Here is a 136,522-nt window from a genome sequence, read left to right as displayed (position 1 = left end):
CTCTAGTTCCTTCAAAGTGTGTTACAGAAGGTTAAAAACTTTGTGGTTTGTGGAAAGCAGGATGTCAGGAAAAAGCTTTTTAGCCATGGTAGGCTTGAGATGGATGTGCACAGGAAAGATCAAGGTCAGAGATGAAGGTGAAGACAGAGAGATAGAGGCCTCAGAAGACTAAAGGATGCATCCTAGATGCTGGGATTGAGATTTGGGGAGAATGAGACAGAAACAGCACTGGAAAGAGGGAAAGCAGTGAAGACAGAACAAGATGGGGAGAGGCCTAGAGAAAAACAGAGATAGAAAAAGCATTTATTAAGAGAACTTTATAACAGACACCAACATGGACCCTCTTTAGGCCCACTTAAATGTGAGATTTATGAAAAGCCTGCACCAGGAAAAAGGGGAACACTGCTTCAGCCTCAGAGGAAAGGTTGGATTGTCCTAGGACCCCAAAGGTGAGAAAGACAAAAAAAGGAGCTAGAAGCTTGGGCTTGAAGGGATTCCATTCCTGGCCCAACAGTGCCACCAAGTGAAGAAACCAGGGCATGCATGGATGGCCCCAACCTAGAATCTCCTGTCTTTAACAATCTACCTCCCTCCTCCCCAAGGACCTAACCCAGGACAAGGCTTAGGCTTCTCTCTCAGACTGGGGACCGCCACCTGAAGACAGGACTGGCAGTGTCTCTTTAGACTGGGGTCTTGCTGAGACTCATTGAATCTTAGAGGCAGAAAGCTCTTCATTGATTATTTAATCCAAACCATGCAATAAAAGAACCCCCAGCATAATATACCAAATTCTTAGTCAGAGAGAATTTATTACCTCCTAAATCAGCCTAAATTTCACTTTGGAATCAATTGAAACCCCTAACATTAGCCCTAAATTATTTTATAGTAAATCCATTATTCCTGGTTCTGCCCTCCCAGTCAAACAATCCATTTTCTATTCATCAGTTCTTCAAATTCTTAAAAACAGCCATTAGTTCCTTTTGTCCCCTTCAAACCCTAATAGGTGTTCACAAGTCTTGTTGTCTCAGGGCAAACATCCTTGTATGATATGGATTCAAGATCTTTCATTACTCTGGTTGCATCCTCTGGACATTCTACAGAATTCTACTGTCCTTCTTAAACTGATACCTAGAAATAAAAACAATATTCCAAATATGATCTGACAGAATAGGAAATAGAGTGAATATCACACTCCCCCCCCCGCCCTGGAAATTATGGTAGAGTGAATATAGATCTGGATCTGAAGTCCAAAATATCTGAATTCAAACCTGGCCTCAGAAGCTCCCTAGTTGTCTGACCTTGGGCAAGTCACTTGACCTCCATCTGCCTCTGTTTTCTCTATTGTAAAAATAGGGGTAATAATAGCATCTTCTTTCCAGGACTGTTGTGAGACTCAAATGTGAGATAATATTGATAAAGTATTAAGCACAGTGGCACAGAGTACATATTTTATCAATCATTATTTCCTTCTATTATGGTAGGCCAAGATCACATTTACTGATTCATATTGAGCCTTTGGATCCACCAAAACCTTTAGGCCTTCCTTCTTCTTTCTGGTTTTCTAGACTATGCCTCTTCACCTTGTATTTGAGTTCAAAATAATTAGTTCACATGGGTATGCATTTACATTTGTCTCGAATTCCATCTTATTAGATTCAGTCTAATGCTTTTGCTTATTAAAATCTTCTTGGACCCCAACTCTGATGTTCACCAATATATTCCTTACTCCTCCCCATGAAGAGGCAATATGGTGAAGTGGTTAATGTAAGGGGCTGTGGAGTCTGAATCTGGGTCTGAATCTCCCTTCAGAAACTGACTTTAGATATTGGGGCTTAGGTTCTTCTGTCAATCAGGAGAGTTGAAATGGACCTTTAGAACCTCTTATAAATCTTGATCTTATTCTGAAAGCTTGGATGGCCCCATTTGGCCCTGTGATGCCTTCACAGTAGGGGGCTCCTGAGGACAAGGGTAATATCCACTTACATGAATGTCTTTGAGGATACGGATTCTTTTATCTTCTCCCTCAAATGAGTTATTCTATCTGAATCATAGAGCCACAGTCCATTTGAACTATGCACTAGATTGGAGAATTGTATTCAAATCATATCATGGTAGAGTTGAAAAAGAGGTAGGTACCTCAGCAATCACCTGGCCCAATCCTGTATTGTTACAGATGAGAAAACTGAGGCATAGAATGAAAAAGTGACTTTCTAAGCCAGAAATAGGACCAAGAGCTCCTAACCATCCAGTCTGTTTCTCTCTGCCCCAGCAGCTCCCAGGAGACCAGAGGGTGATAGATTTAGAGATGGAAGAGAACTTAGATATCATCTTGCACTTAATTTTACAGATATCATCAAAGGCTTTTCTTTAACAAAAAAGGGGGGATTCCCACTCTTGATCAAAGAAAGGTAATAACAAAAAAAATTCCTGTTCTCAAGGAACTCAATCTAACATGATAGACAATCTTCAAACACCCTAGGTAGAAACAAAATCCATTACAAACATTTATCCAAGTGGCGGCTAGGTGGCGTAGTGAATAATGCACCGGCCCTGGAGTCAGTTTTACCTGGATTCAAATCCGGTCTCAGACACTTAATAATTACCTAGCTGTGTGGACTTGGGCAAGCCACTTAACCCCATTTGCCTGTCAAAAACCAAAAAAAAAAAAAGATCTTGGAAGGTTTGCTGTAGAAATGGAATTTAGCTGAGATTTGACAGAAGTGAGATAAGTCTGGAGGGAAAGCATTCTAAGCACAAGACTAGTGATATATATATATATATATATATATATATATGTATATATATATGTATATGAATATGATGGAATACTATTGCTCTGTAGGAAATGATGAAAGGGATGGAAAAACCTGAGAAGACTTGGACGATACAAAGAAAAATGAACCTGGAAAATAATTTATATGATAATAATACTGTAAAGACAAACCACTTTGAAAAACTTAGGGACGCTGATCAACACAATGACCAATCACAGTTCCAAAGGACTCATGGTGTTTTTTACTCCTGATTAAATAGACTCACAATACAAATTAAGGTATGTACATATATACCGTGTGTGTGTGTGTGTGTGTGTGTGTGTGTGTGTGTGTGGTTTTATGAACCCAGAGTTTAATATCGGTCATTGCATGAGTGCATAGGTACGTATGTGACCAATGTGGTAATTTATTTGTTTGACCATACATATTTTTAATGGATTTTGTTTTTCTTACTTTCTCAATGGGGGAAATAGAGAAGGATATGTACCTGGAAATAAAATTGAATTTTAAATAATCAAAATTAAGATATGATATCAAGTTGGAAAGACAAAGTGATATCAGACTGTAGAAGGTCTTATGTGCCTAGGAGAAGAATTTGGCCTTTATATCATAAGCAAAGAGAAACATCTAAATATTTTTGAGTTGTATGCCCATATCTATACTTACCTTTCTCTCCCTGAGCCATAGGCCCCTGCACTGGGAGTAGTCAATGAAAATTTTGAATTCTATCTCTCCCTCCTCCATTTTGGAGATTTCCAAAGAAGTAGATAACCTGGTCTAACTGACCTGGAGGAAGGCTGGAAGTCAGAATGACTTTCCAAATTCCAAGAGATTCCATTGGTCCATCTGGCATGATCAGGATGTACAGTTAGTGCGGGACAGAGTCTACCAAATATCTATGAATTCATCATAAACTGCTTTAAAGTAGAAAAGATTTGCTCCATTTGACAAAGAAAAAAATGTCCTTACAACCAACACAAACCTTTTTTTTGTTTAGGGTTTTTTTTTTTGCAACGACACAAACTTTTGAACAAATGTGTAACCACCAATTAAAAACTCTAGAAAGTTTAAATAGACTGGAAGCACTTGATGCTCCAGAGAAACTGAAGAGTTCTAAGCTACCAGCTGGTGATGCTCAAGCTCTGGTACCCAGAGAAGATAAAAGTGACAAACTCCATCTGGTGGAGGAGAACTGAACATCAGGAAGAAGCTAAGTAAACCAGGGATAGTCCTTGTTGCCTTGGACATGGGATATCTGTTGGGAATGGAGGCCATTGCAAGAAGAAGGAACCAGGGGAGGCTAGGTGGCTCAGTAGATAGAGCACCATCCTGGAGTCAGGAGTACCTGGGTTCAAATCCGACCTCAGACACAATAATTACCTAGCTGTGTGGCCTTGGGCAAGCCACTTAACCCCATTTGCCTTACAAAAACCTAATAAAAAAAAAAAGGGACCAGAGCTAAATTGCTTGGGGAAAGATGTTATCACAGAATAGTGAAGGAGGAAATGCTTATTTTATAGTTGACGAAATTGAAACAAACAGAGGTTAACTTACCCAAGATTGCATAGCTAAGAGGTGTCTGAGGCCAAATTTGAATTCAGACCTTCTGGATTCCAGTTCCAGCTCTCTATCCATCCAATCATTTTAGAGATGTGGATCTGGAACCCCACAGTGTTCTTTCAAAGAGAAGTGGTATTATTGGAGAATGGCTTAACTGTGGTCTATGTATATCATTTAACATTATTGTTCTATTAGAAAAGAGAAAGGATGGGGATTCAGGGAAGCCTGGAGGGATTTGCATGAACTGATGCTGAGTGAGATGGGCAGAACCAGAAAACACTGTACACCCTAACAGCAACATGGGGTGATGTTCAACCTTGATGGACTTGCTCATCCCTGCAGAGCAACAACCAGGGACAATTTTGGGCCATTTGCAATGGAAAATACTATCTGTATCCAACAAAAGAACTGTGGACTTTGAACAAAGACCAAAGACTATTACTGTCAAATTAGAAAAAAAAATGTTATCTTATTAAGAAATTTTACTATCTCATACTTTATTTTTCTTCCTTGAGGATATGATTTCTCTCTCATCACATTCCACTGAGATCAATGTAAACCATGGAAACAATGTAAAGACTAATAGAATGCCTCTTCTGTGGGGGGTGGGGGGAGGGAAGCAAGAATGGGGGGGGAAATTGTAAAACTCAAAAATAAATAAAATCTTTCTTAAAAAAAAAAAGAAATGGCATTTACATAGATGCCGGGAGAGACAAGACAGTCCTCTGCTAATGGGGAATTTACAGATTATTGAATAGTCTTCTATATTTCTGGGCCCGGCCACAGCTGGGAGAGTTGGCCAAGTTCTAATTCTCTTATTTTGCAACTTTTCCTAAAGGGAAAGAAACTCCAAACTCTTGGAAGCTCCAAATTCTTGTCTGAAAAGTGACTTTTGGATTCTTTGTGGATTTTGCCAGTCCGCGGGCTGCATCGGGTCAGGGAGGGTGAAGGTTGAGCCAAGGTGGGGCGGGGGGCGGTGAGGAGGGGGAGCGGCTCGGGCACCCTGAGCGGGGGAGGGGCGCACAGGCCCATGTCACGGGTGGGAAACTGAGGCAGGCGGGGGGAGGGGCGCCTGCCTCCTCCTCCTGATGGGGAAGCTGAGGCTCGAGCTAAAAAGGACCCGTGGAGACCCGCCCTTTCCGACCCGCCATCCTACAGATGGGGAAACTGAGGCTCGGGGAGGGTCACGGGAGGGTCCGCCCCGCCCTCCAATCATTCCCGCCGGAAAGACCTAGCGCCGCGGGCGGGGCCGGCTTCCGGGACCGCTCAGCTCGGCCCCCTTCCGGCGGAAGGGAGCCATCCGGACCTTTTCTTCCCGGAACCTTTCTGCTCAGAGATCGGCAGCCTGAGGGGGAAGGTTTTTCACACCGGATTTTCCTCCCACGCGGCCCTTATTTCCCACACTGCCCCGCGCTTCTTCCTCCTTCCTTCCTTTCAGGCTTTTGGCCTCTTCCGGTCGGTGGAGTGCCTGCTAGCGCCGGCTGCGGTGAGAGGATTCGGGGGTCGTATCCGGCGCCATCCGTGGCCTCGGGGGGACGTGGGGGGACGAACATATAGTTCCGGGGACAGTGGAAGAATTCTGAGCCGGGAGGGGAGGCGGGGACCGGACCGGCGGGCAGGGGGAGCAGGGCCCGGCTGAGGCTGGGAGAGTCGGGGCAGGCCGAAGCCGGGGGAGGCCTGGAGGGGGCTCGGCAGCCCCGTTCTCGCGGGACGTCCGTGGCCCAGCTCCCCGCCAAGGGAAGCCCCAGGCGGGAGCGCGGGCCTGTCCGGGGCGCTGGGGCCGCCGTGAATGCAAGGCCGACCCTCAGCCTTGCTGATGTTGGGAGATTTCCACAGCCCCTGAACCGCTCTGGGGTTGTCCTCCCGAATCTTAGCCCTATTGTAGAATCATTAAGAGAATTAGCGTTCCTCGATGATGGCAGTTTCCCTTTCGTGGACAAACTGGAGTTTGGCCCCCAGAATTGTTCCCAGCATGCCATTAACACTGTGACCACCACGCACTGTAGGATTTGATGGCCACGAGCTGCCGTTAATTCTTCCTTCTTTGGCTTTTACCTTCTTACGGTCAAGTTTATAAAGATTTATCTCGATCAAATTCCATCTTAGCTGGTTGGACTTGACTTGAAGAGAAGCCGTGTCTATTTAGTAGACCTGCTAACTCAAAGCTGGCTAAAAGAGGCAAAAAAGTGCTTGTTCTCAAGGAACTTAGAGGCAGTTGAAGATAACATGCAGACATGTGCAGGATAAAAGGGACGTCATTAACAACAGAAAGACCTTAGAATGAAGAGGAATTGGGAAACAAATTCAAATCCTGCTTCTTAATGATCTTTCTAGCTCCATGCCCCAGAAAAATTGATTTAACTTTACTAAAAATGAGAGGTCACAAATCCATGGAGGTATCTTTAGCACTGTGCTCTTAATCACAAAATCCTTTTTTCTCCCTCCTGCAGGTGTAAAGATGGCCAAGTCTAAGAATCATACCACCCATAATCAATGTAAGTTGCCCAGCCGTAACTGCATTGAGTGTTAAGACCATTCGCAGGCTCTATGACTTTGGACAAGTTGCCAACTTAGTCAAAACCTGTTTTGTCATCTTTTTTAAAGTATGGATAAAAATCCTGCTACTTTGCAGGAGTGAGGAAAAATAATTAATCTAATTGTAGAACACTGTAGTTGTGGGAGGTTATTATTTTCTGTGTAAAATCAAACTACCTAATTTTTCCCCTTCTTGTCTATAGCACGAAAGTGGCACAGAAATGGCATCAAGAAACCTAGGTCACAGAGATACGAGTCTCTGAAAGGGGTGAGTGTTCATATATTCTCTGAATTTAGTGTATTGATGAGAGACTTAGAATGCTGGTTTGATTCTTAAGATGGTCATTGGCAAGAGTGTTAGCTTAGGAGGCAAGGATTTGAATTCAAGGTCTGCCTCTGATTTAGTGCCTCTGACCTTGATCTCTTAAGTCTCCCTCTAGCTGTAAGTCTGATCTTCTGCAGCACACTGGCCTGTGAGTAGGAAAGGGACACCTGCCTGCCCTAAAAGAGCTCACAGTCAGCTCACAATTTTTAAAGAAAGAAGTCAAGGTGTATGTAGAACACAAAATCTGCAGTCTTCTGGAACTTTCCATGTATTCACATAAACTTCATCTTAGTTGGTCCCAGAATATAGTTAAATGTGTAACCCCACCACGAGCTACATTTACATTTGGTCTTTGGTTTGAACAGCAGTATTAATCCTTTATTCATTTCATCAATAATTATGCTCATTGTGTTCAATGATTGCGCTTGTAGGGGGAGAAATGTTCACAACATCTGACCCCTGCTCTTGGGAGTCCTAGAATCTAGTAGAAGGTAAAAATCATGTACTCAAATAACTGTATAGGTATGCAGTACTGAAGCAAACTGTCTTAATTAATTTTCTCCAAAGATCAATTTTATATTTCTTGATGACTGGATATTTAACAAATGATTTCCCACTACAGGGCTAATAAAGGCCAGACTTTGTTGGCCACTTTTGAGTACCAGTCACTTAGCTAAAATTCTTTAACTTGTTTTGATCCTTATACTTGGGAAGGTTTTGTTTTAAATTTTCCAAATTCCCCCAACCTATTGAGAAGGCAAGAAATATACCCATTATACATAGGTGATCATGTAAAACATTTCTGTATTTTCCATGTTCTGGAAAGAAAAAAAATAGACTTTAAGTCTGCACTCAAGTCTACCGGTTCTCTATCAGGAGATGGCTAGCATTTTTTTCATTTGGTCCTTTGGGAGTTGTGAGTATTAAGTCACAGATTACAATATTGCTGTTAATGTGCTTGCTTCTTTCAGATTTTCTGAAACCTTTCCCCTTGTCATTTCTTAATAGCACAGTCGTTTACCACAGCTTGTTCCAACCATTCCCCAATTGTTGGGTATCTTAGGCTCTAATGCTTTGCCACCACAAGAATCCCTACTATAAGTGCTTTTGTACATATGAGCCCTTTTTTCTTTGATCTCTTTGGATACAAATATAATAGCATTTTGAGATCAAAACATACAGTTTGGGGGCATATTTCCAAATTGTTTTCTAGAATGGTTGGACTGCTTGCCACATCTCTTCCAACATTTGTCATCAGAGCCAACCACTGTAGAAGTGGTAACCCAGAGTTAAGATTTAGAACATTTTTTTATTTGATTATAGAAATTGCCTGTTCATATGATTTTTACCATTTATCAGTGGAGGGTTGGCTCTTAATTTTTATTTATTTAGTTCCCTATATCAGAAATGAGAACTTTGGGGGGTACATTGGTTCTATTTGTACAAAAACTTTAATAGTGGTGTGAGATGTTGGTCTGCCTGATTTTGGCCAGACCTTTTCGGTTTCCCAGTAGTTTTTGTCAAATAGTAAGATTTTGCCTCCAATAGCTTGGATCCTTGAATTTATCAATTACTGTACTCAATTGTTTATATTTTGTACCTGATCTATTCCATTGGTCAACCATTCTGTTTCTTATCTAGCACCAAATTGCTTTGATTTCTACTTTGTAATATAATTTGATGTGGTACCTCTGGACCTTTGGGAAACAACTAGACCCTAGTGTTTCATGTGACTCTAGATTCTTTAGTGGTTAAACATGAAAGGAACTTGGTAAGCCACATGATGAGAAATCCACCCATGTGGACCAAATGAATCTAAAGGTTATTCAGTTTCAATGATTAAAATGACTGAAGAGGTGAAGCTGGCTAGCACAGCTTCTGGAAAAGTGTTTAGGAAGCAGTCACTAATTATGAACTACATAGGTTAAAATTTTTAAGCCATTTATCTAGTCAACTTCCTTTTGTAGATAGGGAATTTCCTAAAAGTAGGAAGGACTTAATATAAAAGACCTATTAGTACAAACCTGGACTGAACCTTAGGTATTATGACTCCAAGTTCAATTTAGTCCATCATTGAACATTTGAGTGTTTACTCTATGCTAAGCAAAGAAGCCCAAAGACCTTGAATGCTTTGGCCATGGATAAGACATACACATGGAAATAATTCAGATCTACTTATTATCAGGTAGCTGAAGGTAATCTACCAGATGGGGAAGCCACTAGTTGGGAAGCATTTAAGTGGCTACTAAGAGCTAGAGTGAAAGGCAGGACACAAGTCTGTTGGGTGAGCCATCATGTAAACAAGCTATATCCAAGATAAATTAGAAGTGAGCTGGAGAGATTTTGAAGTTTCCTTCAGAAGGTAGAGGCAGAAGTGAGGAGGAAGAACATTCTAAATATGTGGGACAGACACTTGCAAAGGCCTGGAGATAGAAAAATGTTAAGTATAATAATCCTAAACAGTAGGAAGGGAATCAATTAATTATTTTAAGTGCCCCCAAAAAAGATTTAAGACAGATTTGGAGTTTTAAGTGCCAGATAAAAGACTTTGATGGTAAATCCTGGGGCCACTAGATTGAAGAACATGACTGGCAACTAATTGAGAAAGAACTTGGAGCCAGAAACCTAGAAGGTTGTTGCATTTTGCATTAGATAGGAAAGCAGAAAAGAAAACCTGAACTAGGGTGGTGAGAAGAGAAAAGCTGATTTGTAAGAGATCCTATGAAGGTGTGAATATGTGGGGCATTATTAGCTGAGAAGAGAGTCAAAGCCTTGAGGAGTTCCCATGGTCAGTAAGTTTGATATAGATCCAGTTAGGTAGAGCCAGGATGAGACCCTGGCTGCTCAATACTTCAGTCTAAGACATTGCTTGTCTTCCAGGTTGATCCCAAGTTTCTGAGAAACATGCGCTTTGCCAAGAAACACAACAAGAAAGGGTTGAAGAAGATGCAGGCCAACAACGCCAAAGCCATCCAGGCCCGAGCAGAGGCTATCAAGGCCCTGAGCACCAAGGCCTCCAAGGCCAAGCTCCTCAGGTCCAAGATCCCCAAGGCCAGTGCCCGGCGTGCTGGTCACAAGATGGCCACCAAGCGTCCAGGCCCTAGGACCGGCATCAAACGTCCAGGCCCCAGGATCACTAAGCCTGACTCTAAGGTTGCCAGAACCACTGACGGCAAGGCCGCCAAGGCCACTGACCCCAAGGCTGCCAAGCCCACTAAGCCCACTGACCCCAAGGCTGCCAAGCCCACCGACAAGGCCAGTAAATCTGATCCCAAGGCCGCCAAGTCTGTCACCAAGGTCACCAAGTCTGATGCTAAGGCTGCTAAGCCTGCTGAGTCCAAACCCAAAGATGCTGGAGGTAAAACAGCCAGTCCCAAACCTTCAAAATAGATGCATTAGGACCTAAGGACTTGTTTAAATCCTAAACCACCGTTTTTCCCCCCAGAGAGGGGATGATTATTCACTATTTTGTACAAATAAAGGAAATGGTGAGTCATAAGAACTATTAGTCTTTCTGTTATTCCGATAAGGAATGGAATTGTGGGGGGGGGCTGCAGGCCAGGGCCCAATTTGGAAAGCTTCCCTGATAAGCTTTAAGTCTTCAAAGCACTTTCTTCACACATCGCTTATTCAAAGGAGGTAATCTATTATTAGCAGTTTCCAAATGAGGAAGCAGAGGCTCTGAGTAATTGTGAGCAACACCACACACACAGTATTTTTCAGATGGGGAACCTGAAGCCCTAGGAGCTTAAGTGACTTTACCAGGGTCACTGGGGCAGTCAAGGTCCCTTTTGTAATGAACCCTAGTTCTCCTACTTAACTCCTGTCTTGTGACTTAGAGTAAGTCTCCACCTCTTTGACTGCTTTTGATAGCATTTGGCAGCTGCCAAGTGTGAGGGGCTTAGATCAGAAGAGGTTCTTACAAGCTCCAAATTTATATTGCTTTGTAAAAGTTTCAAATCACATTGGAGGCAGGAAGAGCTTAAAAGATAATGCAGAAGAGGTGAGGGAAAAACCATCTACAAGAAAATGCAAGTCCAGGTCGCCAACAAATCTTCAATAATCACTAGGAAGAGAATGGGTTTGGAACCCAGGGACTTAGTTTGTGTTCTGTGTTTAAGCATCCACATCCTCTGCACCTGTCCTTCACTCCTCGGTTTCCTCATCTTCATTGAGGTTGGAGGATTATATCTGTCAAGTCCCTCCCAGGTATAATCCAAAGCTAAAGGAACCCTGAAGCCAGCATACCTTGAAGAGAAGCCACCAATTCCTTAATCCCATGCCAATCTGGTCAGGTTCAGGGATCCTATTCCTGCTTTGGTTTCCTTAGTATGACCAAGGGAAAAACATTGAACAACCACCACAAAAACCTGAGTGTGTATTGCTTGGTTGGAAGATTTAGTGATGTGATTACTGGATTGGGAATTATGCTCCATGTCATCTAGAACAAGGGCTCTTGCCTTCTCTTGAGGTTACTTCAGAAAGTTCATCACCCTGAATTATTTCTCAGTGGCCTGGAGGCTTCAGCTCCCTGGGGACTCTGAAAAGCATGTGCACTTGGTAGTCTAGTCTTGAATATTAACTATCATTAACTCCAGGTGTATCACTTAGTTACCAGAAACCTGGTTTTTCACATTTAAGGGGATGATGTCTGCCCTCCCTCTCAAGACTCATGTGAATGTTCTTTCCTTGGTCTTGGAATTTTTATAGACTCTACTTGTCTAAGACCTTAACCAGAGCATCTGTATTTTCTAGTTCTGGGTAAGTTTATCACTCTTAACCAACCAAATCAGCTCGGGGATGCTGATCAGAGGAAAAGTCAAGAAAGGACTGAGAGTTCAGATGATGGTAGAGGAAACTAGAGCCTTGAGCCCTTGAACTCAACTGCATCCTGGTATCTTGGCTTTAAAGGAACCCAGTGATTCCCCTTTGTTGGAAACAATCCTAGTCTCCCCACTTCATTGTTTCAGACAGATTCAGGCTCCGGACCATCTGGTTCTGACTGGCTGCTCCAACCTCAAGGAGTTAAAAGGACTAGCTGGACCAGGCTGCCTTGGTCAAAGTTGACTTCTGCCCCAGGCCCCATGATATTGTTAGTTGATACTTGTTAATTTTTCACTACCTTGTGTCAGGGATGCTGGAAGAAGCAGATCTCTGCCTTTGCCACTGCCCTCTAGAGAAATGTTTATAAACACTGAGATAATGGATTTTTCCTTGGGTCAGACTCCACCCCTTTGACTGAGATTCCTCTTAACCTGGCCTTCACACTCAAGGCTACTTACTCACTGTTGTCTCCCTAGAATGAAAATAGGGTGGGATTTTCCAGCCATCCCAGGACTGGGTGAACTCCAGGGTAGCTTCAACAGAGTTGTACTCCCTAATAACCCAAGATCTTGGTTTTTTTGGTTTTTGGTTTTTGGTATTGCTTGGTTGGAAGATTTAGTGATGTGATTACTGGATTGGGAATTATGCTCCATGTCATCTAGAACAAGGGCTCTTGCCTTCTCTGAGGTTACTTCAGAAAGTTCATCACCCTGAATTATTTCTCAGTGGCCTGGAGGCTTCAGCTCCCTGGGGACAATGGGGTTAAGGGGCTTGCCTCAGGCCACATAGCTAATTTATTGTCTGAGGCTGGATTTGAACTCAGGTACTCCTGACTCCAGGGCCGATGCTCTATCCACTGTGCTACCTAGCTGCCCCAACCCAAGGTCTTGAGGAAGAATTTGTCTAATATTTGTTTTGAGGGGTGATGGGGATTCCAGACAATCTTTGCTGCTCTCCTTTCCCTTTGAAGGGAAAATCTACAAGCAAATCATGGGTCAGATGCTGTGTTCTGCCCAAATAGGCCCACCCCTCAGGCAGCTTACATTCGGAGAACCCAGTAAGTTTGTAAAAGTAAACACAAGGGAGCATGAAGTGTAGCTCTTTCATCTGCATGACTGGGAAAGCAGATGGTACCTGAGCTGAACCCCAAGAAAAATGGAAGGATTCCTAGAAGGGGGCATGAATAAAAATTGCCTTCCAGGCAAACAAGTTTTTATTGAAACAATAGACAATGTATTTTGATGTGCCGTTTTAGTGAGCTCTGCAGTAGCTTGGCTTCATTTACTAATGCGTTTAGTAAACCCACAGGCAAGTCACATTTTGGACAGTCCTAGTGTCCAAGAACATAGGAGATGGAGAACCCAGGCCCGTTTGGCCTAAGGATATCTGCAAAGTGAGGGGGAGCCAAAGTTAGCCTACGGAAGTAAATAACCTCTCTTGCCCCCCAGCATCAATTTTACAGGTTATTTTCTTAATTTCCATTTCCACCATGTACAAAGTACCTTTCACCCTTTCACTGCCACTACCTTGGGACATGAATCCTCCAAAGTTAATGATTTCACATTTTGCTCATGAGGGCAGAGGCTCCTAACCAACATAACATGTCCTTAGCCAAAGTCAAGGAACTAGGATTCAGATCCAAGTTTCCTGACTTCCATTGCAGCCTAGCAACATTCAGAAAGCTGCAGTCCAAAGGACAAACTCCCTTCACTCACCCCAAGGAGCAGGATCTCTTCCAGGAGGTTGGAGAAATGTAGGATTCTCCTGATCAGAAACTTTGAGGACCTTCGCCTATCCCCAATCCACCATAACTATTCCTATCCCAAAGTTTTTTTCACAATTCCTGGAATTCCTTACCCTTCCCCAATCCAAATCGTATTCACCATCTCCAGGACTCTCCTCAACACACAGTGAGCTCCCCTATGAACTCCTCAGTTCATTGTTTTCTCTACACTAGGACTATTTTCCTCCTCTGGCCCAGTCTTCCATACCTGCCTTTGGATTCCTATCATTTAAAGCCTACTTCAAATGCCACTTTATGAGATTTTCTCTGATCTCTAATGGGGCTTCTCCTTGAGCATCACATAATTTGGGTCCATATCTCCAAGGCACTTTATGAAGATAATTTCATTGATGCTTCTTTTTTCAACATGATGGCCATTTGGCAGGGGCCATCCATCCCTCCTTCCACGGAACCCCACATCACAAACTACAATCAAGCAAAAAAAAAAAAAAAAACCCAACACATTGGCCAGGTCTGTATATACCTGTCTCATTCCATACCTGTGATTTACCACCTCTTTGCGTAGAAGTGGAAGGCATGTTTCACCTTCAACTCCTATGTCTTTCAGTGTTTCTCTTGACCTTTTTATGGTCATTGTATAAATTCATAAATAAATAAGGCAACTGGGTGGTACAGTGGATAGGGCTAGACTTTACAGCTGAGTTCCAATTTGACCTCAGATACTAGCTGTGACCCCAGACAAAGTCAAGTCCCCCGTCTTTGCCTTTGTTCCTCATCATAATTCCCTACTTTGCAGGTTGTGAAGACCAAATAAGTAGAAAATGCTTAGCAGTGTCTGGCACACTATATAAAGGTCAACTATGACTAGCTAGCTATTCACTAGCTCTTCTGGTTCTGGTTTGCTCTGTATCAGTTCATACAAGTCTTCCCCAAGTTTCTCTGAATTTAAAAAAAAAAACTTGTAGGTGTCTCATTTTTACTTGCTGTTTATTTGTGAATAATCTAAATCTTTCACATTTGTCAGTTCTTAGGGCACAACCCTGGTCCAATGATGGCAATCTAGAATGTGGTCAGACATTCTCCAGTCAATGGTCAGCCACTCTCATTTCAGCCTTCCGCTACTACAAAAAGTATCACTTTCAATATTTGTCTCTCTAGGCCCTTTCCTTTAGCCACTATCCACTTGGTCTTTGACTGGTAGTGGCATCACTGAAGCAGTTGAGCTATTTAGCAGCTTTTCTGGTAGAACTCCAAAGTATTTTCCAGAATGGTTGGACCAAGAAGAGCACATTAATGTGTGTGAGGGTGCTTCCTCAACAGACTAAGTTTCATGAGGGAAAATGCTGTTTTATCTACATATTTTATCTTAGCCCCATTCTGACTTTAATAAATGATGAGTTATCACCACCTCCTCTCTCCCCCTGCCTTCCACAATTTACCCGTACAGAAGTAAAATCATTTATGTAATATGCCAAAGGCAACTGGTGGTACTGGGGCCTAGTGCTGGGCCTAGAGTCAGGAAGACTCATCTTTGGGAGTTCAAATCTGCCCTCAGACATTTAGTAACTGTGTGACCCTGGACAAGTCACTCAACCCTGTTTGCCTCCATTTCCTCATCTAGAAAATGAACTGGAAATGGCAAACCACTCCAGTCCAAATTCAATAAACTAGATAGAATATGTTCAATCATTCTCCAGTCAATTGGACAGCCACTTTCATTTCACTCCTTCCTTTGCTGCTACAAAAAATGCCTCTAAATATTTTTTACAAATAAAAAAACTGAAGTCCAGATGTTAAATGGTTTTAATGCCTATGGTCACACAGTGAGTGCCAGTAGCAGGATCTGAACCCAGTTCTTCCAGACTCTAGGTCCAGCCCTCATCATGCAGCACTTCTTCTATCACTGGTCTTCCCCTTAAGAGCGCCCCCCCCTTCCTCCTGCAGTTACCAGAAAGGGCTGTGCAGAAGATGCCAAGTGAGTGAAGGAGAGCAGGCATGTACATCTATCAGTGGAGAGATAACACAGGACAGCTCAGCACCAAATCAGCTTTATTGGAGATTGGGCTCTTTGGCATTCAGTTCCTAAGGGGGTGCCTAAGGGAGGTCCCCAAGCCCTAGAAGATTGGGGAGGGGAAGGCACTGGAGAAGCCAGAGGCTACTGTTAGGTAGGGATATCAGCATTCATTGGGCAGGGCCGGCCTGCTGGCCAGGGCAGGCAGCAGCTGCACGTAGATGTCAATGCCCCGAAGGAAGACAGCTTCATTCAGGAACTCGTTGTGGTCATGCAGCAGCACTGGGGTCCTGTTCATCGGGGAGAAGCCCAGAGCCGGGACTCCTGCCTGCAAGCATGTGGATGGCATCAGGAGAGGGGAGGTCAGAGAGGAAGAGGCTAGCCTCCTCTCTCCCTTGCACCTTAGGACTCTGGAGAATACTCCACTCCCCTGCCAGGGTCCCAGAGATGAAGTCAGCCCCCTCTTTTCTCCCCGACACAGATAGTTCCCTTGCCCTTCCCAGTCCTAAAAAGAACTAGCTGGCTCCCACTGGCCTGATCTCAAAGCAGAAGGGTAGAGATACTCACAGCTCTTAGGTAGCGGCTGTCAGTGGCAGCTGGGAAGATCTCGGGCTTCACACTGAGATTCCTGGCAAGGGGAAGATAAAAAGGTCTTTACAAGGGGGAATGGGGGACCTCAAATGGGGACCATGTCAATGAGAGGAAACAGAAGGAAAGAAAACAGCAGAACAGGACATGGGACCAGGGTCAGGGAGATGTTTGGTTCCAGGGCCTTACTTACATCTCTTTGCAGATTCTGCTGAACTCAACCCACCATGGGTTAGAGGCATCTATGGCTGTAATCCGAGGCTCTGTCCATTGCTGAGGAGGATCAGATAAAGCAAGGGTCAAAGAAATTGCCTTCCCAATCCCAATTTCAGGGAGATGACACCCCTGTGTGCAAGCATGTGGGAACATAGGTACAGGAACACAAAAACCCACAAACCAACACATACAAATATAGACCCAGATACAAGCAAACATATGCACTGATTTACTCTCACATACATCTTTATAGACCTACATACAAACATACCCTATATGGTCTATAACATTCTCTCATATACATAGATATAAACCCACCTGGAGCACTAATAGTACCGTTTCCTAGGCTCTTAATTGTGAAACTCAACAAAAAAAAAAAGGCTCCTTGTTGGGGGTGGGGGGTGGGGAGAGGAAACAAAGGGGTCCATATACCTGGTGAAACTCATAGGTGACACCATCCCCAGCCTCCTGGCACCAGCCCTGAATTCTTTTCTCAAAGGCCTAGGAGACACAAACATAGCAAGGAGGTAGTACCCCCACACACACCCCTGCCATCTGAGCTAAGAATCAAATCAGAGTTAAGAAGCAGAGGCAGGTGGAAATTCTGGAAGGAAAATATCAGTTCCCATTTCTATAGCACTTTAAGTAAAATGATTTTCTAGAAACTACCTTGTGATTCACATAATGCAAGAATTGCTATCCTCAGTTAATGGATCAGGGGACTAAGGCTTAGGGAGGCTAAGATTTGGAGTCATCTGGTTTCTAATAAATACTAAAACTGGGATTTGAATCTAGGTCTTTAGACTCTAAAACCTGAGCTCTTTCTACCAGCCGGAAGGCAGGAATTATCTAGAGTCCTGGGAAACAGGGGGTAAGCCCTGGGTCAGGGAGGTAAAACCAGGTGAAGGTCCTCCCCACCACCAGCACCTTGGTGTCCACATCTGGTGCAACTCGAAAGTCAAAGCTAGCACTCATGGTGGCCGGTACTACATTGAAGGCAACTCCTCCCTGCAGCATGGTCAGGTTCACGGTGGTCACAGCCCCCAGAGTCAGGCTGGGGTCTGACTGTAACCTGGGGAAAAGATAATATTCAACCCCAACACTTCCCAATGATCCCCTTTCCAAGGGCCCCCAAAGAGGACAAGGGTGAAGGGAGAGGCAAAGGACAGAAACCAGGGAAGGGACAAAGGGGATCTCTCACCGCTGCTTCTCCTGTTTTCGGAACTCCATGACTGAGGAGACCACCTTGTGCTGTAGAGCCACCCAGGGGTGGGGGGGAGGGAAGTCAGCCAGGGGCACTCCACTGACAGCCCACCCCCGTCTTCTAGGTTTCCCAATGCTCCCAACTCACCAGTTTCTCTGCTGCCGTATTCTCAATAAAATGGGAGCCATGGCCTGGGTTCCCAGAGCTTGTGACCCGGAGCCCTGATGAGCAGAAGCTTATTTTATTTACCCCCTTAGACTAAGGATTCCTCGTGGGAAAGGACATGTCTCCACCCTGGACCTGGGTTCCCCAAAGGCAGAGGTCAGGTGCTCTCTCTCGCCTCCTTCCCCAACTCCACCCAAACCAGGGGAAAGGCTCTACTTACACCAAGGGCTCCGTTCACTGTAGAAGACTGTGAAGGTTTCTGTAGGGCTGGCCAAGCCTAGGGAGTGAGAAGTCAAGATTGAGTCTAGGCCCAGACCATCCAGACCCCCTGCCCAGTATCAGGACTTACCCTCATCTAGGGCAAAACCAGCTCTCAGAGCCTGAAACTCTGGCCGTTTCACAAATAGTTCCATGCCCTGGTGTCCTCCAACCTCTTCATCTGAGCAGGCAACAGAAGCACCACGAAGCAAAGAGACAAACACATATAGACATACATTCACATTTCATGCCCACCATCTGCTCTCTGCTCTAGGGCTGGAGGAGCCCACTTTCCCAAAGCAAGGATGGAGACCCCCAGTGGGCCCCTGACACTAACCTACTCCCCTACTCTCAACCCCCACCACAGCCATACCAGGGACAAATGTCAGGTGAATAGTCCTGGGAAAACGCTTCCCTTCTGCCTTTAGCCTCCGAACAGCCTCCAGGTACCTGGAAAGACAACAAGAATGAGACCGGGGCATATATAACATTCACATTTGAGATAGGTGTAGAGTCTAGGTAACCCAAGGTCCAAGATCCCCCAGTTGGCCACCCAAGAATCTCAGATCATTAAAAGATCTGAATTGGAAGGGACCTCTGGGGGCATTGAGTTCTAAATCCCTTTTTAATTTCTCAAAGTATTCTTCCAGGCTTCGCCCAAAGACTGCCAATGATGAGGAACCCTGATTTGGGAAGCATTCACTTTGGGGCAGGTCAGAGGAAGAAAATTTTTTTTTCCATTTATCAAAAAAGATATCTGCCTCTTTGACCTTCTACCCACTGTTTCTAATTCTGCCTTCCAAGAGAAGGCAGAAGCAGTCTCCTCCTGGCCGTCCCCATGCCAGCTCTTCATATACTAGAAGACAGCTCCCCACATCAAGCAACCACCCATTCATCAACATGAAGTGCCTACTCTAAGCCAGGCACTGTCCTAGGTGATAAGGAGATGAACACAAAAGAGACCATCCATGCTCTCAAGGACCTAATTTTGCCAAGTTTTATCTTGGCCAGGCTACACAATACTCTTCTTCAAGCTGTCATCTTGTGACGTGGCCTGGGTGGCTACCTTCCTCTGGACAGGCCCTCCCTAAATTGCAGTGCCTACTAGATTGTGAGCTCCCTGAGGGCAGGCACTGTCTTTTGCTTAGCACAATGACTGATCCACAGAAGATTTTAATAAATGCTTATTGACTTACTCTTCTAAGTTCATTCTGACCAGGGAAGAGGACTATGGTATATCACCTCCCTCAAGCTGAATGAGATAGCCTAAAATTCTAAGAGCAGAACTGTGGTCTGCCATAGTCCATTGTTAACTCCTATTGAGCTTGCAGTCTGCCCAAACTCCACAGTTTAGGACTGTGGGACTATTTCACATCTCCCCATCCTGTACTTTACAATTGACATTGTTGTGGTGGTTATTGTTGTTTTAATCCAGGAAGGACTTTGCATTTGCCCCTTATTAAATTTCATCTTCCTAAATTGTTACATATCTGTAATAGAATTCTGTATTCCAGTATATTAATCCTCTCTTTCTGTCATCAGCAATCTGAAGCATACTACCTGTGCTTTAACATGTCAGTAACAATGTTGAATGGTACCAGATAGAATGAAAACACACTAGACTAAAGGGTGCCATCGATCGCTGGCAGCCAGTGGTCTGCAGGTCCATCAAGAATCAGCAGTGTGATATGGCAACCCCCCAAAATTCATTCTCTCTTAGACTGCATTAAGAGAAGCAGACTGCCCAGAATTAGAGAGGAGCCAGTACCACTTCTTGTGGCCTTATCAAATTCCACTAGGAAGACCCAGGTTAAAATATGGCTTCAGACCCTAGCTGTATGACCTAGGCAAGACATTTAACTTATTTGCCTCAGTTTCCTCAACTGAAAAATGGGAATTATGTGAGAATCCTATGAGATTATATTTGTAAAGTGCTTAGTACAGTGTCTGACACAGCTGCTATATAAATGTTAGCTACTGTTAAAATTAGTCTGAAGAAGGCTCAAGAGGGATATAATTTGGGGGCTATTCTCTGTCTTCAAACATTAGAGGCACTGTGCTGTGGAAGGCAGATCAGACTGGTTCTGCCTGGCCGAGCAGGAAGAAAGAACTTGGAGATATCTGTTGAGGTTGATTGGGACCCTTTAGGAGAAACACTTAAGAATGTGCACTGTCTTGTTCAGAAGAAAAGAGGTGACACCCCAGAGAAGGCTTGAGTTTCCTGTAGATTGAGGCTCAAGCTGAGCCTAGGGGAATGCTAGACACTAGATCAAAGACTAAGACTTGGAAAGGACAGGAGTGTAGGTAGCATGGGACTTTGAAGCAAAGACCTCTGAAGTCCCTTCTCACTCCCAAATTCTCTGATTCATTCTTGTGGTCCTCTGTTTCCCAGAAAGGGAAACCAAGCCAGAAAAGGAGATGGGGGCCATGTGGAGACAGAAAGAGAGGTATGGAAGTCTTCCCAATGGGTGTGGACTCACTGAATGCCAACACATTTCATGTCCTGGGCACCCCTAGCATAAATGTTCCCTTGGGCGTCCTTGAAAGCGTCAAAGGGATCATGATGCCAGTGTTCCTGAGGACAAAAAGAGCAAAGGGTTAGAAGATAAGTTCATGCATACCTGGGTTTTGTCTGATCCCATTCTTGTGACTTGCCCAGAATATCCTTCCTCCATGTTAGGGGTCATCTGCTTCCTCCATCTGCCACTCATAACATAAAGTGGTCCTTGAAGGCCCACCGCCTTCAGGAAGCCTTCCTGGATTGTGAGGTCCCTATAACTTCCCAAAGCAACCTGAAACTCACTGCTCCCTCATTTCAAACAGAACTCTTTCTGCCAGCTCTCATCCTGCATATCTTGATCTGTTTTTCATTTGCATCACATACTTCAGGAGTGGCAGACTATCTGCCCTATCCCCATCCCACATGTAACCAGTATACCCTTCTCTCTTTTTTTTTTTTTTTTTTTTTTTTTAGGCTTTTGCAAGGCAATGGGGTTAAGTGGCTTGCCCAAGGCTCCACAGCTAGGTAATTATTAAGTGTCTGAGGCCGGATTTGAACCCAGGTACTCCTGACTCCAGGGCCGGTGCTCTATCCACTGCGCCACCTAGCCGCCTCCCCTTCTCTTTTTTTAATAATATTTTTTCCAATTACACATAAAGAGAGTTTTCAACATTCATCTTTGTAAAATGTTCTTCCTTTCTTTCTCCTTTCCCTTCCTCCTCTCCAAGACAACAAGCAATCTGAGATAAATCATACATGCACAATCATGTTAAAATGTTATTTCCATATTAATCATGTTACAGCACCCCTTCTCTCAACCATTTCCAACTCTTCCCATCCCTCTATCCAGACCAGTTTCCTTCCTGATCCAAGATCCAAGATCAACAGGGGAGAGAGAGTTTATAAAGTTTCAAATTGCAGAGGTTTAGGTGACTCCCTTCTTCCTCAGCCTTCATTCACGTGGATTCTAAGAAGAGCAGTAGACAGGTCTAGGTTTATATATGAGAGTTCAAGTCTTGACAGACACCTATTCAATGACCATAAACAATTTTTTTTACCCTCTCTAAATCTCAGTTGCTTCATCTCCAAAATGGGTATCATCTTTGTACAACCTGTCTCATGAAGTTGTTGGGAGGAAAGCCCATAATAAGCTTTCAAAAAGAAGTAGGCACTTATCACTAGGTGTGCTCATTTGCCAAGCTTCCCTGGCTGATAAGGAAAAGCTCCTCTGAAGAGATAAAAGATGCTGGACCATGTAGCATGACCAGGAACCATGGGAGAGATGTCACCAGAGCTCTCTATCACCCTCGGCTCGGGCCCCCAGATATTTGCCTTGAAGACAGGCACCACATCAGTGTGGGAGTTCAGCACAATGGAATGGAGCTTGGGATCTGTGCCTTGCCATGTCAATATTGTCACTATTCGGCCTGGGGCCACCTGGCAAAAGGAAAAAATGGGGCAAAATTGAAGAGGATTAAAGAACATGAAGAAATCTTCCACTCCTGTTAGTTTAGCGTCCAATCCCCTCACCCCTCCTTTACCTCTACCCAAAGCTCAGGTTGGGTCATAGAACCCAACTCTCCCCTCACCTCCACCTTCTGAAACTCAAGGTCCAAATCCTTGGCTATCTTCTCCAAAAAAAGCACAGCTTCATCTGCAGGGGAAAGAGAAATGCTGGCAGGATAGGAAAGGCAGGGGAGACTGGATCCCATCCCATTCCAGGATTTGACTGGGGATTCTTTCTCTCCAGGGTTCTTTGCCCAGTCCAAGATCAACAAGGGTCAGAGTTTGTCAAGTTGTAAATTTCAGAGGCCTGATATAATTCCTTTGGTTACTGGACCAACCACGATGGGGGCCATGAAAGCTTGATGTCCAAGGTCTGTCTTTACCAGCCATGCCCAGCCCATTCAGAGACATAGTGCCTCCTGCAAGGGACCCTCATTTGAGCTTCCTCACCATACTTGGGCTCTGGCTGCACAGTCTGGATTCGGAGATACTGGCGAAATCGTGTCACAGCCGGATGCTCCCCCTCTGAGGGCTGGTGGCAGTCTTGGCCAGGCATAGTGGATACCTTATTCCCTTCCCTTGCTGGATAGGAAGAAGAATGGTAGAAGTTCTTTGGAAAGCATTCCAACTTGCTTTCAGGGGTCCAAGTGTCCTCCCCCTGCATCCCCAGGACTTCCCATTTAAAGGAATCCAAGGTCTTAGTCCCTTAAGCCTATAATCTGTTAAGGCAGGGAGCCCAAGAGTGAGTAGATCCAAAGGTCAGCTTCCTTTTTTGCTCAGTAGTGGAGGAACCATCTCAATGATCTCCATTCTGCTTGGCCCAATCAAACTCAGCCTCTCTCCCTCTCCTCAAAAGATCACTGCAACTCCTTGCTCTGTGCAGAGACATTCAGTCATGTCTCACTCTTTGGGATTTTCTTGGCAAGATAATGCTATGATTTATCATCTCCAGTTCATGCTACAAATGAGGAAACTGAGGGAACCGGGATTAGGAGGCTTGCGCGGGGTCACACAGCTAGGAAGTGTCTGAGATCACATTTCCACTCAAGAAGCGGAGTCCCTCTACTGAGCTGCCCCCCACCCTCTTACTTACCTTAGGGCCTCTCTGCCCACTTGCCATCCCCAGGCTTTGGAGTCTCCATTCCTGCAAAGTCCCAGACCTCTTCTCCCCCCAGCCCCGGCCCTCCCCCCCATCTCAAGACACCACTTGTGGATCCCTCTCTGCCTCTGTGCGTCCTCCTTGCTTGATCCCACTGTCCCTCGGACCTCCGTTTCCCCGGGAGGGCCAGGGGCCTCGGGACCCTCCAGATGCCTTCCCACCGTTCGGGCGCCTCCCGCCTCCCTCGGGCCCCGAGCCCGGGCTGGGTGTGAGAGCCGGAGCTCCACGCCGGGCCTCGGCCTGGCCACGCGGGCTCCGGCCCCGCCGGGGTCCCTCCCCGCCGCCCAGCCCCCGCCGTTACCCGGGACGTGCGGATCCCCAGCTCTGCCTCTCTGGGCCCAGGCTGCAATCTGGCCTGCGGGGCCCGGCCCGGCCGCCCCTGGGGAGAGGCTCCGCCCCGGCCGCCGCCCCCGGCCGCCGCCCCCGGCCCCGCCCGCGCTGTCACCGAGGCCCGGCCCCCCGCCTTGCCCAGCGCGCCCGAGCCGGGTCACCCCAACTCCAGTCCTGCCCCGGATCCGGCCGAGCACCCTCCAGGCCACATTTCCAAACCAGAGCTCGGGCCCCCCAAGCCATCCTTGCTCCAGACGGCCCAGCCCCCCACCCTGGGCACCCCGATCGATCAGTGGGGCAGTATGAGCAGGGGCCTCCCTGGCTGTTGAGCCCGGGCGGCTCTCTTAGAGAGAAAAGGACCCTTAGGTGGGGCTGGGTGGGCACTCCGCCCCCGGGAGGGCTCTGGGACGGCCTGGACCAAGGTCCCAGACAGGCACAGCCAGGCTTTGGGACCCCAGAGGAACCAAGTCCTAGGATGTGAGCAGGAGCTTCTGCCAGTGACCGCAAGCGCCCTTTGTTCTTTCTGGACAAGCCGGTTCATCACAGGAGATCTTTGAACTTGCTTCCTGTGCTTCCCCTGTGCCAAGGGCTAAGGCAGCTCCCTCAGGAGATAGAGGAGGGTGAGAGACAGAGATGAGAGAGAGAGAGAGAGAGAGAGAGAGAGAGAGACAGAGACAGAGACAGAGACAGAGACAGAGACAGACAGAGAGAGAGAAAGAGACAGAGAGACAGACAGAGAGACAGACACACACAGAGACAGAGAGAGACAAGAGAGACAGAGACAGAGACAGACACACACACACACACAGAGAGAGAGAGAGAGAGAGAGAGAGAGAGAGAGAGAGAGGAAAAGTCTGATTCAGCAGTCTGTGATTTGGGACAGGGCTAAAATGAGTCCTGAACCACCTCACTCCCCCAGGACAAGTAGCCCAGCCAAGTCACAGAAACACAGGCCAGAGCAGAACAGAGCCTCAGAGATGAGGCCTCACTGTGTGTTCTACTCTCTCCAACTTCTGTTCTTCATGGGCCCTGCCCTGATCTAGGAGGTGAGCAGTCTCACAGACTTCTTTTACAGAAGCAGGGGCACTTGAGCCTAGGATACAGCCACTCCTTCCCCTCAAATCTCCCCCTACCCCTGTAGTCTCCTTGTTTGCCTAAGTCATTCATAGAGATGGGGAAACAAAGTTAATTGGGGTCCTCTGTGATGGCTGTACCATGTCTTTGGGGGTCCTGAGCAGGCCCTCCCATCTCATAGAGACATGGCTGCCATCCTTTGAGAGCCCTAATGAATTCTTTAAATTGCCCTGATCAGCCATTTCTGCAGGCACACAGGCCCTGTCTTCAAGTGCTGTTTAGTCTAAGCACAAAGGTGACACAGGGAGGCACCAGCTAGAAGAGTATCCGAACACTGCATCAGCCACTACCTAGCTGGGGAGCTCTGAGCAAGTCACTTAAAACCCCTCTCAGTCTCAAAGTACCTCAAAGATTGTGAGAATCAAATGGAGCCCAGTCTGCAAGCTATTATTCCAAGGCAATTTGGGGATTTCCTTATTAGACCCTGTTTTTTCAAAGCAAAGACTAGATAAATCTTCTCAGTCGTGTTGTAGAGGGGATGCTTTTACAAGTCTGAGTTGTTATAGACAGCTGCTAGAGTGCCTACCAACTACATTTCAACCTCCTTGCTTTAGAGATGAAACCATTCTGGATAGGAGAAAGGACTTTCCTAGGAACACACAGCCAGTTAAGGGTAAAAAACCTCCAATCATGGATTTGGTTCTCCTGGCTTTAGTCCAGGGCTCTCTGCCTCCAGGCTACCTTAGTCCATTCTATCCCCCTCCTCAGAATATCAAATGACTCTAGGTCAGATGCTGCATGGCAGTGGGGTGAATTGCTTCAGATCCTATATCCTTCCTTCCCACCCTTCCCCCTCTACCTCCTGCCCTCCCCAACACCCAAAAAGATGTATACTCTGGAAGCAAAGTTCATTTATTAAAGTTCAAGTGAGTAGGGGTTGGCAAGACCCCAAGAGGGCAACCATGCCTTCCTTCCCAGTTCTATCAGTCTTTTGCCTTCTCCCTCTGTGGTACTGGGGAACAGGAAGGCACTGTCTTGCCAAAGTCCTCCGAACCCCACCCCAGTCTCTTGGGAGTCCCGGGTCCCACCCTGCCCCACCCAGAAACAGGATGGCCATCCCAGAGATGCAGACTTCATGACAGCTTGTCAAGGAAGGTGAGCAGCGCATCGTGAAAGTCATGGGGCTGGTGGAGGTAACAAGCATGGCCAGCTTCCTGCAACTTCACTATGGAGTGGTTGGGAAGGTGGCGAAGCTTCTGCAGAGACTCCAGGGCCAGGCCTTTGTCTAGAGCTCCATATATGATAAGCGTGGGTGTCTGTAGGGGGATAGTAGTGGAAAGGGAGGAAAAAGTCCAAGCTTGGTAAGTCCTCAAGCAGGGAGCCCCCAGGTCAGCCAGGAAGCTGACCCGCTAGTCCATAGCCCTCTCCTCTGGGCTTCCTGTCTCAAAGCCTTGGTCCTTGACCTTCGAGCTTCATCCCAGGTCCCTGCTCCCCTTCAATGTTAGGTTTGAAGTCCACCTCCACTGGGCAGCCTTTCCAGAATAATACTATCAAAGCATTGATAAACTGGGTCCTTAGTTCAGGAAGGCATAGATGCCTGTGGCTCCTTCCATGGTAAGCTGTCTCAAGCTCACCAATACCTCCCTGAAGATGGGACAGTGTCTCCTTTCTCTTGGAAAAAGGGAGACCACGAGAAGCACAGTGAAATCCACAGGTGTTTAGTGGTCTGGTAGGGAGCAGCTGCCACGATTTTAACCTACATTCTCCAACTCTAAAGCCTCTGTAGTTCTCCCAACAATCAAAAACCATGTCCTCCTCAGGGCAAGTTCTCTTGAGGAGAGCATCTCAAAGAGGACACAGAGATGGTGGCTCCAGAATCAGAGGGCTGGGTTCAAATCCTGCCTCCAACTCTTACTACCCCTCCCTAGGCCTCAGTTTCTACACTTCTCTTCTAGTTTCTTCTAGTGCTAAATCTATGATCCTGGGAAGGTGTGACTCCCCCCGGACTAGGGAATCCCAGTAACGCATGTCCCCCCACACACACACCCCATGCAGCACCCTTCTGCAAGTCTCCCAGATGTACCTTGATGACTGAGAACTGTTTGTGTGTATAGTTCTCAGTGAAGGTGGGAGCAATGGGGACAAATCCACAAAGTTGCTGGTGAGGAAGCATCAGGAAGGGCAGAGAGTAGAGGCCACTCAAGGAAGGACTGACTAACACTGGGTTTTTCACTTCCAGGTCCTGTAGAACTCGATCCAGGAGATCTGCCCGTCCAACCTCTGTCCTGGCTGCAGGGGAGGGGGATGAGTTCCCAAAACCTGGGAGACAGAAAGAGGATGGGGGTGGGGAGGGGAATGGGCTCCTGATGGCCCTCCCCAGCTTCCCCCTTATTTTTCAGCCCTGAAGCCACCAGGTCTTGCCTGAGATCCTTCTTTCCCTGAAAGATCCCCCTCATGGATCCCGGGTCTCACCAGGGAGATCTAGAGCAATGGCCCGGTAGCCCCTACGGGACAGCTTCTCCAGGGTCCCCAGCTGCTGCCAGATGTGTGAAGTGAAGGCCTTTCCATGGAGAAACACCACCTCAATCCTATAGAAAAACAGGATATGTAACCTGGGGGTTCAAGGAGCCTGGAACCTCCTCCCGCACCCCCAGCCTTGGACCCCTGAGAAGGGGAAGAAAATCCAGCTGAGTGTAAAAGGCCTCCTCCATCACACTGACCTTCCAAAGATTTCTATTTATTTAGGAGGCACCCCTCCCCAATCTTCCCTAGGAGCTCCAGCCTTCTCTCCAGTATTCTACTGGGGGAGAGGAGATGGTATGAAGAGATAGGTCCCAGGGACAGGGAGATTTCTAAAGCACTTTACAAAAGCACTTTATCCTTCACATTTTCTCATCTGACCCCATGAGGCAAACAATGTGCCAGAATTATGATCCCATTTCACAGATGGGAAAACTGATGCTGAGAAGGGTAACAAGATTCCTAGGATAAAGGGAGTCAGAGCTGGAGAGGCCCCCCAGAGACCATTTAATCTAATCCCTTGATTTTTCTAATTTTTCAAAGGAAACCTACACTCAGAGAGGGAAAGCTATTTGTTCAGGGTTACCCAGGTAGGGACAGGAAGAGTTGGGCTTGGCCTCCAAATCCAAGGCTTCCAGGTAAAGCTAGGATTCAAAGCTTAGGTGTGGTGATGCTCAGCCCCAAGAGCTAGAAGTCCGGCATCCTTGAAGCACCGGCCAGAAGGGAGAGGGCCGGTGACTCTGGGAGGCCAGCACCAGCAGAGGGGGCCTTTGGACAGGCACGCACCTGTGTCGATTGTAAAGGGGCTGCACCTCCCTGTAGAAGAGCGAGGAGTTGCCGTGGCTAAGGCCAGCCAGGATGGTGACATCATATCTGTCCCAGGTCCAGAAGAGGGGCTGGGGTAGACTAGGCAGCCCCAGGTAGAGCAGTAGAGTGAGGAGCAGGCCCAGGGCCAGCAGGACCCCCTTGGGCAGTTTGGGGGCACCCTGCATGCCCTGCAGGCAACAGGAAAGGGAGAGTTAAGGAAGGAACTTCCAAACACACACCCTTCTCATCGGACACCATATCTAACTGACCCCACTGGAACTGGTCAGAGAAAAGGTTCTAGCCCATCCCCCTGGGGTTATCAGAGCCAACCTTAGTTGGAAGGTGGCCCATCTAGCTCTGGGGCCCAGGACCCAGCTTCCACGCCGGGTCGTTCCCTCATTCTCCCAGGCCTGGGGTATGATCGAGTGCATCAGGGGCTGGGCTCTCCCCCATCCAAGGACCCACCCCAGTAGCCAAAGGTTCTGGGTTCAGGACAAATCCACAAAGTAGCTGGCGAGGAAGCACCAGGAAGGGCAGAGTAGAGGCCACTCAAGGAGGGACTGACTAACACTGGGTTTTTCACTTCCAGGGCTCTCCCCCCATCTCCCTCAAGCTTGCTAAGTCCTCGAGTAGGGAGGACTGAGGTCCATGTGCAACATGGAGACATCCCAGAGGAACAGTGCCCCACCCTTCCTCACCAATAGAGTTGGTGTATGGGATCCCCCAGTGGTGGCTGCAGGATGACTTGAGGAGAATCCTGGGAAGCACATTTCTATTTAAGGACAGCTCATCCCCCATGCTCTTTAAGGCTCTTTTCCTCTCTGACTGCCAGATTCTATGTCCCCTCCACAGATGCATATGTCCCTTACAAATGGTTTTACCCCCAGATCTTATGCTTTCATACACAAACATCTTATATGAACTGTCCTCTTCCTTATAGATCTCTTAGACATCCACATGCCATGTCCCTGTCCTAACCCCAACGTCACCCCATGAATTTGCAAAGACATTTTTTCCCATCAAACCCAAAAGGCCCTGGGCTTTTTCCATCTGTCCCTGAGGTCCTCGTAGGGTGTCTTAGACTCACTGACCCAAATCACAGGAATTCCTCTTCAAGCCAAGCAACAAGTCATTTGCAAGGCCTGATTGATGTCTGAGACCACTGCCACTTACCCATAGCCCCTGAAGGGACAGTGTCCTGCCCTGCTCCTTCCAGAATCAGGGTGGAAGAGAGAGAAACCCATTGCCCTTCAGGCTCGGGTTTCACCAAAGGAACTTTTACTATCAAGCAAAGGGAAAACTGGACTATAAGGACCACAAAACTATCATCCTGGGCAAGAGAATCACCCTGCTCAAACTCCAATTCTCCAGGGGAAAAATCTGTCTGTTTGATCCCTGGGCCTACCCTGGGGCACCTATACCAATCCAGGATTTCCAAACCCCCTTACTACTAATGTACAAATCTTGTTCCACATCCTCAAACTGGGTGCATTCCTACTACTGTCTACTTAAACCCTGCTCCATAGTTCAGCTCTGCCCACCCCTTCCATTGTGCCTTCTGGAATGCTTACTTCAGAATGAATATATTTCCTTTCATTTCAAACCACTTTCTTCCTTTATTCCTCCTTCCTTGGCCCTTCCTGAAACTAGGCTCCCTCCTAACGAAGCCCACTTTCCTTATCACACTTTCTAGTATTGGCTACACCTTCTCTCACTTCTACCAGTCATGATACTGGGAAAGTTGAAATATTCCTAGATTCTTACTGATGCATCTTCATCTTCACTAAGTAGTCCTTCCTCTTTTGAGTTTCACTCCTTTCAAATTTATCACAGAAGCCAAATAGTTCTATGTATTTTCAGAATGCTCTCTCCACAGGATCTTTTTCATACTTTCATACAAGCACCACATGTGATGCCCTCTCCTAACCCTCTAGGTTCACAATCTGGATTCACACTTCATTTTTTAAAAAAATGAAAACATTTGCTGAGAGTTCTCTCTTCCCCTCTCCTTTTTACCTCACAATATTAAGATTTCCTCCCTTACTCTGGGGTCTGATAGAAGGGACCTTTTTCCTTGCCAAAGTCAACCCTTCTGTAACCACCCTTCATCTCATCCCTTTCTGTTTTCTCCAGAAGAATGCCTCCAGACTCTATCTTCAATCTTTTCCTATGTACTGGTTCCTTCCCTGCTGTCTACAAACTTGTCTGTGTCTTCCCAATCCTTCATTAACTTGCTCTTGATCCTGCTACCTCGGCTAGTTAGAATCCTTTTGCTCTTTTCCTCTTTGTGGCTATCTACACAATATCCTTTAGACTCACTGGCCCAAATCACAGAAATCTCTTGAGAAGGTCATCTACCCTACATGCGTCTCCTCTCTTTTAAAGTATCAGCAACTTCTAAACTTCACCATTCAGTTAAAGTCACCAATGCACTTTTAACTGCCTGCTCCACAGCAATAGACACTGTTGATCACTTTCTACACTCCAGGTTTTCCCAATACTGCTGGTTAGGCTCCCATCTAGATGTCTGACCAAACCACAGCCTTGGCTGGTTCTTTATCTATGTCATCCCCACCAATCAAAGGTGGGGATGCTCTGCCCTATGCCTTCTCTTCTTCCTTATTATTACCAAGGTTTCTTAACCTTTTGTGATAATCTGGTGAAGCCCATGGACTTTTCTCAGAATAATGTTTTTAAATAATTGAAGGGGATTTAAATTAATGTTAATGAAATTAAGGACGTGCTATCTTTCTCCCCCAAACCTTGCCTCCTACTGTCAAGGACATGGCCACCCTCCTAGGCCCACAGACCTGAAACCTTGGCTCCGTTCTCAACTCACACTCAATCATATTGTTCCTACTTTTTCACAACAGTCCCTTTTCTCTATTTATACAGCCATAACTGTAAGTAGGTACTCTCATCACCATTCTACAGTTGAACACATTGAGGTAGAGATTAAATGATTTGCCCACACAACTAGTGAAGTGTCTAAGGCAGGATTTGACTTAAGTCTTTCTGACTCCAGGCCCAGAGTTCTATCCACTTAACACCTAGCTTTCCCATGGAATAGTGGAAGGAATATTCAATTTGGAGTCAGAGGAGTTAGAGCTAAAGTCCTGGCTATGCCACTTGTGTGGTCTTAAACTCCTAAGACTAAATTTCCTTATCTGTAAATTAAAACAGTTGAATTAATCTACAGTTCCTTTCAGTCTTACAATCTAAGGATCCTATATATAAAATCGAGATAATAACAATAATAGCTAATGTTTATATGGTGCTTAAGATTTGCAAAGTGTTTTTACACATATCATTTCATTTGCTCCTCACAATAATCCTATGAGGTGGACACTATTGGTATTTTTGTTTTACATTCTAGGAACCTGAGATAGAGAGAAGTAATCATCTGAAGCAGAATTAGAACTCAGATCTTCATGAATCTAAGTTCAGCAGACTAGTTACTCTGTCACTCAGCTGTGGAAAGAACATTGGCTTTTTGGTCCAAGTACCTGGGATTGAGCTACAGCTGCTATTTGCTAGTTGTATGAACTTGAAAAAAATCACTTAACTTTCTTGAAGGCAACTGAAATCCTCGACTCAGATGTCACTGGGTAACAGATATTCCCTCTGACAAGGAATGTGGCATAATTTGCAGGATTCTAAAACCTCCCTAATTCCTCCCTTCTCTAATCTACTCTACCTACTCCACCCCCCAGCTACCCCCAATCTACTAATCCCAAAGACTCTTAATCTGGTTCAAGCCTGCCCTAAATCTGGATCTGCCTCCCTGCTTTCTGGGGCACCACCCCCTCCATTCTTGGTAATGGTCTTTGAACAGGCCTTGCCTTAGTCAAACTGAGACCTGTCAAAGATCTTAGATTAAAAAAGCCAAGGTCTCCCACTGCACACTGGGGCTATCTCCAGTTGTCCTGATCCATATTTGGCCACTGGACACAGATGGGTCCAGAGGAGAAAGTGAAGCTGATGACTTTGCACAGTCCCCGGCCCCTTAAATCCAATTCACTTGCATGGCATGACATCACCTTCCTGATATCATGATCCTGGGTCCTCTATGAGAACAAGAAACAATGACCTTGAGAATGGTCCTCAGGTCTTGGTGGGGCATAGGTTATTAGCCTGGCAACTTTGTCACACAACATCTCTGGCACAGAACACAGTCTCTATCACTTATATACATTGCCCTTTACACATTTTGTTATTATGTTCATTTGTTCCTGGCATATCTGATTCTTTGTTGACCCCCATTTGGGGTCAACTGGAGTAGTTTGCTATTTTCCTTTCTTGCTTATTTTAAAGATGAGGAAACTGAGGTAAACCAGGGTAAAATTTCTTGCCCAGGGTCATACAACTACTAAGTGTCTGAGGTCAGATGTGAACTGAGGAAGATGAGTCTTCCTGAATCCAAGCCTGGAGCTCTATCCACCATGTCATCTCCCTTTTATAGATGGGGAAACTGAAGCAGAGAGATGTTAGGTGATTTCTAGAGTCACCCAAATAGGAGTGTGTGGGGCTAGATTTGGACTCAGCTCAAGGCCCAGCACTCTTTTCATTACACCACCTACGTAACTGGCATTAATAATCAGTAAATCTGTGGGTTACCAAACATGAAACACTTACCTTGCTCCTTGCCAGTTTGTGCTAAACATTGAAGGATGGCCAAAGAAAGGCAAAAACAGCTCCAGTCTTTGAGGAGCCCATATGTGAGATAACTAGGTACACATAAGATTAAAATGGATTACGCAAGAGGGAAATCTCCTTGGCAAGAAGAGAGGCCACTTGCAGAGAGTGAGACTGAAGGAAGCCAGGGCAGAGAGAGAGGGAGGAGGGGAAGAAGGGACGAGGAAGGTAGAGCTAGAAAGTGGGGGAGAAGGGGAGAGACGGAGGAGGAGGGGAGGATAACCAAGGTAAAGTCAAGAGATAGAGATGCAAGAGCATAGGCCAGTGTACCAGTGTGCCTGAATTGTTGAGTGTGTGTGTATGTAGGGAAATAAAGTATAAGATTTGGAAATTGAGCTTTATAAGGTGCTCCTGAAGGTAAAAGGAAGCCACAGATGTTGGCTGAGAGGCTGTTGGCAACATCAGACCTATACTTTAGATTTTTTTTTTTTTGCAAGGCAATGGGGTGAAGTGGCTTGCCCAAAGCTAGGTAATTATTAAGTGTCTGAGGCTGTATTTGAACTTAGGTCCTCCTGACTCCAGGGCTGGTGCTCTATCCAGTGCGCCACCTAGCGGCCCCTGGATCTATACTTTAAAAAAACAAAATCTTTTTTTTTTTTAGGTTTTTGCAAGGCAAACAGGGTTAAGTGGCTTGGCCAAGGCCACATGGCTAGGTAATTATTAAGTGTCTGAGACCGGATTTGAACCCAGGTACTCCTGACTCCAGGGCTGGTGCTTTATCCACCATGCCACCTAGCCACCCCTAAAAATAAAATCTTAATAGTATTTTTTCCCAATTATATGTAGAGATAGTTTTCAACATTTATTTTTGTAAAATGTTCTCCTTCCCTTCCCTTGCCCCTTTCCAAGACAACAAGCAACCTGATATAGGTTATAGATGCTTAATCATGTTAAACATATTTCCATATTAATCATGCTATGAAAGAACTAAAGGGAAAGACCACAAGAAGGAAAAAAAATAAACAAATAAAAAAGTGACCATAGTAAACTCTGATCTGCATTCAGACTCCAAAGTTCTGTCTCTGGATGTGGATGGAATTTTCCTCACATATCCTTTAGAACTGTCTTTGATCCTTGTACTACTGAGAAGAGCTAAGTCTATCCTAGTTAATCATCTCACAGTGTTGTTGTTTCTATATACAATGTTCTTCCCGTTCTGCTCATTGGACCTAAACTTTAGGAAAACTTTCTACACCCTCAGAGATTTCTTCAGATTAACCTGTTTATCCTGGGCCTAGAATCAGAAAGACCTCAGTTCAAATCAAACCCCAGATATTTGTTTGCTGTGTGATCCTGGGCAAGTGCCATAAACCTGGCAGATGGGAACAGCAATAGCTCATGCCTCCTAGAAGTGCTGTGAGGATCCAAGGAGATAATTCTAAAGAGCTGATAATAGTGCCTACAACATAGTTTTAATAAATGTTTCCTTCCTTACTTCCCTCCCTCTCTTCCTCCTTCTCTTCCTTTCTCCCCTTTTCTCCTTCCTTCCCTTACCAATGGATATGGTAAGGAGAGAGTTAAGGCAGGGAGGCCAATTAGTCCTGGCAAGAAATAATGGTCTGAATTACAAAAGCAAGTGGCTATGTGAATAAAGAGAAGGGAACCTGGAAGAGAGATGTGCCAAAACACTGGTCACATGGAATCAGTGTGAGCAAGGAGTCAAAGGTTGCAAGCTTGGCTGATCAGAAACATGATGGTATCTACAACAGTAATAGGGAAAATTCCCAAAAGCAGAAGCTCTTCTACTGAAAAGAACACACAATTTGGAATCCAAACACATCGATCTGAGTAGTTCTGTCACTTACCTGGTGAAAAAAATGGCAAAACACTCTAGAATTTTTGAAAGAAAACCCCAAATGACTCAGAGATGACTGAAACAACTGAACAATGCCATTTATGAGCTGTGTGACCTTAGGCAAGTCACCCAACCTCAACCTCCATTTCCTCCTCTATAAAATAATGGCCAGCTGTTCAGTTCCCTGAAATTCAAAACACAAACTCTTTGGGGAAGCACTATCTACTCAACAAGAACCGCTGGGGAAACTGGAAAGCAGATTGCCAGAAATTAGAAAAAGACCAGCAGCGACCACAGCATGGCTCAATAAGCTTCAAATCGCAACAGGGACTAAATATTTAGTAAATGGTCACACCAAAAAAGAAAAATCAGAAAACAGAACTCTGTTTTCCCAGATTGGGATTCTCAACCAAACAAGGGATAGGGAAAAAAATAAAGAAAATTTTGTCTATATAAAATTTTTAAATAAAATTAATGCAATTAGGATAAGAGAAACTGTGGAACAGGAGAAAAATCTTTGCAATAAAATTCTCAAGGCAACTAGGTGGTACAGTGGATATAACACTGGTCCTAGAGTTAGGGAGGACCTGAGTTCAAATGCTGTCTCAGACAATGTTTTACCTGATTTACCTGAACTTAACCCCAATGACCTGCAACAATCAAAAAAAAAAATCCTGATAGAAGACAAAAGTAAATTCATATATAGCCATTCTATGATAGTTAAGCTGTCAAAGGCCATGAATGAACAGGTTGCAATTTTGGAGCGAAAACTATCAGCAACTTTATGGAAAAATAATTTCCAAACAACTTTTAGTAAGAGGAATGCAAATGAAAACAACCTTGGTATTTCACCTCATGCTCATCAAAATGGCAAAAATCATTAAAGACAGGACTATGGGAGAACAGGCACACTAATATGATGTTGATGGACCTGTGAACTGGTTCATATAATCTAGAAAACAATTTTGGGGAATAGGGGAGTTCCCTTTACCCTAATGAAGTAAAAACCAGAAAGATCTTATATAGTACCACGGTAATTCATAGTAACACTTTTTCTGGTTGTTCTTCCATGAGGTCACAAGGGTGACTCGCTTGTGAATTGGATTTAAGTGAGGCAGAACAGTAAAATGTTATGAGTCAGCAGTGGACCTGAAGTGGGAAAGATTTGAGTTCAAATTTGACTTTGGCTATTTATTGGATCTGTGACCCTGGACAAGTCACCTCACCCCTGTATGCCTCAGCTTCCTCATCTGTAAAATGGGTATGATAACACCTTCCTCCCAGGGTGGATAGGAGGCTCCCAGGATAACTGTAAAGCTCTTAACACTATGGTTGGTGTTGTTAGCTATTATTATTATAATGAAAAAGTGGAAGCACAATGGGCATCCATCCACTGGGACGTGATCAAACTGCGGTATAAGAATTTAATGGAATACAACAATGGAGCAAGAAATTAGGTCTTGGGGTTCGGTGGCTCAGTGGATAGAGCACCGGCCTGGAGTCAAAGGACCTGAGTTCAAATGAGGTCTCAGACACTTCATAATGACCTAGCTGCGTGGCCTTGGGCGAGACACTTAACCCCATCGCCTTAAATAAATAAAAACCTAATTAAAAAAAGAACTTAGGTATAGGGTCTGGGGTGATAGCGATTTGGGCCAAGAAATCAGGAAGAGGGAGAATTTGGAGCAAGTGATGCAGGGAAATGTGCAAAATCAGGGAATCGCCCGCCTATGGCGCCCCTGCGGCGGGCGGGCCGGCCCGGGGCCCAGCTTCTCCATCCTGAGCAGCCGCTCTCCTTGGGCCCCCGCGCCGCGGCCCCGCACATGCGCGCCCCCGAGCGGCCTGGGCCCAGCCCCCCCCCCCCCGGGCCCCCGGGGACAAGGTCCGCGGCTCCCCGAGGCCCCCCGCCCGCACGCACCGGAAACCGGGCCTCGCGCTCATGCGCAAACAGGCGCGGACACACCCTCGCTCCCCCGCGGGCCCGGCCCCGCCTCGGCTCGGGCCTTCCCAGGAGCCCGAGCGGCCGCAGCCCCTCCCCCACACTCACCGGGCCCGCCCCGCCCCCAGCGCCGCAGCCGCGCCGCCGTCCGGCGCCAATCTCCCGGAGGGGGCGGGGCGGGCGCGGCCAATGGCGGCGCCGGGCGGCGGCGCGTCAGCGGCCCGGAGCCGAGTTCCCGGACTCGCCGCGGCGCTGCCCGCCGCGCTGGCCGCGGCTCCCGGGAGGGATGGGCGCGGGGGGCCGGGGAACGGGGGTGCGGCGGGGAGGGCGGGCCCCCGGGTCCTGCCCCGCCGCCTCGGAGAGGGCAGCGCCGACCCCACCTCCTCTGCGCGGGCTTCCCGGACCCCTTCTCCGTGCTCGCTCGGGGCCGCCACCAGAGGGCGCCGCCCCGCCGCCCCACGTGGCCCCGCCCCTCCCACCACCCCACATGGCCCCGCCCCTTGCCCCGCCCCTCCCGCCCCGCCGCCCCACGGTGGCCCCGCCCCTCCCGCCCCGCCGCCCCACGGTGTCCCGGCCCCGACCCGCCCGCACTGAGACCCTCCGAGCCCGCAGGTACCGCCCGGCCCGGGCCCGCCTCGCCCCGCCCCCAGGCTCTGCGCCCCCAGCCCCATGGACTTGCCCACTCTCCCTGCTTCCCGGCCCTTCCCTCGCCCCCCAGCCTCACTGCACCCCAATCCCTTCCCCCAGTCCCATGGACCTCTCCCCCAGCCTCACTGCACCCCAATCCCTTCCCCCAGTCCCATGGACCTCTCCCCCAGCCTCACTGCACCCCAATCCCTTCCCCCAGTCCCATGGACCTCTCCCCCAGCCTCACTGCACCCCAATCCCTTCCCCCAGTCCCATGGACCTCTCCCCCAGCCTCACTGCACCCCAATCCCTTCCCCCCGCCCCCAGTCCATAGGACCCTCCCTCTCTCCCAATCCCGCCACCCCCGGACCCCTTGCCCTCTGCCCCGACATCTGGCCCTCCAGTCCAGTGCTCTCTCCTCCAATACAGACTTGCCCAGTCCAGAGAGCCCTCTCTCCCCAACACCCCTGCCCCTTCCCCCTCCTCCATCTTGCGGCCCCCTAGCCCCACGGACCCTCTCTCTCCTCACCCCCATATGCCCAGGTCCTTTCTCCTCCCTCCTTCCCACCGGATCCTTTTCTGGCCCCCCCAGCTTTTTGTCACCCGAGGAACCCCTTTCCCCATCCCCCACAGCCTTCTTTGTCCCCCTCCCCCCCAGGTGGGGCCCAGGCTGAGTCCAGGCCAAAGTGTGAGTCCGGGGAGGGAGGAGTTGTCTTTGTTTCCTTGGCCACCTGCCACCCCAGCTCGGGACAGACAGGATCAGCAGCCTGGATTCGTCCGGTAATAGGACCGTATATCACATATACCTGCCTTCTAGCAGCTCTAGGGCTTGGCCCGTCCCATTTTAAGTGTCTAGGGCCTTCAATTCAATGAGCATTCATCAACTGCTGAGGAGACACTGTGGAGCTCCAGAGCCATGGTCCTCACATAGACAGGAGCCAGATCCACATCCTGGGCTTAGGTGTATCCATTTAGAGTCTAAGGGTCACACCTATATCCTTAGCATGCTACAGGTGATCCAAGAGCACCCAGTGGGTGCCTCAGGTTTGCTTTGGTTTGGAGGATGACAGCATGTGGCTCCAGTGGTCTACAGTCAGAAAGAACTGAGCTCAGAAGTGGCTTCCTATACTTAACAGTTGTGGATCTTGGGCAAGTCCCTTAACCTCTGCCAGCCTCAGTTTCCTCCACTGTAAAATAGGAATAATAGGGCCTCCCCTCCCCCATCCTAGTTGCTGTGAAGATAAGATAATGTTATAAAACACTTGGCACACTTACATGCATATTGTAGACACTTAAATGCTTGTTCCCCTTGCCTTCCCTTCCATGTGCTTGGCAGGAGCCTGTCCTCTTGTCCTTGGCTTCCTCTCTATCCTCAGGCCTTCTTCCCTTCCTAGTCCTTGTTTTCCCAGTCAGATCAGGTCCTCTGGCTGCAACCCTCCCATCCCTGTGCTCTGTACCCCAGCAGGCCCAGCCCTGAAGAGGAAGCATGGCCAGTGTCCAGTCCAATGAAGGCACCATCCAGGTGCATGGACAGCAGCTCTTCTATAGGGAGGCCCAGCCTGCTAGTGGGCAGACCCCTCGCCCCTCGGTGCTCCTGCTTCACGGCATCCGCTTTTCCTCAGAGACTTGGCTTAAGCTGGGCACCTTGGACAAACTGGCCCAGGCTGGCTACCGGGCTGTGGGAATTGATCTGCCAGGTATGGGACAATTGTGTCAAAATGGATGGGTTACCAGACCCATTGATGAAAGTGCCTTCATTCGGTCAACAAGAGACAAGGGCAATGATTAGGAAAACAAGACTGTTTGGGTTACAATTTCAGAGCCTTCTAAATAGATGGAAAGATAAGAGGTCTTGCATCTCATGCTTTCTGAACAGAGCTGTTGGTCCTGCCTTATTCTACCTAAAGGAAAGGGACCAGATTTATAGAATGTCCAAGCTGAACAGGACTTCAGGAATAACCCTTGAAAACAGACCCAGTGAAGCTAAAGTAACATGGCCCTGTCACAGAGCCTGTGAATAGCAACACTGGGGCTAGGACTGTACCACAGGACCACACACATAGTATATCTATGGGGCGGGGGGAGTGTGTGGTGAACAAGCAGATTCACTCAAAGGGTGGAGGAGGCCCCTAGATCTCTATCCTATCTTCTAGCCTAAGTTATGCCCTCCTCTCCCTCTACTGGCCCATGAGCTGGACGATATGGGGGAGAGAATGGGGGATGGGAACGCAGCTCCACCCACCTCTCAGGTAAGAAGGCAGGATGCTTATACGCAGTAAAAACACTAATGGTTATTTGCACATACAGATACCCAAGTAGTCCTCCTCTGTGTGAATGGTCTCCAGATCTATTTATGCAGCCAAGATCTCTTTACTGGACCATCACAATGCATCTCCAACTGGGTGTCCTACACACATCTCAAACTCATCATGTCCAGAACAGAACAAAGACCTGGCTTCTAGTGCTGATTCTTGCTTTGTAATCATGACCCTGAATATCCCTCCCCAAACTTCCCTCCTAGTGTCACCCTCCATCCCCCATCACTCCAGCTGGCTCTGTAGCATCCTCAGCTTCTCACTCTTGCCCAACCCACAGATCTAACTCATTGCTAAATCTTGTCATTCCCCCCCCCCCCATATCCTTTTTTTTAACTCATTTGACCACCAAACTCCTTCAGGTCTTCAGCTTTTCTTCTACAGCCTTCCCAACCACTCTCCCTTTCTTGAGTCTCTCCCCACTCTAATCCATTCTCCATTCAGCTCCCATATAACTTCCTCCTCTGCTCAGTGGATTTAAGGGGTTGCCTCTAGCCTCCAGCATCCAATATCAACTTTTGGATATTTCAAATCTTTTTTTTCCCCTGGCCTTTTCCTACCTTCCAAATAAGCACAGTATGATAGTCCATATTACTGGTCCATGGTAAGCCCTGAATGATCTTATTTGATTTTTACAAGGATCAAAGACAAATATTATGGATATTATCCCTATGTTACAGATGGAAAAGTGAGGCTTAGGGGATCAAATCTTTATCCATGCTCAAGCAGCTAGTAAATTGGAAACAGGATTTGAACCTAACTCAAAGTTAAATCCAACACACTTTCTACACTACACTCTATAAAGGAAGTGAGTTGGACTAGTGGGTATGTTCATATTTTACAAATGGTAATTCATCCTCACCACTCTGCTATTATCATCCCCGTTTACAGATGAGGAAACTGAGACTCAAGGAGGTTGTGACTGGTTATAGGCTGGATTTGCATTTAGCCCTTCATGACTCCCAAGTTCAGAGCTCTGTCCACTATAGCTCCCTGTCAGTTTTTGGCTATAAATGCCGTCTGATACGAAGTAAACTGACCTCCATTGTAGCACTGATATCTTTAGTCTCTTCTGGTTGTAAATCCTAGCGGGTACAAAATAGCTGATTCACTGGAGTAGTTGGGATCCACCATCAGGAAAAAATTCACCCTTCTCTCCATCCCTCCAGGTCTAGGACACTCCAAGGAGGCAGTCGCCCCCACACCCATCGGGGAGCTGGCCCCCAGCAGCTTTCTTCAAGCTGTGTTGGAAGCTCTGCAGCTGGGTCCCACAGTCCTGGTCAGCCCATCTCTAAGTGGAATGTATGCACTTCCCTTCCTCATTTCACCCAGCTCTCAGCTCTGTGGCTATGTACCTGTCGCCCCAATCTGCACAGATAAAGTCAGCCCAGCTGACTATGGCCGAGTGAAGGTATGTGTGTGTCTAAGGGGGAGGGACAGAGAAGGAATGATGATGAAAGGCAATCCCAGCAAGCAGGGATTGAGGCTGCAAAACATCATCCCCTACTAGACTGGAAGTTCCATGAGCAAAGGGATGCTGTCTTAGGGAAAATTTTTTTTTTCAATGTAACTTTTATTTTACATTTTTCAATTAACAAGCATTTATTTTCTCTCCTACCTTGCCATTGTAAGCAAGGAAGAAAGAAAAACGAGAGAAAAAAGAAAAAGAGAAAAAGGAAGGAAGGAAGAAAGAGGGGAAGGAGGGACAGAAGGAAAGGAGGGAGGAAGAGAGTAGAAAGAAAGGAAGAAAGATGTGAGGGAGAAGAAAGGGAAGGAAGGAAAAGAAAGGGAGGAAGAGAGTAGAAAGGAGGAAGAAAGAAGAGTAGAAAGAAAGGAGGGAGGGAAGGAAGGAAGAAAGAAAGAAGGAAGAAAGAAAGAAGGGAGAGAGGGAAGAAAGGAAGGAAGAATAGGAGAAAAGAAAGGAAGGAGGGAGAAAGGGCAGGTAGGTGGTGCAGTAGATAGAGCACCAGCCCCGGAGTCAGGAGTACCTGAGTTTAATTCCAGCCTCAGACATTTAATAATTTCCTAGCTATGTGGCCTTGGGCAGGCCACTTAACTCCATTGCCTTAAGTAAATAAAAAAAAATTCTAAAACAAAAGAAAGGAGGGAAGAAAGGAAAAGAGAGAGAAAGAGAGAAGGAAAGAAAAAAGGAGGGAGGGAAGGAAGGTAGGAAGAGGAAGGAAGAGTAGAAAGAGAGAGAGAGAGAGTAGGAAGGAAGGAAGGAAGGAAGGAAGAAAAGGAAGGAAGGAAGAAAGAAAGAAAGAAAGAACCCCTTATGGCAAATATGGATAGTCAGTTACTTAAATCCTTCTCTTCCCTAGCACCATCTACTCTCTAGTGCTAGGATTGGGGTGAGCACAGTGCTCTGGATAGATAGGTATTTAATAAATAATTGTTAAATATAGAATAGACATTTCTTAAAAAGGGAGTCCAACCTGCTTGGAAGGGGAAGAGCTGACTAGAATTGGAGCATACCATCTACTCTGGGTTTGATCTTTATTGTTCCTTTGTTGTGGGACTCTTAATCAGGGGGAAGCTCTTTGAACTTTGCCCCTGCCATCACCACACTGATGTTTCTCATCTCCTTTCTCATTCAGGGAATAGAACTCCCCTCTGGTGGATGCAGTTAGGGTCAGGAGACCTGGAGGTCAGGGATTAGGAGTGGCTGAGGTGAACAGGTCCCTGAATGGCTTCCTCTACCCTTTCTCTACTCCCTCCCAGACTCCCACTCTGATCGTGTATGGAGACCAGGATCCCATGGGGGAGTCAAGTCTCAAGCACTTGCAACAACTGCCAAACCACCAGGTGATGGTGATGACAGGCGCAGGACATCCCTGCTACCTGGATAGGCCGGATGAATGGCATTCTGGGCTCCTGGATTTCCTGAATGGGTTGTCATAAAGACCTAGGCTAGTCCTAGTCCATCCTAATGGCTTCTGATTTGGGGGGAGGGGAGGGGACTTACCTCCTTGCCTCTTTTACCTGGCCTCTTACCTCTCTTTTTGGCTGACCTGTCAAACAGTCTCCCTGCCTGCCCAGTGGGCCTACCATCTGTCTGTCTGGTATCTGGTCTCTTTGTCTCTCTTTTTCTCTTTCCTCAGAGCTGTAGGCAGATGAGAAGAATCAGGAGAATTAAGGAGGTGCAAACCAGGGATCTAATCCACCTGAAGGGTAATTGGTTAGAAACATTTCTCTCACTGTGCTTCCTCTGCTCCCCTCTGACTCCAGCCTTCCCCAGTTCCTTTTCTGCAGGCTTCTCCACACCTTCTTCCTTTTCCTCTGTCTTTGGCTACACATGTGCTTAGAGATGTCACACATCTAGGAACATCTGCAAATGTAGCAATACATCCATGGATGGGACACACACACACACACACACACACACAGACACATGCCAGCTGAGGTGTCCAGGGGCAAAGGAGCTCCCTGGGATGGTGGGAAAAGTAGTGGCCCCATCTGGGAGGGCTGCAACTCTGGAGTTCAGATGTCCTGGGGTAGAGGCTCAATTCCCCATTAGTGCTTCATTCTGGTCTCTGCTGGGGGAAGGAGGTTACTGTAAACATCTGTTGAGGGGATCTCTTTCTTTCTATCCTACCACCTGAATCTCTGCCACTCTAATGTTTGCCTCTTCCTGCCCTTGAATCATGGGGGCTTGGGAGAGGAATAGAAAAATAAATCAATCAGATACTCTTATCCTTGTCTCACCAGCTCAGACACTGTTACCTTGACCCTATCCCTTACTCATCCCACCCTCCCCCCTTGCTGTCCAGCATATGGCCTTGTGACCCTTGTATTCTTGTCCAGATGGAGAGGGGACTTGGATTCTATCCACACACACCCCCCCCCCAAGTGCCCAAGAGGCTCAGATGGGTGCAGGGAGATCAGAGCACCCAGGATGATCCGATTACCTGGAAAAGAATTTGGTGCTTGGGGGGGTGGGGCAACCCCAGGGACGGAAGGGTTAAATGCTCCCTTACCTCCTTCTCTGGCCTCTGTGGGTAGAAATTTCTTGAACTTACACACACACACACACACACACACACATACATCAGAGTCCTAATGGAGAAGCCAGCATCATGTAATGCACAGAAGATAACACCAGATTTGGTATGAGAAGAGCTGGTTCAGGTTCCCAGATTTACTAGCCAGGCGACCTGAAGTCACTTTAGCTTGATCACATTTCATCATCTGTAAAAAGGGAACAATTATTCATTCACTACCTATTTGCTAAATGTTTTAAGGAAAACACTTTAAAAGCCTTCAGAGACTTTTTGGGGGGTTTATTTTTTTTTGCAAGGCAATGGGGTTAAGTGACTTGCCCAAGGTCACACAGTTAAATTCTAAATGTCTAAAATTGGATTTGAACTCAAGTCCTCCCGACTCCAGGGCTGGTGCTCTATCCACTATGCCACCTAGCTGCCCCCCCCCTTGACTTTTTTTAAAGGGGGGGCCAGGGCATCTGTGTGAGCTGGGTTGTGGCAGGGATCAATTGAAAAAATATTTGTATAAAGGACTTATCACAGCCTCAGCTGCTGTAGAAATGCTTTTTCCTTTCCCTCTTCCCTTCCAAAAGAAAGTACATTTTTACCTGATTTGGTATTTTAGAATTTCCTAAGGAACTAAAAAAGAAATGATTTTCCTGTGAAGTTACTCTGCCCTCTCTGAACTTGAACCCAGGCCTTCTGACTCAGAGGCTATTCCCCTGTCCCCTGCTGGCTCTTTTATTATTATTGATAATGAAGAAACTGAGGTTCACTGATCCTCTCCCAGAGGCCATCCTTGGCCCCAGGTGGGGGCAGGTATAGGCTCACCTCTGGGACCCCTGGAACCTTTGAGCCACCTTCCCTTCTGCTCAGTAGAAGCCTTTGCCCCCTCCTCCCCACCTTCACACCTACCAGGGGTCCCTCCAGCCGGAGTGACAGATGCACAGAGGGGACTTTGGGCCACAGAAGAATGTGGTAGCTCCTGGGGGGGTGCCTCCCTCCACACACCCCCAACACCGTGCCCACGCCCAGATGGGGAACCCAGAGAGATTCCTCAGAAATCCTCTAGTCCACATCCTTCATTCTAAGGCTGAGGGAACTGGGGAAGAGGAGGAGAAATGGGACCAGAGGAGAGGCGGCCCAGAGGCAGCCAGGAGGGAGGTGGGAGCCCCCAAGGGCAGCAAGCAGAGCAGAGAGGAGGACAGAGCTGCCCGGAGAGAAGCAGGTGGGTGCGAGGGAGGGGGCGCCGAGCATCCCGTGCCAGGCCGGGCGGCGCAGCCCCGGGGAGGGGGCAGCCCTGGCCTCCCTGGCATCTGGGCTGGGCTGGAGCTGGGGCTGCGGCATTGTTGGGGCCCTGGCGCCTTTATCTGCTGTAATCGGATCCCAGAGGGAGGGGAGGGGGCTGGGGGAGGGGAGGGGCTGGCGGGCGGGCGGGCAGCCGAGGGGAGGGAGGGAGGCTGGGCGAGGGGGGGCACACATACTCCCGTGCTCCTGGCCCGGCTCGGCTCGCCTGTCAAACACTTCATTGTTCGCAGCTGATGTCACTAGCAGTTGTGAGCGGCCGCCTCTCCCGGGGACAATGTGGCAGTGAGCGGCCCAGCCACCCCCCCAGCGCTGCAGGACAGACCCCAGAGGTACCGGCAGGCCGGGCTGGGCCGGGCTGGGCCGGGCTGGGCCGGGCTGGGCCGGACCGGGGAGGGGGGAGGGCCGGGGACCCTGCCCGGGGAGGAGAGAGACTGCGCCCTGGGCTGGGCAGGCGGGCAGGGGGCACGGCTGGCGCCCGCGGAGACCCTCCTCCCAGCAGGTGACTCCAGGGCCCCGCAGGCAGGGGCGGCCCCCAGAGCCCCAAGCCAGGCCCTGGGGAAAGTTAGTGATGGGCTGGGGGCCTTTCCTAGGGGGCGCGGATTTCTGGGGTGGGGGCCAGGGAGGGAAGAGGCTGCAGTGCTGAACCCGGGGCTGCAGGGAACACACCCTGCCGGCCCCCAAGGGACAGGGCAGAACCAAGGACGCTTGCGCAGGCCGGGCTGGGATGGGGGCAGGGGTGGGGGGGGACACGACAGGGCTGATTTGGTTGTCGGCCAGGGCCTTGTCCTCCAGGACCCTCTACCCCAGGTCCTGATTCACCCCCTTCTCCAGCTTTCTCTGCCCTAACATTGCCATCTGCCCCCCCCCCGCCCCAGCCCTGCCTCACAGTCAGATACCCAGACACCTGTAATACTTGCAGCCAAGCTCCCCCACCCAAGGCCCCTGAACCCTATCACCCACTCCCCTTATTCTCAGGTGCCCGGAGAGACACCCCTACTTTTTTAACCAAGGCCCTGCCCCCTGACTTCAGTCTTTTCAGGCCCAGCCTCACTGCCAACCCCAGATCCTACTTCTGCCTTTACTACCTTGCCCAACTTCTAGCCCTGACTGGTCCGGGTACCCCTACTTTCTCCAACCACGTAGCTCCAATCTTTTGGGTCCTGGGTTCCCAGCTAAGGATGGGGATGGAGCCCCGGAGTCTGGGAAGCTGGACTGCTCTCTCTCTCTCATATCCTGGAGGCAGAGACTCCTATCCTTTCCCCCAACTTCTGAGGATTTTCATCTTTGCTTCGCTTCAGTGCCCCCCTCCATGCAGGGCCCCAGCACCCCACCAGACCAGGGCCAGCCCTAGTAAACACAGGGAGGTGCCCACTGCCTGCTCCACTCTGACTGCCATCTTATGACCTTTGGCATTTCAGGGCCCCTGTCTTTATCCATTCCACCCATTTTTCCAGAGGGAAGTGGCATTCAGAAGGGGAAACACTAGGTACCAGAAATGCCAGGGCCTTGACCCCCTACTCTCTGCATTCCTAGTCCTCCTGGACTTGACAACCCCACCCTTATCTTTATGCGCAGTCAGACTACTTCAGCTTCTCTTCCCAAGTCCTCCCCCAGATCCCCTCCCCTTTCCAAAGCCCCTCTCCACCCAGGGTCCCAATTACTTTCCTCCCAAGAAACAGCCTCATTGAGATCCCAGTTTCAATCCTGCCTAGTGTTGTGGATCCCCTCTCCTAAGTCTCCCACCAAGGGACATCATAGCTAGGATCCTAGCTGCCCAGTGTTCTGGGTCCCTGCTCTCAATCCCCCCCCCCAAGAAATCCCCCCTCAAAATCCTAGCTTCCCAGTGTCCTTGCTCCCCTCCCCCAGTAACCGCCCCCCCTCATCAGCATGCAGAGCCGAATGGTCCAAACACAAGGGGATTGTTCTCCCTGGTCTCTCAGAGAGGGGGGCCTGGTGGTGGTGGGGACGCCCACAGCCCACACACCCCAGCCAGGCCCAGGCCAAGGCAGAGGGAGGGATGGAGGCAGACAGTCTGTGCTGAGACCCAGCCCTTCTGCCCCCTAGCTCAGTGACTGCCCCTTCCTACCTCTCCAACCACTGTCCCAATGACTCTAGATTAGTATAAGGGAAAGATACTTGGGTTGTATATCAGAAGACCTGGGTTCTAGAGCTGACCTTGAGCCAGTCTTGGAACCTCTTGAATCTGTTTCATCTATCAAATGATTCCCTTCAAGGGTTATATAAACCTTAAGGTTTGTTTACATGATGCCATGACTCTTTTGGAGGGAGAGACCAGAGTTCCCCGGACCTGAGGAGCACAGAAGGGATCATCCACTTCCCTCCTCCCTGACCCTTTGGGCTGGTACTGGAAAGGGGGGTCAGGACGCATTTCCTGCCCACTGATGCCTGCCTTAAGCCTACACTTTTTCTTTCTCTCTTTCTTACTCTGGTCTCACCTCCTATCCATGACTCAGTGAAGTAGAGGTTGGGGTCAGCGGAGGATTCCCAAAGTCCGAGGTTGGCGGATCTTTCCCATCCCTCCCAGATCCCAGAACTGTTTGTTCAATCATGGCTGCCCTCCTCCCCCACCCCCACCCCCACCCCCCAGAGGAGATGGGGATGGTCAGTCATCAGGTTTGAGTCTCCTCTCAAACCTTGGGCGTGTGGAAAGGAATAATCCAGAGATTGTCAGATTAATCCCCTAAAGAGTTTGAAGCATCTCTAAGGGTGTTTGGTCCCTCCCTGCCCTGAGCTTGAGGCCTTCATGGCCCATCCCTCCCAGTCTGGACTAAGCCTGAGAGACAGATCTGAGAGCCAAGAGACCTGGGCAAATGACTTCATTTGTTTGATTGGTTCTCCCAACCCTCCCAGGTCCACAGCCTCCTGGCTGGACTCTGGCTATTCTGGGATTTAACTGGAACATTCATTTCTGGGAGAGTCTGGTGGAGACAGGAAAACTGAGCCTCCAAAACACCTGGTCCAGAATAAAAGGATCAGAGATTTAGAGCCAGAAGGGGCCATAAAGATCCCCTCATCTAACTCCCTCATTTTGTTAATGAGGAAACAGGCCAAAAATTACCCAACTTGCCCAAGGTCATGGTGAATGGCAGAGACAGAATTTGAACTTAGAACCTTTGACTCTAGATCCATAGCTCTTTCCACCATGGTACACTGCCTTCTATGAAAGCAGTCATGATGGTGAATTGTCTCAAATTCCTGAACGCTCCAACATTTAGATTTCTAAATAGTGAGAGAAAACTTTGTTCTTTCCTCTTGTCCACTACTAAGCAAGCATCTTTTATGAAGATAATCTCTTAGATGAACAACTAAGGCTTGTTAAAGAAGTGGGGTTGCACACAAGTTAAAAAAAATATATTTTTGGAGGGAGAGACCTGAAATAATTACAGCTAATTTATAGGATTGTCATAACCATGCAGATAAGAAAAAACCCAATGTATTTAAAGAATCCAATGGGCTTGCGAAGGAAGAGGTGTGCTGTTCAGTTCCCCTCTTTTCCCATCTCCAAAGGCCTTACTCTGATCCTTTTCCCCTTGGTACCCTAGGGTTTTCCATGTACTAGCAGATGGCCTGAGGGCATAGCCTGTACCTCAGCCCTTAGACTGTTCCCAGGCTTGCCAGAAGGACCTACAAAGCATGGCAGGAGCTAAAAGATGGCATCCAGGACAAGATGCTAGGCAAGAGCTAGGGGAAACTCGCTCCAATCTAGGACAGCCGAGCTCCAAAGCGTTGCCAGTAGACTGTCCCTAGGGCGGGTGAGAGATGTGTAGCTGGCAAAAGAGGAGTTTGGGGAATGGGGCCTAAGAAAGGAGTATGGGGTAAAGAGCTGGCTCTGGGAATGGGCCCGAGCCCCGCAGCCAAGACCAGAAACCCACCTCCCCCTCCCCCTCCGTGCCATTGGGATCCTCCTTCTGGAGCCTGAACTAAAGAGGAGAGACAGGGGAGGGAGGGAAGCCCTCCCTGGGCAGTTTAGAGTCAACCCACCCCCACTCCCTAGCCCCAAGAGGCTTCTTCTCTGCCCTCCCTACCCCCACTAGATTGTTCTGCCCTAGAACAAAGCCGGGGTGGACACTCAATCCGAGGGGGAGGGGGGCTAGCTAAGCCCCCAGCCCTTTGCTGGGGCAGCTGTCACAGGAGAGAGACAGCTGGAGGGGGGAGGGGTAGGAAAGTAGGGGGAGGGGAGAGAGGGGGGTCAGGCTGCTTACACAGCTGTCACCCCTGTGCCCCATCCGGCAGCGTGGGTGGGGGTTGAGGGGTGGGAGAAGACTATAGGAACAGGGGGCACCGAGGGCTTGGGAAGAGACTTTGGGAGCTGAGCTGGGTCCATGGGGGTCAGGGGCCCATAGGGAGGATTACCCAGAAAAGTAAACGGTGGGAACTAGATAAGGGGTCTCTTGCTGACAGGAGAGCCATAAACATGGAGCTGTGCCCCCCAAACTTACAGAGGTGAGGGTGAGGTCAGTCTGTTCTGACGCGTGGCAGCCACATGGCCCTGGGCAGGGGCCCAACGCCCACTGTCACCCTGCCCGACCTGGCCAGAGCAATAAATAACTGCAGAAAGCCAGGCCTGGAGTGACTGATAAGCAGTGGGCTCCCAGATTCCCAAGGGCCCTGAAGGAGCTGGTCCCCATCCGAGTTCAGTAGGGTGCTACCAAGCAAGGGCCGGAGTCACTGGAGACCCTATCTCTTGCTCTTCTGGATTAGGTCCTACCCCAAGAATCTCAGAAATGAGAAAAGATCCCAGATACTCTCTAGAGTATCTTCTCTACAGAGATGGCAAGAAAGGGACAAAGATGGGGAACAAGACCCGGGTCTTTTCTTTCTAGCCTCTCCCTGGGGGTGCTGTTACTTTGCCTCTGCAGAGGAGAAAATAGAGAACAGGGCTTATTGCCCCCCTTAGGAGCTGCAGGCTGTGAAGGGGTAGACAGAATTCAGAGAGACCGGTATAGGTTCCAACCAGAATAATAGTGAACATGGCGATAAAGTGTTCTTCAGGCACCTGCACCCCAATCAATCAGTACAGACACCCCCATCCCCAGCAGAAGGGGTGGTATGCAAAGAACCAGCTACTCCCTATTGCCTGCATGTGAACTGGCTGTCTTGGGAGAGAGGGTCAATGTTGGAAGAATTCTGGCCCTGTCTGCCTGGAGCTAAGACTCAGACCTCAGTCCATCACCAGTCAGGCCCCTAGTTGTTTCTCTGCCACACATTTGAACTGTGACCTCCTCTTTTTGGTGTGTTCAGCTCACCCCCTTCCCCAGACTTCTTTCATCTTTAGGCTGATTGGGTTTTTTCAGGAGGCAGGGGCTTGGTTGATGCAGGTTGGGCAAGGATTTCCAAGCAGGATTAAGGTCTAGGATTAAAACTGGGGGTGGGGAAGGGGGCCAAAACCTGGGGGGAGGGGCAGGTGGCAGGGAGGGGCTCAGAACCAATAGGGGTTTAATCCTAGCCTTATGCTCAGCTCCACCTTCTTCAGGGGGGTCCTGGTAATATTAATAACCCCTGTCACTTATATGGTGCCTTCTGCTCCTCTCAAAGCAATTGCATATTTCATAGTCCGGTAGAACAGTCAGTAAACTTTTATGTGACTGACAATGTAAAACACAGGGGATTCAAGGCCAAAGACAGACAGTCCCTGCCCTCGGGGAGCTTATAGTCTAATGAAGATAATGGAGCAACAGCTATGCACAAATAAGATTCATACAGGAGAGTCTGGAAATAGGAGAATTGGGAGAGGCTTCCTATCTTCTAAACAAACTGAGGCCTAGAGAAGGAAAACAAATTATTTATAGTTAAGGGCTAGAACCACTAGAACTTAGAACCTGTCTCCTGACTCAAGGAACCAGGAATTCTGAGGAATTGGAATGGCAACTTCTTTGGGATAGGGAACACTGTCTACTGATACAGGTTGTCAGTCTTGTCAATGCTAGGAATTTCCCCATCTCCTCCTCCTTTGCTGTGGTCATTAGATGTTACCAAATGCTGATTCCACCTAATGGTTGTGGTCCTGGTAGGAAGTATTATTTTATGTGGGGATGGAAAGGGCCCCAGACCTCTGAGAGGTTGCATGACTTACCCAAGGTCACACAGCTAATCTATCAGAGGTGAGACTTGAATGGCTCCTCCTAGCTCAAAGGTCAGCTCCACTGTTTTGCTGACGCTGCTGGTCAGTATGAGACTTTTTTTACTATTTCATAATTAGGCAGGACATAGATTTCCTCCTAGATCATAGTTTTAAAAAAGGCCCCAGGCTGGAAGCCCAGAGATTTGGGTTCTAGAAAAACAGTCACAGGTGCTTCTCTCAAGGAACTCATAACCTGAGGAAGTAGAGAAGCATTGGTCAGAGGCTGCGCTTGGAGAGTGCATATTCTGGGGGAGACCAAGCCCAAAGTCTGTACCTCAGGGGTGCTTGCAAGCTCCAAGGCTGGTAGGTTGAAGAAGTTTGGGTTGGGGTGACTGAGAAGGGCTTCCCAGAGAAGGTGGCTTTTGAGCTGTAGGTCTAAAAAAATAAAGAGGATTGAGAAGGCACATAATGTAAACAAAGATCTAGAGGCAAGAAACCTGAAATAAGGAAACCAGCCAGGCTGGAGCTGAGGAGTCCCTAAGGGAGGCATGGGTGATGAAGTTGGAGCCCTAATTTTGAGGGTCTCATACCAGGCTTAGTCAGAACTCTATCCAGTGCACCTTAGGGAGCCCAGAAAGATGCTGAGTAGAAAGGTGATGGGAGTACCCCAGATAACACCAGTTATTGGTAGGATGACTCCCAGCTGTGCTACCTGGCGAAAGCCCCACTGGTCCATCCTGCCTTTGGAATGTTGACAAGGATGTCTATCTTTGGGGTATAGACAACATAATCCCTCTTGTCAGTGCTGGAAATTTCCCCATCTTCTCTCCTCCTTGGCTGTGGTCATTAGATGTTACCAAGAGCTGATTCCACTTAATGGTTGTGGTACTGGTAGGAAGTATTATTTTATGTGTAATAATTGTAATAAGTATAATAATCTCTCACGTTTATGTGATACTTGATAGCTAACAAAGCCCAATTTGATCTCCTCTCATTTCATGCTCACAAACTCCCTGGGAAGGCTGTGAGAGAGGTAAGACCCACAGAAGGGAAACTGCTTAACCAAACTAGGGCCACATTGAGAACCCCCAAAGGTAGGCCCTTTCCATCTCCTAAGCATCTCACTGATGCCTGGCACCAGAGTGGAAGGGGCCCATGACATCCTCTCTCTCTCTTCTCTGCCGATACAGCGCAGGTGGCCATCAGGCCAGGTGGATGCACTGTCAGGCCACCTCCTCGGTGGCAGTCTCCCCAGACAGGATGAGCAGCTCTGACCCAGGGCTCGAGGAGGAGCCAGAGTTGAGCATCACTCTCACACTGCGCATGATCATGCATGGAAAGGTGAATATGATACTAAGAACTGGATATAGAAGTACTGGCAAAAAGAAAAAAAGTAGCCCCTGCCTTCAGAGAACTTAGATTCTAATGGAGGGAAGATCACACCCAAAAGGGAGTTGAAAAGTGGGAAGAGGATGGGATGAAGCAACCCTGTTGTAGGGCAGTGTTGAAGCACCCCCCACCCCTCATACTACCCCAGGAAGGGAAGTTGACTAGTCTGATCCCCTTTCCAAAATGGAGGTCCTGGGAAGAAAGGTTCATGTTGGGGCCGGAGAGTAGGGAAACGGGCAAGGGGAAATTGTTGGGGAGCTTGGAGGCAGGAGGTGTTGATTGGGCCAAAAACACTGAAAGAAACATGATTCCGAGATCATAGTACATCAGATCCAGAAGGACCCTAAGAGATCAACCCCTTTTTTTAAATGGAGGCCCAGAGGAAGGATAGGGCTTATCCAAGATTGTATAGTTAGTAAATAGTTGAGACTAGAATTCAGGCCTCATTTCTGTTCTAGGGTTCTTTTTTTGTTAGAAAGAATAGAAACTGGCAGGTAGAGCCCATGGCCTTGGCCTCTGAGGGGCTTCCAGAAGTCAAGCACCCCACATCCACTACAACAGAACAGACTTTTTTTTTTAATTGAGTACCTGGATAAGCTCAAGGTGCCTCAGTGATAGTGTAGAAGGGAGAAGGGGGGCTTGGTGTCCCCCAGACTCAGGGGATTGCTAAGAGAGGGGGAGGGCAGAGCTTCTCAAAGTCAGACTTGTCTTCTTATGTCTACAGGAGGTGGGCAGCATCATTGGGAAGGTGAGTGACAATTGTCCTCCCAAGTCTCCCTCCATTTCATTGTTCCTCACCCCCCTCCCCCACTCCCTATGCCTTCCGGAGCCTAGGATTGTATTTTCGTTCCTTCCACAGAAAGGGGAGACAGTAAAGAGGATCCGGGAGCAGGTGAGTAGCTGAGATCTCGCTGGGACAAGGACAGACAGACAGACACAGCTGTGTCCTTCTCCAGAGCTGCAAACAAGGGACTTCCAGAAGAGAAATGTGGGATTTCTCCGTCTCTGGGAGGGGTTGGGGACGAGTGGGGTCAAGGACAGGGAGGACAGCAGAGGGAGTTTTCCTGGGGAGATTGGGGCTGGGCTGTGGCCAAATTGATGTGCCTGCCCCCCTCCCCCCCGGGGGCTTTGGCCCTTGCTGCCCTTGTCCTGTTGTCCTTCTTCCCTCCCCACCCCCTCCACCCCCAGAGCAGCGCTCGGATCACCATCTCCGAGGGCTCTTGTCCAGAGAGAATCACCACCATCACCGGCTCCACAGGGGCTGTCTTCCACGCTGTGTCCATGATTGCCTTCAAACTGGATGAGGTGGGCTACTAGAATCCAAGACCCTGGGGCTTCTGTCTCAACCCCACTTCCCCCATTCTAGAGTTGGATACTGCACATTCACCATCTGAATTAGGAAAACTGGGCTGGGGAATGAGCCACAGAACTAGGGAGATAAGGAAGAAGCTAGAGAGACATCGGCCCTGGCTAGATGGGGGAAATGTGACCCAAGACTCAGTCCCTCTAGGCTAGGTTCCATGGTCTTGGGGGGGGGGGGGAGCCTGTCCTTATGGAAACCCTTGACTTGAAGGGTTAACCAGACCTTTCCTTCCAGGAATCCCTCGCCTAAGGGGAGACTGTCTCCTTAGTAGTCTTTTAAGATTGTATGAACAAATGGTGACCCATGTATATAGGCCTGAGTCCATTAGTTCTGAGGGATTAAAGAGTAATGCTAGTTGAAGGATAGAGATTGGAGGGGAAGATATTAAGCAAATCTTCCTGAAGTGAATTGAGTTACATTTTCAAAGATCAAGGAGAAATATAGAACAATGGAGATAATGAAGCCTGGGATGAAAGGGGGAGGAATGACTGACTTATTCCCTCCCTGTTCTCTAGGATCTATGTACAGGCCCTCCAAATGGTGGCAGCATCTCTAAGCCCCCAGTTACCCTTCGGCTGGTCATACCAGCCAGTCAGTGTGGTTCCCTCATTGGGAAAGCAGGGACCAAGATTAAGGAGATCCGGGAGGTATGGAAGCCCTCCTGGGGTAAGTCCAGGGAGGAGTTGGTCTTTCCAGCCCTACCCAGGGTGATGTCTCTCCCCCACTGTTCCCTACCAATACCATACCAATCAAGGGGGGAGTCCAACCCTTAATGGAGGGGATAGGTAGAGCCCCCATTTCCATCTCAACCAACCAGGGTCCGAATCTTTCCTTTTCCCTGACCCAGACTACAGGGGCTCAGGTCCAGGTGGCTGGAGACCTACTTCCCAACTCCACAGAACGGGCAGTCACTGTTTCTGGGGTCCCAGATGCCATCATCCTCTGTGTTCGCCAGATCTGCGCAGTGATTCTAGAGGTACTGAACTGAGCAGATTCTCCCTGTCTTCCCCCTCCCTGAACCCGCATCTGCCTAGGGAGTCTCGCTGCTTTGTTCTGGAACAAGAGTTATAGGTGTGGGGAGGTGAAGGGTGCAGGAGCGCTGGACCGGAGGGGATAGTGTCTGAGGCTGTGAATGGGGGTGCAGAGAATGAGGGAGGAGGGCCAGATGATTGGTTGAGGAGGATCCCAAAGAATGAGGGTAGGAAATTTGTGAGCTAAGCCTGGTACCACTTCTTCTGCATTCACTCGTGAGGGTGGGGACCAAGGTCCCAGGACGGGGCAACTGTTCTTCTTCCACATCTGTGGGGTGGGGTCTGTGGGAAAGGGAGGGATATGGCATGGCTGGTTTCTGAATTGTTTTAGGTGGGGGTGGGGGAACCAGGGAAAATCAGAAAATAATTTTTTAGAAAAGTTCATAGAGGTTGGAGCATGAGGTGGGAGGTGATTGGGACATTGGATGTCAGAAGATTAGTGAGGTATTGGGATTAGGGAACTTAATGAGGATTTAGTGATCAGTGAGGTTGGGAAATGATGAGCTGTCATGGGGGTCAGCTGGGTTATGGGTGAAGGGGCCTATGGTCACTGGGGACCTGGTCCAAATACCCCCTCCCCATCCCTCCAGTCCCCTCCCAAAGGAGCTACCATCCCCTACCACCCCAGCCTCTCCCTGGGCACCGTCCTGCTCTCCGCCAACCAGGTAATGAGGAGGGGGCACAGTAGGGGGGGTTATAAAGGGGAGAGAAGGGATAAGGAAATTCATGGGTTCAAGAAAAGGGGTGGGGGTAGGGGATACACTTGGATTCCCCAAACATCCTCTTCGGCACCCTGAACATCTTGCTCCCACTACTCCAGAGAGATGGAGAGGCAGAGAAAAGGAGGTTGGTTGTTACCATGGTAACTGCCTCCCTCCCCCCACACAGGGTTTCTCTGTTCAGGGCCAGTATGGAACAGTGACTCCAGCAGAGGTGAGTGGGGCCAGGCCCCCTTAGCCCTGCTCTCTTCATGCCCTCCATATTCTCTCCCCTTCCCAGGGGTAGGGCCTGGCAGGCTGGCAGAGGGAAAACTGGCGCAGGCTAGGCCCCGACCAGGGGTGGGGGCAAGATGGAGTGCTGAGGTGGGGCAGGAGCTTTCCCCTCTTACCTCCCTGTATTCTATCCTTGGCTCAGGTGAGCAAACTGCAGCAGCTGTCGGGCCATCCCGTCCCCTTCGCTTCACCTAGCGTGGTGCCAGGTGAGTGAGCGCACCCTGGTCTGGGGCAGGGGTCTGATGCCTTCCCAAGTAGGGGCCACTTGACTTTTGGATACAAACCTCACAGTGCCCAAGAAGCCCCCCACACACACCTTCCCAGGCTTTCAAGCTAGAAAGGACCTAGAGACTAGCTCCTTTCATGCCGGGCTTCCTCTCATTTCAGAGGAGGCCCAGAAATGGGAAGAGACTTATCCCAAATTGTGCTCACAGTCGGCAGGGGCAGAATTCAAACCCAGGTCCCCCAATTCCAAGTCTGCCCCCCTTCCTAGTCTACCCCACCCAACAGCAACACTAAATGATAGGAGGAACTTCTGCAGATGATCTGTGGAACCCCCCTCCCTCACCTCTAAAACAAGGGCATTGGACTAAAAACCCTTTTGGAAGGTCCTTTGAGTCCTGACCTGTGATTCCTTGACCTGAAGGGCAGGATGGACAGATGACTATCCAAGGAATCAGCAGGGCCATGGGCCAGGAGCAGGGTGGGGGGTGGGCAAAGGGCTGCCACCCGTAGGGATGGGGCGAGATGACTTGGTGGTGATGCCTGGGTTGTTCCCTCCCTTAGGACTGGATCCCAGTGGCCAGACCAGTTCCCAGGAGTTCCTGGTTCCCAATGACGTGAGCCCAGTGTGGGCCGGGGGCTTGTGGTTAGGGGATGGGGGGAGGCTGGAATGCTCTGTGGAGAGGAAAGATAAAGGTGGAGTCGGCTCTCCTGCTTTCCTGTTCCCATTTCCACAGCTCTGGGGATGGGATGGGGGGAGGCTATAGGGGAGCCTCTTAGGGCAGGGGGAGCTGCCCTACCCATCCCCACTCCGAGTCTAAGGCAGAGGAGGAGAACCAAGGCATTTTCTTTTCTCTCCAGCTGATTGGTTGTGTGATCGGGCGTCAGGGCAGCAAGATCAGTGAGATTCGGCAGATGTCTGGGGCCCACATCAAAATTGGGAACCAAGCAGAAGGTTCTGGGGAACGCCATGTTACCATTACGGGCTCCCCTGTCTCCATTGCCCTGGCCCAGTACCTCATCACTGCCTGGTGAGCTTTGGGGAGAGTGGAGGAATGGAGCCCCTGGGGGAGGGGAGAACAGGAAATGGGGACCCTGGGGTGCGGGGAAAAGCACCCCCAGCCCAATAGTCCTCTTCCCAGTCCAAGGGCCTTTTCAAGTTGCAGGACGTGGGGTTGTCCTAAGATGTGGAATAATGGCTCAAGTTGACTTTTGTCTCCCCCTGCCGCCCCTCCCCCACCCCTCCCCATCTACTCTGCTCTTCTGTCTACACTCCTCTTCCTCTTCCTCCGTCATTCTTCTCTGCCTTGCTCCCACTCCTGTTTTTCCCCAATTCTACTTTTCTCCCCATTCCCTTAACCTTGTAATTGGCCCCTCCTTCTACCCCATCCCCGGCCCCTGATATCCTCCTTTCCTGTCCATTTTTTCTCTCTGTCTCTCTCTCTGTCTCTCTCTCTCTCTCTCTGTCTCTCTGTCTCTCTCTCTCTCTCTCTGCCTTTCTCTTTCTCCTTCTCTGCTAATGTCTCCTTCTCCCTGTCTGGCCCATGTCTTTATCCCTGTTTGCCCCCCTTCTCTACCTGCCTCCAGTTTAGAGACGGCCAAGTCTACCTCAGGAGGGACCCCTGGCTCGGGCCCTGCAGACCTGTCAGCCCCCTTCTCCCCACCCTTGGCCCCGTCACCAGCCCTGACTGCCCTGCCGGCAGCACCCCCAGGCTTGCTGGGCACCCCCTACGCTATCTCCCTGTCCAACTTCATCGGCCTCAAGCCCGTGCCCTTCCTGGCTCTGCCCCCCTCCTCGCCAGGGCCGCCTCCCAGCGGCCTCACTGCCTACACTGCCAAGATGGCAGCCGCAAATGGCAACAAGAAGTCAGAAAGGCAGAAGTTCTCTCCCTACTAAAGCCAGGGAAGGAGCCAGGAGCCAGGGGGTGACACCGCAGGGCGGGGAACAGCTCTGACTCCAACTCCTTGGGAGCCCCATTCTGCTTACCCCGACCCCTACCCCCAACACATACCTACTAGGGGCCAAGGCAGATAATTCCCTAGCAATGTTGACACCCATACGCATGGATTTTAGGGCCCTGTCGGCCTCAGCCAGTGCCGTCCATCCAGGATCTCTTATCTCAGGCCAAGTTGTGGGGCGGGGGGGGGGGGGGGAAGGTGCTGACCCAACTCTAGGAAGCCAGAGGGAGAGGGAAGAGATGGCAGAGACAGTTCTGTAGCCCCAAAACAACTGCCTGTCAAAGGGGACTGAATTCCCTTCCCTTTCCCTGTCCCTTGCTCCTCCCTGACTGGGATACAGGAAATCCCAAGGGACAGGAGAGCCTCTAGTGCCTCCCTCTCTGAGGGGCTCACTCACACAGGCCCCCCCACATCCTGCAGGGAATGAAAAGGCTCCCCCTCTTTTCCACCCATATAGGGCTCCTGCTGCTTGAGCAACATCCTCTTGACTGGAATAGGCTGGCTGGGCAGGGGCATAGCGGGGGCTAGGGGCCAGGATTGGGGGGCACTGCCAGGCAGCTGGGGGTGGGACTGAGGGAGGGGGGGAAGGCGCGCTCTCAGCAGCCAAGACTCTGTACAGTTTTTTCAATCCAGTTTTTGAATAAATATTCTCAGTGACCTGGATGTCTCCAGTTTGAAGTGGGGAAAAGGACAGGCAGAGCTAAGGGGGAACGTAAGACTGAAGTCATCTCTAGGAACACGTTTCCCATGTGCTTCCATGGCCCAAGGACCATCCTTGTTGCAGGGTCACCTGGAGGACCTGTCCCCACCTCAACTGTCTCTGCCCCCTCTAATCGAAATGCCCCCCCCCCCCAGTTTTCTATCCCCAGCCCAAGGAGCTGTTTGAGGATTCCGGATCCTGTAGTCTTGGTGCTGGCTCTTGGCCCCATCCAGCCCGGCCTGGCTTTTTATACTTCTCCCAAGCATTGATCCTCCAACTGCCAGGGACTTCAAGGTCATTCTGGCCAGGCTCCTGCGCCAGGACAGTGACCCATTCCTGGAACAGGTTGGAGTCTTAAAGCAATCCTGACCCAGAGGAGGTTTCCACAGAGTCATTTACAACCTCCATCTGACCATAGGGAGAATAAGGGTGAGGGGGTCTGGGCAGGAGAAACGCTGGAGTAGTGAAGGATGGAGTGGAGAGAGGACTCCACTGCCTACTGCCAATTTAGCAGGCCTTGGGGAAGAAAGACCCAGAAAAGGGGGAGATCACCTAAAGAAAAGCTCAGACATACCCAACCTGGGGTGGGGGGCAGCAATGTCCTGGGGAAGAGAGGCTCAGGATGGCCACAACACAACTGCTGATGCACTTGTTTGTCCACTTGTTTGTCCATCTACCCATCTGCCTGTTCATCTGGCTCGCTGGCTTCCACCTCTCTGGTATATCAGGATTTTCTTCTCCCTCTGTCTCCGTCAACAGTCTCTTCATTCAGGTGGTCGCTCCCCGGTCCAGGCCAGGCCCCTCTGAAGTCATTGTGCTTGCTTCCTGGCCAGCAGAAGGATCCAGGGCTGGGCTCTCCGGATCTCCCCGGAGGAGCTTCAGGAAACTTTGGGGGAGCCAAGCTCCCGGTGGACAGTGCCAGGGTCCCGGGATTGCTTGGAGCCAGGCTTGGGTCAGACGGCTCAGTTCCTCACGCACAGGCCGCTGCAGGAGGCCGTAGAGGAAAGGGTGAGCAGCAAAGGAAGAGTAGGCCAGCCAGGTGAGGGCCACCTCTACCCCTATGCTCCACCGTCCAGGCAGCAGACATGCAGCAAAGAAGGGCAGCCAACAACCAAGGAACTGGCCCACGACCAGTGCCAGTGTCAGGGCTGCCTTGCCACCCACCAGGTGTGGGCTGGCTAACCGAGGTGGCAGGATGGACAGATGACTATCCAAGGAGTCTGAGCGGGGCCTTGGACCAGGAGCAGGGGGGGGTGGGCGAAGGGCTGCCAGTCTTGCCACACGAAAGATGCTGCCATAGGAGACCAGGAGGAGCAGAGCAGGCAGAGCAAAAGCTAAGATGGCCCAGAGGGGCCGGAAAGGTCCTGGGGGACCAGCCACCAGGGAGCAGTTTGGAGAAGGCCGGCCCAGAAGGGAAAGCCCTCCCAAAAGCCCAGACACGGCCCACACGATCCCCAGCACTAAGATGGGTGGGGGCCGGGGCCGGGGTCTCAGTGGATGGAGGATATAGCGGTAGCGCTCCAAGCCAAGAGCAGCTAGTGTCAGGGTGCAGGCTGACACCAAGGTGGCAGTGACAAAGCGGGCAGCTCTGCACTGGCCCCTGCTCAGGTACACAGTTCCCAGGCCAGGGGGAGCCGCTAGCAGGCCCAGGGGCATCACAGAAACCGCAGCCAAAAGGTCCACCAGGCAGAGGTGGGCAAGGTAAATTGCCTTTCGGAGGGCAGGGGTCCGGAGGATAACAGCCAGCACCGTTCCATTGGCCAGAAGGGTCACCACCTCCAGGAAGGCTGCAGGGATGAGTCCAACCAGACGGGATGATGGGAACCCTGCCCCCAGTGTCTCATTGAACTCAGTCCTGTTGGCCATCTGCCCCCAAAGGCTATGACATGGCCCAGGGCATCCAACGGGCTGGTGGGAGCCCTGGCATCTATGGCGACATCAAGCTGGTCCAGGAGAGCGAAAAGGAAGGGTGGTAGAACTGAGTTCTAGGCCTGAGCCCAGCCTCTAAACTGGGGAGACTGAGGGAAGGTGATATTGTGGAAAAAATCTCTGGAAATGGAGTCATGGGATCTGAGTTCAGGACTCAGTGCTGATACTCACAAAGCTTCATGACCGTGAACAAGTTACCTGCCTTCTCTGGACCTCAGTTTATCTGGAAAAGGAGGGGATTGGACCAGAGGGATAGTTGAGTCCTAAAGCCCTTCCATGATTCTATTCACCCACTTGAGCCCTTCCTCCATCACCCCACTCTCCCATTCCCCAGGGTCCTCTGGGAAGATCTCACCTCATCCCCTGCCCAGGAAGAGGCAGGGGAGATCAGGAGTTGGCGAGTCCCTGGGGGGCACTGCTTTGCCCCAAGCCGGGCAGACAATGAGGAAGGCCGGGCCCTGTGGGCTCATCTTCACCCCCCTCTTCCCGAGGCTTCGGCTGCTCTTCCCCGGAGATGGTACAGGCTGTCACTCTTGGCGCTGCCCTTTAAAGATCGCTCAATCCCTGGGGGGGCTGGCAAGGCCACCCCTGGGTCCTAGCAGCAGCCTGCTTGCTCTGGATTTCAGTAGCAGATGTTTTTCTAGCTCCTTGGGCCTGGCATGAGTGGTACAAGTCAGTCCAGACCACAAGAAGAGAACCACAGACCCTGAGAGTTTGGTTCATTCCCACCAGGGACACCTCGCCCAGCCTAGGCCTGAATGAGACCTGATACTTTGCTCAAGGGCTTCTCTATCCTTTGTGATGGGAGCTCACTGTCTCAACAGCCCATTCCAGGGTTAGGGCAGTTTTCTTTCTATTGAGCAGAAATCTGACTCCCTGGAGTTTCCCATTGTTCCCCTGAATTCTGTTCTCTGGGGACAAGCAATACAAATCCAATCCTTGCTCCCTATGACAACCCTCAGATCCCTTAAGCTAGCTCCCCTAGCCTTCCCTTCTCCAGGCCACACACCTCAGTCCCCACAACTGCTCCTTGGGGGCCTGTCCCCTCCCAATTGGATCACTCTCCCTTAACCGCATCCTGGCCCCAGCTCTGCTGCTGACATGCTGGCTGTCCTTGGTTATGTTCCTCCCTCTCCAAGGCCTCAGTTATCTCCTCTATAAAAAAGTGAATAATCCCTGTACTTTCTCTTTCCCAGGCTATCGGGGAGGACGGCAAGAGAGTGGGAAAGCCTTCAAAAAAAAACACCGAGACTATTGCATAAATGCAAAGTAGTGTGACCATACCCCAAACACACAAGGGGGGAGTTGGGATCTTTCAGTCCCTGCCCAGAGCAGAACATGCCAAGTATTCCCATGCCAGTCATTAGGCTAAGACTTGGGGATACTGAGGCAAAAGTGAGATAGATCTTCTTGCAAGGCACTCACTCTCTCCCATCAAGCAGGCAGATGAGAGATTATTAAGGATCTCAACTTTCCTTGACCAGACTTGAAGACGCAGCAAACTGGGGACACAAGCCTGGGCAGGTGGAAGGGAGAGGAGACTGCTAACTACTTCCCCAGGAGGATCTCAAAGCACCTTGTGTGTTTACAGATGATTTAATCCACTTCCCCTTCCCCTCATTTTACAGATGAGGAACCTGAGGCTCAGGGATGGGAGACGACTTGTGGTAATAAAGCCAGAGGCTCAGTTCCAAATCCAGGTTACTCTACCTGATGCCAATCTCCTAGCCCCCGGGTGCCACTGCCCCCCAACCCAGGGCACCATCATTTCTGATTCCTCAGGAAGGGAGAGACAGATAGGGAGGGAAGGGCTAGAGATGATGGAGAGCCAGAAGCAATGAGGCAGTCAGCTGGAGAGACTTTATTCCTTCCTGTTTTATTTATAAGCTGTGCACAGGTCCTGGATCGGACAAGCCTCCTCTGGGGCCCCTCTGGCCTTGGCCCTGGCTCTGGGCAGCTCAGAAGCGAAGCTGCAGCAGGTAGCGGAGCCGGCATTGGCTCTCCTGGTAGATCAGGTACTCGCTCTGGTAGAATGTGGACTCTTGGAAGTTGGGCATGGGTACAGGCGGGCCTTGAGGCACCATCACCTTGTGCCCTTCCAGCTCGAGCACCACATCCTGGCTGGGGTCTGTGGGGGGGGAAGGCCAGAGGATCAGGCCCACCACCAATTGTGCACTACCCCCAGTTCTGTCCCCAGTCCTTCCCTTACTGCTTCCCTGAGCTCCCCCTCTGCTTGAGACTTAGACCTTCATTTTGGGGAATACAAACATGATTTAAAATCCCAGAATGTGGGTCATCAGAGCTGGGAGAATCTAGAGAGAGCAGCCAATCCAACCCCTCTTTATATAAATGGGGAAACTGAGTCTCAGAGGGGATAAGGGACTTGCTTGGGGTCATAAGTAAGAGAAATGGAAGCAGAGCTGCCAGCTCCTTCCCTCCCTCCAGAACCCTCTGCCTCTTCTGTCCCCTTTGGTGCCTCTCATAAAAACTCTCAGCAAAGTTGTTTCCCATCCTTCCCTACTGTCCTTCCCTCCCTTCATCTCCATCCCTCCTTCCTGGTTTCTGCTCCCCACCCATGTGATCTTGAATAAGTCATTTCAACTCCAATAACATAAATGAAAAAAAAAATAAAATACACCCTCTTTGGAGTGACCCATCTTTGCTCTCCAAAAGGACAAAAAGCAATGAGCCACTGTCCTTGGAGTGGTGCTTACACTAAGCATAGATTCTGTTACCACTTAGCTGCTTTTCTTTGTTAGAAGGGGAAGGCTCATGGTGGCTGGGGAGGGCATCCATGCAGACAGGATTGATGCCAAACAAAAGGCACTGGTAAAACTTACTAAACTAAAATGGAAATATTACAAATAGTTATGCAGTGACCTGGTGGGCACTTCTACCTCTGGTACCACTCTAAGACTGCCCATCAGGGGTTAATCTCCTCAGGGGAAGATGACTTCCAGTGGGAACTCTACACCAGTGAAATCAGTTTCAGATTCTTAAAAAAGATATTTTTATCAATGTAAATTGCTTTTACCAAGAAATAACCTATAGGCCTTCTCTGGGCCTCAGGTTTCTTCTTTATAAAACAAGGGGATTACATTTGCTGGTTCTTAAGGACCATTTCATCCTTGACGTTCACTTTCCAAGCACTAAGTCCTCTTCCAGATCTAATCTTCTATTCTGTCTTACTGGGATTTCCCAACTGGTGGCTCCTGGTTATTTTCTAATCTGCCCCTCTATTTTCTAACCCCATCCTATTCCCCCCCAAAGGCATCTCCACACCCACTCATGTCCAGCAGTGCTCAGAACTCACCAGGCTCTGTGTGGCCCCGGGCAATGATGCTGTGATACCCTGGTGGTGGTTGCTGAAGGCTATAGTCATCCTTGGTGATGTGGTGCTCCTGACCCAGGACCACCTCACTCAGGAACATGAGGCCCATTCTTTGAGAGGTATAGCCCACTGCAGGATAGGGAAGTCTGGTCAGATCCCTGCCCTACCCTACCCAGGCACGGCCATAGGTAGTATGGACAAGCACCCTCCTGGGAGATACGGTAGGGTAGTATTGGAACAGAATAAAAGATAATTCTCATGAACTTGGAGAGGAGCTTTTAATCCAGGATACATGCAGGGATGCTTACATGGAAAGGGTGAAGTTTAAAGGGGATAGAGAAGTTATTACCAATAACCAAGAGGTCAACTGGAACCTAGACAGGGTTCTCCTAGAGAGAAAAGCTTGGGGCAGCCAGTTGCACTGACTAATTAACCCAAGGCATCACTCTGATTTCTATATATCATAAATTTTACTTTTACTCTCCAGGTAAATCAAACTCTTGCTAATATATACAGCTGAGGCATGGGTCCTGAAGAGGGCAAATGTCTAACCAAATAAACAAGTGGTAATAGCAGTGATGATGGTAGACAGAACAGGATTGAGGCAGGTTAAGGATAAGAGTTCTGAGAATGAAGCAATGAAGTATAAGAGTGGCTGTTCGTTCATTCATTCATTCATTCATTCATTCATTCATTCAACAACTATCTGTTAATGACCATGATGCACAGAGCCTTGTGCTAAGTCCTGGGGGGAAACACAAAGACCCTGTTCTACTTTTATGATTCTCAGAATCTAAGGGGAAAATGACATGTGCAAAAATAATTTTAATACTTCAGAAGATCTGTAACTTCATTCTTGGGGACACATTATAATTGTCTCTGAGCAGAAGCAATACAACATAGTAGAGACACACATAGGTGGATCTGGCAGCAAGAAGACACAGGTTCAAAAGCTGTTTCAGACGCTTACTAGCTTAGAGGTGGGGACTCTGGGTCAGTTACTTATTCTCTGAGTCTCAGGTTCCTCATTCACAAAACAGGGGTGAGAAGAGCACCTGCCTCCCAGAGTTGTTGGGAGGACTGGATAAGATGACATGTGTGGAGTTCTTTGCAAACCTTGAAGTGCTCTTTAAAAATCATCCTATCCCCATGTCTGGGCAATAGGCTCTTCTGGGACTGGGCCTGTGGTCTTTGTAGTTCGAATTTGCCATGAGTCAAGGAGACTGAGAAATATGGGTGGGGTACATTGTAGAGGGAGTGGAGCAACCAACCCAATAACACAAAGGAAGACAACCCAAAAGTCAACAAAACTCCTACTAGTGTCATACCCAATCTTGATATCAGAGGACTGAGATGAAACAAGCTTCCCTCCTCTCAATAGAAAAGGTGGTGGGGCTACTGGTGTGGAATGGAGCATACTTTGTCAGGGGTCAATGGGTTGCTTTGTTTTTCTTGCCTGAACTTCTTTGTTATAAAAGGGGGCTTATCTATTGTGATAGGGATGGAAGTCACCCCTACTGGGGCAAGTGGAAGAGATGTTTTAAAAAATATCTATTTTTAAAAAGTTTAAAAAACTTATGTGAGGCAAGACTAGAAAATAGTGTTACCATATTGCAGAGGGTCTTGAATGAAAGCCTAAAGATGTTACCTTTACATTACATTTGGATGTTACCTGGTAGGTAATGGTGTGTCACTGAACATTTTCCCACAGAGGAGTGGTATGACTTGGCTGTACACTCAAGAAAGGCTATTCTGGTAGCAGCACAAAAGATGACTTGGAGGGGGGAAAGAATGGAGATGATTGTTGGGGACTGAGGAGGGTTGACAACTGGACCAGAGAGGAAGGGATTGGTGAGAGGGATGCTAAGGAAGACATAGGCTGTTGTTCTGAGGTTTGAGCTGAGCTCGATCACTGAGGTCAAAAAGCCAAAGATAACCCAGCGTGAAAATGGGAAACTGGGTGAGCAGTTGAGGCACTGACGGAATTAATGAGCTTAGAAAGAAGAGCACCTTTAGGGGTAAAGAGTTTTGGTTGGTGGAATTTGAGGGTTGGTAGGACACGTCCTGCAGGCCTCTGGAGGTGCAAGTCTGGAGCTCAGATCACAAGAGATGTGGGACACAAGCCCTTGGGGCCCAGATGTTTAGTGGAATCAGGGGTCTCTCAGATTCCACCACCAAGGGGTTCTGGGGAGAACTGGGAAGTGGCACAGAGATCTCTCACCATAACCTGCTGACTTGCTGTTCTCAGAAGCAAAGTAGATACCCCGCCCCACACGCCCACCCGAGTGGGGCATGATCCGGAGGCCACTCTTGAGGATAGCAGCCACCACCGCCACATTGGTTCCATGCCACAGCAACCGCCGGTTCTCTAGCTTGGCATGGGCCTGGAACCGCTCACCCTGGAACACAAGATGGGTAAGTGGTCAGCACGAAGTTCTAGGTTCTGGAGCTTTTACCTAACTTCATATGGGGAAAGCCAGGGAAGGGCTCTAGATATTTGTGGCAGGAGCCTGAAAGGTGATCTCCTCTCATTAATATACAAAGTCAGGACTTCGAGCAAGTCACTTCCCTTTTCTGGGCCTATTTCCTCATCTGTAAAATGGCAGAGATGAACTAGCTGATTTTTAAGTTCTAAAGTTTCCAAGTTCTAAATTCTACAGTCCTATGCATAAATGGGCTGCGGACCAGGAAAAAAGTTTTTGGCAGGACTTCACAGGAATGAGGCAACACATTTTCATGTTGTCTCCTCCAGCTGTCTTCTCTCTGAAAGGGGGGTTCTGAGAGAAGGTCAGAAGATGAGGGTGGCCCTGACTCCTCTCACCTCCCCCTCTCGATTCATTTTCCAGACATGGATAAGATGGAGATGAGGCCATCCTGTCTTCTTCAGGTAGATTTCAATCAGCTGTGGAGAGAAAGGGAAAAGCTGAGGCCACCAGAGCTAGGATGAGGAAGGTAAAGAAGGCTGAGGAAGCATTTGGGTGAGAGTGGGGAGGCTAATAATTAAGCAGTTCTATTGAGGTGTCAGACCCAGAACCACCAAAGAACCGCCCAGATTAACCAAACATCTCTTTTGCAATGAATGGTGTCTGGTGGTAGCTACAGTGAATACAAACCAATTTAGGATTCAGGAATCATAGAGTCAAGTGTGGAAGCACCTTAGAAACCACCAAAGCCAACCTTCTTTTTGTTCATATGGGTAAATAAGGGCCCAGAGAGACAAGACTTGTCCATAATAAGTCCTAAGTCAAGGTTTCTTCCCACTGTTCAATGTCCCTGGCATTTGTAAGATATACCAGACTGGGTAGAGGTACAATGGTGGGAGTTGTAGGGGCCCAGGGACATACTGCCTCATCACCCTCACATAACTTCTTTTGTCTAGGCATAGCACATGGTATGGGCTAGGCAACTGTGTCAATGTAGGGTCTACACACCTTGTACTCATGTGTATCAGTTGCCAACAGCTGCAGTTGGCATTTCAAGAGCTCATAATCACGATCCAGTGGGTGAGGCACTTCTTCCACCTTTATCTCCTTTTCTTCTTCCTCCTGTCCAGCCTTCAGGGACTGGGCCAGCTCAATGTCAGCCAGGACCTGGGGGATGATGCATAGGTTGACCCCCAAGTCACCTGTTTTTCTATCTACTCTATTCCACTATCTTCTCAGGACAATCCACCCTCTCTGCCTCCCTCTCATTTCCCTACAGTAGCTTCTCTCCATATCTCTCACTTCACTATCTCTGGTCATTGCTTATCCCTGCTATTCAACCTTCCTACTCCTATCTTCTACCACATGTCCATTCCCCATATTTCTATCTGTCCTTCCATCCATCTGTCCCCTCATCTCCAATTCTTGACCATCTGCCTCCCCTACCTCCATTCTTCTTCCTTTTCTCTGTCCCTTATTTCTGTACATTTTTGCAACTGTTTATATGCTCATCACCCCCATCATTTTTCATGTCTTTCCATTTCCATCCATCTCCATCCCTGTCCATCTGTCCCATCACTTCCATCTGCCCCTCCCTCAACCTGTCCATCTGACCCCTAGCTCTCACCAACAACATGTCCTTCTTGGCCTGAATGACATCCTGGGAATTGATGAGTGGGGGCCGGGTCCTGCCAAAGTTATGGGGAATGATTGTGTAGAAGTGGGAAGATAGCTCCTCCAGCTGTTTTGCCTTTGAGTTCTTCTGCAGGGCAGCCTCTAGAGCCTCCAAGGCCTCAAAGCCCTTGGCAATCTGCTGCTTGCTCAGTTTCCCCAAGGGCATCTTCTTAATATCTATTTGACAGAGAAGAGATAGGAGGAGCAGGATGAAGCCCAGGCTCTGAGATATGGTGACCTCCAACCCCTATCACCCTTAATTATCCCTTCCCCACCCCCACCCCTCCCTGATCTCACCAAGGTTCATGGTCTTCATTGCATCATTGAACATGTCATGACTGAAGATGAGGGACACCAGTTGCTGGGTGGCCGGATCTAGAGTACACGGCTTGACATTCAATCGAATGGTTGGGCCCCTATCCACACTGTCTCCCTGGGGAGGGGAAAGAGTCAGTCGCTAGAAGGATAAGCAGATGCCCCTCTCCCAAACCCTAAGCTAGGTCTCCCTTTATGGGACAACACAGACCCCTGAAGGGGAGAAAGAAACTGGGGAAGTGGATTCTAGAACTCACATAAATTTCTTAAGGTTTCCTCATCATGGCTGTAAGAGGCAGGGGGTGCCAACACAGCCATTTCCCTCCTAGAAGAAGAAACTGGCCACCCTGACCATGACCACAGGACTAGAAGGGTATGCTGCCTTGTCTCTCCCCTTCACCTCAGGATGAACCTGGGAGAAGGTGTGGGAGGGCACCCAGCGCTCACTGTGAGCTAATGTCCAAGAGTACCACTCAACATTCAAGGTCTTCCATCCTTTGGTCCTACCACTGTCTCTCCTTCTTTCCCCATTTCCTGGTAAAGAGAGAAGGAGTAATATAAAAGGCACAACCAGCCCCCATTTCTATTTCACCTAAACATGACAGAGCCATACCCTGGTTAGGGTCAGCAATCTCTGTCAAAGTTGAACCTTGAAGTAGGTCTGGAAGAGCTTCTTCTCTCCCTGTTGCACTTGAGCCCAGGTTCCATGGTGAGCTCTCTATCATGCCCTATCCCCTCCTTACCTCTCAGTCCAGAACTGAAAAGAACAGAAAATCCTTCCTCCCCTCAATCCCCCTCAGGTTATAATTTCCTATGCTGTTGACTCAGAATTTACAGCTGGAAGGGACCTTGGAGATCATTTGGTCTAATTTCATTTTACAGCCAGTGAGTCCCAGAGAATGGAAATGACTTGCCCAGGGTTATCCAGCTAGTGAGTTACCAGAGACAGAATTTGAATCAAGGTTTTTAGTTTGTTTTTACATCTACTCTCTTGGAATGAGATGGGTTCTTTTATCACTAAATCTGCCCATCTGACTAGGAAGATGATGGGCCCAACCTCACCCTTACCTCCCCAGCTTTGGCTGCCACAAAAGCCCCAAACCCTTCTCTTCTTTTCTCTCCTAAGGAAAATAGGCTATCTGGTTGGTGCTTTCCACATGGAAGTCCCAATGAGGTACCACACTAATCTTCCTAAAGTGTGCCCCTTCCTTCCTCTCCCCCCCACCATCCTTACTCTGAAGCTTCCCAGGGCTCACTATTGACTCCTGGTCCATTTTTTTTTTAGGTTTTTACAAGGCAAACAGGGTTAAGTGGCTTGCCCAAGGCCACACAGCTAGGTAATCCTGGTCCATTTTCTTAAGTATTCCTGCTTCTGCCCCTGGGCTCACGCCTGTCCCCTCCACTTGGAAAGTCCGTCTGTCGCAAACTACCATTCACATCCCTCATGGCTCAGCTCAAATACCATCTCCTCCAGGAAGCCTTCTCTAATACTATACAGGGGGAATAAAAGACCTTTCCTGTCTCTGAACATCCACAGAACTGTGGTTGACTTTTTTTATGACCCATGTCACGATCTGCCTTGCTGTATAATTATTTGTATTTTTATCTGATCCCCTTTATAGAAAATTAATTTTTGGGAGAGTTATCTGTTTCCTTCTCAGTTTGTCTCAGAGGGCCCTGTACCTAGGAGGAGTTCAGAAAATGTTTGATGAATGAGTGAAAGAGGAAAAGACAGAAGGGAAGGGAGTGGGTCAGACAGGATCCCAGAACCATGGAGAAATGTACAGTGTACTTTAATCATCTCCAGATAGAGGAAGCTCCAAAGAGCATCCTTCCTCAAAGAACTGGATTATTTGGTATCTCTCCCCATTTTATTCCTTAAAATCCTAGATGCTTAGCCTTAGAAGAGACATCAGACTCTATGTATCAGGCCACAATGATGATCTAGTTCAATCTCATTTTACAGAAGAGGAAAGTAAGGAACAGAGAGAAGTAGATTACATAATCAGGAAATAATATCAGAATCGAAATTTGAACTTGGGTCTTTTGACTCCAAGTCCAAAGTTCTTTTTACACAGTTACACATTTCCTTGGGATAGGAATCTATTTTATAGCATCTCTAAACATCATCTAACCATCTGTGATGAAAGATCTTTATTGATAGGAATCTTAGTAATCCATGGACCAGCCTATTCTCCTGCTCATTCTATTCATTAGAAAATACCTGCACAGAACTGCAGAAAAATCAGAATACGGTTTGGCAAAAAAAAAAAAAATCAGTATCAATCAGCATCTTCTATAATCTATCACAAGTTTCAAATGGACATGATTCAAATTAAAAAATGGCCATTAGAGAAAACTAATCAGAAATATCTTTCATAACTATAGTTATAGGTAAAATTCTTAACTAATTTTGTAGAGAGATCATAAAAAGGTATAGAGGAGATCCCAAAAGATAAAATAGGTCATTCTGATTATATAAAACTAAAAAGATTTTTCATAAACAAAATTAATATAGCTAGGATAAGAAGGGAAGCAGCTGATTAAGGGTAAAGATCGTTGAATCTAATATCTCTGATCAGGTTCTGATATATACAGTGAATGGTTATTTAACAAATATAAGGGCAGTTAGGTAGCGCAGTGGATAGAGCACCAACCCTGGAATCAGAAGGACCTGAATTCAAATCTGGTTTCTGATATTTCTTAGCTGTGTGACCTTGAGCAAGTCATGTCACCCTATTTGCCTTAGCTTCCTCATCTGTAAAATGCTCTGGAGAAAGAAATGGCAAACTACTCTTGTATTGTTGCCAAGAAAACCCCAAATGGAGTCATGAAGAGTCAGACACAACTGAATAAACTCAACAGCAACAAAAATATACACCAATGAATGAGAGGTGAAAACATATAGGAACAATTCTCAAAAGAATAATTAGAAAATACACAGAACTGCAATTAGGGACAGCTGAGGAGATTAATCTCCTTGTGAATAATTGCTCCTTTAATTACAAATAATAAGGGAAATGCAAATCAAAACAACTCTTAGGCTTCACTCCATATCCAATAAATTAGTGAACATGTTGAAGAGGCTATAAGAAGATAGGCACACTACTCTACCTTTGGTGGAGCCATGAATTGGTCCAATCATTCTGGAAAGCAATCTGGAATTGTGCTAAAAGAAAATGACTAAAATGTCCATGAGCTTTGACCCAGAGCTAGATCCCACTGCCAAGCATATACCCAAGGAGAAAGAACAGATATTAATGTTGAAATGATGATCCCATCCAACTTTGTCATCTCCATAGCACTAATGAGCTCATTAATTCCTCTACCTCCACTCTTACCCCTGGGCTCCAGCCACAGTCTAAATATTGAACTCAACATGGTTTTCTGTATATCTGGTGGGTTTTCAGGAATTCTAGGAAATGCCAGAATCTCCTTGAAGTTAAAATGAAAAGCCAGAGATCCTGAGTTCCAGTACCAACTTGACCATTTCCTGGCTTGGTGAGTTTGGACAAGGCATTCCCCCTTCCCAGTTGTATTTTTCTTCTGTAAAAGGAGAGAGAGTTGGATACTAGGGAATCTCTAGGGCTCTTCCAAAGGATCCTACAATCCTTTATTTCATTTTTGTCCCAGGAAGACTTAACAGGAACCCAAGGGTGTGCTGGAGCCAACTTGAACCTGATTGATAAATTTTCAGCCTGAACACTATTACTTTGAAAATCAGCCAACTCTACAAATTAGGACTTGGTTTATTGTTTTAATGATTGTGGGAATTTATAAAAAAGTGTTGAAGAAAATATTAATAATGCAGATCAAACTTAAAAGCATCCTGCATTTTTGGAGAGCTGGTTGTTAAACTTGGCAGCAGACCTAGAGAAGCTCTCTTCCGTGGCACATAGTAGTTGAAGAGATGTGCTGGTCCAGTGAGTGAGTGAGGCTTGTCTTCTCATTCATCTCTTCTACCTCTATAACATCTCTTTTATCATTCCCTCTTCTCTCCTGACTCTAGTTCAACTTCAACCTCTTACTTGGACTACTGCCAGAGACTCCTAACTGCTTTCCTGACTCTAGATCTCCCCCTCTCCAGTCTGTCTACACAACTACCAAATACCAAAGGGTAAAACACAGATCTGACCATGTCACACACAAAAAATCTTCAATGGTGAGTCTGTGTCTCAAAGAGATCATAAGAAAGGGAAAATACCCACATATACAAAAATATTTATAGCAGCTCTTTTTGTAGTGCAAAGAATTTGAAATTGAAGGGATGCCCATCAATGGGAAAATGACTGATCAAATTGTGATATATGAATGTGATGGAGTATTAATGCTCTGTAAGAAATCATGAGCAGGGGTGGCTAGGTGGCATAGTGAATAGAGCACCGGCCTTGGAGTCAAGAGTACCTGGGTTCAAATCCGACCTCAGACACTTAATAATTACCTAGCTGTGTGGCCTTGGGCAAGCCACTTAACACCATTGCCTTGAAAAAAATCTAAAAAAAAAAAAAGAAATCATGAGCAGGCTGGACATCAGAAAAGCCTGGAAAGGCTTTTATGAAATGAGGCTGAGTGAAGTGAGCAGAAACTAATGTTGTACCCATTAACAGCAACAATGTGGGATGATCAACTATGATGGACTTTCTCTTCTCAGCCACGTAATAAAGACCTTGATCTAAAGGCCTTGTGATGGAAAAGCCATCTATTTCTGGAGAAGGAGCTATGGAGTCTGAATTCAGATCAATGTTTACTATTTTCAATTTTTAAAAAAATTATGTTTTTTTCTCTCATGTTTTTTTTTTCTGTTTGTTCTGATTCTTCTTTGACAACATGAATAATAAGGAAATATGTTTAACATAGTTATACATGTATAACCTTTATTAGATTACTCTGTCAAGGAAAGAGGGAAGAGATGGGAGGGAGAAAAATGCAAAACTCAGGCAACTAGGCAGCTCAATGGATAGAGCACCTGCCCTGGAGTCAGGAGGACCTGAATTCAAATCTAGCCTCAGACACTTAATAATTACCTAGTTGGTCATTTAAAATTCCTGGTCCACTTTGTATTTTGATTACACATTCCTCCCTTTGATGAATTCTCTGCTCCAGTCAAACCAGATTGCTAGCGGTTTCCCATTTCCAACATTCCATCCTTTGGGAGGTGGCTGCCATTCTGGAATGAACTTTCTTCCACTTTCACCTCTTTCCTGGCTTCCTTCCAAGCACAGCTCAGGTGACACCTTCATGAGACTCTTCCTTTTAGCATCCTTTAGCATTCCCCTGGGGACCATCTCTAGTCATCCTGACCTGTGTCTTGCCCCTGGACTCCAATTGACTCTGAAGGAGAGAGTGCCCACTTAGAGATCATGAGCAGAAACTTCCCAGGGCAGCATTTTGGAGAAGTTAAGCTAGTCTCTGAATCAGAAGATGTAGGTCCTCATCCTATATCAACTGCTGAATGACTGTGTGACCCTGAGCAGGTATCATCCTCTCTAAGAGGTAATACCTCAAGTGTCCAGTCTCAATTTGTGAGGATCAAATGATAATAATATTTCTGGAAAGCTTTAAAGAATGCAAAGCATATTCTCATTCGAACTTAACAAAACTTCTCTGCAGTCAGCTATTACAGGAATGAATTTGATGCAAATTATTATTAAAGACAAGGAAATAGGCACAGAGAGGTCTACTCCTGCAGTTACACAATGCCAGAGTGGGATTTGAACCCAACTCTTCCTGTCTCTAAATCCAACTCTCTAATATCTCCTATTAAAGTTGTGTCACTCTGACAAAAGTATCTAGATAGTGGTTTGCAAACCTTGGTCATGGAAGCCATGCCTAGGGCATTCTCCAAGGAGCAGAGACTCTGCTGTTATGGTGTCTGCTTTCTACCCAGGTGACAAAGCATGGGCTTGTGAGATCATCTTCTCAGATGGGGAAACTGAGACCAAGAGAAGCTAAGTGATTTGCCCAGGGTACCACAGTTAGGAGCATCTGCTCTCCCTGACTTCAAATCTAACTCTCTATTTGGTTCTCTGTATGCAGGCTTGGGTTGCTCCTACTATGCCTAGGAAGGAGTCCCCTAGATTTCCGGCTAGGGCCCTGAGTAGGGCAAGAACTTCAGGGGAGATACCTGGGTGGGACTCACCTTGACCATGACTTCTTGGCCCTCCTTATCATCATCATCAGTCTGCACTTCAATTAGTGTGTATTTGCCTGATTGGGCCTTAAAGTTGTCCCGATCAGCCCAGCGGTTCTTGGTTTTGTCCCAGAATTTCTTCTCAAAGTCTCGCTTAGCTTCATCCAAGGAAGGAAAATAGCTTAGCTTGAACTGACCCGTCTCTCCCTAGAAAGAGGAAGGCAGGTGACTTGCTCTGTTCATGCCCTGGACTCCCTCCATCCACTCCTTCTCCTGCCAGGCCCTCTGCAAGAAAAGGTGCCCTTAGATACTCAGGCACTGTGGTCACTTACCACACGACCCCAGCGGTTCCAGCATCCGTAGCGACCATTCTCATCCAACAGCTGGATGATGTAGAATTTGTTGTTGTTGTTTCCGATATTGGTCTGGTTGAGGGTACAGTCATAGTCCTCGTATACCTAGAGGCAGAGGCAGGGCAAAGAGGAAAAAGCCCCAGATCCCAGCATCAGGGCTCACCCACAGCTATGTCTTCTAGCAACCTTGGTCTGGGGAGGAGATATAGCCATTAGACAGCCTCTGTCTCTCTCCTCTTACCCTGAGCTTCAGGCCTTACTGAAGGCTTGGAATAGCTCCTGGGGCCCTTCGCTTCCATTCTGGGGGTGTTCTCTTCTCCCTGATTTCTAAACTCCTCACCCAAGAGCCCCGAAGCTTCTAAGCTTCCTTAATCTCAGGGCCAGCTGGATTCAATGAAGAGATGGTTAGCTTCCAAGGACCAACTCCCTCTGCCCTTCTATTATTGTGAACTTATTGTAAAGCCCCAAGGTCCAAGCAAAGCCATTCACTAGCTCTTTAGAGAAGGGAGGTGCCCTAGGGACTGGGCTCACCTGGACATTAGAATTGTTGCTGAGTGAGCATACGGAATCCACTCGAGCTTTCCGTTTTTCCTTGGGTGCAGCCTTAAGGGCTTCTATGGTCGAGTGGAAGTTGTCCTCTGTCTCAGATTCCTCCTTCTTCTTTTTGGGTCTTCCAGCACTGACAGAAGATGCCTTGCGCTTGGGAGCCATTGATTAAGTCAATGTAGAAGTAGACAGGGGGTCCAGAAACTCTTCTGTCCTGTGTTATGAGAGACAGAGTGATATCATGGATAGAGAGCTGACCTGAGACAGAAAAGTCTGAATTTGAATCCTACCTCAGATAGGTGATCAATGAAAAGTCAGTTTCTGGGTAATTAATACTCAATTTATTAAGTAGGCTAAGTTAATAGTCAGCAAATTGATGGTCAAGACACTGAATGCCTTAAATATTTTTTTGAAAAGGAATACCCTGAGGCAGCTAGGTGGTCCTGGAGTTAGGAGGACCTGAGTTCAAATCCAGTCTCACACACTTAATTAGCTGTGTAACCTTGGGCAAGTCACTTAACCCCATTGCCTTGCCAAAAAAAGAAGAGAGAAAGAGAGAGAGAGAGAGAGAGAGAGAGAGAGAGAGAGAGAGAGAGAGAGAGAAAGAGAAAGGGAATGCTGCCTCTGCCGGGGAAATCAGCCCTGAGTGGTAGACTTTAAAATAAGGAAGTGGGTTAGAAGTCTTCAACTCTTTCTGATGAGAAAACATGACTTGATCATGAGACTCAACCACCTCCTGCAATTTGGACCAAGAAATCCAACTTTACCCCGACCACTGTGGTTAGTTTTCTCCTTCCTGAGCTAGGCCCCTTTAAACTCCAATGGAGGTATATAAGAACATGGGTTTAGGGGCATCTAGGTGGCACAGTGGATAGAGCACCTCTTTGGAATCAGGAGGACCTGAGTTCAAATTCAGCCTCAGACACTTGATAATTACCTAGCTGTGGTTACCTTGGGCAAGTCACTGAACCCCATTGCCTTGCCAAAAAAAGAAGAGAGAAAGAGAGAGAGAGAGAGAGAGAGAGAGAGAGAGAGAGAGAGAGAGAGAGAAAGGGAATGCTGCCTCTGCCGGGGAAATCAGCCCTGAGTGGTAGACTTTAAAATAAGGAAGTGGGTTAAAAGTCTTCAACTCTTTCTGATGAGAAAACATGACTTGATCATGAGACTCAACCACCTACTGCAATTTGGACCAAGAAATCCATCTCTACCCCGACCACTGTAGTTAGTTTTCTCCTTCCTGAGCTAGGCCCCTCTAAACTCCAATGGAGGTATATAAGAACATGGGTTTAGGGGCATCTAGGTGGCGCAGTGGATAGAGCACCTCTTTGGAATCAGGAGGACCTGAGTTCAAATTCAGCCTCAGACACTTGATAATTACCTAGCTGTGGTTACCTTACACAAGTCCCTGAACCCCATTGCCTTAAATAAAAAAAAAATTTAAAGAACATGGGTTTATTCCTGAAAGGCAAGAATTCATGTAGAATAGAGTCTCTCTACACTTGGAACAGAAGTAAGGTCTCCTAGGGATCCTGCCCAAGAAGAAGGCAATCTTGTCTACTGGTCATGCCCTTCAGAGACTGATTGACTGGTCTACAGGTCCTTGACTGTGAAAATAAAAAGCCTAGAACCTACTTAGTATTGTGTTGTTAACAGAATAGAAAATAAACATTTCTCTCAGATACATGTGACCTTGGACAAGTTACCACCTCTGTTTGCCTCACTTTTCTCATTGATAAAGAGGTGAACTTGACAGTCTTTAGGGTCTCTTCCAACCCTAAATCTAAGATGTTGTAGTAGGTCCTTTCTAGCCTGGCTGCAAGTTACTCAGTTCATGCTACCTTTCCAACCCCTTCCCCATTACACGTTCCCAGGTACAGCCCAAGGAGGTGCCTCCTTGTCTTCAGTGGCGAAGGGGCTAGAGCTCCAGGGGGTCCTTAGGTCAGTATTTTCCTCTCAGGGTTGTTATGAGTATCAAATGAGATAGCATAGTATTTACTTGGTTTATAGTAAGCATCAATAAATGTGATCATCAACATCATCATCTTTATCAGCAGCAGCAGCTAGGTGGCACCAGAGTGCACAGAGCACCAGGCTTGGAATCAGTTAAGAACTGAGTTCAAATGCAGTCTCAGACTTTCACTAGCTGTGTGACCCTGAGCAAGTCATTTCACCCTGCATGCCTCAGTTTCCTCATCTGTAGAATGAGCTGGAGAAGGCAATGGCAAACCTCTCCCTTATCTCTACCAAGAAAACCTCAAATGGGATCACAAAGAGTAGAACATGATTGAAATGAATGAACAACAGCAAATTATTATTACAAAGGCATCCTTTCCTTTACATGGATTTCCACAGGCAGCCTGGTTAAAAACCAGCTCAGACCTGAAGTCAGGAGACCTGAGTTCCAATCTTCCATTCATTATTTTTAGTTCAACTTCTGAACTTCATCCATACTATCTGGGCATAAAGAGAATAATGATGACAATGGCTGACATTTAAAAGTTTGCAAAGTACTTTACATAATTTTCTCATTTGATTGCCCCAACAATCCTGCGGGGTATCATTAGCTTTGATTTACAGACAAGGAAGCTGAGACTCAGTGAAAATAAATGATTTGCAGGCCTGTGATCTTAAAATAAGAAACCCCTAGAGGTTGGCTGCTTAAGGACCATTTCCTCTAAAAAGTCTCCCCATGTCCTCAGCTAAAAATGATTGGATTCTTTTTTGAGGTATTGGGGTTAGGCAACTTGTCCAGGGACATAGGTGCTCTATCCATTGAACTACCTAGCTGCCCCAATAGTCCAATTTTCTTGTAGTCTTGTGGATCTTTCCTTTCTCTCATCACATTCTCTCTTGTATCATTCCTTTCTGGGTACTTGCAGTGATCTTCCTAACAGACTGGAAGGTCCTAGAAGGCAAGGTCTAGCTATACAAGGAAGAGCCTTGCCTACAGAAGGATTTCAATATATGCATGGTGAATTTTTTTTATTAAATATAGAGGATCATTTGTTTGACAAGCATTTATTAGGCACCTACTAAAAGCCTGGGTTAGATGCTGGGGATATAAAGACAGAAAAAGAAAAATCAATCTATCCTTTTGGGAGTCTGCATATGGTGGTGGGCCGTGACTAGAACATTCTCACAGAAAAGGAAGTTTAAGAAAATCTGAAGTCCCACAAGGAGGAGGAAGGTACCCAGGAACCTCAGAAAAACCTTGGTATGTCTGGGTTGAGCTTGGGAGGAAGGAAGGGTTCCAAAAGGGCAACCTTGCGGTCGAAATGCATCCAGGTCTAGGGGACAATGTGTCCAAAGGTATGAAGGCAAAGGGGTGGGAAGTCTAGTTCAAGGACCTGCAGGTAGACCAGTCTGACCAGAATGTAAACTATATGAAGGGTTGTAATAGCAATAAGTTGAGAGAGAGAGAGAGAGAGAGAGAGAGAGAGAGAGAGATTAGAGGTAGAATCTCAGGTCACAGTCTAATCTTCTCATTGGACAATTGAAAAAACTGAGGCCCAGGAAGGTCAAATAATTAATTTGTCCAAGGATCACAGATGCAGCCTCAGAAGGGACCTCAGAAGCCCCCTGGTCCACCCCCCTTATGTTACAGAAAAGTGACACCAAGTTAAGTCCAAGGACGTGGGCAATGAGCACCATAGGCAGGATTTGAACCCAAACCACAAACCCAAAAGCCACAGCTTTTGCCCCATGACCCTACTGCCCCTTGCTGGTAGCTGACTGTGAAGGGTCTTGAATGGGATGCCAAGGCTTCTGCCTTGTATTTTAGGGGTAATAAGAGGAAGTCACAGAATGTTTTTACATAGGAGAATGACATAGATCTGCACTTTAAGAAGATTAGTTTGTAAAGCTGAGTGAAGTGAGAACCAGGAGAACATGAAAGACAATAACAGCAACACTGTGCAGATCCGCTATGATGGACTTACCTCTTCTCAGCAATGTAGTGATCAAAGGTAATTCTAAAGACTTGTGATGGAAAATGCCATCCAGAGAAAGAACTGTGGAGTCTGAATGCAAACCAAAGCATGCTATTTTCATTTTTTATACTGTTTTATGGTTTTTTTCTTTCTCATGGTTTCTCCTTTTTGTTCTGATTCTTCTTTCACAACATGATTAATATGAAAATGTTTAATGTGATTGTACATGAAGGACCTACATCAGATTACTTGCTGTCTTGGGAAGGTGGAGGGAAAGAAAGGAGGAAGAAAAATTTGGAACTCAAAAATCTTATAAAAATCAATGTTGAAAATTATCTTTACTATGTAATTGGAGAAAATACTATTAAGTTAAAAAAATAGTTTGTGTGGAGAATGGTTCCAAGTAGGGAAAAAATAGAAGCAGAGGAACCAATTAGGGGGCCGAAACAATGATCCTGGTGAGAGGTGATAAAGACTTGAACTAGCAGAGCCAGCTTATGAGTGGAAAAAAGGGAACAGGTGGAGAGGTGTAATCACCAAGACTTGGCAACTGACTGGAGTGGGGAGGGGGAGCTGGGAGCTGGGGAGAAGAATTTAGGATGATTTAAGGTTTCAAATTTAAATTACTGGAAAGATAATAGTATTATGCTTAGAAATAAGGAAATTGAGAGGAGGGGACTTGCTGAGTTTGAGTTGCTGAAGGAGAGGATATGCAAGTGGGAGAGAAATGTCCAATAGCTGGTATTGGAGGGGCTGGAGCTAAGCTCAAAGATCCAGCCAAATAAACAGATCACAGTCACAACTAGTACTTTTTTTAAAGTTTACAAGAATCTTTTTTTTTTGTAAAGTTTTAAATGTTGATTTTTTTCTCCACCCCCCAATCTATTATAGGTTATATGACTATCACAAGTAATTCTTTCACCTGGGCAACAATAGTCTAGGGCATGTATGGTGATATGCTCCTGTCCTTTCCACACTTAATACTCCAGCATGATGGCTAGGGACTGGGCAAGTGATGAGACCACTATATGCGATATGGGGAGAAACCTCTGGGTTTGAGGTTCAGGACCATGGTGGTCTGGATGACCTTTATAAGGGAGGATACTAGGCAGGAGAACAAGTCTTTCTTCCCCCATGGTATTCCCTTGTGACAAAGCACCCATCATCCCTCCTATGAAGCATCTCTGCTATAGATTCAGGCCTCTAGGGTCAGGGACCAGGAAAGTGAAGGCCAGAGCTTCATGGACTGTGAGCACCATGAGGCTATCTTCGAATTTTCCCAGATACTAATCATAGGGTTCATGTGTATAAATATTATTTTAATGAATGAAGATCATAAACCTGAGTCGTAGGCAAACCTTTCTGGTTGTGAACAAGGAAGGGTTAATGTTAGGATAAAGTCATGACTCTACCTCCCTGGGGATCTGAGATTGGGAGGTTGAACACTAGAGCCTTGGTACCTCCAAACACTGGACCTAAAAGAATTCTGGACTTCCAATCTGGACCCTGAGGGGTTAAAGGGAATCAGGGAGTAGAGAGACATCACCTTTAGGAAGAAGGGGGCTCCTATCTGGAGAGAAGAGGCTTTCCTTTCTTCCCCTCCACTTCCACTTGCCCCACCCACAGAAAGAACATGATGGAAATTTTTTTTTCAGTTTCCCAGCTCACAAACTCCTCCCCAAGCTATCATCTAAGCCTGGCTCATATAATCTTCTCCATTTTTCTGACAATGCCAGGAATGCTTAGCCCCCCCCAGGTTTGGCAGAGGCCTGGGGCTGAGTCACTGGATGGGATAGTGCAGGAAGAAGGGTTCTGTATGTGCGTGTATAGGAGGACAGGGATAAGCCTGGGGGGAGTGGGGGTCAGACAAAGATGGCAAAGGGCTCAGGGGGGGCTGGAAGGGTTCCCCTCTCAACTAGGATTCTGAGAGAAGGTGGGCATGACAGTCATACCAACCTAGATTCAGGAAGTCATGCCTATCTCTGGTCCAGGGCTTGTCCACTATCCCTTTCTCCAGCACCACCCTTCTCCCAAAGCCCACCCAGAGTTTTTGTCCTAGAGTCAGGTATCTGAGACCCTCCCCTCCTCCAACAGACTCTAGCTCTTGCCCACCCTAAGTCTGTGTGCCCTGCGGTGGGGATCCTGGCACTCACCTCTGGGCAGCTAGTTCGTGCAGGGACTGTGGGGTAGGGCAACACTAGGGTTGGGCTCCAGCAGCTGCTTCTCCTCCCCCCCAGTCCCAGGGTGACCTCAGTAAGAATTTCAGGCAGTGGGCGGGCCACCGGGCTGCCCGGGCAACAGACAGCCCAGCCACTCCAGATGCCAGGAGGCCGAGGAGGACCCAGCCCAGTGAATCTCTCAATAATAGATTGGTCCCGTGGTGATTAACATGCCCTGCGGGGCAAGGGAGGACTCCAGAGACTGGCACACTCCTTGCACTGCTGCTTCCTGCCCCCAAGGGGGAGGCGGGTGATTTGGGCACACTGAAGTGTATGTGTCTGGGAGGGTTGGCATGCTTACCAGGTACCATTCCTAGTGCCCGCTGGCACTGTCAGTAACCCCAGGCCTCTCTGTCCCCGGGGGGGCCCCGCAGTCTGGTGGGCACTGCTTGGCCATCCTAGTGCCCGCTGGCACCGCCAGCACCCCGAGGCTCTCTGTCCCCCGGGGCCCCCTAGTCTGTGGCTGGCACCGCCAGCACCCCGAGGCTGACACCCGGGGGTCCCTGTCTGGTGGGCACTGCTTGGTCGGTCACCCTGGTGCCGGGCTGGCACCGCCCACAAGCCCAGGCTGTGCCCCGGAGGTCCCTCCGGCCGGGCGGGCACTGGCCGGGCCCCTAGGGGGCGCTGCCGGGCTCGGTGCACGCTCTCCGCGCCCGCCCGTGGCGCCCCCGTCAGGCCCAGCCGGCCCCATCGCTGTCTCCGGCGCCTCTGTGGCTCCCCGGCTCCCCAGCGCCCCCAGGGGGTGTCTCGGGCGCCCCCTGGAAGCGGCTCCCCGGAAGCGGCGGTCCGGGGCCTCTCCCTCGCTCCCTGACCCTTCCAGCCGCCGGGCGCAGCGAGCATGCGCAGCGAGCATACGTAGCGAGCATGCGTAGAAGTCCCGGAAGCAGGAAGCGGGAGCGACTAACTTCCTACGGGGCCGACGGCAGAAAGGCCCGCCCCCTTAAGGGGTGTGGCCACAGGCTTCTCGGGGCGCGGCTATACGTGGAGCCAGAGCCTCTCAGGGGAGGAGAAGGGCGGGGCCGCGAGGCAGGGCCCTATCAGCGCGCAGGGGGCGTGGCCCGCGCCTGCCCGGTCCGCCGCCACGTGAGCGCCGCGCCGCTCGGGCAGAAGCGCGGAGGCGACATGTCGGCCGGCGCGGGCGCCCCGGGGAAGCGAGGGAAGCCGCCCGGCGCGGCCGCGGGGAAGCGGCGGCGCAAGGTGAGCCGGGGCCCTTCCCGGGAGCGGTGGGCCTCCCCTCCCCGGGCCCGGGGCCCCACCTCTGACGGGGCCGCGGCCCTTCTCTTGGCAGCCCGAGGCGGACGGGGAGCCGGCCCGGGCCCAGGCGGCCGCCAGGAAGAGAGCCAAGCTGACGGAGGAGATTTCCAGCGAGTCGGAGCCGGAGAGGTGCGTGGGCCGGGGGCTGGGGGGTCCCCGGGACCCGCCGTGGCCGGGCTCCCGCAGGGGGCAGGCAGGCGGCGCTGGCTCGGGCCCACCCTCCGGGGCTTCCGATCCGGGCCCTGCCCGGCCCCAGGGGCGGCCCCTCACCGCGGGGGGTGCGCTGGCCTCCCGCCGTGCTGCCCAGCCCCTGGGCAGGCCGGACCTCGGCCCAGTCACTTAACCCCAGCTGCCCCCCCTCCAGCCGTCCTCATCCGGAGCTGACCACTGGACCCAGATGGCCCTGGAGGAGACACTGAGGCCGGTGGCGGCTTAGCACAGCGCCCCTCCCTTGCCCTCCAATCTAGCTCATGGCCCTGTTGTGGCATGGCCAAGTGGAAGATGGGCTCAAGCAGGGGGAGACTTGAAGAACAGACCAACTAGAGGGCTATTCTGTAATCCAGGAATACGGTGATGGGAACAGAATTAGTGGAAAGAAGGGGACGTGCGTAAAGGTAGAAGCTGGAAGGACAGCATCCTCACCATCATCATGTTTGTGTATTTATATATAAATTTTCTTGGTACCTGTTTACTCCCAGTCACATTTCAGCTTCTTAAGGTCATGCACTATTTAGTTTTTGTCTTCATATCTGCAGCACTTAGTACCTGTTGGCCTCCTACTTCCCTGATCCATCCCGGTATAGTGATAACACCATATAAATAATAAATAAATTCTTGGTAAGTTGAGCAGTAGTTTGTTAATGAATCAATAATGTCTTAATGACAAAAATCTAATGACTTTAAAAAAAATTTTATTTAAGGCAGGATTAAGTGACTGGCCCAGGGTCACACAGCTAAGAAATTATTAAGGGTCTGCATCTGGATTTGAACTCAGGGTCTCCTGATTCCAGGGCTGGTGCTCTATCTGCCGCACCACTTAGCAAAATTCTAATGAATTTTTCTCAATCTCTTTCTTGAACTCTGTGCCATCAACTGATAACCCTCTTCTGAATAGTCTCTTCTCTCTGTTATTGTGACACTGCTCTCTCCTAATTCTCATGCTACCTTTCTCACTATTCTAAGTCTGATGGATCTTCTACCATGCAAGTGATTCCCCCAAGTGGCCTAAGCCCTCTTCACTTCTGTATATTGTCACAATTGATAATGTCTTTAAAATCTATGAGTTTGGTTGTCATCTCTATGCAAATGATTCTCAGATTTTTTTTTTATCTATCTCTGATCTTCTCTTAACTTCCAGTTTGGGGTACATCTCAAAAGGGATGTCTCATAGCTACACTTCAAGCTCAACATGTCTAAAAATATTTCATTATCTTTCCCCAAAACTCTCCCCCCTTTTAAACTTTCCTCTTAATTTTGAGAGTACTGCCATTCTCCCAACCACTTGGCCTTACAATTTTGGTAGCTTCCTGAACCCCTCATTCTTGCCCAGATAGCCAGTTTCTTTACTAGTCTTTTAGTTTCTACCTTTACATCATATATATATATATATATGTATATATATATATATATATATATATATATATATATATATATATATATATATATCCCCTCTTTCCACTAATTCTCTTCCCATCACTGTATACCTGGATTATTGAATAGCCTTCTAGTTGGTCTTTTCTTCATGTCTCTTCCTACTTCAGTCCATCTTCCACTTAGCAAGCAAAGTGATCCTCGTAAAGTCTGACAATGTTATTCTTATTGTCCCAATCAAGAAACTCCAGGAGTCCTTGTTACTCCAAGGTTAAATATAAAATCCTTAGTTTGGCTTTTAAAGCACTTTACAACCTGACTCCTTCCTTTGAACTTGACAGACTCCTACATATCTGATTCAGCAGTACTGACCTTTTGGCTTTTCCTCAAACAGGCCCCACCCTCTGTGCCTCCTCATTGGTTGTTTTCCAAACCCAGTAGGTTCTGTATCTTTACCATCACTTTTTGGTTTCCATCAGTAGTTAGCTCAGATCTCTTTTTCTCTGCAGGAAGCCTTTTCCTGTCTCTTCTGCCATGTAGTGATGTTTTTCCTTTGTTCTCATAGAAGACTAGCCTCACTTTCTCCAGAGCCATCTGGTTCCAGCCGCCAGGGAGGACTGGATCTGGCCCTGGATCCAGGCAATCAAGGTTAATTAAGACTTGCCCAAGTCACATAGTATCAAGTGTCTGAGGTTTTTGTTTGGTTTTGTTCTCAGAATTGAGGGAAGGAACTGTTTTTTCCCCCTTCTTTGTAAACTGGTCCTTAGCCACATAGTAAGCCCTTAATAAGTGTTTGTTGACCATTTGATAAAAAAAAAAATGAGCCAGATTCATTCCTGCATTGTTCTGGGGGAAATGAGTTCAGCAGAGGTGGGAGTGCCTTGTCCAAGATCAGTCCAACAAGTTGGTAGTAAATTTCTAAGTTCAGTACTTTAAATACAGAGACAGAAATGACACCATCTCTCCTCTCAAGGAGCCTATATTTTATCAGAGGAGAAAGGTACGATTTGTATGTAGAGAAATAAATAAAAAGTAGGTGCTCGAAGTCTGTGTCCTCTTTTGGCCAGATGCCCCCTTCCAACAGTACCCTGCAGCTAGGTGAGCATTTATTAATCACCCACTGTGTACTACTGTGTGCTTAGTACTAAGATATAAAGCAAAGCACCATCTCCCCTGCCTGTGAGAAGCTTACATCCTAAGGAGGGAGATTCTCCTTGATTTTTCTTGCTGTGAGGGTAACAGTGGAACACATGGGCAGCCCAGTATGGACCAGCTCATCCAACCCATGGTATACAAAAGTACATCCCGGGACATTCAGGGTCAGGAGATGAAAGGAGTCCTAATCAGTCAAGGAGTCCAGAGGAGCCTTTAAAGACAGCTGATGATTCCGAAAGATAGAGAGGAGGGGAAAGAACCTTTCAGGCGTGAAGGACAACCTCAGAGAAGGCACAGAGAGAAGAGCTAGATACCTTCTGTGTGAAGCAGCAAATAGGCTAGTTTGATGGGAGGTGATGAGAAGTCTGGTGGGGTGGGCTGGGGCCAGCTGGTGAAGGGCTTTCAATGCTGAGCAGAGGGCTTGTCTTTCATTGTAAAGGCAAAATTGGGAGATACACAAGGGTCTTGAATGGCATGGTCAGAGTTTTAACTGGAGAGAAATCAAAGACCTAAAGACAATATGATACAACAGCTCTGGGCTTGCAGGCAGGAAGGCCAGGACTGAATTCCACCTTCAAACAACTTGCTGACTCTGGAGGTCATTTCTTTTTTTTTTTTTTAGGTTTTTTTCTTTTTCTTTTTTTTTTGGAAGGCAATGGGGTTAAGTGGCTTGCCCAAGGCCACACAGCTAGGTAATTATTAAGTGTCTGAGGCCGGATTTGAACTCAGGTACTCCTGACTCCAGGGCGGGTGTTCTATCCACTGCACCACCTAGCCGCCCCCTGGAGGTCATTTCTTAGTCCTCAGATTCCTCATCTGTAAATTCCTCAGATTCCTCATCTGTAAACTGAAGGCATTGGACTTGATTGCCTATAAGACCCCCTTCCAGCTGTAAATCTAGTCCATGGTCCCTTTGGAGGAAGCCAAACTGTACAAGTCAGCTCTCTTCCACCCAGCAGCCCTCCCTTCAGGTCAGTGGAAGCAACTCCTGCCTATCTCTTGAGGCTTTTCTAGGTTACACACCTTAGTTGTTTTACAGTCTCTTCACCATCATCACGCTCTTGTGGTTGTTCTTCAGCTTCTCAGTGTCCTTATGCTGCTAAGCCAAGCATTGTGTTGAACACTTTATGAAAATTATCTCCCTTAATCCTCACCACCACACTGAGAGGGAAGTGCTGGCATTATCTCAATTTTACATTTGAGCAAATTGGGGCAGACTGGGGACTAGACTAACCCAGGGTCACAGAGCCTGAGGCCAGACTTGAACTCATATGTTCCTGAGTCCACGTCCAGAGCTCATGCCACCACACAGCCCAGCTCTCCTGTTGTACTCCAGATCATCCCTCATTATTCCCAAAAGTTTTATCCCTCTTAATGCAGCAACATTAGCAGTTTTGGCCGCCACATCTCATTGCTGACTCATTTTGAGTTTGTAGTCAATCGGTTAATTAACAAGCATGTATTAAACGCCTGCTGTGTGTGTTAGGTGTCAGGAATGCCATCTGGAAGAAAGACCCTCCGGTTAGCAGTCAGATTGCACAAGTTGGTTTCTCAAAGTGGGGTCAGAGTTACAAAATTAGACAGCAATGGGAAAAGAACAGGCAAATGACGTAAGCTGACACCATTCGGCCCAGAGTGCACTAACAGAAATAGAGGCACTTTGGCAAAGCTTGATACTGCAATGTCAAGTCTACAGTTGGGCTGGGGTTTTTTTTTAAATCAACTTCAAAAAATATAGGATAGGTGAGGCATATTAGAGAGCAGTTTGAAATAGGTCTTCCACCCCTCCCCAGGACCTCACTTTTTCAGCAGAATATCTCACCTCCTATTTTACTAAGAAAATAGAGGTCTTTCATGGAGAGGTCCCTCTTCTCCCCTCCTCTACCTCAGGGCACAGGACCAGGCACAGATCCCCAGCAGACCTCCTGCCAGGTGACTTGAGCTACCCTTTGATTCTAGGTCTGTATTATCTTCTTGTCTACATCTCCTTATCTTTTCTGCAGAGATGATGGGAGACACTATAACCAATGCTTTACTAAGATCTAGGTAAACTCTGTCTACAGCACTTCCCTATCTGCAAACTTAGTGACTGCATGATAATAGAACATAAGGCTAGCCTAGCATGGCTTGTTCTTAATGAGGCCATTCTCATTCCCACTTTCTTTTCGAGATGTTCATAAAATATTTGAGAATTTCCCAGGAATCCAAGTCAAGCTCTCTGTTTCATAGCTTGAAGACTGTTTTCTTTTGAAAATTTGGGACAATTACCCTCTTCCAAGCCCGAAGTATCTTTCCCATTATCCATTATTTTTTAATTTATTGTTAACGTCAGCTCAGAAATCACATCTTACCAGTTCTGTCAGTTCCAAAAAGAATTCATCTAGGTCAAGTGGCTTGAATTTATTGAGAGCAGTTAGATTCTCTTTTATCTTGTCCTTATTTATCATGGGTATCAGCTCCCTGTTAAGTTCTTTTTGTTCTCTTGTTTCCAGTGTGAAAGTTATTCTTCTTGTTAAGAAAAAAATGGAAGAAAAGTAAGAGTTGTTGTCAGTTACCATCCCCTTTACCCCAGGCAGTAATCCCATTCATTGTTTCATTTGATCCTTCTTCCTCCATTGCATCATGTAGGTTTTAAAAACTTTTATAGCTGCCCTCATCTTCTTTTGCCAACCTCAGTTCATTTGGAGCCACTGCACTTGTGGCACCATTGTTACAGATCCATGCCACACTTTTATTCATCTCCTTTACAGTAAAAAAAGTGTTTTATTGGTATCCTTTATTTTTATGACACCTATACTTCCCACTTTTTTTTCTCACCTTTCCAGAGAGCCATCCATTATAATGATCAGTAAAATAGTGGAGGGAAAAGTTTAGCCACATATAGTGAAGAAGTCAGATGTTGCAAAAGCATTCTACAGCTCTTGGGGCCCACTTCTTCAAAGAAATGGCAGGAAATACCTTCTCAGAGCTCCCCTTTGGGACCAAGTTTGGTCATTATTAAAGACTGGTGAGATTCAATTTGGATTGTTTATTTCAGGGGTTAATTGCCCTGTTTTTATTTGACCAAGGAGCTGAGAATGGTTTTTACCTTTTGAAATTAAGTTTTATTGGATTTTAAAATGCAGAAACCATTCTTAGCTCTCAGGCAACTGACTGGCTGCAGTTCGCCAACCATTGGTTGTTCTTGTGTAGTTGTATGTTATTTTCCAGTTTCCACTTACTTCATTTTATATTGTTTCTCTGTACATAACTTAAGACAAGCTCCATTTTTTCTCTTCATTAGAATTGTTTTTCTTTGTGTCTTCAGAATTTCCTTCTTGAAAGTTTTCCATTTCTCCTGGGTTGATTTTCCCTGTAAAATTTTTAGTCCATTTGAAGTCTTTGAAATCTTCTGTCAGGAAATTTAAGATTCTAGCACTTGGTACGCAGGCTTTAAAAATGCTTCTTTATGAAACATGGCCACTTTTTCTCTCCTCCATCCCAGATTCTCAGAAGGGGCAATCACTTCCTCCTAATAATGCTCTTCCCTTTTAATAAAAATCAGCTTTGGTAGATGGTTTGACCTGTTGGTTCCTCCACTTTTTTCAAGGATGAACTTACCATCATTAGCAGTGTTCTTTGTCCAGTAATATGTAGAGAAGTTGGTGATTTTATGTTTAAAGCTCTTAATTCTTCTCATTTTTAGTAGCCTTTCTGTTAATTATCTATGCAATTTTCTATTTTGCTTATTTCCATCTGTCACTCATTTTTGGACAGTTCTTCCCTTTCATTTGTAGGTGTACTCCTCTAGCTTCTTCCTCTGGCCTCACTCTCTGCCCTAAGTTATTTAGGGGAATTGATGAGGGTAGTAGAGAATACAAGACTTCCCTTTCCTTTCTTATCCTATACAGCCACTTAAATAAAACTGACTCACTGCCTCAGTTATGGTGGGGTAAGATACTCTTCAGCCTTGGGTTCTGTAGTTTGGAGACTGCCCCAGACAGAAGGAAACCTGTATTTCTTCCTCACCTCTATATGTGACCTGGGGGAGTGAATTTTTGCAGCTTATTGTAGCTGGACTGGGAGCTGAATGGGCTCAGAGACTCTGCAGCAAGACCATAATCTCTGTGACTCTCGTCCAAGCCCATGGGTCACTTTAGGTGCCTCATAGTTGTGTGGCAGTTGCTAAGGAAAAAGCACTGTGTTGAACACCTTTAGAAGGCTCTTACCTTGTTGGGATTTTTTTGATTTCCTTTCATGTGGATTCAACTCATTCCACCCCAATTGAGAATTCCTCTTTTGGGGGATTTTGAGAGTTATTGCAGACTAGAGAAAATGTCTGGTCCTTCATCTTGTGAGTCACAGGCCTAGAACTACAGAAATGGTATATGTTGATTCTTCCCTGTGAATGTGGCAGGAGCTTCCAGTATAATGTCCCAGGGTTTTATGAACCAATCCTGTTCAACTTTTCTTTTCAATGTCTTGGAAAGGCTTGTTCGTCATATTTATAAGTGATGCAAAGCTTGGAGGGTTAGCTAACACTGAATGACAAAATCAAGCTCCAAAAGAATGGTACTTTGAGACTTACCCAATAAGGTGAAATTCAGTAGAGATAAAATATAAAAGGCTTACATTTGTATAATTTGAAAGCTTGGGTAAATAGCAGATCCCTTCACCTCCTTCCCCCCCCCCCCCCCCCCGACCTCAGCCCTGAGGACACTAGAAAAAAGGAAGAAGAAGATGAGGAGCTGGAGGAGACTGCCCAGGAGAAGAAGCTCCGGCTAGCCAAACTGTACTTAGAACAGTTGAGGCAGCAAGGTAAGGCCATGTGATGGGAAATCTCCTTGACTTCTTTTCTGCCTTCTCTGGGCTTTATTAGGACATTTAGAACTGCTGGCATTTTCCTGGGCATTGCTGCCTTTGGGCCTCCAGGGTGAGGAAGCCAGCATGGGGTTCTAGGAACCACCTGCCTTACTCCACAGCACCACTCTCCTCTCTCTCCCTCCCCCTACCCCCTGCCATCTCCACCCTTCCTTGGGTGGCTGGACCTGGACCACCTGGTGGGTGATTGATGCTAGTGCTGGCATTTAACCTGGCAGGGGGGCAGCCCAAGTCCCTGAGCTAACTTCCCTGTGAGGTGGAGAAGGGAAGACTTTAATAGGCCCCCTAAAGGGAAGAAGCCCCAGGGGCCTATAGTTATTTAAAACAGACTGGGGTTCAGAGTGGCTTTAGATAGAGTCATGAGACAGTCTGTGTATCCACAAGGAGGGTTGGGCTCTGGGGGAGTGGGGGGAACCTGAGGGGAAAAAAAGGCAGGTATCTGGGCTCTACCTCTCTCCCTGGGCAGAGTTTGGGTTGAGGACAAATACACCTCTGGGTGTTCATTCTTTCCCCCCATCCCGGGTCCTTATCTGGTTTGTGTTCTGCCCTGAGCAGAAGAGGAGAAAGCTGAAGAAGAGGCCTTTGGGAATGACCAAGTGGCTGGACGTTTAAAGGAAGATGTGGTAAGTGGAGCATGAGCTTAGCCAGGTGGGTCTACCCCTTGCCCACAAGGCTCCAGAGAAAATCATCCTCTTTCTTCTTCCCACAGCTTGAACAGAGAGGTCGACTTCAGAAGCTGGTGGCAAAGGAGGTGAGTGATGGGAATTAAGCCCTGTGTTTGAATCCTGGCACCAGCAGTTACTTAGTGGGTAACTTGGGCACTGTCTTTCTGAGCCTCAATTTCCTCTTCCAGAAGATGGGAGTGATATCTGTGCTACCCATCTCCCAGGCCTGTGCTATAGAGAACGCTTTGTCAACCATTAAAGGAATGAATTGTGAAGCAGTCATGAATCCTGACTCCTCCTGAGCTGGAGTAAATCCCCCTCAGTCTCTGGGCCTCTTTTCTCATCCAGAGAGCAGAAGTTCTATTCCCTAGAGTGACTTGCTCTGGGTTCCACAGTTGATCCTGTCCACCTAATTCTGAGTCCCCTTTCCCTTGGCCCCTGAGAAGCCAGCGGAACCAAAGTGTATCCAACATAACCTCCTCTGTCTCTGGGACCTTGGTGACTGCAAGATGGTCCAGCTTTCTTTAGTAATCAGGAAGGTGTGACTAACCTAGAGAACCAGCTTGGCCTCCATGCCCTTCAGGGACCCCTAAGTGTCTTGTTTTTTCCTCAAATTGGCTGCTTTCTCCTTGCTTCTGCAACTAAAAGATGGCCTGACTTTAAACTCTCGAAAATTCTGAACATAACAGACCTGTGCCCTCACGTGGGAAGCTGCCTTTTCCAGTTTGTTGATATAGAAACAGAGACCTTGGATGTGAACAGGCCAGGACAGTCTCCAGTCATTCTTGTCTGATAAAGTTTGGCTCACTCGGACCTGCCAAGCAGAGGAGAGGTCTTTATTTCTTTGCCACCCTTGCGGGCCTAGTGGTGGCTTCCACTCCAGCTTCGGGTGGGGGCAGAAAGGGCCCCAGGGTGCTTGGGGAGTTTACAAGGCCTCCTCTCCTTGGTAGATCCAGGCTCCGGTGGCTGCAGACATCCGGGTCCTTCGGGGCCACCAGCTGTCTATCACGTGCCTGGTCATCACCCCTGACAACTCAGCTATCTTTTCAGGAGCCAAAGACTGCACCATCATAAAATGTGAGTGAGCAGGGAGGCCCAAGGTGGAGCATGCCCTGTGCCCAGGAGACCCGGCTGAAGCTCTGCCTCTCTTCTCTTCCCCTGTCAGGGGCTGAACCCCTCCCTTCACACCAGGGCAATTTGAATAGGTGGGAAGCTCTGGGAGGTGAGACTCTGGGGTCTCGGGCTCATTTCTGCCCTCATCTTTCTCCTCTGCCATCAGAAGAGGGTCAGCAGCCAGTCTTCAGCCCCCAGCAGTGCTTTCCCCTTACATCTTCTTTTTACCCTTGCAGGGAGTGTGGAGAGTGGGAAGAAGCTGCACCAGATTCAGAGGGTGAAGAAGGGGGCTGAGGGCCAGCCACCCGGGCATGTCGACCACATCCTCTGCATGGCTATCTCCTCAGATGGCAAGTACCTGGTAAGAGAGCCTGTTGGGAGCACACAGCTAGGGAGGACGGGGGCCAGCCTGGTGACTCCCAGAACTGGACATTCTTATTCCCCCAGGCCACAGGAGATAAGAACAAGCTGATCCTCATCTGGGATGTAGACACCTGCAGACATCTCTTTACCTTCACAGGACACCGGGACGCAGTGTCGGTAAGAGGGGAGTTGGAGACTCAGAGACCCCCATCTTCCGTAAGCCTGATTCCTGGGACTTGTTCTAGAGTCTTCCAGTCTTCCAGAGTTTTGTGCAGTCTTTAAGGTTATCCTCCTGTCTTCAGGCAGGACTGGTGCCCCTATTATGCCAGTAATTTGTTCTGAAGGAAATTCTTCTGTTGCTATCTAATTTAGGCCTCTTCCCTCCAGTGTGGGCCCTAGACCCTGACTGCCCTAACACTTGACTCTCTCTCTTCCTTATTTAGGGCCTGGCTTTTCGGAAGGGCACACACCAGCTGTACAGCACGTCCCACGACCGCTCTGTGAAGGTGTGGAATGTGGCCGAGAATGCCTACATCGAGACCCTGTGAGTGGGAGGTTGGCCATCTGGAGCAATCCTGCCCATGGGCAGAGGCTTGTCTGGGCAGGGTCTGCTGGGAGGAGGACAACCCAGGTCAAGCTCCTCAGCATGGCTTTTGAGGTCCCTTGTCATTTGTACCCAGTCTTCATCTCATCTGTAGCCCCATCTCTCCAGAGTCCTTGATACAGATCAGTCCTAGCATCATGATATGGAATGAGCCGGGTTGTCAAGGTCTCTGTGTGGTAGAGAAGGGGGAGGACCTAGCTTGAGGCCTCATTTAGGCAGTTTCTAGGATTTAGAGTAAGAAGGAGCCTAGAGCACTTTTCCCCCCTCATTTTACAGAGAAACTGTATGACTTTCCTAGGAGCACAGACACTCCTAGAGCCACCTACAATCTTTTTGCCCTTTCCCTCCTTGCTGCTGCAGCCCTGGTCCCTTCCTCCTTTTCCGTTCTTCAGATTCTGGTTGCTATCCACCCTCTGGTGCCCAGCCCTGGTGTTGCAGCCTCTCCCTCCTTGGGGCTCTTGGAGCTCATCACTCATGCTCCACCATCAGCCTCTTGCATTGCTTTTCTCCTATGTAGCTTGGCTTTCTCGTTGGTTGCTGAGCTCCCCGAGGACAGCTGTGAATTCAGAGTCCTGAAGCTTCGCACAGGAGGGAGATGCTATTTTTTTTTAAAGTTCATCTATTTTATTTTTTTTAACATTCATCCATATGTATATGTATATTTTTAAATTACAGAATTTCCTTCCACTCTCCTCCCATCAGCACAAACAGTCATATTAACATTGTACATATATATTTTTTGATAAACATGTTTACAGATTAGTCCTATTTAGTATGAAGACTTAGAAAGAAGTACATAAGAGATAATGTGTTCATCAGATTGTAAAGGGTTGTTTGTTTTGTTTTGTTTTTCTTCCTATGGATGGGGATAACATTGTCCATAGCTGGTCTAATACAGTTCTAGCTCTCTGACCTGCTGAGAGGAGCTGCTTCCATCAAGGTTGATCATCTCACAATGTTGAAGTTAATGTGTACATTGTCCTCTTGCTTCTATGAGGAAGAAGCTTTTTAGAAGCCCATTGGGTCTGAGAGCTAAAGTTAGTGGAGCCAGCCAAGAAGAAGCAGGCTCCCAAAGAAGTGACTTGTCTAAGATGATGCAGCCAGGGGCCCTGAGCCAACTCTACACTCCCAACTTCAATGATCTGCACTGGGGTGGCTACTTTTTGGCTGATCCTTTTTCCTCTTTTTGCCCAAGTTTTGGGCACCAGGATGCTGTGACAGCCCTAGATGGACTGAGCCGGGAGAGTTGTGTGACAGCAGGTGGCCGTGATGGCACCGTCCGTGTCTGGAAGATTCCTGAGGAATCACAGTTGGTCTTCTATGGCCACCAGTAAGTGGGTGGGAACAGGGAAGAACATGGGCATCATCCCCATCTCCCTAAGTCAATGAGGGAGTGGTGTGGCCTTCCTCTCAAACCCCATTCCCTTTCAGGGGTTCTATTGACTGCATCCAGCTCATCAATGAGGAACACATGATTTCTGGGTCAGAAGATGGGTAAGGGTTCCTCAGTAGCCACCCCCCCCCCCCCCCCTTACCAATATGGACAACCCTTCCTGTCTCTTACATTCTCCCCCCCCCAACTAAAATTCATCTTCCTACCTAAAGCTCATTGGCTCTGTGGGGCCTCACTAAGAAGCGGCCCCTCACCCTACAACAAAAAGCCCATGGGATGCGTGGCGAAGAAGGCTTGGAGCAGCCCTACTGGGTGTCATCAGTGACAGCACTACTCAACACAGACCTTGTGGCCTCAGGTTGGTTTGAATGCCAGATGACCCTGTGGGGATCTCACCCCTCTCTGGGACAGGCTTAGGGCCAGGGGCTCTCAACAACCTTGTGGGCTAGGCCAATGGCCTCCCCCGCTCCAGTTTTTGTTTTTTGAGGTCTGGATGCCTTCTTCCTTGAGTTCATAATACCAGTTGTAATGATGTTCATTGTCTCTAGCTCTGTATGGTATAAAGTTCTTTGCTTGGCACAACCTCATGAGATCAGCAGAAGCTCAGACAGCTTCAGAGACTCTTAGTTCCAGTCTTGCTCTCCTCAGTCCACCTCTGGTGGGTGCCCTCCCCTGCAGCTAAGCTCAGGAGCCCCACCTTCTGATTGGAGCCCACACCTGGACTGGCCAAAGGAAAGGCTGCCATTCCTTCTGTAATGAGTAGCAGTTTGGAGCTCAGTAGCTCCATCTCCCTTGAGTCTCTCTTGGCTTTTGATGGGGCAGAGGCAGGAGGCTGAGCGCTGGGACCTTGGGGCTGGGGGGGAGGCGGGGTTACTTCCCTGGTGCCTTGGGTTCTTCATCTGCATGTGTTCTCTCTTGAGTGTGGTGCCAGTATTGGTAGGGTTTTTATTTTCTTTCAAATGAGGAAACCTTGGTTTGTGGAAGTTGAGCTCTTGGTCCAGGGCATACCAGCTGGTCCCACTCCAATATTCTCCATTTAACACCTGAGAGGTCATAGACTCTAATTGAAAGAAGAGTCTTATGGGCCTCTTGTGTCACATGTAAGGAGAAAGCAAAGGAGCAACTTAAGGAAACATGGGTTGGTCTCTAGAGCAATCCCACAGCTCTGGAACCAGTCTCCTGTCCCCTCCTGTTCCTGTCACTCCACCGTGCTCCCTGGCCTCAGTCTATGACCCTTTTGCTCTAAGAATGACAAAACTAAATCAGACCCTGCCAGTCTGCTAAGGAGAAAAGGTGCACACACAGCTTCCCAAGAATGAGACCCTCCTGTGAGGAGGGCAAAGTGCTAGGTGTCAAGGAGGGAGGATTCACATCAGGTCAGAGTGCTTGGGGAAGGGCTCTGGGGAGGGATGGGTTTAGAGACGGGCATCCAGCAGGTACCTTGCCTCTGGCCATGCCACTGTTCAGTGAAACGCTTAAATCAGAGTCCTAAGGAGACTGGGGGCGGGGGGGGGGGGACGACTCTCACTGCTGTACACGCTGAAGACCAGAATTCAGGGAGAGGAGCTTGAGCTGGGGGTTGGGGGTGCAGGAGCAGACAAAAGGAGGTGTCTGTTTTTTGAGAAGTACTTGAAGTCTGCTAGGAGGTTGAATGGATCAGAATTGTACTTGAAGTGGTTGGGAAATGTTGCCTCCTGGAGCGGGGAGCCTCTGAGCTGGGCCTTGGAGGCCTGGGAAAGAGTTCTTAGCAAGCAGAATTCTGTCATGAGGCACATAGCCATGGAGGGGCACCTGCCCTTGACTGTTGAGAGGGGCAAGTGTGTGGGTCTGTGTGTGTGTCTCTCTAATTCTGTGTCTCTGTCTCTGGCTGTTAGAGGGGTGAGGGCAGCGTGGATCTTGGGTGTTTGAATTTGGCCAGAGTATAGAATGACTGTTGGGGGGGCATGTAGAGAATGATAATTGAAGAAACCCCCACTTTATCCTGACAGATGATAACTGTTCTGCAGCTCCAAGCACTAAGACCAGCTCTCTCCTGGGCCTTATTGGTCACTTTGTGAGTCTTAAGGAGCATCAGGAGGATAGAGTCTTTGATCTCCTTTTCCTAGCCTGCCCCATCAGCTTTTGTGTTTCCTCCTTCTCCCCCACCCCAGGATCTCACAGCAGCTTTGTTCGTCTCTGGCAGTGTGCAGAGGGTTTCCGGAAGTTACAGCCACTCTGGGACATCCCTTTGGTAAGGCCTGGGCTCAGGGAGGGGCTGGGGGCTCAGCCTGGCTGGGGATGAGATAGTATTCTGCTTCCCACTAATCCCTTTCTATCTTCCCCTTTAGGTTGGTTTTATCAACAGCCTCAAATTCTCCAGCACAGGAGACTTCCTGGTGGCAGGTGTTGGGAAGGAACACAGGTACAGTGTTAGGGAGGCCCCTTGGCCCACTGCTTTTCTGGGGTGGGTCTCAAACTGGGACAGGAGAAGGACGGAAGGCCTCAAGTCATTGACCCTCAGTTCCTCCCTCTTTCCACAGGTTAGGACGCTGGTGGCAAATAAGAGATGCCAAGAACTCTGTCTGCATCATTCCCCTGCGGAGAGTCCCTCCTGCCCCTGCTGCTGGCTCCTAACTCCTCTTCCTCCAAAGCCCTCTCCTGTTTATTTAAATCTCTTCTCTGCCCCCACTGTTTGTATTAAATTAACCAGGCTCAGGCCAGGCCCTGCCTGCCTCTATAGCTTCTTCTTGGGAAAGGGCAGCAGGGTGTGGGGGGAAACTTCAGGATCTCACCCTTCACCTCCAGACCAAGGATAAGAGACAGGACACAAAGCAGCTGGTCAGAGCCAGGGAATGATGGTGACTAGCAAAGTTTGCAGAGGCTGCATGCGTGTGGTCTCATTTCAGCCTTACAACAGCCCTGTGAGGTAGGTACTACTGTGGTCTGTGGTCTCCAGTATTACAGATGAGGAAACTGAGGCATATAGGGAAGTGCCTTGCCCAAGGTCCTTCAGCTATTACTGTCTTTTTTTCTTTTTTCTTTTTTTTTTTAGATTTTTCAAGGCAATTGGGGTTAAGTGGCTTGCCCAAGGTTACACAGCTAGGTAATTATTAGGTATCTGAGGTCGGATTTGAACCCAGGTACTCCTGACTCCAAGGCTGGTGCTCTATTCACTGCGCCACCTAGCCGCCCTATTACTGTCTTGAGGATTTGAACTTGTGCCTGGCGCCTGGAGAAGCCCAGGGAGGTGGCAGGCTGAGAGACCCCAGGGCCTGGGCTTGCTAAGCACTGTCTGCAGCTGAGGAGGGAAGAGCTCAGGTCAGAACCACAGAATCCTTTATTGGGTAGGGAGAACCAGGCACTGGGCCATTAAGACTTCATGATGATCGTCAGACTTCTGGCTGTGATCTGGTAGCGGCCTCCCTGGTTCAGGCAAGTGTGCCAGTGCCTCTGGATCAGGCGAGTGGCAGCCTGAACCCCCAGGTAGCACCGCAATCTGTGGACCAGGGCCTGAAGCTTCACCACAGCCCACTCCTACCTCTTGTAGAACTTCAGGTTTATCTGGTGACAATCTGCCACCAGCACTGAATGATCTAGGCACAGAGGTCTGTGTGCAGCCGGGTCTGCTGTGTTGAGGTCCCTGCCACCAGGCCTGGATCTTGATGGCTGCCTAGAACAGAGTGGAGCAGGACGAGAGCCTCCTGGGGCCCAGAGCCCCCTCCTCTCTTACCCCTCCATCATCTCTTACCTTGTGTTCTGTCTTTACTTTCCCTGTCCCAGGAGCTTCAGCTCCATCAGCCTCATTCTTACCCCACCCTCCTCCTGGGCCCTGGATTATAACCTCAGACCTTACTCCACTCCTTTCACTTTGCCTAGAACCCCTCCCACCCTTTCTCTGGACCTCACCTGGCCCTTACCAACACCCTTGCCTGAAGTGATATGGGTACCCACTGCCTGCCTCATTTGTTGAGGACTGCTCTCCCGGCTCAGTAAATGCACCCAGAGATAGGACTTTGTTCAGCTATCCTCCAATTCTGTACCGCAAGTGAAGCATAAAGCAGGGAGACCACAGCTGATCAAAGGTTGGCCTCCTCACCAAGCACTTTCCGCAGCTGAGATGGAAGGAGGGTTCTCCTGAGCTCCTCCAAACACTTATGTTCAGATGACATGTTGATTGCATCAAGCCCCAGTCATCGGACCCCTCTCTATGAAATTCATTCCTGATCAAAAGTGATCAGCCCAACAACTCAATAGGAAAAAACCAAATGAAGATGTGCCTGTTGCCCAAGTGCATCCAGAAATGCACTCTATTATGTCTAGCACTTCTAATCATCTTAAAAGTGCTCCCTGGAAGGCATTAAAAACCCACCCACATTCCCACAAAAATAAAAGTGGGGGACTCTGCAAGGAGACATTACATATCGGGTGTGTGTGTGTGTGTGCTCTCAGTATATTGAAGATAGGTTTAAAAGTTACTCAGGTGGGGCAGCTTGGTGACACAGTGAATAGAAAGTTATTTAGGAAATGGAGCAATTAGAAAAAGATAGATGTGGTCCACAGCAAGTGAAAAGATAGTCCAGATGATGCATTGATAATCACAGAATGTGCATTAGCTCTCCTCCATGGAGGGTTTCTAGAAGTACATGGATGCCAGTGGTAAAGGATGAGAAAGTGTGAATGGGTTGCAATGCCCACTGCTAGAGTACCCCCACTGACTACAGAAATCCACTGAGAATTTTTTAAAAATATGTTCATTTGAATAGCACATAAACAGTATTCTATGTTTCTGTATCTGGACTATTGCTTTTCTGTACTCCAGATTTTCTTATATTTTTTATTCACAGTAGTTAATCATTAAAAGCATGATATCAAGGAAAGTGATGGGTTCAAGAACTAGGTTCAGATTCTTGTTGATCTGGAATAATCATTTAATTTTTCTGTTCCTTGAGATACTTATCTATATAACACGAGATTGACATAGCTATGCGTCTATTTTTCATCTTTTCCCTCAACTCATGCCAGTTTGTGTTTTCTTACTTCTGATCACTACGTTCTTTATTAGCTGTGTGACCTCGGGCAAGTCACTTAACTTTGCCTTGAATCTAGGACCATCTCCAGTTGTCCTAATTCATATTCTGGTCACTGGACTCAGATGACTGGAGGAGAAAGTGAGGCTGATGACTTAGCACAGCATCCCTTCACTCAGAAACAAATCATGTGCTTGTCATGGCATCTCCCCGGTGTCATGGCCTTCAAAAATGAAGGACAAATATTAGTGCTTTCACTAATCACCTCTCCAGACTTTCTTTTAGTTCCTTTTCCCTCCTATCATCTTGTTGGGTAAACCATGTATATATAATCCCATGTGCCCAACTGTATAGGGATATATACTCTTCTCAGACTAGTTCAGATGAGTTAAGCATTGTTCCTTATGTGAGATAATTTTTCTCATTCTTCCTCCGCTTCTCCCTTCTCTCTTTTGAGCACATCTGTACATAATAGACTCACACCCATGCCCTCTGTGGACTCTAACCACCCTACTGATAACATTCTTAGGGGGTTATATGTATCATCTTCCCATATGGGAATGTAGACTTAGATCCCTTATGTTTACCTTTTTATGCTTTTCTTGAGTATTATGTTTGAATGTCAACTATACTATTCAACTTTGGTCTTTTCATCAAGGATGCTTGAAAGTTCTCTATTTTACTAAATATCCATTTTTCTCCTGAAGGATTATACTCAGTTTTGCTGGATAGGTTATTTTTGATTGTAGATTATTTCCCTTCTGGAATATATTTCGAGCCCTCCACTCCCTTATAGGGGTAGCTGCTATCCTGACTATGGCTCCATGGTATTTGAGTTATTTCTTTTAGGCTGTTTTAGTTATTTTTTCCTTGACCAGGGAGCTCTGGATTTTGGCTATAATATTCCTGATAATTTTCATTTGGGGATCTCTTTCAAGAAGTGATCAGTGAATTCTTTCAATTTCCACTTTGCCCTTTGGTTTTAGGCTAGCTGGGCAGCTTTCTTTTATATAACTTCTTGAAATACCATGTCTAGGTTTTGTTTTTTCTTTTGATTATTGCTTTCAAGTAATCCAATTCTTAAATTATCTCCATCTATTTTCCATGTCAGTTGGTTTTCCAATGAAATATTTCAATTTGTTTCTTCAAGTTTTTCATTCTTTTGACTTTTTATTTCTTGATATCTCATTGTAGTCTTTAGCTTCCCCTTGACCAATTCTAATTTTTAAAGATGTATTTTCTTCAGTAATGTTTTATAACTCTTTTACCATTTAGTCAATTCTGTCTTTTAGAAGTTAGTTTCTTTAGTTATTTTTGTGCTTTTACCAACCCATCTTCATAATTTTCTTTCATAGTTCTTATTTCTTTTCCTAATTTTGCTGCTACTCTTTTTTGTTTTGTTTTGTTTTTTCAAGGCAAATGGGGTTAAGTGGCTTGCCCAAGGCCACACAGCTAGGTAATTATTAAGTGTCTGAGGTCAGATTTGAACTCAGATTCTCCTGACTCCAGGGCCGGTGCTTTATCCACTGCGCCACCTAGCCGCCCCTGCTACTCTTATTTTTAAAATCATTTTTTGCTTTTGATCTCTTAACTTTTCTAGGAATTCTTGTTGGTCTTTTGTCCAGTCTCTATTTTGTCCTTCCCACCCCCAGAGTCTTGGCTTGTAAATATTTTCCAAGTCATTGCCATCTTCCTTTTAATGGTCAGGTTCCTTTTGGTTTGTTCATTTTCCCACCCCATTTCTTAAATTTGGATTGATATTAAGAGTTAGATTCTGCTCACCTCTGGGTGGTGAAGCTTCCACAGCCTGATCTAATATATAGGTTTTTATTGTTCCCAAAGTGATATGAAAGGTCTGGTCACTGCTCTCCAGGTCTGCACTCTTCTTACCCAGGTAGGACCCCTGCTTCCTCTTAATGGGGACCTAGAACTGGGTTATTGGTGACACCTGTGAAGTAGTGTCTGATCTTGTGCCCAGTGCTAGCATGGGGCTCCCTGAGATCTCTTCTGTCCAGGTGTTCAATCCCTTTACCAATCCTAGACCAGTGGGATGTAAGGTGATGAGGGCTTTGCACAAGAATAGTGGTATACAAGAGAAAGGAAGAATTTAGATGTGAGAGATAAGGAGGGAAGAATGGCTAAGCCTTGGAAAAAGGACTGAGTGTGATAAGGGATCCGAGAAAGGTCTTTGATCCTGGGAAGTGGAGGAAGGCTTGTTTATGACTTTGAGGTGCTAATGGATGTCTGTTAATAGTTGGAGATATGTCTGGAGACTTGTTATTCAGGACTGGAAATCATATTTGGCAGACAGAATCAGTTGTAAGCAACCGTAGGTCTAGAGCTGGAAAATGCATTATAGTCCAGCCCCTCATTTTACAGATTAGAAGGGTTGGGGAGAGCCTGAAACAGAATTTGGCCACAGATCCTCTGACTCCAAACTCAGTGCACTAGCTACCTAGCTGCCTTATATCTGACCAAGAATCCTTTCTGAAGTATTCTGATAGAGTCTGAAGACTAAGAAAGAAGAAACTTATCTTCCAAGATAACGATGTCACTTTTTGATCTAAGGTTCAGAAAATTTTTCATTATAGGGAGCTAAAAATGTGCCTCTAAAATTTCCACCCATTACTCCCTCTTCCTCATATTAGCCCTCCAAATATGTGTTCATTCCCCCTACCCCAAACATCTTGAGCTTCTTCAGCTGATTCTTGTATAGGATAGCATCCAGTCCCCTCACCAGCCAGTTCTCCATTCTCTGGATACCTTTTCCTAAAACAACTCCCAGAACTGAACAGAATGTTCCAGAATAGGTTTCCCCACTACCCCAATTAAACATGTCTCAATATAACACAAAACATGATAAACTTTTGGTGCTTTATCTTATTATTATCTAGAGTTTGCAGTCCATTAAGACTTTCATGATTGGGGCGGCTAGGTGGCATAGTGGATAGAACACTGGCCCTGGCATCAGGAGTACCTGAGTTCAAATCTGGCCTCAGACATTTAATAATTTTTCTAGTTGTGTGGCCTTGGGCAAGCCACTTACATTGCCTTGCAAAACCTAAAAAACAAAGTTCCATTATCTTTTGGATTTGAGTAGTTGGTTTTTTGAACCTAAATATCTGACTTCGTTGTCACTATTACACTTCATCTTAATTGATTTAGTCCATTGTGCTAGTCTGCTGGATTCTTTTGGGATACTGATTTGTCATGCAACTATCATCTTCACTTCTGGCATCTCCTGAAAATTCTGATTAGTGCCTTCATACCACTTACTAATTTATCAAGTAGCCCTGGCTAAAGGCACACTCATTCTTGGAAATATTCCACTCAGGTTATCTTCATTGACATTGGATTTTTTTGCTAGGGGAATAGATGAGATCACCAAGTGGAAAGCAAGAAGAGAGAAGAGACTTTGGGTCAGGTCTACATTTTGAGAAAAGAAGAGTCAGTCAGTGAAGGAAACAGGGTGAGCCTAGGATGTCCTTTATTGGACAAGGAAGGTATCTTCCTCCCACTAGGCCCTTAAATCATTAGAATTTTGGTGCCAAATGTTTGGGTGCCCCCTGATGTTGAGTGAGTACATTCTTTTTATACTTCTGTCAGTTCTGTTGTTGAGACTGGATGAAGCAGATGATCGAGTGGCAGAAGTCCCAGTGGATGTGCTCTGGTATTGTAGTATCATCAGGACCCCAGCTGTGGAGCTCACACTAGCAGCATTAGCTGTTATCTCTCCATTAGCCATGTATGTGCTGCCCACCACCAGCACTGGATGACCCAGGCTTGGAGGGATGCATACAGCCATGTCTGCCAAATCAAAATTCCCTGCTACCACACCTGAATCTCATTCAACTGTGTCTGCAGCAGGGAGCAGGGTGTTCTTAACATGAAGAACTGCTTAGAATGGCCTTTCTCCTGGCAAAAAAACACCTAGATCCTCTCTTTCCTTACCAAGGGGGGGGAACCCACTGTTCTCACATGAGGCCATCTTGAGATCTCACAGATTCCCCTCCAGTTCATCTCCTATTTCCAGACATCTGATACCTTGGGGCCCTTCCAAATCTCCAATCTCATTTTCTGCTTCCCAGCCACACATGACCTAATGATTTAAGTCTTGCTACATCTCTCTTCCTCTACCTGTCCAAGCCACAAACACAGCTCCCTGGTACCAAGAAAGTGTGCTAATCGACTCTAGATTCCCAACGAGAGTGATCCCCTCTGATACAGGTTGAGGGCCTACCCTAAGGAAACATCCAATCTTCACCTACCATGTTTTTTTTCCTTCAAAGTTCATTTTCAGATTTTTTTTTTACCACCCTTCTGTATCAGAAATGGGACAAAAGAAGGAAGGAAAGGGAACAGATGAGAATAGTGCACTGGGAGAGGTTGACATTGAATGGATTCTTCCTGTAGACTAGCCCATGGTCCCTAGATGCCAGATTTGCTTAAAGCCCTCCAGAGCTCTCTTCCTTTTCCTAGGTCAAGCTATCTTTCCCTTCTACCACCCTCCCCCTACTCTCAGAAACAGAATCTCCAAGATCCCAAGCTGCTACTCCACTCTCCTCCCACTTTCCAACCTAGGCTAACCCTTATGGAGACTTTACATCTTATGGGAGACAAGTGACTGTTGCCCTCTGATCTGCTTTGCAAGTGTAGTCTAGTCTAAGCAGATGGGCTGGGTAGCACCTATGAGGTCCTAAGGGGTCACTGACTCAGGGACTTTTCATTAACTCAACTGTATCCTTGAACATGACAAACCTCTTTCCCTCCCCCCCCCCCCCCCCCCCACCCTCTTTAAGAGACTGAAAGGTCCTGGCTAGGGTCAGAGCAGAAGATACAGATTGAAAGGCAAGACACCAAGATCCATTCTAGTGACCACCCACACAAGGTGCAAGATGTGGGGGGAAGAGATCTGACTCCAAGGTACCTCTTTATTGAGGCTTTAGGATTCTATAAAGTTGAAAAGAGCACTGAGAGATTAACTGACTGCCTACTCCTGCCAGACCAACTCCATGGTGGGAGGGTAGGTAGAACCATCAGTGGAGAACTGTCTTACCTTTTCCAGAAGCAAGGTTGTAGTTATTTGATACCATTTCCAAAGCAAGATGTAGAAATGACAATAGGTTGCAGTCATTGCATGGTGGATGTGATAGATACCTAGAGGCTACATGTGAAATCTGGTCTGGGCAGGTTTGGAAGTAGGTTAAGTGAGTCACCCTCATTCACCCATTCACTTGTCTCATTTCCAAGGTAGGAATTCAGGAATGAATGGGAAGGGTACTGTTTCAGGGAAGATCTGAGCCACTGTATCTACTTAGGACACAACCCATCAAGATATGCCAAATATGGAAATATTGCTAGTCCTGCCACTCCATCCATTCTTTATGAAGCTATTTCCCCTCAAATATGGTTCCTAAAATGACTCGGGTTCATTGGGTCACTTGAGATCCACTCTCCAGCATGGAAGAGTACTCCTTGCTGACCATCTTCACTATCACTAATGTATGAAAGTGTCTGAGTCCCAGGCAGTAGAGCCACAAAAAATGGATGCCTCATGTCCTCAGCATCTGGGATGACTTCTGTTCCTGGACTAGTCTCTGTTCCATTTGGAAATATGGTCCACCTTTATGTTCTCTTGAATGCATGCCTCTACATGAGTATCTATACCCTGCTGGTGGCATTCTTCTTTAGATGTTACCTATATTTCCTCTGAATGATGTTTGAACCTGATCCCATTTCTTGACAGGTTTTCTGCAGGATCCTGCCCCTAAACCTATACAACTAGTGCAAAAATAATGGGGGAAATAAGAGTATTTTTCTTGGCTTCTATGGCCCACACAAGAGAAACTGTTCCTTTGGAGTTGGATTTTCCTGCATCCTGCCATTCTTTGAAGGAGGTTATAGGAAGAGCAACAGCTCTGAAATCCACCTCCTCTCTCTGACATTTACCATCTATGTAACCCAGAGCAAGTCATTTAACTTCTGTGGGCTTCTTGTTCCCTCATTGGTAAAATAAAAGAATCAGACCAGATAACCTTCCAGACAGATCAGTGATCTTTGGGCTCAAAACCAGTTTTAATCCCCTTTCTTCTCTGAAATAACAATGACTAGGATTTCTAAATAGCCTTTTACACATTCATTCATTTAATTGTCACAACAATCCTGTGAGGTAGGTGTTATTATTATGAAACCCTGTGCCAAGCCCTGGAGATACAAAGAATTCAGAGTATAATGGGGAGACAACAGGTAAACAACTGTATATAAACAAAATTTGTTGTTCGATCATGTCCATGAGGTTTTCTTGGCAAAGTTACAGGAATAGTTTGTCATTTCCCTCTCAAGCACATTTTATAGATGAGGAAACTGAGGCAAGCATGGTTAAGTGACTTGCCCAGGGTCACACAGCTAATAAGTGTCAGAAGCTGGATTTGAACTCACAAAGAGGAGTCTTCTTGCTAAGCCCAGTGCTCTATCCATCATGCCATCTAGCTGCCCACAAACATGATCCATATAGAGGATAATCTTAAATTCATCTCGGAAGGCATTAGCAGTAAGGGGGAGCTTAACAAGTGGGGAGATTGACTTGCTCAAGTTACCCATCTACTATGTCATATAGCTGCCTCACAACTGGTCATTTCCTCCATTCTCCCCTGTCCCTTCCACATAGAAATCTAGAATCCTTTTGATCCTGCAGGATAGCACTCATTCTGTTTTGGCTTTGCTTGTGTGGGTTGTGCTGCAGCTCTTTCTACCTACAGCTTCTGGAGCAGATCCTCTTACCTGTGTTCCAAAGGAGATGGTCTTTCCCTTTTCACTGAATGCTTTCTATCAGTGTCCTTGCATATGCCTCCCACACCGTCTGTCAAAGGGTCCCCACTGAGCTTTACATGTATTCTTCCTACATGACTGTCCTGCACAAATGGAGGGGTGGGGGTGGGAGCAGCTGCCTTTTTACTGTTTCTCATGAGGATCCCCACTTTGACCTGTAGTCATCTTATGACATACCTTTCCATATTTCTCCTGACCCTCCTCCTCCAGGGAAATATGGACCTTGTTCTGAGAAGATTTCTAGCTTGGGTTTATGACTTTCCAGTGATAAGCATGTTTAAATAGCACTGTCCAAGAGTGAGGCATCCTTAATTTTTCCCTCCTTGGCCAGTCTCTGCCTGTGAAGGTTTCTGTTTTTTGGAATTGACTTTTCTTCAGGAAAGGGGATAGTCATGTTTCCATTGACCATATTTTCCTTCTATCATTCTATTAAGAATTTTGAAGTAACCAACTGTGGCTAATACTATATAAAACCAGACTGAGAGTATTTCCTAAGTTTATCCCATTTTTGATCATACAGGATTCCAACTCTTTTCCAGTTCTTTCCCATGATTTGATAATGTCTTTAGTTTTATGCTCAGTTTTATATTCCTAAAATTACGAAATCTAACAACTCCCTTGGGAAGTTTTCTGAGTGGCTTAGAGGTCACCTGAGCTAATAGAACTGGAGAATGACCCTGATCCAATGCACCCAAAGGAAAACTCCCAAAGTTCTCGTGGTCAACTCCAGGCTGATCCTCTGGTGTATAAAGTGGAATCCTAGGAAAGTTAACCTGGTTCTAGAATACTGAATATGTACTTCACAGATACAGCTCACCATGTGGGCTGGGAAAGCGGGTACTGGAAGTAAACATATGGTCACTGTGGAAGGATATAGTCTCCAGGCCTTTCTCCAGACCTCATAAACTTGACTGTAACGCCCACCTCCAGTCTCTCCCCCTCCAATCTGTACTGCCAGATTTGTCTTTCTTTCCTTTTTTTGTCTAAAATTCATGGCCTCAATTTGTCTAAAACAGAATCTTAACCCTCCACCCCCAAGCCTGCCCACCCTCCCAATGTTCCTGTCAACGACATCATCCTCCTTTAGTCACATAAGTTTGAAAATTCAGTCACAGAATCACAGACTTTCTACAAAATGCCTGACAAATGGTTGGTCAACCTTTGTCCGAGGACAAAGCATTCTGTTCTACAAAACTGGGAGCCTACAACTTCTAGCGGCCAAATTGATTCGGGGCAGTTCTAATTGTTTTAGAGAGTTGATCAAGGGAATTCTTTGATTTTTCTTCATCTTATGGGATGGTGAATCTGCATATGTTCTTTTTTCTCTTCCAATAAATGGGATGGACATGACTCTTGGTGGCTCCTAGAGGATGGGCCTCATTGATGTGGACTGTCACCTAGATGAATTAGTTGGCTTCTACTTTTGTGGAACAGACTATTTATAGCCCTGGCCTATAAAAGGGACCTTACAGGCTCATTTGACATCTTTCCCCCCTCTTTTTCTTTTATTTAAGTACTGTGGATGTCTTGGGGGTATGAGAGAAAGTTCCTGCTCTAAGAATCACTGACTGGATTGGGATCAAAGAATGTGGTGTGTGTGAATCCACCTGGCTTGATGTTCAGCTCTCACTCATATACCCCTGTTTCTCAGAGAGCAGCCTCTTGACCCAGGAGATAGCAGTGGCGGGATACTGAGTGTTCCCAGAGAGACAGACGGTCAAGGCAGGCACATGCTTACCCACATGGCCTGAGAGGAGAGTTTCTAAATGATGTTTGAGTTCCTAATCTCAGCTTTGGAAAGCCATGGAGTTCATCCTTTTGTTTCAGCATTAGATTCCCCTTGACTATACAACCACCAAAGGGGTCATCTGGTCCTCACTCAAAGATTTCTGAAGAAGAGGAATCCAAAACAACTCATTCTAATTTTGGATTACTCTACTTGTTAAGAAATCTCTCTTAAAATTGCGACTAAATTTTCCTCTTTGCTACTTTTTCTCATGGGTAACCAGGGAACTGGTTAAGGCAATAGTGGAGAAGAGATTCATGGAGTCAAGTGATGGGGTATTCCTGAAAGCTGTATCTCTAGAACCCCATCTTCTGGATAGTCTCTTCTCCCTAGGTTCTGGAGATACCCATATTCTACTGATTCTCCTCTTCCTCCCCAAATACTTTTGTCTCTTTTGTTGTCTCACCATCTTTTTTTCCCCTCCTATTGTGGATGTTTCCCAAGGATCTCTCTTTGACCCTCTTACCTTTTTTATGTATGCCAGCAGTATCAGCTATCATCTCTATATGGTACCACAATGGGTTGTTGCTACAGGGGATAAGAGTAGCAACCATACATATCCCTTTGGAAAGTAGAACTCACCAGAATATAAAGGGGCTGCCCTACTAGCACTTTAATTCCCTTCAAAAAGGTGTCCAACCCAAGGGTGGTAGTGATCCTGGAGAACAGAACTTCAGGGCTCTTGTGGGAAGTCATGGCCCACCTTTGCCCTTGTTACCTTTGGCAAATCATTTAGTCTCTCTTAGGGTTCAGTTTCTATATCTGTAAAATTAGATTAAATGGACCCTTCCAATTCTTAGTCTATAATCCAAAGAATGTCATCACAAGTTGGGGACATTGTGAATCCTTTATGTATATTCTGTGTTTGTTTGTGGTCTCCTTTACATTTTCTGTGGGATGAAATAAAGGCTATCTTACACTGGATATATACGCATTGTTACTTTGGAAGTACCTTTTTAGCTATGTTTTTGAAGACCTAGATATGAACTATATTGGAAGATTTCCACAGTTGACCTCTGCACATATGCTTAATAAGCCAAAAAGAGGGTGATTTGGTGTGGGATCCCAAGATAGAACCAGGTCCTGGTAAACTCAAGAGACTGGAAAGCCTGGACCAGGGTTTTCACAAGATTGATAATTTTCAAAAGAAGCTTTACTGGGAAATGAAGGGAATAACAAAGTCTAGCAAAATATAAAATCAGGGTCAGAGTTTATTGATCAGTTCTGGGGTCTTGTGCCTATGGGAAATTAGGGACAGGAGGATCAAGTTGGGAAAAGGAAGAGGATGTCTGGTCCTAGGGCCCATGACCTTTTGAGATGCTAACTGAACAGTGGCCACCAGATGGCATCCCAAGACAGTGACCCTGGCGGCCTGTGGGTGTTTGTCTCTGCTTCGTTGCCTAGCTGCCAAGAGTCATATTCAGGCGCTGATTGATCTGGCAGTTTGTGGTGTTGTGGTAAATCTGTGATCATGATGCTGATTGGTGTTACCCATGGGAAAAAATTGCAAAGAGGGAAATTTAGTCACAAAGTCGAGAGATTTCTTAACAAATAGAGTAATCCAGAAATCCAATGAGCTGCTTTGGAATGCCTCTTCTTCAGAAACCTTTGAGTGAAGACCAGATGACCCTTTGGTGTTTGTGTGGCCAAGGGGATTCTAATGCAGAAACAAAAGAAAGAACTCCAAGGCTTCTAAAGTCACGTCCATCACTGAGATTCCGAGTCGGTAATTCTGCCAGCTGTCCCCCATAGCAAGCACTTGGATACTCTCTGCTCTCCCAACCATCCCACCCCATCTGCCTCCTGCTACCTCTGCTGCCCTCTGCCCCCACTGCCAAACCCTCCCCATCATCAGCCTTCAGCAATACATTCCCATGTTCTACTGGCCCCTGTGGGTTCTTAATGACCTTGCTCTGCCTGGAGATTATTGCCTGTCCTTTCCCTCTTGTCAAGAGTAGGAAATAAGGATGACTCAGGATGGCAGATTGTTCAGGAATTTATGAAAGAGCTGGAGAAGTCAGTGAGTGGAGAATGGAACAGAAAAGAGCAGCAATCCTCATCAAATGGAGCATGTGGTTTAGAAGGATTCGTTTGGGCCAAAAAATGCGAAATAGGAGAAAGCAGGTTCATCCCAAATTAAGCTCTCCAAATTGGAGAGGGGTGGGGAACATTGCTTTAGGATTCAGTTCAAGGAGCCCTCTTAATAATCATAGCAGATATCTCTAGAGTAGGGGGTAAAATAAAAGGGAAAAGAAAGAAGAAAGTTACATGATTCACTTTATTGTTATTTAAAAGGAATAGCAGGTTGTACACAATAAATTTGCAGTTTCGTGAAAAAAGACTAAGGATGTACAAAAAAATAATAATCATAGAATCTATATAGTTTTATGTTACATCAGAGATATATATGCCTGGAAGCAGAAGTGGAGCAATAATCAGAATGAACAGACAGTCCGTAACCAAGTAATGTCAAGACATCCAGAGAACACTACTTCATTAAGTGATACAAGACCCTTACAACATGGTGAAAGAGTTATGATCGGCACCACTGAAGCAAACACTCACATGAAGTTGTGAAGCATACGAAAAGATGATCCAGAATACTACTACTAAGAGAAAAATAATTTACACAGCTCTGAAATTCTCATACTGGTAAAATAGATTAAAAAAAGGCAAAAATGGCAATTATTGATGGAATGGATATGGGAATTAGAAAAGATATATTGATATATGGTTTGTAGACCTATAAATTGGTACAACCATTCTGAAAAATTATTTGAAATTAATTACATTCCCAAAGTCACTTAAATGTACATCTCCTGAGCCAGAGATACCACTCCTAACTGGTTTCAAGACAAAAAAGAAAAATACTCATCTACACAAATATTTGTTTATATGTGTGAGTATCTGTACTGTTTGTTGTACATGGAATTGAAAACTAAGTGAATATTCATCACTTGGGGAATGACTGAACAAATCACAGTATATGAAATGTTATGGCATGTATTATATCTCAAGAAATAGTAAATGTGAAAAATTCAGAGAAACTTGGGAAGAGTGAAATGGGCAGAACCCAGAGAACAATTTGCATGAATTCCACAATAATACAAAGGAAAACAACTTTGAAAGACTTTAGAACTGTGTTTATGCCTGCACTGGACATCTGATGATGTTCCATGACTTCAAAATCCTAAGGATGAAGCATGGCACCCATCTCTTGACAGGTGACAGACTAAAAACACCATGAGACATACATTGTCAGATGTGGCCAGTGTGTTTTGCTTGTATGTATTATAAGAGGAGAGTCTTTTTTCAGTAGGGGTGACTTAGTAGAGAGTAATAGAGAAGCAAGAAGAAAAGAGCATCAAGAAAACATTCAAAATGGAAAGAAGAAAAGGTTCATAAGGGAAAATAAAACAAGTCAATTTTGTTAATACTCTGTTAAATTTTTGTTGTGACCCCATTTGGGATTTTCTTGGCAAAGACAATGGAGTGGTTTCCCACATCCTTCTCTAGCTCATTTTGTAAATGAGTAAACTGAGGCAAATAGAATTAAGTGACTTGCCCAGGGTCACACAGAGTTTGAGATAAGATTTGAACTCTAGATTTAGTCTTCCTGACTCCAGGCCCATCTCTCTGCACATTTTGCCACCTAGCTGCCCCCAATGTAATATATCCTAAAGCAACATCATCTAAAACAATACACAAGTTCACCATTTCATATATAGTCTTTTGTGTTTTCTTTTTTGTACATTGTAATGTTCCTGTGTATTGATAATTATTAAGGTCCTAATACAAAAGAAATTATAAATTGAAAAAGTCACAGAACTGTGCTGATAGTCCACTGCAGATTTATGTCATCTAATCACAAATAATGTTGCACCTCACTGCTGGAGAAGTCTTTTCCTTTCTTCATTGACTCTCTATCACATTCCCCACTGCTTTGCAAACCTTTTCTTCTCTCCTGCACCACCTCCTCTCTTGTCTCCCCCAGCAGTGGACCTTGTCTTGGACGTTGCCAAGAAAACAAAGGTCATTCATTGTGAACTGCTTCATCTCCCTACCTCCACACTTCAGATCTCCTCAAGCTTCTAATTACCAAGGCTTCTCTTTGCCAAAGCCAAAGTCAGAGAACCTGGGTTCAAATCCCACTTCTGATGATTGTTATCAGAATGATCTTGAATGAATCATTTATCATTCCTCAGCCTCAGTTAATTGGTAAAACGAGGAGGTTGGACTAGTTGGTCTTTGAGGTCCTTTCCAACTCTTTGTCTTTGCCTTTAAGACCTATTCTCTTCTGCTTCTACTGGGAACTTGATACTTTGACCATTTTCTTTTTTCTAACACTTAATCTCTATACACTTAACTTTTTCCTCTGCTGCCAATAAACATACCCAAACCTACCCTATATTTAAAAAAAATATTCTAAGGCCTGCCATCCCCTCAAACCATCATCCTGTGTTTTTCTTCTCTTTAACAGGCTTAGAAAAAGCTGACTACACTCTTTGCTTCCCTTTCCTCACCTCCCACCCACCTCTCCATATCTTGCCATCTGGCTTCCACTCTCACCACTCAATTGAAACTGCTGCCTCCAAGCTCATTAGTGATCTCATGATGCTAAATCTCCTTGTTCATTCTTTTTGATTTCTCTGAAGTTTTCAACACTGTTCATAAGTCAATTAGTCAGCTAGTATTTATTGAGTGCCTACTATGTGTCACTACAATGAGAAGTGTTGGGGATACAATCTCCCTACTCTTGCACACCCTCTTCTCCCTAAGGTTTCCAGACATGGACCCTTTGGGGTCTAGATTTTTCTTACTTGGCTCACCACGCTTTCTCAATTTATCTTGCATTCATGCTTTCTCCTTAAGCATAGCTGACTCTAGGATTCTTAGGTCCTTTTATTTTCCCCATTTTCTCTCAGTAGCCTCATCGACTCTCACAGGTTCAGTGATCACACCTAGTCCTCCATTGACTCCCAGATCTACTTATTCAACCCTCCTCTCTCTAATCCAAAACCTAACTCTTCTTTCCACTCCCTTATCTATTTATTTTCCAATTACAAGCAAAGACAGTTTTCAGCATTTGCAAGCTTTTGAGTTCCACATCTTCCACCACCTTCCCTTCTCCATCACTTCTCCATGGCAGCAAACAATAGGCTGTACATGTAAAATCGAATTTAGCATATTTCCACATTTGTCAAGCTATGAAAGAGCTAGAACTGAGGAGAAAAAATATAAAAAGTTTGAAAAAGTAAACATAGTATGCCCAAAAGCTAACACTTACTGTAACTTGCAATCCCATATTGCAATCCCATAGGCATCTTAAAATCAATGTTTTCAAAACAGAATGCATCTTTCTCTCTAACCCCACCCTTCTATAACTTCCCTGTGTCTGTCAAAGGTGCCATTATCCTTCCAAGTCTTTCAGGTTCATCACCTTGGAGTTATCGCCTACTCTCAGCTTCCCCTTATGGCCGGTATCCAATCATTTGCCAGATCTTAGTATTTAATAAATTCTTGTTTATTGATGGATCGATCTTTCACATCTGACCTCCTCTCTCCACTCATGTAGCCATTCCCCTAGTTTAGACCTTCATCTCTACCACTTAGACTACACCAAAAACCTCCTTAATTGATCTTCCTGCTTCCGGTCTCTCTTCTCTCCAACCCAGCCTCCCATAGCTGTCAAATTGATTATTTCTAAAGCACAGGTCAGTTAATGTCAAGAAGGTTCAATATATCTCCATCTCCTCTAGAATAAGATACCAACTCCACTGTTTGACATTTAAAGACCCTCACAATATGCCTATTTTCTCACACTAATTTCACATTACTCTCATGAACCTGTGTTTCATCAGACAAACTGGACTACATAGCGATCCTCATATAGAAAAGCCTGTCTCCCACCTCCATACTTTTGACTTCTATGATTGGAACATTTTCCCTTCCCAAATCTGCCTCTTGGAATCTGTGGCTCTGGCCTCTACATAAGACCATTCCTGATCTTTTCCCCAGTTATTAGTTTGTCCCCTCATCCCCACAAAAATCACTTTATCTGTGTATGTTTCACCTACACCCCAGCAGAATGTAAACTCCTTGATGGCAGAAACATTTCTTTATGACCAAAGGGTCCACATTTCCTCAAACATTGTAAGCACTTAGTAATGTTTGTCAAATGGAATTGAGCACTCTCTGCTTACTCTGTACTTTCCTGATTTTGCTTATGCTCTCCCTTATGATGAGACCATCCTTTCTAAATACATATCCTTTCCCCCAAATCCCTTGAATTCCTATTCAAACTTTAAAGCTAAGCTTAAATGCTACCTCCTTTAAGAAGCATAGACTGATTTTCTCAGGTCACTAATAATCTTTTGCTCTCAGACCTCACTTTCAGAACCCATGGAACACTTTGTTTTCTAATTCTTACACATGTAGGTAATCTTATGTATCATAGTTATCTGTGTGTCTTCCACTAGACTATGAACTCTGAGTTATGAGTACTATGTCTTACCTAAACTCTCCTCCCAGTACCTAACATAGTGCTCTGCACACCATAGGCACTTAATGTTTGTTGAATTTGATTTAGATTTTCTTTAACGGGCCCTTCAACTCCACCATTTTAGGTTCTGTGAAGTACAGCCCTCCTTGCTTCTACTGTTCTTGCCTAGTCCAAGGAACTCTCCATTCAGTGGGGCTGAATTCTAGAATTTGCAGGACTTCTTCACTTCTACCTCCAGCCTCTCACTCCCATGTAACTCAGATGCCATAAAAGATCCCCTTTTATAGGCAGCTTTCCAAACTAAACCTTCTTTGGTAAATTCTCTTTGTCCTTCAAGGACCAAAAAATCCTATCTCCTTCATGGAGCCTTCCCAAGCATCTCAACCACCAAGATCTCTCCCTTCTTCAGCATTCAGTACTTTCCCAGAGACTTGTGAATGACTCCCCTTCCCTCCCATCTCAACCTCAGATCCCTCATTTCTTTTTCTACTCTCTAGGTCTTGACACTAGGACTCATAGATTATAATAACTGGAATTTGTAGAGCTCTTGAAGGTCTGAAAGTTTTTCCACACACATTATTTCATTTGCTCAAAGGATTACAGATTTAGAGCTGGAAGAGACCTTAAAAGATCACCTGATGCAACCACCCCATTTTTATAATGACAGAATGAAGGGATTTGCCTGGGCTCACCCACAAGCAATACCAAACTTCAGGTTCAGGTCCTCTGATTCTTTCAACATCACCCAACCCCGGTGGGCCCAAGTATTGTATTGTTTAGGGTGCCTGACCCAGGGGAAGCTCTGTTGGGCCAGGACCCATGCCAGTTATAACAAGCTAACAATGGCCCTGGCTTCATGTGGCCCTGGTCACATTAAAGGTTGGTGCTGTCTAAGAACCCTACCCATTATTAAAAAAAAAATCCCCCTCCTACACCCCCCTACCCTTTTGAATTAAAGGTACCCAGGATTAGGGCAGAGAGGACAAGGGTTTGGATTTTAAAAGAAACTTTATTTACAGAAATTACAAAATAAACCACAAGATAAAGTATTTAGCAGGAAGATTGTATGCTCCCTCCTCCCTCCCTTAGAATAACTTATATAAAAAATTAAAAGCCCTAGGACATAAAGTAGGGATTAGGAGTTGGACCCAGAGCTGGAAGCACCTTTGATGTGACAAGGATTGGGGAGCTTAGCTCCTCTATTTTCCTCCTATTTCAGGACTGACTTCTTAATACATAAACTCTTTGATGCCAGGCCTTTAGCATCTCTACTTTCTTCTGACTCTTTACCCTCCCCCTACCCAAGGTCCCTCCTTCAGGGGTTTACATTGATTCAAACATAGCCAATGCCATGACCTTTTGGCTGGACATTCTATGCTCCCAATATTCTCCTGCAGCTTCTGACCCTGGGCCAAGGTTGGGAGATGGGATGGCATTAGGTTGTTATGACAATATTTGGGGGAAGAAATGAGATGATTTGGGGTTATTGCAATGCTTCAGGAATAATAGTTTGCCTAGCCACCAGGGGATAGGACTCTGTACTACCTCCCTGTGTGTAGCCATGGAGCTGAGTTGTTTTGGGACTTGACCCTCAGAGTGATGACGTTGTCGAGTCCACCACCTCCCGGCCATTACATACCGTGGGGACAAACTGGGAGGCAGAGCCTAGGGGAGAAAGCAGAACGGTTAGTGAGGGGCACCAAAGGAGCTTCATTAATCACAAGGGCAGAAAAGAACATCTACTCCAAAAGGAGGTGTTTTCTCATGCTCAGCTGAGTCCTCTCTATGTTGGTGGATTTCAGTAAGGGGTCTAGGGGTACTTTTTTCCTTTTTAACTGCATTTTTCTTTCCATTCTACTCTCTATGAATAACATTCTATTTCCCTTAAAAATTAAATTAAATTAGATCACACACACACACACACACCTGGTATATGTCTTCATTCCCCTGAGCTCTGTGGGGGGCGGGGGGTATAATGCGGCAGCAGCTGGAATCTAGAGGATAGTGGCTATGGACCAGGTTTTGGTGGGGGACTGGGACTCAGGAGGTTCTGTGATGATAAAGGGTGGGGGAGGGGGGGATGGGTGGAGCTCTTGGTTTGAGAGTGCCAAAAGGCCCAGGGGCACATACTGACCCTGGGAGATGCTGGAGCCAGCAGCTGTGACACTGAAGCGGCTGGTAGGCGCTCGGTGAGTGACTACGTTCTTCTGTGGCTGGAAGAGGATGATGTGAAGTTTGGGGGTAAAGAGGCAGCCTAAAACCACGGAGCCACTGAGGCTGACAGACACACACATGGTCGTGGTCTGTACCTGGAGGAAAATACCAGGAGTTAGGGCTTCTGTGTTGCAGCCTCCCCTGCTCCTCTGCCCACACAGGAGATACTTTCCCCCTCCCCAATATCTTGGGGTTCTGTTATAAGAGTCAAAGAACCACAGAATATAAAACACTTTGAAATGTAGAATGCTATAATATTTCCATCATTTATATATGAATAGAGGGCTAAGACCCAGAAAGTTGGCCTGGGATTGAGGAAGGTTTGGAAATCATGCTGTAGGTGGTCAACACTGGGTGTTAGCCTGAAGAAGAGTAGATTTCAGGGGACTGTGAAAAAGCTGTCTTTGTATTTGAGGGTCCATCCTATAGAAAAAAGGATTTGGATGAGGAACATGTCACAACTATGGCTGGGAGAGAGAGAATTCACATCACAAGGTCACAGTGATGAGAAAAGATCAAATAGACAATTTTGATTAATAAAATGAAAAAGTTTTTGCATGGACAAAATCAATTCAGTAAAAAACATCTTTGCAGGCAGGGGTATACTGGAGCCAGCTTGGCAAGAGCCAATTGCTCAATTTTCAGTCTAGACTTCAGAAAGTGATGGACAAAATGCTTGTAATGCAATTTAAACTTAAAAGTGTCCTGTGTGCATTTTCCACTGAAGAGCTGGGTGGTAAAACATTCACCAGGACACTACTGAAATGTCAGTGCTAAAAGCTGGATATTATAGATACATAGGGAGTTGACACAAATGATAAGATTTAAGAGCCATTCTTCAGTGTACAAATGGCCAAAGCATATGAACAAATGATTTCCTAAAGAAGAACTCCAAGCTTCAAATGACCATGTAAAACCATTCTCTAAGTCACTCAAAATACATCAAAAGTAAGAGAAATAAAAGAGAAAAAAAAGCATTGAGATCTTACCCCATGCCCTACACATTAGAAAGATGATGCATAACAGCAACAATGATACAGATTCTCAAATTTGGCATCATCCTTGATCACTGCAAATCTCTAAACAGTTACCAAATCTTGACATTTTTTTTTCCCCTTTAAAACATCTCTTATATATGTCCCCTTCTCTCCACTCATACATCCACCACCCTGGTTCAAACCCTTTTCACTTCTTTCCTAAAATATTGCAATAACCTTCAAATGGGACTCCTTGCCTCATCTCTTCCCAATGCAATCCATCCTCCACACACCGTCTGACAATGTCACCCCACCACTCAATAAACTCTGATGACTTCCTCAGACCACAAGAATCACACATAAACATGTCTCTTTGGTGTTTTTAAACTCTCCACAATCTAGCCCCCTTCTTATCTTTCTAGTCTTCTTTTCGTTACTTCCTGCTGTGTCCTCTATGGTGCAGCCCTATTGAGTATTCCTCACAGACAACATTCTGTGTCTTTGAGTCTTAGCATGGGTTGTCCCCCGTTACCCATTTCCTTGACCTCTCCCCTTCTCAGAAAATCCTGGACTTCCTCCTGTAGGAGGACTTTTCTGGCCCTCCCTCCCTACCCTCCATATACATCCTTCTTGTTTAAAACTCCCTTTCATCTATGTTGTATTTATTTTGAATGTGCCAATTTTAATGAACTTGTCTTCCCTGGAGGAATGTAAGCTCTTGGGGGGGAGGGGACTAATTATGATAAAGTATCTGGCACAGAGTAAATGCTTAATAATTGTTTGTTGATTGATTGTGGGAAAGCAGGCATCCTAGCACCTGTAGAAGCTGTGAACTACCCCAGTGCTCCTGGATAAAAATTTAGAATCATATGAGAAAAATGAGCGAACATATTCTTTAACTCAGTGATTTCATTATTAGGCATAAATCCAAAGGAGGTCAAAGACAGAAAAAAGATCCAATATATAACTAAATATTCAGAACAACACTTTTGTGGTAACAAAGAACTGTAAACATTGAGTTTACATTGATTAGGGAATGGTTGAACTTTGGTATATGAATATAATGGGACATTATCATGTCATGAGAAGTGAAATATAGGAGGTGAGAGAAGCTCAGGAAGACTTATACAGAAGAAAAGAATCAGAAAGAAAACAGCTACAGTGTAAAATGAATAGAAGTAGATGAACTCAAAGTTAATTGGGAAAAAGTAACCAAATCACTAATAGTCGAGGAGAACAGTTCCTCAAATATAGAATCTTCCTCTGGGAAGAGGTGGGGAGATTACAAGTACAGACTACCATCAACATTGTCAGAAACAGAGGAGAGAGAGAGAGAGAGAGAGAGAGAGAGAGAGAGAGAAGAGAGAGAAGAGAGAGAGAAGGGAGGGAAGGAAGGAAGGAAGGAAGGAAGGAAGGAAGGAAGGAAGGAAGGAAGGAAGGAAGGAAAGGAAGAAAGATAGGTGGGTAGATAGACAGATAGATCCAGTTCTGCTTGGTGCAAGAGGGTAGAATTGGGACCATAGGATCAGGGGAATCCTATGAAAGCAGTTTTCAATTCTGTATGATAAAATTTCTTAATAAGTAAAACTACAAACAACAAAGAAATGGACAACCCTGTCAAGTAGTGAGCTGATTCACTAGAATCTTGCCATTTTACTAGAAGTATTTGAGCAGACCAGATGACTCCTTGTCACAGATATTGTGGGATTCCTGCATCAGATAAGAATCAGCCAGATAATAAAAATAGCCTAGGACATTTGTGTAGAGATTTTACAGAGATATTTGTGCCGCATTTTACATTCATTGTTGCATTTCATCCTCACACCATTACTATGACATAGAAGTCATCAACCACGCTTTATTGATGATGCTGCTCAGAAGAAATGAGTAACTCCACCATGGTTGCACAGCCAATAGAAATTAACAGTAGGATTCAAATTTGGAAATGCAGGTTGTTCCTCATTCTAACGAGAGCATACTTTGCACTTCCTCCCAAACTCAGTTGGAAAGGATCTCCCTTCCAACTCCATTGTTCCAAAGTAAGACATGATCTTAGTTCTAACATGAAAGAGCCTTGGTGTTGGAGGACTTGCATTCAAGGTCTAATTTTAACAACTCTCAACTTCTCTGAGACTTTTTTTTTTTTTAGTTTTTGCAAGGCAATGGGGTTAAGTGGCTTGCCCACAGCCACACAACTAGGTAATTATTAAGTGTCTGAGGCTAGATTTGAACTCAGGTACTCCTGACTCCAAGGCCAGTGCTCTATCCACTGTGCCACCTAGTCACCCTGAGACTTCCTTTTCTACCTATAAAATGGGTTGGCCATTACATGCTCTTCCTACCTCATAAGGAGGTTGTGAGGAAAAGTGCTTTAGAATCTGTATATGCTGCTGAATTAGAGTTAAAACAGAGGATTATCAGGTGGAAGAGGCCATAGAGGTGGGCATATCTGACCTGTTCATTTTTTTTTTTTTTTAGATTTTTCAAGGCAATGAGGTTAAGTGGCTTGCCCAGGGCCACACAGCTAGGTAATTATTAAGTGTCTGAGGCCGGATTTGAACCCAGGTACTCCTGACTCCAAGGCTGGTGCTCTGTCCACTGTGCCACCTAGCTGCCCCAACCTGTTCACTTTTAAACACCTATATAAATCCAGCCGCAGACACGTTATTTGAGCAAGTCACTAATTGTATTTGCCTCAGTTTCCTCATGGCAAGACCTTCTTTGCCAAAAAATCCAAAATGGGTTCAACAGAGTCAGATATGTCTGAAATGACAGGTGAGTATTTAGATCAAGGCTTTTAGAAATTGGTATCAACAATAACTGACATTTATTTTGGGCTTAAAAATTTGCAAAGTCCTCCGTGTGATTCACTTTATTTGGACCTCCAAATAACCCTGTATTAGGAGATGGTGTTAGAGAGTTTTAATCCCTTCTCTACGATGAGAGCTAGTAAGGACTTGAAGAGAAATTTGAAGCCAGGTCTTTCTGACTCCAAGTTCAGGACTGTAATTACTTCCATGCTAAGCTGTCTGAAGTAAAGCTGATTCATGATATCCAGGATTAGAATGAACCTTAGTGAGCATCTGGTCCATTTTACAGATGAGGAAACCAAGGCACGAAGAGTAAAAGGGATTTGCCCCATGTCACCCAAGTTAAGTATGTGTTGGAAGGAAAATTTAAAGCTAAGTCAATTCAAAGCCCAGGGACAGCAAGCGGTCCGTTGCCCGGAGGGGCTTCTGGTGGTGTCTAAGCTCAGTGGTCAGAGAAAGCAAGTGTTTGAGGACGGTGGAATCCATGGGTCAAGGGCAAGTTTGGGGGCAGAGGAGGAGGGAGGATTCAGAAAATTCCCTGCCCTTCCCTCGTCCCCAAAGTGCATCTCCTAGTGGGACTGGCATAACTTGGGGAATCTAACTTACGTCTCTTCCAGCATGCTCTGGCTTTGAGGGGCGTCCCTTGCTCCCCCTTCCTCACTCCCCTCGCCGCCCCCTCCTCGCCCCCTCGCTCCCCTCGCCGCCCCCTCCTCGCCCCCTCGCTCCCTCGCCGCCCCCTCCTCACCCCGCCCCCTCGCTCCCCTCGTCGCCCCCTCCTCGCCGCCCCCCGCCCCGGGCTCACCCGGTAGTCGCTGGAGGTGACGTAGAAGATGGGCAGGAAGGCCAGCCAGATGATGCAGGTGGTGTACATGGTGAAGCCGATGAACTTGGCCTCGTTGAAGTTGTCGGGGCACTTGCGCGTCTTGAAGGCGTAGAGCGTGCAGAGCGCGATGAGCAGCGCGTTGTAGGCCAGCGAGGCCAGCAGGCCGGCGTCGCGGTGGCTGCAGCGCAGAGTCACGAGCCGGCGGCGCTCGGGCGCCGTGTCCCTGCCCACGGCCGGCGCCTCCAGCAGCAGCCAGCCCCCCGCCAGCAGCAGCTGGCCGCCCACCAGCGCCAGGCAGATGGCCACCTGCGAGGCCGGGCTGATGAAGCGCGGCCGCCGCGCGCCCCGCCGCGCGCCGCCGCCGAAGATGCGCGCGATGCGGTTGGTCTTGGTGAGCAGCGCCGAGTAGCACACGGAGAAGGCGGTGCCCAGCCCCAGGCGGCGCAGCGCGCACACGGCGGCCGAGGGCTTGGCCAGCAGCACGAAGGTCATGGCGTAGCACAGCAGCACGCCGGCCAGCAGGATGTAGCACAGCTCGCGGCCCGACGCCTTCACCACGGGCGTGGCGTTGTGGCGCACGAAGACGGCCAGCACGAAGAGCGTGGCCAGCGCGCCCAGGCCCGCCAGGGCGGCGGGCGCCAGCGCCCAGGCCTCGCCCCAGCGCAGGTACTCGTGCGGCAGCTCGCGGCAGCCCGCCAGGCTGGCGTCGGGCCAGTAGCCCAGGCCGCAGTCGCGGCAGGTGAACTCGTCGGCCAGGTACTCGTAGGGCTGGCAGGGCGTGCAGAGCCAGCAGCAGGCGTCGCCCGGCTGCACGCTCTTGGCCTCGTGCTGGAGGCAGGGCTCGGAGCAGCGCGAGGCGGGCGGCCCGGCGCCCCGCGCCGCCGAGGCCCAGGGGATCAGGCTGGGCTCCAGCCGCAGGCCCTCGGCCCAGTAGCCCACCTTGCGGTAGCGGTAGCGCCCGCCGCCCGCGCGCAGGAACGTGAAGATGTTGTAGCGCCCGATGCCGTCGCCGAAGCGGTCGAAGCGCACCTGGTTCTGGGCCTCTGGCGGCCGGAAGGGCGCTGGGGGCGGGGGGGACAGGGGGCACGGGGGGGTGGGGGGGAGAGGGGGCATGGGGGGGTGGGGGGGAGAGGGGGCACGGGGGGGCGGGGGGGACAGGGGGCGCGGGGGGGTGGGGGGGAGAGGGGGCACGGGGGGGGCGGGGGGGGAGGGGGGGGGGGGGGGGGCGGGGGGAGAGGGGGCACGGGGGGGCGGGGGGGAGAGGGGGCGCGGGGGCGGGGGGAGAGAGGGCACGGGAGAGAGAGAGAGAGGGCGCGGGGGGCGGGGGAGAGAGAAAGAGGGAAAGGGGAGGCAGGGCTCAGTCACCAACTCATCCAAAACCACCCCACACCGGAGCCACCTCTAAAGGCAAGCTCCTAATGAGTGACCCTAACCTAGTGAGCCTAACCCTCCACCCTTCAGATAGATGATGATGGTGGTGGTGGCGATGTCATGGTGATGGTGATAGTGATAATGATGATGGTAATGGTAATGATGATGATGGTGGTGGTGATGGTGATGATGCTGGTGATGATGATGATGATGATGCTGGTGTTCATAATGCTGATAATGATGATGGTGATGGTGTTCTGTTCTAAGTTTTCAGAGAAGACCGGGACAAGCTCACCAACCAGATTTGAGTGCTACATCCCCAGCCTCACTGTCTCCTCCAGAACCATCCGAATCAGGATGACCAGACATGGCCCTCAGCTCAATGCCATGGGGTGAAGTGACTTGTCCAGGGTTACACACAGCTACTGTGGATTTGAACACCTGACCTTCTGACTCCAAGACCAGCACTGCTCCGACTCTAGCCTCCATTCACCCCAGCAAACCAATCCTAACCACCATTCTAACCTACCCAAACTCCCTAATAACCCCTGACTACATCCCACTCAACCCAAACAGAATCCTGACGCCAACTCCAGTCTCCTTCCCAATTCCAATGTGCATCTATCTTTATTCTGCCAGGAGTAACCTGTGAAACCTTGGGCAAATCACAACTCATTTGTTTTTGCATCTCTAAAATGGGGATAATAGCGTTGGCTCTGTCTAACTCCCTATTCTTAGAAAGCTCAAATGAGATCATATCCACAAAACCCTTTGCAAGCTTGAAAGCCAGATTGCAAAGGCAGCTGTTATTATTAGTTCTGCCCTCTGGGGCCAAGGGAAGAAAAGTTCAGTCTTGTTTTCTGGTGCTGGCCCTTGGGCTATCTGCAGACTGGTTTTTCCTGATGCTTCTCAAGCCACACATCCCCGTTTCTTCAGGAATCCTTAGTCTCCATATTCTCAACATACCTGTCACCCTCTTGTGCACTACCCTAAGATGTGATGCTTAGAATAAATAGCAGAACTCTCACCTCTCTGCTTGGGGATGAGGCTGGGGGGTTATCAATGCACCCTAAGATCATTCATTAAATAATTAATGAAATTAAATAGATTAATGAAGCTTTTGGTGGCCTGTGACTCCTAATTGTTAATAACAATAACAAGCATTTGTACAAAGTGATCCCATTTGATCCTTACAAACAACCCAGATAGGTGGGAGTTACAATTACCTTCATCTTACAAACTGACAGAGGTTAAGTGACTTGACTTTGACATCAGAAAACCAACTATCTGAGGATTGATTTGAACTTGGGTCTTCCTGACTTTGGGTTCAGCTATCTAGCCACAGTTCCACATGCTGCTTCCGATTGATGCTTATATTGAATTGAAGTTGATCCAGTAATTCCTAGACCTTGCCCTAGAGTTTTTTCACAATAGCTCAAATCTTCCCTTCAAAAGTCACATTCTTTCTAAACTTTTTAAAAATGGAACTAAATTTAAACTATCTACGGTTTTTAGGGAAAAACTCACGAGAACTCTATAGGATCAAATGAAAAGAATATAACCTTAGTGGTATAGAAAGGAGATTGACTCTTCCCATACACTGACCCTAAATCTGACCCTTCACACCAAACCACATGAGCTTTCCCCTTGGGGGTGGTTACTGATGGAGGGAGAGGGCTTTAGTCAATAGACACTTAGTAAAATTCTTATTGACTAAAATTAACTGTGCCCTCCCTACATATTTGTTCTAATTTTGACTTTGGGGTTGGCGTGACAGAGGGAGATCTGCTACTTTCTATGAATCCTTACATCCTCTTCCCCTCCCTGGGAGTCCAAGTTAATATGAACAACTCCTCTCCTTCAGACCTTGTTCCTCAGGTAGCCATCACCTCAAACACTCCACTCTCCAGCTCTCTATTTCCAAGACCACCTTTCTAAAATCCAGTCGACAAACCTCTGGTTTGAATCCTGACAGAGGTTGCCACCAAGTTTACTTGTGTGACCTGGAACAAAGCTCTTGCCTTCACCTCAGTTTCTCCTATGTATATGACAAGGTCAGCAATGATGTCCTCTGTTCCCATTCAAGGTGTTATTATGAGAATAATCTATCTCATTATATTCTTGGGTGGCAGTACAACCATACAGATGGTCATCCCTATCATCAAAACCTTCCGGTTGTTATTGCTATTGGTCTTTGGCTCAGTATTCATTGCATTTGGCCTTTCATTCCAAACAAACCGGCCCACCAGCTAGCTGTCCTCAGTCTTACTACATTTTCTCCTGTGTATTTGAGCAGGTTTTCATGTCTAAGCAGTATGGTTTAGGAGAAATGGTGCTGATTGGGGATGAGAGAACTGGGATCTCCAACTTACTACCCACGGGACCTAGGTCAAAGAAATAATGACTTCTTGCTCACCTGTGAAATGAGAGATTTGGCTAAGATGACCTCTTCCAGATCTAAATCTAGAAGTTATTCCTTCCTCATTGCCATATGTTGCAATTCTTCCCTTCCTTCAAAGACTTCCTCTTTGACTCAACCCCTCTATAAAGCTGACCCTGATTCTCCTGGTCAATGAAAATGTCATCTCCCTCCTGGTTTCTTCACATTTTGTCTGGATCTCCTCCACCCCTCTCATAATGGGTACACAAATCATATTCTCCCTCTTAAGATTATAATTCCATTTTTAAAAGCATCTTGGTATCCTGAGCACCAAGTCAGGGTATTTTTTAAAATAAATACTTGTAGAATTGAACTGACTCATTACCATCAAACTTGACATTGAGCATGAAGTCTTTGTAGAGCCGTTTCCCATTGACGGGGCGCATAGCATCACAGAGATGAGTGGTGTTGGGACATAAGACCTGATGCATGTTGTGCAGACTGTGGGCCATGGCATACACGGCGTTGACCACAAACATAATTTTGGACTCCTGCTCAAAGGGTCCTGTTTTGAGTGAGTGGGCTCCGCAGTCCCGACGGCGGAAGCTACACCCAAACTTCTGCTCCCAGAATTCTCTAAACCAAGGGTTTCGGCTGTTGTTCCATGGGTCAAGGGCTCGAAAATAAGTGGCAAAGTCACTAATGGGGTAGGAGGCCAATTCAATGGTGAGGGCACCCTCTGCTGCTCCTTCACTGCCTGCTACCACACTTTCCAGGGCACCCCAACCATCACTGGCCACCCAGGTGAAGGAGGCGTTGAGGCGTTGGGCGGCTGCCAAAAGTTCACGGGCATCCTCAGAGCGCGCAAAAACGACAGCCACTCTTGCACTGGGCTTCTGCAAAAGGGCTCGAACCACACCCTCAAAGGCAGCTCTGCTCATGGCCCGGCCCACCTTCTCTGAGGTGGCCACACAGATGTTGCGGGCCCGGGCCTCTAGCTCAAAGGCCTCAATGCCAGTCTCCCCGTAGTCGCCCTCTGAAGCCACAGTCGATACGTAGGTCCAGTTGAAGAAACGAAGTATCTCAGCCATGGCCTTGGCCTGGTAGAAGTCTGGGGGTACTGTACGAGCAAAATAATCGTAACGGGACTTGTCACTGAGCTTAGCACTGGTTGATGCATAGCTGATCTGTGGAATCTGGAAGAGTCGGAGGAGGTTGGCTACCTGGAAGAGCATGTCAGAAGGTCGGTATCCCAGGAGCTTCAGATTGAATGATGTGATATTTACAGTTTCCTAGCTTACTCACTCCCTGGAAGGGACCTCCCAGTGACCTCTCTTCATTCCTTGGACACATGGTTTGTAGGCCCCAACCCTTCCCAGGTAGAATTCAGTCCTGCTTCTTGGGCTTTAGCTTGGATGACCTGCTCCCATTCACCACCGCTCTAACTAATCCTCATCCAAGTCCTTCCCACAATCTCCATTTTGTTGGGAGGATTTCATGTTTCCTTTTCCTAGTGACCCAGGAGTCCTGCTTCTCACTGTAGATAGAACTATCTAACCTATTTTTTTCCCTCAGTGGTTGGATGGAAATGAACTAGGTGGAGATCTCTGTGTCAGAGCCACTCTTGTGACCTCACAGATGACCCTGTCACCCCTTTTCAAACCAGACCAGGGTTTCCTAAACTAAGGTCAAGAAGACAGCTGAACCATCGTCTGTCTGGAAGCCATGGGAAGTCTATTCTGTGTAAGAGATAGAGCAGGGGTGGAGGGCAAGAGCCTGGAGGTCCTCTTAATTTCTGGGAGGAAAGGTCTGATTTGGACCAAGGGCTGACCTTCCCTGAGATAGGGGGAAGGACCAGATTACCTGTGGAGATCCCTGAGTAAATCCAGAATGGTGCTGTGGGGTTTGATTCCCTTAGAGTTTGGACTTAGAGTTTGAGGAATTGGGCAGCTTCCTTTCTTCCTCTTCACCTAACCCGTTCTCCCCCTCCTCCATATTAGGCGGCACAAAAAAAGAAAAAGAAGAAGCCAGAAACTGAAGAACCAGTAATGGGAGGAGAAACAGAGGTAGGTAGAGGCATCTTGAAGGAAGCAGGGTTTTTGTTTTGTGTCTTGGGGAATGGGGAAGGGTAGTTGGATGGGCCAAGGAAGCAGTAGAACGAATCAGGATTAGGAAACAGAAAAGACTTTGTTTTTAATTAAAAAGACTAGGGCAAAAGATTTGGGAGATGAGGGCTAATAAGGAATTCATAGCTGTATTTGATCCATGCATGGGGTAGGGGCTGGTAAGACAGGAGAGAGAAAAGAAAGGAAGAAGGGAGAAAAGAACAAGAAAGGAAAGAGGAAGGGAAAGTTGAGAGAAAAGGAAGGAGGGGAGACAAACAAGAGGAGAGGAAATGAGAAAAGAGGAAAGAAAAGGGAGAGGGCAAGAAACAAGAAAGAAAAAGGAAAGCTGGTGAGAGATGTGTGAGGGAGAAGAAAGATGGAGAGCAGAGAGGGAAGAAGGGAGACATAAAGGAAATAGAAAGCACATAGCTGCTGCCCTCTTCAATTCAAGTTGCCAGGTCAAGTAAAGACCAGGATCCTGAAAGAATTGCTGAATGTGATTGTTGAACCATTAGGCACTATCAGGTATCTTTGAAAGATTTTGTGAGGTCCTGAAGGACTAGAGATTTGGGAGGAAGGAGAAAAGAAAAGCAGAGTGGTGTGCAAACTATAGCCCAGTGATTTTAACTTCAATTTATGGGAGGGAAATATAGACCATATAATTAAAAGACAAGGCTTCAGAATGTCTGGAAAAGAAAACTATGAAAGCCAATATACCTTCAAGACACCTTGCTAAGCTAGGCTTATTCTCTTTTTTTGACAAAATAACTGGACTGGCAGATCAGGTTGTTGTGGTCAATTGGTTGTTGCCCTTGATTTCCACCAAGCATTGGACCGAGTCTGTTATGTTATTCTTCCAGACAAGGTGAAGAGTTGTGAGTTAGATGATTATATTAGGCAGAGTTTGAGCTGATTAAATGACTGGACCTAAAGAATGGACTGTCTGTCCTAACTGGCTAACTAAAGAGCTGGTGTCCAGAACAAAGGATATGATTCTGCCTTCAACAGATCCTACAGAAAATTGTACTGATTAGCTCAGGGAACTCAAGGAAGGATGTTAACTAGTTGAGGAGCCTGACCAAGATGTGAGAGACCGAAGACCAAGCATAAAAGGGTTGATTGAAGGAACTGAAGTTGTTCAGCTAAGAGAAGAAAACACTTGGGGGGGGGGGGAGCGGAGGGAGACATGACCCATATTTTCAAGTACCTGCAAAGATGTCACATGAAAAAAGACTTCATTTGATTTGTTTGGTTCTGGAGGGTAGACCTAAAAGCAATGGTCGGAAAGTGTAAAGAGGCAGGTAGAGAGAGAGCTTTGTAACAATTTTCACAATTGGGGCTCTCCAAAGGTAAAGTGGATAATCTCCAAAAATAATGAATTATGAATTCTTCAAGTGACAAATGGATGATCCCTTGTAAGGAATGTTTCAGAGAAACTGTTGATCAGGTCAGTTATGGGTTGGGTTAAGATGATGTTTGAGGTTCCTTCCATGTCTGAGGAGAGTGGAGAGAAAAGGGAGAGGAGAAAAGATGGGGAGTGGAGAAGAAGGAGAGGGAATAGGAAGGAAAGACTAGAGAGAAGAGAGAAGTTGAGGAGGAGAGGAGAGAGAGAGAGAGAGAGAGTCAGAGATATAAACAGGGAGAATATCAAGGAGAAGAATGAGGAGGAGAGATGGAGAGGGGGGAGGAGAAAAATAGAAAGGGGAGAGGAGAGTGAGAAAAGAGAATAGGGAGAAGCAAGAATTGGGGAGAAGGGGAGAAGAAGAGGGAGGAGAGGACTCTACTAGGAGAAGCAGACAGCTAGCCAAGGGAAGATAGCAAATGAACTAGGGGGAAAGAGGAGATGGGAGAAGGACTGGTGTCCCCCTCCTTCCCCCCACCCGGAGGTGGGCCAGGGTCAAGACTGGGACAAAGCGGGGCCCCTGCTACCCCAGGACAAGGAGATCGAGGCGGCCATCAAGATCCAGGCCTGGTGGAGGGGCCTGCTGGTGCGACGGACCCTGCTGCACGCGGCCCTCCGAACCTGGATCATCCAGTGCTGGTGGCGGGGCGTGATGGCCCGGGGCCTGGCCAAGCGGCGGCGGGCGATGCTGCTGCTCTACTCGCGGGAGGAGAGAGCCGTGGTCAAGCTGCAGGCGCGGGTGCGCATGTGGCGGATTCGCCGCTGCTTCTGCCGGGCGCGGGCGGCCGCTTGCATCATCCAGGCCTACTGGCGCTGGTACACCGACCGGACTCGAAAATCGGACAGCAAGCACACGCCCGCAGAGCAATTGGAGATCGATATCAAAATTCTGGTTTAAGAATCCTGGGGCCCTCGGAGCTGGGGCAGCTGTGGAGGGACCCCGTGAACCCTACCTTTCTCAGTAAAGAGTATGAACTGGACTGATCCGGCCGGGAACCCCTTTGGCCACTCCTCTACTGTCCCTGGCCCTAGGGAATCCCGGACCTCCGTACCGAGCTAGAACCTTGGACAGAGCATCTCGTTCAACGCCCAGTTTTCCAAAGGTGTAAAGACAGAGAAGGGGCAGAATTGACCACATTTAGGACGATTAGGCGGATAGCAAGGACCTTCAGGCTCCTTTCCTCACCACCCCTCTCCCCAAAGAAGATACCCACCCATTCCCCCACCATCCCTCGCAGCTTTCTGACATCTATAGGATACTCCTCCACATTGTTTCCAAGGGGAGATCTAAGGATCCCTCTATCCCTTTCTCCTACAGGAGGGTGGACCCAGAAATCCTTGTTTGACTGCCTCCTGTTTCAGTTGGGAATAGCCTTCTTCCCTTGGCTTCTCTCTCTCTCTCTCTCTCTCTCTCTCTCTCTCTCTCTCTCTCTCTCTCCCCTTTCTGCCTCAGACTATAGTTTGTGCGGCTATGCTTGTCTTGGTGTGGGGGACCAGCAGGGAATCTGGATTCTTGGGTTCTCTCCTCGACAAGGGCTACCTCCTGGGGAAGTGTCTTGGGACTGGGCAGGCCCGGATAAGAAGAAGGTAGCTGACAAGGAGGGGAGGGGAAGAGAAAGAAGGGGGAACCCTGGTCCTGGACCTTGGCTCCCATGGGCCAGAATGGCAGATGGTCAGAGCAGACAAGAGCTCAGCTGGGCCTGCATTGGCTCATCCCTCCCCAAGGGTCTTTGCAACAGGATTCCCTCTTCAGGCCTTCTAGACAGAGCTAGATGTTGAGTGAAGAAAAAGGCACTGGTATATGTGTGTATATGTGTGTGTGTGTATTTTGTGCATGTGTGTATGTGGATGACCTGGCTTCCTCCTGCATATGTGGGTGCCCCTACCATAGGAGAGTGTCTTCCCATTCCAATACTTCCCTTAGATCCAGAACCTCTGCTTCCTACTTCATTCCCATGCAGGTATCTGTTGACCTATCTCTCCATGATTCACAATCTTTGTTTCTCTGTCACTTGACTTTTCTTTCTGCATCTATTTCCTTATACATTTCTCCAACTTGTCTTCCTCTCTTTGAGTCCTTCTTCCTTTGCCTCTTCATCCTGTCTTTCTCTTTGTGAATCCCTGTCTTTTCCATTTCTATTTAGAAGCACATGGGGAAAAAGCACAGGGTGTGATGCCATGAAGACTTGGATCATATCTTGCCTGAGATATTAGTTCCATGACCATTAGTTAATCATACCCCCTTAGGAGCCTCAATTTCTGCTAAGATTTGGGATAGCATCTCCTTCACAAAGTTGTTTTGAGGATCAGATTTAGTTTTTTCTATTCTTTCTGGGCCCCTCTTTTCCATCTGCCTCTGTATCATACAGTCTTTAGTTTTCACTTGCAAATGTTTCTTGCATTTCATATCTGTCTTGCTCCTCTGTCCCTATTTTTTTAGATCCCTTGCACACTTTTTGACCACCATTCCTGTTGCCTGTCTCCTGCCTTGTTTGCCTCTCCATCTCAGTCTTCCACCACACCCTTTTCTGTGTGTCTTTCTGTCTCTCTTTTTTTTGTCTCTTTACATTCTCTCTCTCTGACTCTCATCTGTCCTCCTCCTCCTCCTTCTTCCCCTCCCCATTTTCTCTTTGTTTCTCTCTCCTCCCTATTTCTCCCCCTTTTCTTCTCCCTCTCATCTCTCCTCCTTATACTTTCCCCCATTTTCTGTCTCTCTGTCTCTCTCTGTCTGTCTGTTTCTCTCTCTCTCTCTCTCTCTCTCTCTCTCTCTCTCTCTCTCACACACACACACACACACACACACACACACACAATCTCTCCTCATTCTCCTTTCTTTCCCCCTCATCTTTTCCTCTCCACTCTTTGGGGAGCTCTTCCAATATAAAGACTAGGAGCAGCTCATTTTCCCCGAAATGTTCTTAGGGATGGATTGACCTAGATGCCCGCAGCTCTTGCGGAGGCTGGGGTTCTGTACTTTCATTTCGCAGGCTTCAGTCTCTAGCCCTTATTCCCCATTTTCCTCTTCATTCGTCTCCCTCTTAGTCCCCCCCCCCCCATCTCTCTGCGTCTCTCTTCTCCCTCTTCAAGTCTCTGCCCGGTTTCCTCGCGCCTCCCTCCCCTGGCCCTGGCCCTGGCCGCGCCCCCGTGCCCCCGGCCCTGGCCGCGCCCCGCGCCCCGCGGACCTGGATGGAGACGTCGCTGTAGGAGCCGCCGATGACGCCGGTGATGGCCGTGGGCGCTTCGCCGTGGATGGCATAGGAGCCGTCGGGGCACACGTGGCGGGAGCCCGGGGCGCCGCGGCTGAGCGAGGCGCGCACGAAGTCCAGGGCCTGCTCCAGCGCGTGCGTGTCGGTGGAGCAGCTGTCGAGGATGTGCGCGCCGAGGCGCACGCCGGGCAGCAGCCGCGGGTCGCCGTTGATGCGGTCCAGGGCGAAGAGCATGGCCTCTAGCCGCTGCACCCCGCGCTGCTCGTTCACCGGGCCGCCGCACTCCCCGTTCCCCCCGGCGCCCGGGACCCCCTTCTGGTGCACCGGGAACAGCCCACCCAGAACCAGGTCCCCTGCTAGGCTGAGGGTCTTCTTGCCCGGGCTCCCAGCTCCCGCCTCGGCCCCACCCCGGGCTCCCCACAGCAGCAGCAGCAGCAGCAGCAGCAGCAGCAAAGGCAGAGGTGGCCCCATTGTGAGGGCACCTGGCCGAGACCCCGGATGGGCTCAGGGAGAGGAGACAAAAGGAGGAGAGGAATGTGCAGAGAGAGAAAGAGGCGTGGAGGAAGAGGGGAGGATATGGGGGGAAGAGAAGGGAATCGGAGAGAGGGGAAAAAGAGAAACAAAGGAAGGGGAGGTGTGAAAGTGATGGCAGAGACGAGAGGGAGGGGAGAGGAGACAGAGAAAAACAAAGGGGAGGAGAGGGGAGAAAGAGATGAAACAGGTAGGGCCGGTGAGGAAAGAGAAAGAGGGAGGAGGAAAAAGATAATGAAAGGGGAAAAGGATCAGTAAGAGGGGAGAAAAGACAGATGAGGGAAGAGAAAACAGAAGAAAGATGAGACAAAAAAAAATCACTGGGAAGAGAAGGAAAAAGGAGTGTGAGTTGAAAGAGGAGGAATAGGATGCAGTGGGTTGGAAAGAAGCTGGTGGGCTAGAGTGAAAAAAAAGACAGGATAAAAGGAGTGGGAGAGGAGGGAGAGCAGAGACAGAGCAGCACCTGCAGAGAGACAGAAACAGGGAAGCTGGGCAAAAGGGAAAATCCAGTGGGCTTCCCCAACACTTCCACCTCACATCAATCACACTCATGTAACCAGCACACCCTTCTCTCTCTCTCTCTCTCTCTCTCTCTCTCTCCAAGGCAATGGGGTCCCAAGGTCACACAGCTAGGGAATTATGAAGTGTCTGAGGCTGGATTTGAATTCAGGTCCTCCTGACTCCAGGGCCGATGCTCTATCCATTGTGCCACCTAGCTGCCCCATCAATCACACTTGAGAGAGATGAGTTTACTTTAGGAGTCCAGGACCAGAGGAAGGGGAAATAATTCATTAAGCTGAGGGGATATCAGTGACTGACTTCAGATCTGTTTCAGGGGCCCAATATTCTTCCTCCCTTCTGTCTTATATTAGGTGGACCCTGATCTTTTTTCAGGGGCTGATGGAGGGGGGCGGGGTAAAGTGGAGAGAGAGAGAGAGAGAGAGAGAGAGAGAGAGAGAGAGAGAGAGAGAAATTGGAAAAGGAGACAAGGCCTTCATCAGAAAAGGACATAGACCTCACACAAATGTTATAGAATTCTCAGATAATCTGATCATAAACAGCGCAGTATCTGGTGAAGGACCTCACCATAACAGCTGTGAATGCTGAGACTCCTGAGATGTGATTTGGTTTCTGGGCAATACCTGGGCAGAGGTTCTTTTAAGAGGAGGAAGGGCCTCTAAGAGTTAACTTGTGGAACTGGGGTGACTAGGACCAATTCAGATGAACATAGATGTCTTTCCAGGGTCCCATAATCCCTTTCTAGTCCGATGGATTTCTAACAGTGGACTAAGGGAGGGTGAAGGGGAAAATGAGAGGGAGCCAGGCATTTCAGGCTTTTGTTTGGTTGGCTCTATTTCTGCTTGTACGACTGAATGCATATTCAGGTGTATATGGCTGCCCATGTATATACAGGTGGGTGTGTCTGTATGGAATTGTCTATGTCTTTCTCACTGTGTGCTCCAATTTGTGTGTATATCTGAATGTGTGCGATTCAGGTTAGAAATGTGGGGAAGTTAGTTCCTACACTTTCCCTCAGGCATCACAAAAAAGCAACCAAAGGCTGGGTCTAGGTTCCTGTCTGTTACCCTGAGATAAGAGGGTGTTTCAGTGACTCAGTTTCCTTAGCCTGGCAAATATTCCCTCCCTCCCAGCCTACACATTTTCACGCAAGGATTCTTTGTCAACAACACATATACACAGATCTCCCCTCCTCACATACACATACAGACTCCTTGATGTTCACACACAATTTTGCTGGGAAGTACCATCTTTCCAAGCCAGAAAACTGGGGAAACTGAGGCCAAGGGGAAAATAGACACTTGTTCAGAATCACTTAGGTTTCAAGTGATCTGACAAGCCAATGCAAGGTTTTCCACATCTCTTATGGCCACTTGTCCTTACTGTTTTTCCTCTCGTTCAATGGGATCTCTCTTCCTCATGAGAGCCCCATCTCTGCACTATTTACATATACGGGTTAACCCCACTCTCTCCAGGAGAGAATATAAGACACTCTGTGAGGATCCAGGAATAGGAAGAGACAGAGAAACGGAGGAGGCATAAACCAGAGACTATAGAGACGGAGAGGGAATTCAAAAGGGGGTGACAACCAAAGAAGAGTGTGTGTGTGTGTGTGTGTGTGTGTGTGTGTGTGTGTGTGAAACCGACATGGGGGGTGAAACAAGAGGAAGAGAAATAGAGATGGGGAGGAAAAAGAGGGGCAGGAGTGGGGAAGAGACAGACAGGGAAGGAGGAGAAACAGACAGAAACAAGAAGTGGGAGACAGGGAGGGGGTTGAAAGGACAAGGAAAAAGACAGAGACGTGAATGTGGGGGAGAGATTGAGAGACACTCCCGGGGGAGAGGTGGACAGAGAAACGACAGAGATACTGGAGAGACAGAGGCGGCGATGGAGAGGGACCCAGCCTGAGTGGGAGCTCTGAGGTGGGAGAGGAAGGGGCTCATCCTCCCCACCTTTGGGGGCTCCCGGGACTGGGACAGGGCGGCCCCGCGGGCTCCGGAGCCCGTCTTACCTGCCTCGGCTGGGCTTGGAGCCGGAGCTCCCCTCGGGGGCGCTGGGGCTCGGGCTCCCGGCTCCTCGGTCCTGGCTGCGGCTGCGGCTCCGGCCCGGGCTCGGAGCCGCTCTCCCGCCGCCCCGCTCTCCCAGCCGCTTTGATTCCCGCCGCCCCGCCCCCGGCCCCTCCTCCCCTCCCCCCCGCTGGCTCTGCCCGCTCCGTCACTCCTCTCGGCCCCCTCCCCTCTCCCCCCTCCCCTCCCCCCTCCCCTCTCCACCCCCCGGCCCGGCTGCTCGCGGCTCCTCCAGCCCCGGACTGAGGCCAGCCGCCCCTCCAGGGCCCAGCCCGGAGCTGTCCGGGCCCGGGTGCTGAACTCGGAGCCCGCCCGGCCTGGGCGCTCGTCTTCCGCCCGAGGACCCCCGGCCCCCGGCCCCCGGCGCCAGACCAGCCACTTTCTAGCCCTGGCTCCGGGATAGCTCCCCTCGGAGCCTTGGGGCCCATCTGCCCAACGTATCCGTTGCCCTCTGGCCAGGGAGGCCAGGCTTACACTTTGGGAGCCCCTCCCCCGCACCAGGCCCTTTTTTCCTTTTCTTGCCTGAGAGGTTTAGGAGTGGAGTCAGGTAGGAAGATGCCTGCGGCTTCCTAGGGGGGTTGGAGCTGGGGTCCCTTTGTCAGTAAGTCGACTATTTTTTTTTATCTTCAAGAGAGTGAAAAAAACAAAGAAGCCTCTCCTCTGACTAGTTCTGGCAGCCTGGCATGTTCTGGTACTTGGGGTAATGCGAGTCAAAGTGCTTGATAAGCCATAAGACTCTTGTCAACATAAAATATCATGATTCCTTCTTCCTGTTCACAAGGCTATGATGGAGGAGGTAGAGGCGGGCAGCGGAGGGGCTCACAGCTGCTGTGTTCTGGGGTTTGTACATGTAGCTACACCCAAACATGTCTACATCTGAACATGTATGAACATGCGACTGCACATGTGTGTGGATGCATGTGTGAATCAAAGGGCAGGAAGCAATATTTGTCTCCTGTCGGTGAACATCCCCCCCCTCCACCAGCAGGTGGCTTTCCCCATTCAGGCAGCAGTACTCCATCCTTGTTCAGACTGGGGTGGGGATAGGAGGCAGTGGGGCTTTGACTCCCTCACCTTTCTCTGCCTCAGCTCCCCAAGCCCCAAGATTAGGGATCCAGGTTTCCCAGCAGAAAGGCAGCCTTGGGATGGGGAGTGAGGTAGGAGAAGCATAAGCTTTCATGAGGAGGAGATTAGACATATTTCTTTTGGCTCCAAAAGGTAGCATCACAAACACTTGGATTGTCTCATTTGGTAATGAGATCCCCATCTCCAAACAATGGTTGGATGACCAATTGCCAGAACCATATCCTCCCCACTCAGAGACTGGTGGGAGTCCTAGGTTCAGTTTGCATCAGGTGTAGGGTCAATCTATTGAGAGGCAATTACCACAGCAGGTGAAGGGAGGCATGTTGGGACTGATGGCAAGACAAAAGAGGGAAGGACAGTTCTGCGGGGAGGCTCATGACTTCTCTTCTCACAAATCCTCTACCTCAACATGGAGAGCTGAAGTTGCTCTAATGCCACAGTTGCCACACCAAAAGGCAGTTTTGTCGGGTGGGGTCAGAGGGTGGACAGAGCAGTCATTCCACCATCCTGAGCCACAGAACTAGCTTCCTTCTGTCTCTCTCCTCACAGTTGGAGTCACAGACTCCC

At 47.6% G+C, this 136,522-nt stretch overlaps 10 protein-coding genes across 25 annotated transcripts; 5 read left to right on the top strand and 5 right to left on the bottom strand.

Moving 5' to 3' along the window:
* Positions 1–5,733: 5,733 nt before the first annotated feature.
* On the top strand, positions 5,734–10,696 carry RPL29 (ribosomal protein L29). The gene is made up of 4 exons (XM_074198109.1): positions 5,734–5,820; positions 6,785–6,829; positions 7,073–7,137; positions 10,075–10,696. Exons 2-4 carry the CDS (start codon positions 6,793–6,795, stop codon positions 10,582–10,584), a joined length of 612 nt encoding a protein of 203 aa, XP_074054210.1. The 5' UTR covers positions 5,734–5,820; positions 6,785–6,792; the 3' UTR covers positions 10,585–10,696.
* A 5,098-nt stretch (positions 10,697–15,794) lies between these two features.
* On the bottom strand, positions 15,795–23,747 carry ACY1 (aminoacylase 1). Of its 2 annotated transcripts, none has more exons than XM_074198107.1 (15): positions 23,671–23,747; positions 22,661–22,792; positions 22,294–22,358; positions 22,037–22,141; positions 20,685–20,779; positions 18,578–18,654; positions 18,296–18,385; positions 18,167–18,223; positions 17,929–18,002; positions 17,779–17,828; positions 17,505–17,649; positions 17,010–17,078; positions 16,555–16,634; positions 16,341–16,401; positions 15,795–16,101 (listed from the first exon to the last, which is right to left on the bottom strand). In XM_074198107.1, exons 2-15 carry the CDS (start codon positions 22,764–22,766, stop codon positions 15,937–15,939), a joined length of 1,239 nt encoding a protein of 412 aa, XP_074054208.1. In that variant the 5' UTR covers positions 22,767–22,792; positions 23,671–23,747; the 3' UTR covers positions 15,795–15,936. The 2 variants fall into 2 exon arrangements, with proteins under 2 accessions (XP_074054208.1, XP_074054209.1); XM_074198108.1 differs by lacking the exon at positions 23,671–23,747 and adding an exon at positions 23,304–23,404.
* Positions 23,748–25,669: 1,922 nt separating this feature from the next.
* On the bottom strand, positions 25,670–37,729 carry ABHD14A (abhydrolase domain containing 14A). Of its 5 annotated transcripts, none has more exons than XM_074198098.1 (5): positions 37,686–37,729; positions 28,080–28,288; positions 27,246–27,361; positions 26,857–27,092; positions 25,670–26,089 (listed from the first exon to the last, which is right to left on the bottom strand). In XM_074198098.1, exons 1-5 carry the CDS (start codon positions 37,689–37,691, stop codon positions 25,907–25,909), a joined length of 750 nt encoding a protein of 249 aa, XP_074054199.1. In that variant the 5' UTR covers positions 37,692–37,729; the 3' UTR covers positions 25,670–25,906. The 5 variants fall into 5 exon arrangements, with proteins under 5 accessions (XP_074054199.1, XP_074054200.1, XP_074054201.1 ...); XM_074198099.1 differs by lacking the exon at positions 37,686–37,729 and adding an exon at positions 36,910–36,986; XM_074198100.1 differs by lacking the exon at positions 37,686–37,729 and adding an exon at positions 36,638–36,701.
* Positions 37,064–43,164, top strand: ABHD14B (abhydrolase domain containing 14B). Of its 4 annotated transcripts, none has more exons than XM_074198105.1 (5): positions 37,123–37,141; positions 37,815–37,936; positions 38,622–38,853; positions 40,641–40,882; positions 42,193–43,164. In XM_074198105.1, exons 3-5 carry the CDS (start codon positions 38,643–38,645, stop codon positions 42,370–42,372), a joined length of 633 nt encoding a protein of 210 aa, XP_074054206.1. In that variant the 5' UTR covers positions 37,123–37,141; positions 37,815–37,936; positions 38,622–38,642; the 3' UTR covers positions 42,373–43,164. The 4 variants fall into 4 exon arrangements, with proteins under 4 accessions (XP_074054204.1, XP_074054207.1, XP_074054206.1 ...); XM_074198104.1 differs by having other exon boundaries at positions 38,619–38,853; XM_074198103.1 differs by lacking the exon at positions 37,815–37,936 and having other exon boundaries at positions 37,064–37,141; positions 38,619–38,853.
* Positions 43,165–43,253: 89 nt separating this feature from the next.
* On the top strand, positions 43,254–58,324 carry PCBP4 (poly(rC) binding protein 4). Of its 5 annotated transcripts, XM_074198094.1 has the most exons (14): positions 43,254–44,679; positions 44,990–45,088; positions 52,032–52,182; positions 52,955–52,978; positions 53,090–53,122; positions 53,419–53,535; positions 54,109–54,240; positions 54,441–54,569; positions 55,215–55,289; positions 55,513–55,557; positions 55,759–55,822; positions 56,403–56,455; positions 56,700–56,869; positions 57,426–58,324. In XM_074198094.1, exons 3-14 carry the CDS (start codon positions 52,057–52,059, stop codon positions 57,733–57,735), a joined length of 1,278 nt encoding a protein of 425 aa, XP_074054195.1. In that variant the 5' UTR covers positions 43,254–44,679; positions 44,990–45,088; positions 52,032–52,056; the 3' UTR covers positions 57,736–58,324. The 5 variants fall into 5 exon arrangements, with proteins under 5 accessions (XP_074054195.1, XP_074054196.1, XP_074054193.1 ...); XM_074198092.1 differs by lacking the exons at positions 43,254–44,679; positions 44,990–45,088 and having other exon boundaries at positions 50,214–52,182; positions 55,528–55,557; XM_074198090.1 differs by lacking the exons at positions 43,254–44,679; positions 44,990–45,088 and having other exon boundaries at positions 50,214–52,182.
* A 327-nt stretch (positions 58,325–58,651) lies between these two features.
* GPR62 (G protein-coupled receptor 62) lies at positions 58,652–60,372 on the bottom strand. Its single transcript, XM_074198096.1, has one exon. The coding sequence runs from the start codon at positions 60,361–60,363 to the stop codon at positions 59,266–59,268; it is 1,098 nt and encodes a 365-aa protein (XP_074054197.1). The 5' UTR covers positions 60,364–60,372; the 3' UTR covers positions 58,652–59,265.
* A 1,919-nt stretch (positions 60,373–62,291) lies between these two features.
* On the bottom strand, positions 62,292–81,899 carry PARP3 (poly(ADP-ribose) polymerase family member 3). Of its 3 annotated transcripts, none has more exons than XM_074198087.1 (11): positions 81,281–81,616; positions 75,184–75,412; positions 74,632–74,757; positions 74,309–74,506; positions 68,152–68,287; positions 67,808–68,031; positions 67,189–67,347; positions 66,579–66,659; positions 65,979–66,156; positions 63,740–63,886; positions 62,292–62,554 (listed from the first exon to the last, which is right to left on the bottom strand). In XM_074198087.1, exons 2-11 carry the CDS (start codon positions 75,361–75,363, stop codon positions 62,385–62,387), a joined length of 1,599 nt encoding a protein of 532 aa, XP_074054188.1. In that variant the 5' UTR covers positions 75,364–75,412; positions 81,281–81,616; the 3' UTR covers positions 62,292–62,384. The 3 variants fall into 3 exon arrangements, with proteins under 3 accessions (XP_074054188.1, XP_074054189.1, XP_074054190.1); XM_074198088.1 differs by lacking the exon at positions 81,281–81,616 and adding an exon at positions 81,648–81,899 and having other exon boundaries at positions 62,377–62,554; XM_074198089.1 differs by lacking the exon at positions 62,292–62,554 and adding an exon at positions 62,578–63,270 and having other exon boundaries at positions 81,281–81,615.
* Positions 81,900–82,337: 438 nt separating this feature from the next.
* RRP9 (ribosomal RNA processing 9, U3 small nucleolar RNA binding protein) lies at positions 82,338–100,453 on the top strand. The gene is made up of 15 exons (XM_074198086.1): positions 82,338–82,543; positions 82,635–82,729; positions 90,033–90,142; positions 90,761–90,828; positions 90,915–90,956; positions 91,821–91,947; positions 92,220–92,344; positions 92,431–92,523; positions 92,790–92,890; positions 94,146–94,280; positions 94,382–94,444; positions 94,556–94,701; positions 96,494–96,573; positions 96,671–96,744; positions 96,863–100,453. The coding sequence occupies exons 1-15, from the start codon at positions 82,469–82,471 to the stop codon at positions 96,954–96,956; spliced, it is 1,428 nt and encodes a 475-aa protein (XP_074054187.1). The 5' UTR covers positions 82,338–82,468; the 3' UTR covers positions 96,957–100,453.
* Positions 100,454–115,506: 15,053 nt separating this feature from the next.
* Positions 115,507–132,224, bottom strand: GRM2 (glutamate metabotropic receptor 2). The gene is made up of 5 exons (XM_074198081.1): positions 131,730–132,224; positions 125,426–126,263; positions 121,269–122,350; positions 116,600–116,774; positions 115,507–116,130 (listed from the first exon to the last, which is right to left on the bottom strand). Exons 1-5 carry the CDS (start codon positions 132,222–132,224, stop codon positions 116,057–116,059), a joined length of 2,664 nt encoding a protein of 887 aa, XP_074054182.1. The 3' UTR covers positions 115,507–116,056.
* Positions 125,784–129,968, top strand: LOC141496045 (IQ domain-containing protein F6-like). Of its 2 annotated transcripts, none has more exons than XM_074198085.1 (3): positions 125,784–126,283; positions 127,041–127,106; positions 129,032–129,968. In XM_074198085.1, the coding sequence occupies exons 2-3, from the start codon at positions 127,089–127,091 to the stop codon at positions 129,443–129,445; spliced, it is 432 nt and encodes a 143-aa protein (XP_074054186.1). In that variant the 5' UTR covers positions 125,784–126,283; positions 127,041–127,088; the 3' UTR covers positions 129,446–129,968. The 2 variants fall into 2 exon arrangements, with proteins under 2 accessions (XP_074054186.1, XP_074054185.1); XM_074198084.1 differs by lacking the exon at positions 125,784–126,283 and adding an exon at positions 126,713–126,783.
* Positions 132,225–136,522: the final 4,298 nt, after the last annotated feature.

This window comes from Macrotis lagotis, chromosome 8 (genome assembly GCF_037893015.1).
Source record: "Macrotis lagotis isolate mMagLag1 chromosome 8, bilby.v1.9.chrom.fasta, whole genome shotgun sequence".
Lineage (NCBI taxonomy): Eukaryota > Metazoa > Chordata > Mammalia > Peramelemorphia > Peramelidae > Macrotis > Macrotis lagotis.
Note: the sequence above shows the minus strand (reverse complement) of the source record. Positions and strands in the feature narration are given on the sequence as shown.

What these genes read in the sequence shown, in the direction of transcription:
- GPR62 (XM_074198096.1), bottom strand. Translation starts at nt 60,363, where the DNA reads ATGGCCAACAGGACTGAGTTCAATGAGACACTGGGGGCAGGGTTCCCA.
- RPL29 (XM_074198109.1), top strand. Translation starts at nt 6,793, where the DNA reads ATGGCCAAGTCTAAGAATCATACCACCCATAATCAAT. An exon ending in TCATACCACCCATAATCAAT is followed by an intron (nt 6,830 to 7,072) that starts GTAAGTTGCCCA and finishes TCTTGTCTATAG; the next exon opens with CACGAAAGTGGCACAGAAAT. An exon ending in GATACGAGTCTCTGAAAGGG is followed by an intron (nt 7,138 to 10,074) that starts GTGAGTGTTCAT and finishes CTTGTCTTCCAG; the next exon opens with GTTGATCCCAAGTTTCTGAG.
- LOC141496045 (XM_074198084.1), top strand. An exon ending in TAATGGGAGGAGAAACAGAG is followed by an intron (nt 127,107 to 129,031) that starts GTAGGTAGAGGC and finishes CCCCACCCGGAG; the next exon opens with GTGGGCCAGGGTCAAGACTG.
- GRM2 (XM_074198081.1), bottom strand. Translation starts at nt 132,224, where the DNA reads ATGGGGCCACCTCTGCCTTTGCTGCTGCTGCTGCTGCTGCTGCTGCTG. An exon ending in GCTCAATGTCAAGTTTGATG is followed by an intron (nt 122,351 to 125,425) that starts GTAATGAGTCAG and finishes CCCCGCCCCCAG; the next exon opens with CGCCCTTCCGGCCGCCAGAG. An exon ending in TCACCTCCAGCGACTACCGG is followed by an intron (nt 116,775 to 121,268) that starts GTGAGCCCGGGG and finishes ATTTTCCTCCAG; the next exon opens with GTACAGACCACGACCATGTG.
- PARP3 (XM_074198088.1), bottom strand. Translation starts at nt 75,363, where the DNA reads ATGGCTCCCAAGCGCAAGGCATCTTCTGTCAGTGCTGGAAGACCCAAA. An exon ending in GCCAAGAAGTCATGGTCAAG is followed by an intron (nt 68,288 to 74,308) that starts GTGAGTCCCACC and finishes TCCCCTCCCCAG; the next exon opens with GGAGACAGTGTGGATAGGGG. An exon ending in AAATGAATCGAGAGGGGGAG is followed by an intron (nt 66,157 to 66,578) that starts GTGAGAGGAGTC and finishes CTTGTGTTCCAG; the next exon opens with GGTGAGCGGTTCCAGGCCCA.
- ABHD14A (XM_074198097.1), bottom strand. Translation starts at nt 28,870, where the DNA reads ATGTGCTTCCCAGGATTCTCCTCAAGTCATCCTGCAGCCACCACTGGG. An exon ending in CCCCTTTACAATCGACACAG is followed by an intron (nt 27,362 to 28,079) that starts GTGCGTGCCTGT and finishes GTTTTTCTATAG; the next exon opens with GATTGAGGTGGTGTTTCTCC. An exon ending in CATTGCTCTAGATCTCCCTG is followed by an intron (nt 27,093 to 27,245) that starts GTGAGACCCGGG and finishes TCTGTCTCCCAG; the next exon opens with GTTTTGGGAACTCATCCCCC.
- RRP9 (XM_074198086.1), top strand. Translation starts at nt 82,469, where the DNA reads ATGTCGGCCGGCGCGGGCGCCCCGGGGAAGCGAGGGAAGCCGCCCGGC. An exon ending in AGAACAGTTGAGGCAGCAAG is followed by an intron (nt 90,143 to 90,760) that starts GTAAGGCCATGT and finishes TGCCCTGAGCAG; the next exon opens with AAGAGGAGAAAGCTGAAGAA. An exon ending in GGTGTTGGGAAGGAACACAG is followed by an intron (nt 96,745 to 96,862) that starts GTACAGTGTTAG and finishes CTCTTTCCACAG; the next exon opens with GTTAGGACGCTGGTGGCAAA.
- ACY1 (XM_074198107.1), bottom strand. Translation starts at nt 22,766, where the DNA reads ATGCCTGGCCAAGACTGCCACCAGCCCTCAGAGGGGGAGCATCCGGCT. An exon ending in GCAGCCAGAGCCCAAGTATG is followed by an intron (nt 22,359 to 22,660) that starts GTGAGGAAGCTC and finishes TTTCCCCTGCAG; the next exon opens with ATGAAGCTGTGCTTTTTTTG. An exon ending in TCACCTATGAGTTTCACCAG is followed by an intron (nt 16,635 to 17,009) that starts GTATATGGACCC and finishes GATCCTCCTCAG; the next exon opens with CAATGGACAGAGCCTCGGAT.
- PCBP4 (XM_074198090.1), top strand. Translation starts at nt 51,997, where the DNA reads ATGACATCCTCTCTCTCTCTTCTCTGCCGATACAGCGCAGGTGGCCAT. An exon ending in GCATGATCATGCATGGAAAG is followed by an intron (nt 52,183 to 52,954) that starts GTGAATATGATA and finishes TTATGTCTACAG; the next exon opens with GAGGTGGGCAGCATCATTGG. An exon ending in TCCTGCTCTCCGCCAACCAG is followed by an intron (nt 55,290 to 55,512) that starts GTAATGAGGAGG and finishes CCCCCCACACAG; the next exon opens with GGTTTCTCTGTTCAGGGCCA.
- ABHD14B (XM_074198103.1), top strand. Translation starts at nt 38,643, where the DNA reads ATGGCCAGTGTCCAGTCCAATGAAGGCACCATCCAGGTGCATGGACAG. An exon ending in TGTGGGAATTGATCTGCCAG is followed by an intron (nt 38,854 to 40,640) that starts GTATGGGACAAT and finishes CCATCCCTCCAG; the next exon opens with GTCTAGGACACTCCAAGGAG. An exon ending in CTGACTATGGCCGAGTGAAG is followed by an intron (nt 40,883 to 42,192) that starts GTATGTGTGTGT and finishes ACTCCCTCCCAG; the next exon opens with ACTCCCACTCTGATCGTGTA.